Source organism: Equus przewalskii, chromosome 8 (assembly GCF_037783145.1).
Source record: "Equus przewalskii isolate Varuska chromosome 8, EquPr2, whole genome shotgun sequence".
Taxonomy (NCBI): Eukaryota; Metazoa; Chordata; class Mammalia; order Perissodactyla; family Equidae; genus Equus; species Equus przewalskii.
In genome coordinates this window covers 11267956-11412134 of record NC_091838.1, presented here as the reverse complement: position 1 = coordinate 11412134, position 144179 = coordinate 11267956, and the positions used below count along the sequence as shown (strand labels likewise).

Genomic DNA, 144179 nt, shown 5'->3' with positions numbered 1-144179 from the left:
CTGCTTTCACTGATCCAACTCTACTCACTTGTTTTTGTACCGCCACAAAGTAGGAATTTGATCATTCATTTGAAATCACAGCATAACGGGATGTTTATTTCCTTAATCATTTCTTATAAATATGTCTTGGCTGTCTCAATTAGGTTCTAGATTTTTCTATGGAAAGTGACATGCCTTCTGCTTCTCTTTAAATCTATACAGCACTGATCGTAGTTCTGAACACACAGTCTTTCAGTTAACGTTCGTGGACAGTAAAGAATTAGAACGGAATCTTAAGAACTTTCTGCAGGATATATCTTGTTACTGCTTTGAAGGTAGTTTAAGAAAAAAGCATAACGTTCGCTAAATATGCGTTTTTATATTTACTGTTACAGATGCCAGGTCTTCATCATCCTCCTTCGGGTCTGGAGAAGAATAGGGCTAATGTCAGAGTCCTGACTCCTCAATAGACAGGTGAATTTATGCCACTAGGGATGTACAATCAAGGGAGAGGGAAGAATGGAAGCGCTACTGACTTCTGACAACATATCGTTAAGATAACAGAGGGACCAGATATTTCTATTCTCACACCATTCAGGCTGAAACAACAATTTGGATCCTCTTGGAATTTATCTTGAATTCTTTGGAGAAAAATGACAGGATATAAATAATTGAAAATGAAAAGACTCTTTCAAAATACAGCCAAAGTCTACTTTGCCTGTCTTATCTGAAATAGAAAATAGAATCTATATATTTCCCTTATAAAGCATCTGTGTTGGGGTCCTTTTCTCAATTATATTTATTCTCAGGGTCCATGAAGGCTGTAAGGGCAGGAGAGCTGGCCCCATTTATTGGGGCAGCAGTACATAGTGGAGACTGTACCCCAAATGCCAGCCCTTTATAAAGAGATTGTTGCAGGGGCTGGCCTGGTGGCGCAGCATTTAAGTTCGCACGTTCTGCTTTGGCGGCCCGGGGTTCACTGGTTCGGATCCTGGGTGCAGACATGGCACCACTTGGCAAGCCATGCTGTGGCAGGCATCCCACATATAAAGTAGAGGAAGATGGGCACGGATGTTAGCCCAGGGCCAGTCTTCCTCTGCAAAAAGAGGAGGATTGGAAGCAGATGTGAGCTCAGGGCTAATCTGCCTCAAAAAAAAAAGAGGTTGCAGCTGGTCTGCCCTTACAAAGATGAAGATGTGGGCATAGGTCTTCTCTTTCAAAAGTGCCCTACCCTACTTCTGGGGCCTGGCTGACACACTGGGTGAATTTCTCACATTGTATAACTACGTTGAGTAAGTCCGTTTCTCACTAATTATCACGTATCTCCTTCTTCTACACCTCATGATACTCTCAAATTCAGGTCACATAATTCTTCCGTGTATAAAACACTTCTGGAAACATTGAAGAGACTAAGGAAGAAAAAGATAATATCTTGATTCCAAATATAGTGAACCAAGAAGACAAAACAAATTGACAGTGATGAGAGAGCAAACTTGGGCTTAACCGAAATTCCAGCCCAGAAAATGTTCAGTTTGTCAAAAATAAAGACACATAGATATCTACTAGCTCTTTTTATTGTAACGCAGACTGGTAGAGTTTAGCCTGATTTCTGACTTAGAAGTCTGGTTCCTCTTGAGGCCCAAACACGGCCTCTTTAGTGGATGATTCCCTTTTGTACCATTTTGACGACAAGTACTTTGGGTGGGATATAGTGATTGGACACATCTGATTATTATCAAGATGATATAAAAACCCCAAACTCCCCCTGGCCTGTAGGGAGTAGAAGCAGAAGAAAAAGTCTCGTGTGTCTACGCATATGGGCCTGCAGCAACCCTACCGACTGGCACAGAGTGAGATCCTAATGGACCATATGCCCCTAAGAGAAGTGTGGAAGTAGCTGAGAGAGCTGAATCCAGAGAAGGCTTGCAGTCAGGGTCAAGGAACAAGGAAGGAACTGGGTGGACCAAGGATCAAGAAGCTTCCAGCACCATGTACATCTCAGAAGAAGCCAACAGAGACAGAGGGACCCTTTACTGCTCAGTTGTTTGGCATTAAGAAAAGCATTTGAGGGTCGACCCAGTGGTGGAGTGGTTAAGTTTGTGTGCTCTGCTTCAGTGGCCCAGGGTTCATGGGTTCAGATCCTAGGCACAGATCTACATACCACTCATTGAGCCATGCTGTGGTGGAGTCCCATATACAAAACAGAGGAAGACTGGCATAGATGTTAGCTTAGTGACAACCTTCCTCAAGCAAAAAGAGGAAGATTGGCAACAGTTGTTAGCTCAGGGCCAATCTTCCTCACCAAAAAAGAAGAGAAAAAAAGCCATTTGAGAATTTTGATAAGTTGAAGGTAAAGTAGTGGGGAGGGATCCCAAATTAACTAAGATTGCCTTGAATTGACTAAGGTTAACTTCCTGTTACAGAGATTGAAGAATAAAAATAGACATTAAATTCACTACCAAAATATAAATATCCATTTCTGGTACAACTGATTTTATGGATTGAGAGTCATATTGAATACCCTTGAAAAGTAAATTTGTTTTAAGAGAACAGATAATCATGGCAGTTACTCCAGGTTTTAAACTTTTCTAAACTTTGAGAGCTTCCATTATTCTTGGAAATGACTTAGGCACACAGGGAGTTAAGGAAAAGCAGACAGCAAGGGTTCCAGAACAAGGGCCTAAACTCTCAAACTGAAAGTAGACATGCCCAGGCCTGTATGCACAGTTGGCAAGAGGGAGCAGCAAGAGGCCTATTTGCATTAGGGTTGGCAATGCTTCATGGGAGAACTGCATATTGATGAGGTGGTGTGCCTAGGTCATTTTCATGAAAAAGATCCCTATGTTTAGAAGAAGACAGAGGACAAAAGCTCCTCAGAAATTCATCCTAAAGATAAGAAAGTCACACAACTTTGTCAAAGGACAGGTTGAAGGGCAGAGACCGAGTGAAATTTTGAGTATACTATTTACATGACACACCGGTGAACAAAGTGGCTCAGGACAGTTAATTCTGGTCTTGGTGACGGTGGGAGACTCCGTGACACAGCTCGTCTTGATAGACACTTGGTGTCCAGCCAGTTGTTCCATGGGACACTAGTCACTGGGGTCAGTGGGAAACGGGGGGATTTATAGGTTAGGCCTACAAGAAATGTGAAATAGAAGATGCACAATCATGTCATAAAATATACTGTTTTATTTTGTAATACACACTTTTGGCAATCGAAAGGCAAAAATATCATATTTGTAGAAAATTAGTACTGAAATTTGTTTCTCAAGAGAGTTGATAATGAATATTTAACTGGTTGAAAATATTTGCTAACCCTACCGTCCACTGTGGGGCTATAGTTATATCGCTGACCACATAAAAAACAGAAGAAATAAATCTGATGAAGGGCATCAACAACTATTTCAAAAAGCAGCAGTTAATTTGAAAAGATTGTGCTTGCAAACAAAGGCTGAACAGTCGTGGCTGCAGAAGGTCCATTTACTGATCACGTTGTAATGCGTGACTTTTCATAAAGATCAGATAACGGTTCTTCTGAATTAATTTTACTCATTTCAATTCCATGATTTCTTGTAGAATTATAAAATGATGGCTGTTAATATATTGGCTCCATTAGGAAAAGAAGAAATTTATAGAGTTAAATGCTGCTGGTTTTATATCAGAAACTAAAACTAATGATCATATAAGCCAATTTTAATAACTCAAAAATTTCTTCATATCATTTATGGAATCAATGTAGAGCTTTGAAATTTTTTTTTTTCTGAAGTGGACTATTTGATATTATTAAGAATGCTACTGTGAATTCACTTAAGAAGATCAAAGTTGAAGATCACTGTTATAATCCAAAATACTATATTTTCATGAGACTCAGCATCATGATAAAACAATGTAATTCCTGAAGTAGAAACCTGTGGACCAGAAATATACTTGGAGTTAACTGTAGTACAAACATAACTCAGAATTGCATTTGTATTAGTTTTCTAATACAAATTTAATTGATTTCTGTAATAAATTACTGCAAACACTGGCTTAAAATAACATTTTTTTTTTTATTGTTCAGTAGGTCAGGAGTCTAACACACGTATGTCACTGGGCTAAAATCAAGGTGTAGCAAGGCCATATTTCTTTCTGGAGGTGCTAGGAGAGATTCCATTTTCTTACCTTTTCCAGCTTCTAGAGGCTGCCTACATTCTGGGCTTGAGTCCCTCTTCCTCCACCGACAGTCTAGCATCTCCTGTCACCACATCTCTTTCTCTGACCGCAGCTAGAAAAGGTTATCCACTATTAGGACCTGTGAGACTCAGTGGGATCATGCAGATAATCCGGGATAATCTCCCCATCTCAGGGTCTTTAACTTAATGAAATCTACAAAGTCCCTTTTGCCATGCAAAGTAATATATTCACAGGTTCCAGGTTAGGGTGTGGAAATCTTTCGAAGTCAATATTCTGCCTACGACAGCATCCAAATAAACCGTGATATCCCACCAACCCAAATATTAGCTTCCATAAAGACTTTGAAATTTAACAGTATCACAATTACAAATTTACCAACAGAAAATTACAGGGGCCAGGAGAAAGCGGAAAAACCTTCCTTGAAGAAGTTTGAGCTGATAGGAAAGACAAGTGGAAGAAGATAAGCCAAGATTGTCGAGCTTTTAGGCTGTAGAGCACCATGCTTTCAAGAAACTGAAAGAAGGCGGACGTAAAGGATGTATAATGAGCAAGAGAAACAGTAGCATAATCTAATACCAGCAGAAGAAGCAGGGACTCAATGAGATAGGCTTTTTAGACTGTTAACCTTTTTTTAAATCTTTAAGTACAGTGAGAAGTGATTTAAGGGTTTTAAGCTGGAGAAGTGTAATCAAATTTGGGGTTTTGTAGGATGACTCTGGCTTCTGTGGAAAATGGATGGGAAGGGACCAAAGTGGATATGGGTTACTAAAAAAATGGATACAAGATACTGTGGACTCATGATCTACTCCTAGAGCTCTCAAGGTCACCTTGATAAATCTCAGGTCTTCTCACACAAGTCTGTTTTTCTTTAGTGTCCTTCATCTGAGTAGATAACCATCTGGTTCTGCAAACCAAACCCTGGAGGAGTCATGCATGATCTTCCCTCTCCTTACTTCCTGATATCCACATCCCATCGGTTTTGCCTCCTAAATAGCTCTTAGATCTGTACCTGTCTTTCCATCTCCATGGCCAGCAGTCTAATAAAGACTACTCTCATTTCTTGCCTAAAATCGTGCAGTAGCCTTTTAACTGATCCCCCACATAGATTCTCGTCCTCTCTATTATTTATACTGCAACTGGCATAATTTTTCAAAAGCACAAATTTTATTAAAATCCTTCTACTGTACCTTGCATTCCCCGCGTCTCCCCCTTCACATTCACTCACACACACACACACACACACACACACACACACACACACGCTGTAGCATATTTAGAACCCACAAGTGTGCTGGGATCTCTTGATAATGCCTTTTCATGGGCCAGTTTCTTAGTCTCTTTGTCTAGAATGTTCTTCGCTGTGCGTGGATAACTCTCATTCTTCATCATATCACAGATAAGAGATTAATTCTTCTGGGAAACATTTCCTAATACTTCGGTTTTTCTTACATGCTCTTATTAAACAATAATGTTGGCATCTGGACCCAAATCCAGGTGAATCTGATTCCCAAGCCCGTAATTTTAACCAGGAAGATAACCGCCCTCCAGCTCAGGTTTCTCTCCCCATTGTCTCCTGGTTCAAGAAACGCTTCACTATTGAATATATAGTTTACTTTCAATTTTATTTTCAGCAAGAACAAGAATCTAAAGAGCAAAAGCCTGATGAATGTTGATTACAAGAATGAATTTTCTGTAAAAGTAATTTAATGTCTAATAGTTTTTGTTTATACCCAAGTAGGTAATAAATGAGAATCAATGATAAGGATTTTCAAAGTTGTGCTTTAAGAGCAGATATACTAAGTGTATTCGTTATCATGAGTACTGTCTGGAAGCAGGACAAATGAACCAGTGACACTGGGAGGGCTCTCAACGGCCATTAAACTTCATGGAAAAAATTGCGAACACGATAGGTAACTTTGCAAGTCATCTAGCAAGGATAAGTAAGAATAAGTAAGAAATCTTCTGTTCTTAGAGAAAAGAGGTGAGATATACTAATGAGGCTGCTTCGAGAAGTTTGCATTTTCACTGTTTACGCCATGTGATCAATGCGAAGGGCTCCAGTCTCCAAGGCTGTCACCCCATAACCCTTCACAACGCTAAATTCACTTACATTTTTTTTTCACTTTAACAGCTAAGGATGTTATCACTTACGCTGAGGTCACTGGGAGGGTAATACTACTCTTGGTGATGCTAATGAAAAGGTACAGTGGTGACATGAGTTAATCGCACAATTAGCACGCAATTACCAATTTATGCTCTACCGATGTTAACAGAGAATGGAAGAGAGCTAGCGTTATGTGTACTGAATACTGCCTGATAGAATATAAGGACAGTGCTTGGTAGTATGTGACATTTTCACGAACAGGTTTACTCACAGAAATAAAAAGGATTTAAAAAATGTATGCTTTTCCATATTTATTGGTCTGGTGCTTAAGAATGGAGCTAAGAACAATGATCTTTCTTTTAACTCTTTTCCCCCTAATCATTCAGGTTTCAAATACCTGGTTGCTAGGTTTTCTAAAAAAAATAATGTGCAGCTACAAAAATCGTTGTTTTATTCCTGAATGCAAGCTTCAGTTTGACTTTGTTTTTCTGTAAGTGAAGCATCATATGATAAATTAGAAGGACAGAGGGAAGGAATAGACTAGGCCACATGGACTCAGTTTCCATAACAAAATAAAATTTATTAAAAATAATTTTTGTTAGATGAAAGTAAACCTCTTTTTATAATATTTAGTTCTTTGACTTAATTTTCAAGATCTTCATTTGTATTTTATGTTAAGATTTTCACAAATCCCTGGAAAAACAAAAAGGCTTATTTTTTTGTACTTTTTGAATCAACTTGATTGAGATATAACTGACATAGGGCAGAATTAATTTATTCGAAGGGTACAGTTTAAGACAAATACACCAAATTTAAAACAAAGTTTACTTGGTGGCTCTTTGTAGGGTGGCTTCAGTTAAAGCTGGGAATTGATTGCTTCTACAATATCTTCCGTGGCATCTCTACACTACCTCTTGAGAGATTTTACTTGTAACACCAAGCAGAGTCCATATCTTATCTTACCTAGCACCTGCACAGGTGTAGAGTGAACATAAGGGGAAACTTTCTATCAAAATAATTTCGTGCTAAACAGTTTTCAACTATACCAACTATATACCCAACTATAACCTACAGACGTGTGCTGAGAAGGAAGCCCAAAGATCAGAGTGAAAAGAAGCTAGAATAAGTGTCATGAATTCTTAGCATTGTTTAATGAAAAACGATGTATTAAGTACAAGGGTCTTGTAGAGAGTAGAGACACAGGAGTGAACAGGATGGACACAATGCCTAAAATTTGTTTCTTCAACTTGCTTAACATTTTTATGTTATTTGATGCCATGTACTAAATCAGTTCCTGCTTAAACTAACTGGAGTAGTTTCTGTTCTCTGAATGGTAACCAATACAGCTACTAACGCATTCTTTTCTACTTGCATGGTCCCAAAATATTCTGTCTTTCACTGAATTTGCCTTGACTGCTGACTCAGTATATTATCTACACTGTAGAGTACATATGGGGTTACTTCCCATTCCCATGGTGGGAAAAGCAACTTCCCAATTGTTTAGGAGCTGAAAAGAATCCCATTGTGCAGAAAAGTGGCCTCCATTATGCTTGCCCTTAACCTGTTTCATGCTCACAGTTATATAGACTGTGAAATAATGTTAGGGTTAATACTTGTATGTGTCGGGATTGGTCAGATCAGGCTCTCAAAGTGTTGTCGTTGGACCAGCAACATCAGTGTCACCTGGGAACTTCTTAGAAATGCAGATTCTTGGATACCACCCCAGACTTAATGAATAAGAAACTCAAAAGAGAGGCCCCCCCCCAAATCTGCATTTTAACCAATCTTCCAGATAATTCTGATGCGCACTTAGTTTGGGAAACTGTCAGTAGAATTATGCTCAGATAATAAACTTCTTATGACAAAATACCAAAGGTTTATTTCTCACCCACGCATGATATTTTTGTGTGTTACCTGGCTGCTCTATTCTATGATGTCCTTGCTTCAGAACCCAGCATCAGTGAAGGAACGCTGCTGCCACCATTCTAGTGGGAAAAATATATCTGGCGATTAAATGTCCTGGCCTACAAATGCACGTATTGCTTCCACATAGACCTCATTTGCCAAATCTGGTCACTGGGTCCCACTCAATTACAAAACGGGCAGGAATTGCTATGTGACATATTCCTGGAAGTCAGAGATAAGGAATAGTTAGTGAAGAGCTTTCATGACCACCACAACCCAAAAATCTGATAATCAAATATTTGACTCATTCTCTTTTCTGTAGACAAAACACACTCACTCTCTAGCCAAGGGAAATAAAACAAAAGTCCCATCCAACATGGCATCAAGCTCAAAGTCCACATTCTTTGAGTGATGCATCATAAATTTTAGAGTAGGGGGTGGTGCGTAATAGTCTTTACAGCAGGTCTGGATGAAGCTCTTCCTGATCTAGCCCCCTATGAAAAAGGACAAGATACTCTCACTCCAATAACCGATGGTGGAAAAGGACCCCCCATCCTAATAACAGTGTGTTCCTTCAGATCCTTCAAGAAGTAGATGCCAAGATGAGAATAAACGTGTAATTATTTTATTAGGGGCAACACCTCTGAGAGAGAATGAAGGATCCAGAGAAGACTGGGAGAGACATAGGAGTGTGATGTATGTCTGACCCTGAGTGAAGGAGAAAGGAAAGGAGGGTTGGGTAGAAGCATTCTAGATGACCATGCAGTCAAAGAAATGTTCAACCAGCCTTCCAAGGATTTCTGTAGCCAATGTCAGCTGTCAGAGTAATCCCATATCTCCTAGAAAGGGGCTGCCTAGTATCCCCAGTGTATTCAGTGATTGACTGCGAGAAGCCCGTGGGAAGTATGCTACAAGGGCAAACCTGGTAATGGATATCAAAGTGCAGCAGCTTTGTCAATCAGGTTCCCTGTGGTTGGAGGTCTGGACGCACATTCTCATGGCCACCACAATCTACATCTTGTTTCATACGGATATATTTCTTAGAAAGGTTGAGAGAGCAGCACCTCCATGGCTCCTGGGGACCCCTCTTCCTGAATGGAATTTCAGAAGAGGAAGGTTAGTGAGCTGAACCACAACCCCTGTCATTGCATTTGATCTTAAAGATGGAACTGGTATTCATCCTCTCTCTCCTCCACAATCCATTCTAATTCCCCTCAGCTTTAGTTATCACCTTGGCATTTATGTACTTGTGTAAAAGCAGCTTTTCCTCCTCCTGCTGATCAGGAATTGCCCTGTCTGATGATTCCTTTTCTTATCTGCAGGGCCCTAAGCACCAGGAATCCGAAGAGCCCTGGTCGCAGCCATAACCTGTAGTTCAATAGGAACCTTGCTGTGTTTCCTTCAAGGGTCTACCCCATTAGGGACCAGGACTTCCAAACCTACGGATGCCAGAGTTGTGGGGATAGGAAGCACAATATTTCTCAGTGGGTCATTGGAGTGATATAGAGGCCACTTTTTCTTCCACCTCTTGATTCCTGGACACAGGCATCTTTCCATTGTGGACACAGAACCATGTAGAGATCTTTGATTTAACAAATACACATATCCCGAAGGATGGCACCCAGTGTTTTTAGATGCTTCCTCTAACCTGGTGCTTCAGTGGTGCCTTTGGAAGGCTGATGCAATGTTCTATGAAGCTGGCTGCCTCTGGGTCATGCAGCATGCGATATGACCAGTAAATCCCATGGACATGGGCTGGCTCCCACACCCCTAGTTAGGTTACACTGGGATTTAACCCTCATCGACTAGGGATGCAGGAAAGGAAGTGTGGGCAGCTTCTAGAGGGGGCGGAGGGCACCTGTTCTCATGATGGGAGAGATTTCTGCAGCATCTTCTAGCTCTTGCTAGAGAAGAATAGGCTACTTCTGTGACCAGAAATGGTTTACAGGGTTATAGACACAACATCCTTAATGCCATCCAGCTAGTTGTCCCAGGTGTACCATGTATCACGTGGACCATGATCCAAGATTTCAGATTTTCCCACCAGTGTCCTGACATTCGTATAACAGACTTGCCAAGGCTGAACATTCAAATCTCTCTGATATCTTATAATTCTAAGAATCAGGTCTTCAGCCTTCCTTCCACTGTATCTGCCCTTCTGCTACAGGTAATAAGGGGCTTTTTGTAAGCTAAGGCTTACAAAGCTAAGGCTTTTTAGGCTGTTCGGCTTTCACACTTAGTTACTAACTGTTGATCAGCAGCCCTCACTCCCCCATCATTCTTCTGCATGATGTAAATACAACTTAACAGAAATAAGTGACCTCAGCTGTCCTTGCAGGCATTGTTCCCCCCACATTTTTAAGAATACCCGTATCATTATCATTATCATCTCTTCCATAACATTCCCCTCCACTGGGACCTTTTCCAGGTCACCTCTGGTGAAATCTTTAGCACTTGTTCTGCCACTGGACCAGGGATTTTCTCTACTCCATCTACCAACCAGGATGGTGTCCTCTTCATCTGCCGGGTGCCAGGTGAGCTAAGCTTATCTTTTACTCTTTGGCATTAAAATATTTGAATCTTCCAAGTCTAGAAGTCCCCTAAATTTTGCTATTTCCTTTCACTTCTGCTTGTAAATCAGCAAAATTATTTTTTTAATCATCTTTTTCTTGTAATATCTTGCTAAACGTAGCTGACAGCAACAAACTGCTTCTAATATCTACTTTCTGATCATGTTTCCTGGCACTCAAGTTAACTAGGTATTTAATCTGACTTCCAGGTTAATACAATCAACAGTTTAATGAAAGCTTCACTGACATATTTCACAGATCTCAGTTTCCTCACTGCCTGTGTACGCCTAGCCCTTTAACTATTCCCACATACTTTACAGGGTTTTAGTATCCCTGCAAAGTAACATCCCACTTCTGGTACCAATTCACTTCAGTTAAAATTGGCTAGATTATACTGCATTAACAAACGTACAGATCTCAGCTTAAAAACAAGGATTTTTTTTTTCTCACTTGTACTAATATCCCTAATGGAGCACTGGAGACTGCATTCTACGCTGTGCTCACTTTTCCAACCCAGGCTGAGGGAGCCCCCACTATCTGGATCATGACTGATGACCAAGGTAGGGAGCAAGAGAGCTCTGAAGGGTGTCACAGAATCAATTAAATGCTTCAGCAGACAAGCGGCACCACTTCTGCTCACAAGTAGTCACACGGTGCCACCTACCTGAAGATGTACAGAAAGCACAAAAGATAGAGAATCAGAAATATTCAGAGGATTACACCAGTAGCTGTCACAGCACCAAAATAATGACAGAGGAAAAAAATATTTCTATAAGAATTGAAGGAAAGCAGAAAGCTTTCTAAATTTTGGTGGTCAGGACAGTTTTTTTCTGAATATCTGGAGCTTTTTCATTATGCATTAAAAGAGAAGTTAAAAGAATATTCTAGGAAAGTGAGTAAACCGATACAAAGGGGTGGATGATTCCAAGCTTTATTTTTACGAAGTGAGAAATGCTGTGAATTTACTAAACTCCATTTCATATTCTTCCTTTCTGGGAACATGAAAATTATACTTCCTTGTTACTGACTGTTGGGTGGGACCATGTAGCTGTTTCTGGATAATTAAATCTAATCCAAAGGGACATGTATCTGTCTGAGGCTGAGGCAGTGAAAAGTCTCTGCATGCTTCTCCAGTCCACGCTGTCGTGAATACGGAGGCCTCTTGTTGACAGCAGAGCCACAAGTTTAAGTAGCCTTAATAACTGTCACTTCTTAGAGCACGGCTTCGCTGAAGCAGTCTTAATCTGGGAAGTATACTACATTTTGCTTTTAATTATGCCACTGAGCTTTTGCAGTTGTGTGTTGCTGCTTCACGGGTCTAGCTTAACATAATTAACATAGAAAAAAAAGCTTTAGAAATACGTTAGGGCCAGATGTGGAGATCCATGTTTGCGCCTTCTTAGACGTTTAATGGTTCTCTTCAGTTATTCAGATATCATTTAAAATACTGGAGCCACAAAGTTAAGTGAACCAAGTTTATTTTGTTTCAGAAAAAGATAAACTAACAGTGTGTTGGTTGGTTTGTGAAAGAAAGAAACTAAAGGCAAAGAAACAAGTTAATGTATTATTGCCTTTATTTAATGGAAAGGAAAAGACAGACGCAAGAGCTTTTGTATAGGACGTGGCAAGAAGTCCATGACAAAGTGTCCATGCTGAGTCAGGCATAGGAAAAACTAAGATTATCCTGAGGTGTCATACAAGAATGTTAAGGAGAATGATTTCTCAGAAATATGAACTTTGTGAGGACAGGATATTTTAGTGAGTTCAGTTGAGATGATGGTAGGATGTAATCAGATGAAGATGTTCCCAAGAAGATAGAAATACAAAGTTGGAATTCAAGAAAGTCAGTTCAAAGAGGTTTGGGGCATGGTTAAAGGCAAGTGAGACACAAATGATAAGTAAAAAATGTTTTTATGAGTGAATCATTGCATCAGAGGTTGAGGTTGTATATTTCAACAGATTGGAGAGGGTCTGGTTTAGCCACTTTAAGCAACAGAGATATAAAGAATATGAGTATGCATACCTGCAAAGGCTCTGTTGAAGCCTCGATTTATGGTGTGAAGTGGAAGCTTGCTTTTCTGATGGTCTTTCCAACTCTGGGGCCAGGCAGAGGTACAGAGAGTGGAAAAGTCTTTCCATGAACTGGTGTGAATGTCAGTGCCAAAGGTCAAGAAGTAGGAAGACTACGGTGTTGGTGAGAGCAGCCATGGATTCCAGGTTGGTAGGAATTCAGTGTACCAGAATAGGCTGGGTAATAAATTGGGAGAGACAGGGACATCAGGCATCCGAAGGCCACAGTGGAAGTGAAAGGACACCTCTACTAGCTTGAAGATCCTTCTAAACCATGTAAAATGTTGGCTAAGCCTCATGAGGGACTTAGAGCATCGCCTCTGCTGATGGGGCACGAGACAGGGAGGAGCTGGTCTGTGTTTACCACATCCTGCATGGTCAAATCTAAGTTTAGCAGAAAGGGCAATTTTGGAAAAGTCACGTAATGTTCTTGTTTAAAAGAAACAAAGTGAGATTTCTGGGTTCAAACATTTGCTACATCCCAGTGTGGCTATCACTTAACTCTTGATACCTTTGTCTTTGCATCTGTAAAACCGCCTCATAGGGTTCCTGTGAGGACTAAATGAAATAACACATAAAGTGCTTAGCCCAGAACCAGGCACACAAACATTTTTAAATGGATAGTTATTACCATTTGACAAGTGGTGGAGATGTCATAAAAGCAGGAGGAGTGTTTTTGGAGTATCACAAATGTATCTACAAGACTTGATAAAGAGCCCCACAAATAGTCACTGTTTCTTTAATTTTTTGAAGTTACCATGTTGGCAATGTAATGGGAATGTTAATAACCTTAGGCATAGGAGAAATAGGTAGACACAAAGCGCGTAAAACTTAGGGGCCACATCGGAAACCCCACTGCCCTGACTCTTGGTGTTGCCTAAAATTCCACCGTTCGAGATTTCTTTCCTTGATTTAAAATCTTTCCCAGGCCCCAGTGAAACGTAGATGTCCTTGGAAGAAATAAAGTATTAAGCTATTAGTAATTACAAATTCATTTCTCATAGTCAGTCAACCGCTTATATATATGAACTAAGGTGAAGAATAAATTGAAAACATAAGGTACTTCTTGAAGAGTAAGGCTTTGGCAGCCAAGAGGCAAACAACTGCTACTAGCTATCTCAGAATATAGGGAAAGAAAATGTAAAAAGAACCCCAAGTGTATTCTGCTTCATCATAGAAGGATAAAACATTCTTATAGTGAAAGCCAATTTTATTCATTCCTATTCATAAAACGTGCTGTTAAGGATTGGGGACATGTACACAATTAACTTGAAGTGACAAAGAAATAAGCCAAGTATGGTACACATGAGAAAATCGAGGTAGTACAGAAAGAAAAACTGACAAACTCTGTTGGAGGGGGTTGATGGTAGGACTACAGGGAAAGATTCATTATTCCCAGAAAAATTAATGTTCAAAAAAATGAGTAAATGTTCACCAGAAAAAAAAGAAAGGCGAGGACATTCTAGATGGACGTGACAACAGGTGTAAAGATATAGAGGGAGGTGAGGGTACTGTGCTCAAGCCAATTCACTACTGTAATTTGGTTCAAGGAGAAGGAAGCTTTGAGTGGCTCTGACAATCAGTGGCACCAGGGAGGAACCAGGCCATGTCAGAGGGACCTTGCAGGCCAGACTAAGCAGTTTGGAGCTCATGTGAAGCTATTAACAGTTGTACAATAGGTGACCACGTCAAGAAATTTGTGTTTTTGAAAGCTATCTCGGATATTTTTGAGGAGCAAGGAATGCCTAGGTGGCATTCAAGGCGTCCAGAGTCATTTGACGTTGCCTAGAAAGTTCTGTGAGTTGTGAAATTGTTTACTTCTCCTGAGAGAGAGAGACCAGTACTAGTCTGCTGGGGCTGCGCAAACAAAATATCACAGACTGAGTGGCTTAAAAACAGAAATTTGTTTTCTCACAGTTCTCGAGGCTAAAGTCTATGATTGAGGTGTCCGAAAATTTGGTTTCTGGTGAGAGGTCTCTTCCTTGCTTGTAGACAGCCACATTCTCCTTGTGTCCCCTCACGGCATTTCCTCGATGAGTGCACATGGAGAGAGAGAGAGCAGGCCCTCTGACGTCTCTTCTTATAAGAACATTAATCCTATTAGATCAGGACACCATCTTTATGACCTCTTTTAACCTCATTTACATCCTTAAAGGTCCCATCTCCAAATGCAGCCACATTGGGGGTTAGGGTTTAAATATATGAATTTGGAAGGGATACAAACAGTCCATGGCGGACCACAATTTTTATCAGATTTTCTAAGTGACCCAAACCCAAGGAAGTTTAACAATCATGGATATGAAAGTTAATTAAGAACTGGAGGCGGGGAGTTAGAAAATTAAGAGAATGCATAGGATAGACAGACTTTTTTTTTAAGTATTATTAATTAAGACACTGACAGGTTAAATGTCAAAATATGCTAGATGAGGCAGTCACTACTGTTGCCCATGCAATATCTATTCTCCCGTACTTTCTTACTGTAGTAGATTGGGAAAAAATGGCCATAAATTCCTCCCATCCCTATAAGCATTGTGACTGGGCCATCTTCCCATCAGGAAGTAGGATCTTCTAGCCCTTGAGTTTTGGCTTGGCCATGAGAATGGCTTTGGCCAAGGGGACATTAACAAATGTGATATAAACAGATGCTTAAAAAGTACTAGAGCATTGAGGCTTGTCTTCTCTTGCTTCTGGGAATCCTGAGACCACCATGAGAAGAAGCCCAAGCCTCCTGAAGGATGAGAGGTCACATTAAGAGACGGGGAGGCCCAGCCATCCCAGAGGAGGTCCTAGACATGAGCAGGAGACCACTGTAGATCATCCAGCTTCAGCCGAGCCATCTCAGAACTGTCCCACCACCCCCAAAGAATTATGAGACACAATAATTATTATTATTTTAACCCGTTAAGTTATGAGATAGCTTGATATAAAGTGAAATATTGTTTATTAATACTTATTAATAAGGCTCCAAATATATTTTGCTTGGCCATCTGGCTACCAAAGATACCTTCCTATAATGTATACAGTCATCGGCTGCATAATGACTTTTTGGTCAATAATGGACTGCATCTACAACATGGTCCCATAAGCTTAGTGCCATATTCCCTAGGTGTGTACCATCTGTACCATCTAGGTTTGCCTAAGCACACTCTAAGATGTTCGCACAATGACAAAATTGCCTAATGACACATTTCTCAGAACCTATCCCTGTTGTTAAGTGACACATGACTGTAGCTGTAAATGGTTTTTCGTGATCCAGTTCTGACCAATAAGGCGTAAAGAGGAATTGCTGACGGACATTTAAGAGTGAAGCAATCTAAAGGGAGGTGATTCTGATAGTTGGCATGATCCTTTGGCCCTTTGCTCTTCCTTCTCCTTCCTGCCTGGAATGCAGATAAAATGAAGGGAGCATATTGTAGCCAGGAGAATGAGGGTCCCACACTAAGGATGGTGGGACAGGAAGACAGACAGAGCTTGAGACTGGATGGCATCGTTTGGCTACCCTGCCAGGTGGGAATTACTTACCTTCAAACTTTTTGTCATGTGAGAAAAATAAAACCCTTACTTTAATTCACTGGAGCAGATGAACTGAAATACTGACTCAGGATAATGAAAAAGGTGGAGTCACTGATGTGTCCTATGTTTCTGGCTTAGGCAACTGGGTGGACAACGGTGCCATTAATCAATCCAAAAGGAGAAGCAAATTTGGGGAGACGATAACTTAGAAGAGTTTTGGACATTCTAAGTTAGAAGCACCTCTGAAAAGTCTAAGAGACACTATTTAGAAGGTAGTTAGAACACCAAAGCTCTTATAGTACTGATACTTAGGAGAAGGATCTCGGTTTGCATACAATTTAAGAAAGCAATAGCCAATTTTGCGGTAGGGAAAATTGTTAGAGTGCCTGGGACTGCCCAGGAAGAGAATATGGAGTGAGAAGAAAAAAAGTCTATGGGAAAAATCCTAGGAAATACCAGCTGTTATAGGATGGTGGAGCAGAGTGGTAAATACAGATAACGTTTAAGAGGGTTAGACATTTAAGAGGGTTAGATGTAGACTCTGATGAACTTACTATAAGGACCAAAATTGTCCTTATTGGATTACCAACCCGAGGCCACTAAAGCCCTTGGCAAAAGCGGTCTGTGGAGTAAAACTCAGGAAAGCCAGATTATGGTGGGTGGAAAAGGGAATGGAAGGTGTTGACAAAAAGACCATAAATCGACTTGGTTAGTGATTCTTGTCTGTGAAGGACAAAACGTAAGGCAACACCAGAAGGGGACAGAATAGACACAGCAAATTCTGTTTTGTTTTCTTTCGAATTTTCTAGTTTGCTGGTAAGACTTGAACATATTTATAGCCTGCAGGGAAGAAGCCATTGGAGAGGCTGAAGACACCAGAAAAAGAAAGAATTGCTAGAATGAAGCCAGGCATAGGCAGGCAGGGATGGGATCAAGGACACAGGTGGAGGGATTAACCTTAAACAGGAGTTGAATCTCCTCTTCCTGTGAGAGCGTCACTATTTCTTCCTGAGAAGGGGAACCTACAGTTTCTAAAATTATCAATAGTCTTCCAGAAGAGAAACCTTATTCTCACGGCACAGCGTTCTGGAGAGAATTTGAATACATTTAATTGTGATGATTTAAGATTCTTGACTCTTGAACTAGCTCATATTAGTAAAGCAGCTGTCCTGAAAAGAGGAGAAGGTTTTGCGTAACTAGAGAAGAGAAAAATATGTTCAGAATGTATATACGTTTTGTTTAGGAAATGAAATTTGAAATTAGAGTGAGGCAAGGAGCGAAGGTAATTGAGCTGACAGGGCCAGTTAAACTCAGGGATAAATCTTTGACAGTATGTTGGAGGGCTTTTCAAGGACTGTCTGGCTTAGCTTTAGTAACTTCATTCCTTGAAATTGAAGTACGAGTGGGCATAGACTGTAGGACAAATCCATGGGAAAGCTGTGCATGATATCTGTCAAAAATTCTACTAAACAGATGAAGTTAATTAATATGTTATTTACTTATAACAATATGTTTTCCCAATACTTGATTTTTACAATGGTGATTAACTGATTTCTTTTCCTTTTCGTTTGGATGTCTGATATTTTGCAGACCAAATTTAAACATTCGATCAAATGTTCCTTCTGGATGTATCTCATATCTATTTTATCCTATAACATGAAAGCAGTGGGCTCTTTCTGCCTCTTTTCTCTACGGGAGGTAGTATGACATGGCAGACACAGCTTTGCCTCTGGAACCGGACCAGCTCTGCACTCGCCTGCTTCATAATTCCCATCTTCAGCTTCATCACCTGTGAAATGGCGTTAATAATACACGTCTTCCAGGGTTGTTGTAAGGACTCAATGTGTTAACTGATTAAAAGCCCATAAAACAGTGCCTGGCACATTGTAAGTTCTCCGAAAAAAGTCAGCTATCGGCAAAATGTGGTGATGATCTTTTAATGGCTATTTCATTCAGCGAACCTTCTACATAGGCTCAATATTTTATAAGGTGAACTTTAAGGAAATGTGGTTTAAGTTGCCATAACCAAGTAGATTTTAACCTACCTGTTTTTTGACATTTGATGAGGTCAATTTTTGAAGGAGTATAATAACTTGTAACAAGGCATCAAAAACAAGTGTAAAAGTATAATTAACTACATTTCCCCTTTCTCTCTCTTTTCTTTCTTCCTCCTTCCTTTCTCCCTTTCTTTTTTTCTTTTCTGTCTCTCTTTCTCTCTGTCTTGAGAAATGGAGGATGATTTTTCTGTGGATATTTTACTTTGAGTCCAAATAGGAAGGGAATCCTTATTAGCTGCCTTTTGATTTTTTAAAATCTGAATAAGAACTGGATCCAAAACTGATAATGAGTTTACTCCAAAAGAAGACGAACGGCATAAAATCTAGGTGGAGAGGATACGCAGAAGAAAAACGAGTATAATAAATTGATTATCTCAGCAAAGATCAATAACCTTAATGATTACTAAAAACAAAAGGAAATGGAGTGTAATTGAATAATTATGCTATAAAGGCCCTAACACAATTATTTATTTGCTTTCCTTAGTTTGAAAGTTACATTTTCCTTTTTATTTCTGAGACACGTCCTGGTTTATAAGTAAGACAACAGCTAGAGAGTCAGTCTTTTAAGGATGTCTAGAATCAGCATTTTCTCTTACGTCCACTAGATGGCAGGTATAGGATTCTGAATACCTTTCAGAAACTACGTGTGGGCTGCTCTTATTTGCAGCACTAGATGAGAAAACCGATTTGGTTCAAAGTAGGAAATTTTAGAACTAAGTCTCTTTTCTTTCTCTCCCTCAACTCCCTACACATAGCCCTAAAAAAAAGCAAAAGAAGGACTGGTAATACTGGTAAACGGGTGTAATGTTTCTAATAAGGCTTTTAGGTTCTGTCTACAATTAGAGAGTAAAACAACAGCCTTCTTGCGTATTTACTTTCTTTATTGAAAAATTGTAAAACAAATCCAGCAACCAATCTGTATTTAACTAGGCGTGTATTTTCACATAAAACTTCAAGATTTTTTTTTTTCTTTCTCCTTTGGGCACGTGCAGTCTAAAATGGTGTGTTGTCTCTGTGTAAACTCGGTCCTTTTATTTTCTCACAGGGGAAGGTGCTGTGGCTCCCTGTCATACACGGGGCAGATAGAGATTGCATTATAACTCGGTAATCGATTTTCTTTTTTTCTTTATGATAGGAGATAGTAGGGAAGTAGGAAGCTTTAAAAAGATTCTTCTTTTTTTCTCCACAGTTTTGATTAGATTTTTTTTTCCTGGTTTGAAATGAGGTTGAAATAACCGAATTTTCTGGTTTGAACACGTGTCTTTCCACTGAGGGGCCAAGGCCCTGCAAATGTAAAGGGCCACTCTTTGTCACAGAGGGGTTCATTGCAGAGAAGGGCGTGTTCTGCAAAGACAAACAGGTCCCACAGATAGTTGCCAAGGGCACCGAATACATCTTTGCATTACACCTTGAACTAGCATGCTCATATCACCTCTTTTTTATTGCATGCATCATAAATGACCGTAAAAGTTTGCAAATCTTGCAGAGACCTTGGCAATCAATACTTCAGCAGGAAATCTACAAAGAGCGGGGGAGGGTGGGGAAAAGAGATCCAGCCTAGCAGTTTGCTTTTTTGGCACAGGAACCTTACGTTGACATTGAGAATTATTGAATGTTCGATTTTCACAGTGTCTCAGCCAGATGCGTAACATATGCAGAGCAGTTTCAATTTAGACGCTCAATCTGAAATCTTGGCTTTACATTTATATTAACAGGTAACGTAGTCTGGGGACATTCCTGTGGGCTTACTTATATGGACTTATTCTGGGTACTCCTGATGTGTGCCTTGTGTATAAAATACAGACTAATTTTTATCTGGGTCAGTGAGTGAGCAAGCAGAACGCCTAGTCCTCGAGGCCATGCCTGAAGCTTTTCACAAGTGTTCTCAAGCGCGTGACTCCCCAAAAGGGCCAGGCAGGGATCTGGACGTTGCTTTTTAGAAATCACAAGGTGGTGGTGGAGCCGCTGGTGGAGGGACACCACTCAATCCCTCCTCTGTATTCGATCTGCTGGTTCTACTGATTTTTGTTTTGTTTGACCACGTTAAATTCAAGGCATTAAAGGTGGGTGCCCCATGAAAAGTCCGACAAATCAAAAACAGACGAGGGTGCAAGAGCCCCGGGATCGGAGTCACAATCCACTACAGCTCCAGGCCGGAGGGGCCGACCTCGCTGGAGGCTACTGCGCAGGGTTGGAGCACATGAAAAGGCTCGACATCCCCCTTCCCAGGGGCAGGAGCCTGCCTCTTTATAGCTTCTGCAATCAGTGCCCTAGCTTAGGGCTGTGCCAGGGAGCAAAAGGACTGTGCTTTCCTTGAAAGAGACAGGACGAGCAAGTAGTGAGTGGCTGGCGGGGAAAAAGCCCGCAGCCCCGCACGGGAGGCCTGGATGGCTTCAGGCTGCTCCCGCCTGCCCTCCCCCCAACCCCCCGCCCTGCTGGCCGAGCCCTTCCCCGGCTTCCAGTCCCAGTGACCTGAATCCCGGCCTTCCTTTCTGATGCATAAAACATTCCGTGGCCTGCAGGGAGTTTTTGAAATTCTGGCGGAGGCTGCTTTACCCGTAGTTTCGCCCCCAGGGTCAAACACAGCCCCCACGGGCCAGTTCGAGGATGCGCTGAGCGCAGCTCCAGACTCATTTCACCTGAGTCCCCGGGGCCGCTTCCCGCCAGCGGTCCTTCACAGACTTTATAGGCTTGGAAGGGGTCCCCGGGCTCGGCCCAAATCCAGGAAGGACCGGCAGGTGGAGAACTGTATGAGTTTTTGATCTTTTTCTTTTTTTTTTCTCCTGCGCGCAAACGTGCGTGAGGGTGGGCGGTGATGGCCATCCATTGCGCCCGCGCCGGGCGGTGGCCGGCTCCAGTGTGGGCGCGCCGGCGATCCGGGGAGCATCCCGTGTGTAGCCAGGTCAGAGAGGTGGGGCGCCTGGACGCGGAGAGGGCACTTCCCGCTCGCGTCCTGTGATGGTTTGATGTAGGGCGAGGGGCGTGGAGTTGCCCATGGGAAAGAGGGTCTCTTTGGGTGCTTATACCTGGAATACCTTTATTCTTGAGGTTCTGCGCGCCTGCCCGCGCACTCCCCACCTCCTGAGCGCTCTGCCCAAGGCCATTGCTTTTAATTGATAGTATCAGAACCGCTCGAGGGGAAAACCTGGAATTCTTATCAAGACGATCTGGTGGCCTTGGGGAGAAGAAGAAAAAATGGTGTAAAACAGATGAACAAAGCGGAAAGCAAAAAGCACAGGCTAAATGATACATTTAACAGGAAAGTGAAGTAAAGGTGTTTTTGACGCCACATTTTCTGTGTTTAATTTTAGGTTAAAAGAGCAGATGTGACCTAAATACATATGTGTATAATTTCCCCCTAAACGCTAACTATTGAAACAGAACTTCATATCTTCTGTGACATTTTCCCTAAAAAATTATCCTGATCTCTTCCTTCTCATCGTGCCCCACCCCGCCACAATGCATCAGAAGACAGCTCTCCTTAGAGCACAGCTTTCATTTTCAGCATCATAAACCCATGCCATGAAGAATCGTAATAAATTAGTTACAGGAACAATATAAGTGATGCTCTAAACCTTGGTCAATTGGCATTGGTTGATCTAGTAAAAACTGTCCAGACAACTCCTCACACCTTCCTTTAGCACTTAACTTCGCTTCTCTGTCTATTTATTTATTTAGTCATCTGGAACCACTCCCTTCTTGCTGTCGGAGCGGAAGGACTGGCAGTGTTACATAAACTCTCAGATATTTCTCTTAGTGGAACAAATGCAATGCTTCCTTTAGATAATGAATAAGTCTTAACCGAGTTTATACTTCCTTGAATGTACTACCATTTCTCTCATCACCAGTCAAAAATTCTCTGGCAAAGTTTCTACGTGTTGTGCCAAGATAATTTTGCACACACAACATGCGACCGTCGTTTGCTGGTGGATCAGGGAACCTACCACACATCGATGATGAGGTGATTATCCAAAACTGAACCCACTGACATCGAGGTTAAGAGTGACATACCTAAACTGAGACTATTGAATTAAAATATGGTTTCTCTGCTGGGCACAACAGACGTCAGGTGGCATTAAAGCTTCCGTGTAAGGGAATGGAGAATTTCTGTCTTCAGACTTTCAGCATTTTATGGGAATTATTTATGCGTTATGGGAATATATTTATATTTTGGCATATAGTAAGACGACCTTCATTATCCAAGTATGTGGAAATATTTTTAAAGGGAATGTCGACAGGTGATCTTTAAACAAGACAGGTATGAAAGATTTGCATAATAAATAAAGCCCGTTAATTGTTACTCTTCCGCTTCAGTTGTCTCTGGAGGATTTCCAGAAGGCGACCTGGAGAGAGACCACTTTCGTGACACAGGTTTGCAAACCGCATGGGCAGCAAGGACCCAAAGAATGTTTTTTTCTCAAGAAGGTCGATTTAAAGAAAATAGTACATGATCTCTCCCCTTTGTTCAGATTTCTAAAACAACCAACTGCTTGTTTTTAAAAGAGCCTTTCAGCAAGAGATTCAGAAGGAGGAAACCGAGAAAGTTTAGTAAACCCGATCTAAAGAGCAAAAGAGAAGATACCAACCCTTTGATCTCCCTGGCATTGTCATTACAGTCTTAAAATAACCACCAACCCCCTGGTCGGAAAAGAAAAACCTTACGGATTAAGTAACTATTTATCTCCTGAGGATAATTACTTGTTTGACCTGCAGTCACTCATTCCTGAAACCACGAAGTTAAATTGTTGAGATGTTTTCAAAAGCCACGACTTCAGGCTGTATCGTTTGGTTAACAAAGCCTGATCGAGTTGACCCGCGCGTCTCTGGATGGGTCAGAGCATCATTTCTCGAAGTCTAGAGCTTGAGAAGGGGCCCAGGGTATGGGAGGGAGAAAGGACGCTTCTATCAGATACAAATGTAAAGCTGCTAAATGACTGAAGCCACAGGTGGCTGGGTTGGCCGCGGGCGGAAAAGGAGTCTCCTCTTTCTTCCTGGAGCTCTTGCTAAGTGGTCACAGCGTCAGTGCAGAAGTTAACCTCAGCGGCCCAAAGTGCGGTTTAATGAAATGGTTTTCCGCTAGTGGTGTGGCCGCAGTGCTGTTCCTAGGAACCTATTTAATTCCCCTTAACAATACTTCCGGCCTTTTTCTGGACCTCATTGGCTCGGAATTATATCTGCCTTCTGCGATCAGCAGGTTTGTCTCCGCCACCGCTGTCCAAACGCACTGCCCCCGGGTTGCCACTGGCCTAGACCAGACGGGACCCGGGGCGGGGGCGGGGGACGGTGCCGGCGCCGCCGGCCCGCGCTGGGCCTCCGGCCGTGGGTGGGGACCCTGGCGGGGCTCCTCGGGGTGCGGGAGGCGGGAGCGAGACGACTCCGGCTGCAAATGGTCAAGCCGCGTGCAGGTGGCGTTCCCGCCTGGCGGCCTCCGGGCAGCCCCTGAGAGCCGCTCGGGCCCGCAGAGGCCGAGGTCTGGGGACTTGCTGGCCCGCGCGCCGGTCGCCCTGGGGCCTTGGGAACTGGGAAATGAGCGCGCCGAGGCGGTGGCGGCCTCGCTGCTTTCAGTTTTCATTGAAGCTGCTGGTTACTGTTTAACATCCCCACCCACGTTTCAGTTTGTTTAGTAAATCGATCGGACTGTGCGAGTCAGGCCTGTGCCTTGACGCCATTGAGCAAAGCTCATATTCTCCCAGCATATGGTCTAAAGTCTCTTGAAAGGGATCGGGAAAAACAAACAAACAAACAAACAACATCCTCAAGCCTCCTCTCCCCGATCGCCCAGCCCCACCCCCACCTTCCACCCCCACCTCCCACCTCCGAGCCCTCCGCCGACTTCCCAGGCTCGGAAAAGTGCGGCACAGGACAGCGCTGCCGGGGCGGGCGGGGGCCCTGCGGCGGCTGCTGGCGATGCTGCGGCGGCCGCGCGGCTGACGGCGACGCGGGAGCTCCGGGAGCCGCTCCGCGCGGGTAAGTTTCCCGGCCGCTCCCCGCGCCCGGGGCCGCGCGGGAGGAGTCTGCGTCCCCCTCAGGCGGCTGAAGGAGGGGCGCCCGCCCGGCAAGGGCTGAGCTTCAGGACCCCCAGGCCAGGCAGGGTTGAAAGCAGACACCTCGAGGCCTCCCGCAGCCTGCGCTGGAGGGCAGAAGAAAGGGCTGCAGGAGAGGCGGCGGGGGGCATGCGCAAAGCTTTCGCCCAGGAAAAGTAAAGTAAAAGTTGGATTTGTTCGGGAGAGAAAGCTTTGGTGTGTGTCGGCGGGTCACGTGGTGGCCGGGTCTCTGGGGGCTTTGGTGAAGTGTTTCTGTGGCCTGGGGCAAGGCTGGGGCGTCTGGATAGCTCTGGACAGCAGAGGTTCGTGGGGAGGGGCTTGGTCCTGGAGCATCACCCCAAGGCTTTGCTCCAGTCTCAGCTTCTGTCGCTTCTCTCGTAGATACACTTTGGGAGTGGGCATCGTCTGGTTATACTGCTCGGGGAGACCTATGAATATAATATGTTCATTCATATATATATATATCAAGTACATATATACATACACATATATCATTCTCTTTAAACCGTTTTAGCTTCCTTTGGGAAGAAATGTCCTTTGGAAGTTGTTAAAACAGTGTGCCAGTTAAGCCATTCCATGTCTAACGGGAATAAGGCAGCACGTGACAAGATCTTTGAATTGAGTATAAAATGTGCTTCATACCTGATATGCTGTGTTTCTAAAGCTTGCTCAAAACAGAGGACCCCTGTCTACCATGCAAACCATCTTCAGTAAACTTCCATTTCAAGGGCTAGAGTGTGCAGAATATAGCAGCTCTAAAATTAACGGGATGTCCAGAAAACTAAACACCTTATTGATAGCAGCATTTCCTATTTTTGTTTTGTTGCTTTCTCTAGCTTTTCCATTCATTTTACATGTATCTTCTCTTTCTTCATCATTAAAACATTCTTCCCCTCCAGCTATCACCATTGTTCCATGCTAATCCTGCTGTCCCCACCCTCTCACTACATTTCCCTCTATTTTCCTCTTCTGTGGATGCTCTCAGTCAAGCCACATGGTGTATTTACTGCGCGTTTGAAGTCAGTGGCCAAGTAGAGTTGGGCTTCTCTCTGGTACCATTTGGGGGAGGGTGGGGGAGAGGGAGGTGACAGTGGTGGTAAAGACTGGTTTTTCACTTTTCAAAGTGGAGTGGAAATTGAGAGCCATTTGTTCTCTTCTCATTCCTCCTGAGCTCCGTTTACAGGCCTACAAATATGGAATTTTTCTCAACATGCTTTATGGAGGTAGTACAACCTTTTTACTAAATAAAGTGTGTCTCTTAAGACCTCATAAGCACTTTGTTCTGCAATTATGATTATAAGCATATAGGACACCACAAGTTAATTTTGAGGATTGCTAAGATTTTTTTTAATACCCGCATGCAAATAAGTATTTATTTTTGAGTTCCCTGTTTCTTTTGAAACTTCTTGTTATTTCTATGAATTCCAAAAGCACTACTTTCTTATAAAGCAACTTGAAAATTATAGCAAAATATAAAGTGAACCCCTTTCTCTATTCCACTCCGTATGTGTACCCGCCATGGATGGTTGCGTTTATGTCCCTTCGTGTGTAGAACCACAGGAATTTTTCTTTCATTATTTCAAAAAATTGGATAATGCTTCATATCAGATCAGTGTTTCAAAATTTATTTTTCACTTAATGGTTTTGAAAAATTTCTCTGTCAATATGTGAAGATTCCTTTTTTGATGTGTCTGCACAATATAGCCAGCCGACATCCCCCAGAATCTTCACTTGAATTTTCCAATTTCTTACTATTACAATCAGTGAGTCAGTGAATATCTGTGTACATTATCCTTGCGAGAGTACTACAGAAGATTTATTCTGAGAAAAGAATTGCTGGTTCCAGGGGGATGTTCTCTTTGAATTTGATAGACATTGTAAAGAGAGTCTTCCTGAGTACCCACAGGATATTTACCCTGCTCTTGCCAACAGTGGATAATAATGATGTGTTTCGAATGTTGCCTGTCTGATTGTTGAAAATTGATTTCTTATTATTGAAGTTTAATATCTGGAAATGGGTGTGGCCTGGTGGCACAGCTGTTAAGTGCCCACGTTCCGCTTCGGTGGTCCGGGTTCGCAGGTTCAGATCCCGGGTGCGGACATGGCACCGCTTGGCAAAAGCCATGCTGTGGTAGGCGTCCCACGTATAAAGTAGAGGAAGATGGGCATGGATGTTAGCTCAGGGCCAGCCTTCCTCAGCAAAAAGAGGAGGATTGGCAGCAGATGTTAGCACAGGGCTAATCTTCCTCAAAAAAAAAAAAAAAAAACCAAAGAAAAAATATCTGGAAATTGTATAAACCAGTCTTGAAACATCTGATTTGAAGAGTTTGAGAATTTCGCATAAGAAATATATTGAAGTGGAAAGAGAATTAAATGCATTTCAAAATACTGTCTTATTTTGAGCTTATAAAAGCTGTCACTGCATTAGTTACTCTCTATCCATTTACTGAATGGCTAGAGATACTGACGCATAAGTGAGAATTTCTATATTGCAAATAAGTGACAGTGGTGTGCCTAGTAGTTGCTATTGTGATTTTAATGTTAACAATACATATATTTTAGCTAATCCTCGCTGAATCCTGAATATATCCTACGTACTGTCGTAAACCATTTATATGTACTGTTTCTTTTAGATTCTTTAAGTAAATTTGTATACTTCATACTAATATATTCCCCGTTTCAGATGGGAAAGTGAAGTGGACAGAAATTTAAGAACTTGACTAAGGTCACACATCTACGGGGATAAATCTGGGGATTCAAATCCAGGCACTGTGGCTCTAGGCCATGAGCGTAACCATAGCTGTTCCACGTGGTCATGGGCTGCTCACTGCACAGGGGTGCCCAGCTGAGGGGGAAGCGAGGACTGAAACCTTGACCCGACCCCACAGGTCAAGCCATGAACCTTTGCTCTTGTCTGGGTGTTCCCCGGGGAAGGCACTTTTTAGGTCGCAAAACGCCTGTAAGGGCTAGTAGCACCTCTGCTTCTGCTGTATCGGGAGCTACATGTGTACATATTGGGTAGTTTATGTAAGTACCTTTGGAACTCAGTACTATCTTGCCCGTTCATTATGGGTACACCTTAAAGAACGCATCTGCCTATACTTCCTGCCTTGTATTTAATATATGATTACATAATAGCCGTCTACGTGGGAGAATTAGCTCATAGCCTCTGTTGTTGTGTTGCTGTGAAAACCTTTGGTTTTATCAAGACGGTTTTCTGGAGAATGCATGAGTTCATCTTTTTTCTTTTTTTCGTGATTCTCTTAACACTTTGGGGATGTGAAGGTCTTTGAGGATGAGGAGCTCATGGCGCATAAGCCAAGAGAGAAGGCTTTGTTATCACATAGCGAGGTTTATATGCTTGCCCAGCTATTTATTAAAAGGGGAACACAGGGGGACTTGGGTAAATTAACCTCTTTGAGGCCCAGTGTCTCCATTTTTGAAGTGCATCTAATTATAATACCCATGGCATAGGATTGGGATGATGATTATGTATGTTAACGTGAAAACAATGCCTGGCATATAGTGAGCACCACCTGGTACGTATTGTTGTGACAGAATGAGATAATGCATCTAAAACACTGCTTGATTTATAGTAAGTTCTTCATAAGTGTCACTTGTTTTTATTGACCCTATCTCTAGATAAATTATATTTACATACACAAATTGCAAAAGACTTCAAGAGACTATGGACCCCTCGAGACCTTGCCAAGCCCTTGAATAGGCCTCGGAGATGCATTGATGAATAAGATAGACATAGCCCCTGACTTCATGGAGCTTTTAGCTAAGTAGTGTAGACAAGGATCGCCCTGAATATAGTCCAATGGTTAGAACATGGGCTTTGGAATTGTTAAAACCTGTGTGTAAACCTTAGTTCTGCCCTTTGCCAGCTGTGTATCCTTGAGCAAGTTGCTTAATGTTTCTGTGCCTCAGTTTAAAAAGTTGTAAAATGAGAGTAACAGTCCTTGCTCTCAAAGTATATGTGGATTAATTCCTGTATTATTTAAATCAAGCATTTTATTTGTTGACTGTTTGATGCTTTCTTGGCACACTATTTCACTATAGAAGAATCACATTTATATCTGATAGCAGAAAGTCAACACAGACATCTAGGCCTAGTAATTTAGTGCTTTTTAATATTTGGAATCTGTGAGTATTGTTCCTCTAGGCTTGCATACTGTCTTGTGCTTTGCTTGTGCTCTTGGCTTACTGAAGATTACAGAATCTGTCCCATTTTTTTTTTTTGCATCATCTTGTTTTAGGCGTTAATGGCTATAGGTTGCAAATAAGGTTAATATATATTAATTTAGTGAGAATTAAGGTATACACACAGTACTAGGTGCCTGGAATACAAAGATGAATAAAGCGGTGTCCCTACGCTCAAACACAAATAATCCACTTGGAAGACAAACACATGTAACTGTCTGTGACTTAAGGTGATAACCACGCCATTAGTACGATAGATAGAAATACCGTGGAAAACGGAAGCACAAAGGACACGTTGAGCTTGACTGGCCTGGAGAGATTTCATGGAGGAGTTAATGACTTTATGATGAGAACTTACTGAGTAGAGAAGAACCCGAAAAGTGTCTGGGGCAGAGGGAATTGCATTTGGAGTAGGTGGGATGGCAAAAGATGAAGTGAGCAAGCAACGCTGGGCCAGGTTCTGACAGTCTTCAGTGTGGGTGATAAAGATTTGAGCTCCATCCTGCAGGCAATGGGGAGCCATCAAAAGTCTGTAAGTAGGTTGGGTTTTGAAAGCTCTCTCTATTTTTTTCTTAAGATTAACGGGCAACATTTTGGAGGATGGATTAAAGAGGGAGAGACAAGAGAGGGGAATAGTAGGACGCTTTCACAATGGTCCAGTGGCAATGAAGATGGGAAGACCATGGGATAGAATCTAGAGATGCTTTGGAGATCTTTAGACTGAATTTAGGTACTGTAGAATACGGAAGGTGAGGGAATGCGAGGGATTGAATCCGACTACAAGTCCATATTTTTTAGGATTGTACAGGAAACTTTGATTTGACCATGGTCACTATGGATTTATAGTTTTTTAGCACTTATATCCGTAGAAGTTGTTCATGGTTTAAAACTTAGCTTGTATGGCGCAACCAAACCTTATTTGGTCATTTGAGTGAGGTTGTAGGGTACTTAGGTAGACTATTGTTTCCCTAATTTGGACTGATTTTCAGCTAGGTAATTGTTATTTCTAACCTGGATTTTTTTTGCAACAAGCTACTGTTCTCCTTTCATAGTCTTACTGGTCTCTGGTCAGTTCCCCAATAGCAATTAGAGTGATGTAGAGAAAACAAATCTGATCGTTGTCTTTTATCCTCAGTTTAAAACAATTTGTTAACTTCTGAATGACCTTAACGTGACGTCCAATGTCTTTGTATCGCTAGACCCCGTCTGACTTGGTCCGTGAACTTCGTCTCTCTCTTCTTGAGATCCCTTACATTAGACTTCAGCTGGGCTAAATCTCTTTTAGTTCCTCAAGTGCACCATGCTGTGTGTCTTCAAAAGTGCTGTTTCTGTTGTTTGTAACACTCTCAGCTACCATCGCCGTCATTTTTCCCTCACCGTTCTAGCCAACTTCTACCTATTTTGTGAGCCTTTGCTGAAATACCAGCTTCACAGTCTTTCCTGACCTCTTGACCCAATATACCAATTTTTAATTTTAATTTTATTTTATTATTTTTTTTGAGGAAGATTAGCCCTGAGCTAACATCTGCCACCAATCCTCCTCTTTTTTGCTGAAGAAGACTGGCCCTGAGCTAATATCTGTGCCCATCTTCCTCTACTTTATATGTGGGATGTCTGCCACAGCATGGCTTGACAAGCGTTGCGTAGGTCCACACTCAGGATCTGAACCGGCGAATCCTGGGCCGCCAAAGTGGGATGTGCAAACGTAATTGCTGTGCCACTGGCTGGCCCCCACCAATATACCAATTTAATTGTATCTTGTTCTTTCCCTGTCATGATACCCACCAACTTCATCAAATGTTGTGGTTGCGTGTTTGGTGGTCATTCTCCCAGGCTTGACTGTTAGACCTCTGAGGGGAGGAACTGTGTTATTCTTGCCCACTTCTTTAGTTGGGCACTCAGTTGAAGTATAATGAGGATGTGTTCACTGAATGAATGAGTAGCGTTAATGGAGGAGGAAGGTGAAATGCAATAATAGAATTAAAACATTTGTTGAGAACCTAATTTTCAAGCGCTACATTCTATATTGGGCATTAAGCAACGACTAGAAACAATTCTCTCCTATGCTTTTCAAGTCTGGTTGGGGATATGAAGAAAGAATTATTACTCACTGTGATAAATATAGACGACGAGTACTGGAGAAGGGCTATAGAAACCTAGCAGAAGGCCCACTGATGTTTCCTGGAGTGGGTTACACAGGAGAGGACATATGACTCTAAGTCAAGAGGGATATAATTTATTGATAGTGAGATACAATTACATTGAGATAATTATATCGATATAAATTACGTTGAGTAAAATCTGTCCCTTTTAAGCATACACTTCAATGAGTTTTGACAAATGTATACAGTTGTGTGTTACTACTCCCACAATGCAGACATAGGGCAGTTCTGCCCCCATCCAACACACAAATTCCCTTATGCCCTTTAGCAGTAGCCCCCCCACCTCCTCAGGAGACCACTGATGTGATGTCTGTCTCTAGTGTTGCCTTTTCCAGAAAAATATGTAAATAGAATCATTTAGCATGTAGCCTTTTGTGTTTTGTGTCTGTTTTATGTTTAGCACAATAATTTGGAGATTCAGCCATCTTGTTGTGTGTATTAGTACCTTACTACTTTAAAAAAAACATTTATGAGGTACAATTCATGTATAATGAACTGCACGTATTTAAACTGCACAATTAAAAAGTTTTGACAGATGTATATACCCATGAAACAATCACCACAATAAAGATAGTGAGTGTAACCAACGCCCCTAGAAGTTTCTTCAAGCTCCTTTAAAAACTCTCCCTCCTCCTCTTCTCTGAAATAACCACTGATCTACTTTCTGCCCCTGCAGATGAGTTTGCATTTCCTAGATTTTTATATCCGTGGCATCATACAGTATTGCATTTTTTTGTGTCGCTTCTTTTACTCACCGTAATTATTTTGAGATTCACTCATTTTGTTGCATCTATCAATTCTTTTTTTTTTTTTTTTGGTGAGTAGCATGACATTGTGTGGATAAGCCACAATTTGTTTATTCATTGACCTGTTGATGAATATTTGGATTGTTTCCAGTTTTGGACTTTTACAGATAAAGCTGCTGTGAACATTCTTGCACGAACTCTTTGTGTAGACATATGCTTTCATTTGCTTTATATAATTACCTAGGAGTATAATGGCTGGATCCTGTGGAAGAACGTGTCATACTGGTTTCCACAGTAATTGTACCATTTTCTGTTCCATCAGTAGTGTTGGAGAGTTCTAGTTTTTTCCTATCCTTACCAACACTTGGTATGGCCAGTCTTTTAGTTTTAGACATTCTAAAAGGTATGTGATGAGATCTCATTGTGGTTCTAATTTGCATTTCCCTAATGACTAATGAGTCTGAGCTTGTTTTCATGAGTTTATGTACCATGCATGTATTTTGTTTGGTGAAGTTTTTGTTTAAAATCTGTGCATCTCCTCCTATCTTTTAAAAATTCAGTTGTTTGTCTTCTCATTGAGTTGAGTTGTCAGAGTTCTATATATATTATAGATACAAGTCCTTTATCAGATATAGGTTTTTAAAACATTATCTTCCCATCTGAATCTATTCTTGTATAAGGCGTATCATTTGACCACGAGAAAAGAGAGTAGTAGATTTTAGTCATAAGTAGGAAGAGAATGTGCAAATGACAAAGAAAGTTGGTTTTGTGGTTTTGTGAGTCCCTAATGAGTGGTAAAATAGAAAAAGGTGGTGGAAAGTGTGTTTACAAAAATAGAAAGACGCCTGAAAGTAGAGACATTTTTGTGTCATGCTATGGAATTTAGACTTTTTTTGTGAGTACTAACATTAATAAATATCAATACAATAACAATATTGATACTAACAATTGAGCTTTACCGTTTATAGAATTTTTTCATGTGCACAGTTTATAGTGTTTTCCCCTACATTATTTTATTTAAGTCCTGTAACAAACACAGGAAGACGCTGAGATTTGGAGGCCAGTGTAGTCAATATCAAATAGGGGTTTTTGGATTTTGAACCAATGTCTCTTTAGCTAGTGTGTGTGTGTGTTTGTGTATGTGTGTAAGCTTAATGTGTGAGGAAAGCGTGACAATTGGATTGGCCTGTAACCAGTAGGGCAAGGGGCAGTGTCCTGCTGAGAGCTCTGGTAGGTGGTACAGTAGGCCCTGATAAAGGCTGGGGAATATAGTACTTTGCAAATGACAGTTCACAGTTAACATAGAATGGTTCACAAAAATTCCAAAATCTCAAAGGCTTTTGTAGATTCTGTGAATTTTCTTTTCGTTGTCCTTTATTCATAAATTGATTCTAGGTGAATAAAGTAAAATTCTATGTATTTATTAGTTAATTTGCTAAGGGAAAAAACATAGTTTGACCAACTTCTTTATTTTTTTAACTTTTTTAGTTTCTTATGGGAAGTTCAGAGATAATGGGAAGTTTTCAAAGATAATCCTTGGGTTCAATGTATTCTTTATCCATTGTTCTGCCAGGGCGCTGACTTCTCTCCCCATATCACTGACATATACCACTTGTACCTCAGGTCAGCGTCAGAAATGTGAAAAATATTACGTGCTGAACAGGCTCAAAATTTAGGAATTCTCTTCCTTCCTTCCCTCTTTCTTTTTTTCAGTTGGAATTTTTGAAATTTCCTCCGTTTTTGCAAATTTCATCCATTTTTAACTCCCATGTGTTCTTTTCATAGTAAAGAAATAAGGCAATTGTAATCCAGAGTAATTGAAATAATCATACTCTTAAGTGAGGGATTTTTCTATATCAAAATACTAAAAACGTGAAAATCAGTTAATAATTACTTGTATCTGACGTGTCCCTGCGCATTACTGTATCTTACTTGTATATCTTTTACGTAATCATTTCTAAATCACTCGAAGAACTGCTCGAATATGCTGCACATTTAGCATGGGCTCTGCCATTTTCTCACAGATTAACCTGGAATGCCAGGGCGTCTTTTAAAACATATGTGCAAAGTCGCCCTCGTCAGGTTTATATTCCTTAGATAGTTTGGGGCAATGGAAAGAGCGTGCAGGCTTTGGAGTTCAAAGATTTGATTCAGACCTACAGGACTTTGGGCACATAGGCCAACTGACGGAGCCCCGCCTTATTCATGCCCAGGGCAGTGAGTTGTGAGCCGGAAAGACGGCTTCTAAAGTGTTCAGCCTACAGTCTGGCACAAGGGAAATGCACTTAACAAGTATGGAGATTGCTCGCTATTTTGGGTCCTCTTTATATTAAGTTAATAATATTTCCGTTTATTTCTCCCTATTTCTGTGGATTTTATATGTAGGTATATAGAAATATTTACATACACACACATATATATATATACACACACACACACACTACATCTATTACTATCCTTAACTACTATGACTAGTTAACAATTATTAAGCATTTTCTCTGTGCTGGATGCTAAGAGATTCACAGAAATCATTTAATCCTTATGCTAACTCTATAAGGTACAAACGATTGTTGTCACCATTATGCAGATGAGGAAACTGAGGCAGCGAGGTTAAATATCCAGCTGAGACTACACAGCTAGAAAGTGTAAGCGTTAGGTGTGAACCAAGGCTGTTCGACTCCAGAGCTCATACAATTTCCTCTTCTAACTTTCATACCTAAGGTGTTATGGAATTAATCTCATCTCAGTTTTCACAGTATCTTTTAAAGCTAAAAATGAAATAAAGTAATTTTATGTTCCTCATTTTTTTGTGTCCCGTCAGTTATTTGTATGAAGCATGTGAATGATTTCACTGGATTCATTTGAGCATTGATTATTAAAATAACTTATCTGATATTTCATGTATAGACAAACAATATGGTAGATTGACTCCTGAGACAGGTTAGAATAGATTGTAAAACACTGAACTGGAGCTTTTTTTTTTTTTTTAAGATTTTATTTTTTTTCCTTTTTCTCCCCAAAGCCCCCAGGTACATAGTTGCATAGTCTTCGTTGTGGCATATGGGACGCTGCCTCAGCGTGGTCTGATGAACAGTGCCATGTCCACGCCCAGGATTGGAACCAACGAAACACTGGGCCGCCTGCAGCGGAGCGCGCAAACTTAACCACTCAGCCACGGGGCCCGTCCCTGGAGCTTTTAATTGAAAGTAGTTTATTAAGTCAGGGAAAAAATCATAATAGTCACATGTTTGATGAAATAAAACCTGATGCTTATGGTATTGATTTTAAGAATTTTTATCTAGGGCCAGCTCCGGTGGCCTACTGGTTAAGTTCAGCACACTTCATTTCGGTGGCCCAGGTTTGGTTCCTGGGCATGGACCTACACTGCTCTGCTAGCAGTCATGCTGTGCTGGCAGTCCACATACTAAAAAATAGAGAAAGACTAGCACAGGTATTAGCTCAGGGTAAATCTTCTTCAGGGAAAAAAAAAATCTAGTTTTGCACAATGCATTGAAATATTTTGAATATTCAGTTGATTATAAATGTATGTATATTACTATCTTCTCCTCAGGAGTCATGGATAAGTATTAGTTGGAAAAGTATCTTAATTAGTGATTGTTTAATAATGAAACTTTTTCGGAAACTCAGCTTACAATTTAAAACGCTTGAGGTGTTTTAAAAGATGACTTTCCTTTCTTAGTTTACTTCTTTCTGGGCAAAGAATCCTGCTCCCTGAAATTGTCCTCATTATGAACACATTAAACAGGAAATGTAAGTGTATTTATATCTAGCATACATAGTATATATCGAAATACTTTCCATTACCACGTGGCTTATGGATTTTAATGGTCATATTTTTCTTCTATTTACGAGTGGATTCCCAGAAAGTTAAAACTTATACAACTTGCAAAGTAATTATCTAAGTAGAGAGTATTTTTGATATATGTTCTCACACTGCCTTAAACACTTAAATTGTAACGGAGAACAAGTAATAGCATGTTGTTCTTTTATTTAAGCCCAGATAATTTTGAATAACATTGTGGTTTTCTACCTACATAAGGCACGTATTTTTCTTATAAGTGAGTTGAAAACTTGACTTTTTGTTTTGTGAAACTGAACTGATAACTTGTGTATCTGAAACAAGCAGCTAAGATAAAAATATACCCTTTGTTAAAAAGGGTTATAATTCAATTAGGCAAGAGTGTTTGAGTGAGTATTATGGGCAAAACATAGTGGCTTAAGTGATGCACAGAATAAACAGGATGCCTAGAGTTTAGGAACTAGCAAACTAGTTGGGAAATGAATACAAAATAATTCTGATTCTAGTTGGTTTATGGTAAGTGTTGTAATATACTTATCACTTATTCCGGGAAACTGATATACATATATATACATGTGTTCATATATGCATGTGTTTGTGTATATATATTATTTACACACAAATAATATACATAAATATTATACATCTGTATATGCACACACATATATACGTATTTGTATTTGTATTCTAAATATGAGATGCTTCATTCCAAGTGTGATTGAACTAAATAAAAGAGCTTAAGCATTCTTAATCGTTTGCTGTATTTTCCATTATCTGTCACAGTGTCTTTCTTATAGTTAAACATTATTCCTTGAACAATTTGTCAGTTTAAAAGAAAAAGCAAAGGAGGGTCACTATCAAAACTAGTCAAGCTAATTTTGAAAGCAAAAGAAAACGGGAGCAAAATGTGGGAAATTAAGTCAATCTAGAATTATACAAGTCCATTTCTATAAAAATATATACACCAAAGAGATTGCATAGCTTCTCTTTTTAGTACAGTGTATTCCAGATATAGGCAAAGCAGGCAGAACTTATCTCAAAAATACTTTTTTTTTTCTACCTGAAGAAAAAGAATGAATAAAATATTTTGTTTGGTGTTCTAGTTTGCTGTGGCTGCCATAACAAAATACCACAGACTGAGTGTCTTAAACAACAGAAATTTATTTTCTCACAGTTCTGGAGGCTAGAAGTCCAAGATCAAGGTGTTGGCAGGTTTGGTTTCTCCTGAGCTTTCTCTTTGGCTTGTAGATGGCCTGTCTCCTTGTGTCTTCACATGGTTGCTCTTTGTGAGCGTCTGTAGTCTCCTCTCCTCTTATAAGGACACCAATTGTATTAGGCAAGGGCCCACCCATATGACCTCATTTTACCTTCATTACTCTTTAAAGGCTCTATCTCCAACAACAGTCATATTCTGAAGTACTAGGAATTAGGACTTCAACATACGAAGTTTGGGGTAGAAGGGCACAATTCCGCTCATAACTGCAGGGTAACCATAATGTGATTAAGTCTTATTACAATCTCATGTGTTCAAATCTTCCTTATGTTCATACATATATTTGTTTTAGACTATAAGTTAAATCAACTCAGTCCAAACCAAAACCATTTATGTTCACCTCTTCAGAGCCTCCGTCTCTCTTAACACTCACCCCCATCCCCACTTCCGTCATTGTTGGCTTAACGCGTCCTCCCTTTTCACCAGTCTTTCTGGCTAGGACAAATGGCAAAAATTGATATGCCTTGAGGATACCATCTGGAGTCACTGAATAATACATAAAAAGGAGAATCTTCATGAATAATCTAGAGATAAGTATGTTATCTAAAAAAATTATTTCTACTGTCTGCTGCATGTGTACATACTACTCTTTCGCAATCCTGGCCTTTGAGGAAATGATGCAGCATTTTGAGTAAGTAGCAGGAGAGGGATGTGGTTATGTATGTCTGTGTCACTGAAACTACCAAGAGTTAAAGAGCAATGCCAAATTCCGCTGAACTCCAAAGTAGGGCAGATGCTGAGTTTGCATTTTGGAGAAACATTTTAAGTATGTCTTTCAGATTTTTACTCTCTACTGGATCCAAGGCCTCATATAGACATATATGCGTCTCCTTAATTTATAAGCATTTGAGTTTAGGTAACAAGTGTTGAATTTACACTGGAATATAGACACTAATTCTGAGACTGCTAAACTGTGTATCTCTTGGATTAATGAGAAAGAGATGTACAGGAAAACACCATTCATGCTGATAGCAAATGAGCCAAGATGTCAGACCAGTTCTGAGGGACGCTATCCGTGGCCACATCCTTTCTTCGCTGGTTGAGAGAGAGAAACAAACACACAATGCCTTTAAAGGACAAAGGGCAGTTGCTGCATTTGAAGTTATGCATTAAACAGATTGTTTCAGAGTTTCTCAGGTAGAATCCTAACAACTCAGATTGCAGTAAAAGTTCCATGATACACTCGCACAAACACTTTAATTTTACTAACAATGTAATTGCAAATCATGGGTGTTTGGAACAATGTACTCTTTCAGGTGAGTCTGTTTTAAAATTGTGAAAGATTAGTTGTATTGTGTCTTCAGCCCTCTTGCAATAAATGTCTTAGGAACAGTGGTTCATTGATTTAGAGAAAATGATCAGTCCTGGTATGGTGTAGTGTGTGTAAAGCATCTAAGACAGAGAATTAGACAGTAGACTGAGCCACTGAGTGACCCTTGACAAGTTATTTAACTTCTTTGTGCTTTAATTTGCCCATCTCTAATCTAGGATAATACTGCCTACTTTCATAGGGTTCTTGAGAATCTTAAATTGGACAGCATTTATGAGACACCACCCAGCATCATTTTTTGGTACTTGGCAGTTGCTTAATAATTGGAAAGATCCTTTCTTTTCTTCTCCATGATTTTTAATTTCCTTTTATGATATGGAAAATAGATATTTTAAGAAACCCTCTTACTTTTTTCTTTAACCAAAATCCAGGAGTTGTTCTTATCTCTGTCTTTTTTTTTATACACCCGATCTAATTTGTCAGTGGATTAGAGATCTGCCAGTATTACCTCCAAATGAGTCTTGAGTCTTCCGCTCATCCTCACCTCTACTGCTGCCACGCCATCCAAGCCACAGTAATTGCCTGTCTCGACAACTGCAGCCATCTCTCAACTGTTCTCTCAGTTTCCACATTGTTCCCTTCAAGGGTGATCATCTTAAATCATAAATAAGCACATGTCATCCCCATGCTTAAGCCCATCCAATTGGTTTCCTATTGTACCAAGAAAAAAGTCCAGACTCCATTGTGGCCTCTGAGGCCTTTGATGAGCTGGCCTTCCACTGTCTTGCTGACTCTTACCTCTTGCAATTCTCCTTTCCTCCTGGTTCTAACCACATCCAGGTTTTGTCAGTTCCCTATAAGAGCCAAGTTATTTTTCATCATAGTGCCTTTTTCCTTTGCATTCCATACTCCATCCAAACATACCCCCACTTCCCAAACAAAAACGTCACATGACTGTCTTCATCCTTCAGTCCTCAGGTTAAATGTCACTTCCACAGAGAGGATTTCTGGAACTTTCCTCTGATTTGTAAGTGCGCCTTCTTCTGTGTTTATTGTTGACTGGAGATAATCATATGGCCCAGCTGGCTAGGAAGTCTCAGAAGCAGAAGCTTGGGTGGACATTGTAAAAAGGGATAAAACAAAAAGCCAGGAGAGCAAGAGAAGAAAGGGAATTAGGATACTAAATATTTAATAAAGTAAAAAGAAAGTGACACATTCATTATTCTGCATATCTTGAAAACTTATATTTCATGACTTAATTGTTTTGTTTGGATTAAGATATAATTGTTACTAACTGCTAATTTAGGACTGTACAGCAGGACTCTGAAATAGAAACATAATGCAACCCCTCAGGTACTTTTTTAAAGTTTTCACGTAGCCACATTGCAAGTAAACAGAAACAAGGGAAAGTCATTTTAATAATCTATTTTATTTCACCCAATAGATCCCAAATATAATCTTTTCAACGTAAAATCAGTATAAACAGAAAAACTATTAATGAGCTAGTTTACATTGTTTTTCATCATAAGCCTTTGAAATGTGGCGTATTTTTTACACTCACAGTGCATCTCAGCTCCCACTAGTTACGTTCAAGTGCCTAGCAGCCACATGTGGCTAGCAGCTACCTTGTGGGTCAGCGCAGATCTAAAGGCTATTCAAACAGGATTCAATCTATACCACTCTTTCATCATCTGGGAGGATTTTTTATTTAATTTTGTGACAGTCTAACTTTGAATTAGTTTTTTAGATTAGATACATCAAGTTTTTATATTCAAAGATTTTTAATAAATTTATGGGAAAAATATGGCCTCACATTTATGAAGACGAAAAACCTGTCTCTTTGCTCTTAATAGTGTTTGAAGATAAGTGGGGTCGACAGGGATTAGTTTACATCGGAGAGTTGATGGTGCTGCTGGACTTTCTGCCACTTGGAAGATTTAGTTGTGGGGCAATTTATATGGAAATGGCGTATGCAAGTGATTCTCGAAGTTGATTGGCATCAGACTTACCCGGAGAGCTAGTGATCACCCAGAGATTTGGTTTCAGTAGGTCTAGGGTAGGGCTGAGAATCTGCATTTCCAGTGCACTTCCGGGTGCTACTGCTGCAAATTGGCACAAGTCACTTCAAGCACAGGGCTTGTCCAGATTGCGCTGAGCAACACTTTTCATTTCTTCAGATGGCGTGTGATGCAGACCCTGGTTTATTTGTGGGGGTGGGGAGGTGGGGGGGGGTCTATGGAGGAGGACATCTATCCATTCGTTGTAGTGTTGTATTCCATTTGGAGAAAAGAGGAACAAAAGAACCTTATTGGGAGGAAAGAGAACTAAATAACACATTTCAGAATAGGAAATCATTAGAGAAACATCACTGAGATCAGGGAGCAATACAAACTCTCTGGTGACTCTTCTTTATATTTCACTTCTTTTGCTTTGAGGAGTGTGGAACAATGTCTGTATTCTAGGTCCGGATGACAGACTAACCGAAGCAATAAGAGCTCTGTTGAATACTCATCCAAAAGTCTAATATTACCCCCACTGTGACATACCTGTATTTCTAGTCATTATAATTATCCACTAAGTTCCAAATCTTAAAAGTAGCTTTGGGGTGCATGTGGAAATAAATACCATTGTTTAGATGAAAAGGTAATGCTCATACAGCTACTGTATCACGTTGAATTTTTACAAAGCAGCCACTGTGTGAATCAGGCCTCAGTGGATAGTAGGTAAAAGTAATAAATTTCCGAGTGACGAGAAAAGTCATTATCAAACTAAATATAACTTTGGTAAAGCCATGAATTTGAAAGACTTTTTAAAAGGTTAAATTTGGGAAAGAAATCAAGTGAAATTAATCTTTCCTCTTTATTTTCTCTGCAAGTTTTAATTTTCTGTTGAATTGTCTAAAATTTATTGAGCACTTATTATTGGCAGCGTTGCTCTAAATGCTTGACCTGTGTTAACTCATTTAGTCCTCATAACAACGCAAAAGCTTTACTGTTACTCTTCATTGTTACTGTTCTTATCTTACAGATAAGGTTACACAGCCAGGTAGCAGCAGGATGGTATTCTGGAGTGCTTCACTGAAGCATTATAGTCTCTTCTCTGGGATTCACCTCCTTAATTTGTTCTTTTGAGGCATGATCCTCTCTGCCTTGATCTCCTCCTGTTCTACACATTTATACCCAACTACGCATCCCTTTGAATTTTTTTCCTTTCGCATAATTCAGGACCTTGTCTTCCCCCATGTCTCCTCCATGCCATTCACCTTATCAGAAAGTAGAATCCTTCTTTTTTGTCCTTATCTGCCCTTTAGTAACATTTTGCATGAATTAGTTCTTGAAACTCTCAATATATTCCTACCTGGTCTTAATTAGCAGAGCAGAATTATGACAACACTCAAAGAGTTTTTTAAAATGAAAATCAAATCACCCATCATTCAGCACCCACACAGTTCCTTTTTGCACATTTCTGTCCAGTCTCTTATATATGTGTGTCTGTGGGTGGACATATGTTTCATGTTTATTCACCAGGAGTAGTTTGTATTTAGATTTTTTCACTAATTATTGAATTAAAACTTTTTTCTTTAGAGGAATCTCTAGAATTATCGTTTAATATTACATGCAAATTTCATTCAATTGAAATAACACAATCTGTCCAACATTTTTCTATTGTTTTACAGGTTGATTTTAATTATTTCCTATTCATAATTATGAAATGAATGTTTTTGCATGAGCACAGCTTTTTAAAAAATTGATTTCCCTAGTATTAATTTCTAAAAGTTATTTTATTAAGTCAATGAGTCAGCTTTTTTCTAGCTTTTGATATATTTTGTATTCTTTTTGCTTTTAACTGAAGTTTTTTTAATTGAGTTGTAGCTAATCTTTATAAAGATTTTATTTTTTCCCTTTTCTCCCCAAAGCCCCCCAGTACATAGTTGTATATTCTTCATTGTGGGTCCTTCTAGTTGTGGCATGTGGGACGCTGCCTCAGCGTGGTTTGATGAGCAGTGCCATGTCCGCGACCAGGATTCGAACCAATGAAACACTGGGCCGTCTGCAGCGGAGTGCGCGAACTTAACCACTCGGCCACGGGGCCAGCCCCGAGTTGTAGCTAATCTTAAACATACACTCAAATTTTTATATATGTAAAATGTAACCATTGCCACCTAAAATAGAATATTTCCAGTTCCCTAAAAATTACTCATCGTGCTCCTACTCAGACATAGCTTCAAATTGCCTATTTTATGGTGTATATTAGTAGCTTGTTCCTTTTCACTGTTCTGCAGTATGCCATTGGATGAACATACATCAGTTAATTTACCTAGTCTACTGTTGATGGCCGTTTGGGTTGTTTCCAGTTTGAGGCTTTACAAATAATGCTGCCTTAAGCATATTTTACATGTTTTTTTTGGACCTGAGCCCTCATTTCTGATGAATGTATTCCCGAGAGTGGAATTTACTGGATCATAGAGGATACATATGTTTAGCTAATATTATTTTTTTAAGCTTTAAAATCTATTTAAAATACAAGTAGAAACATTTCTATATTGTAAATAGGGAAGAATATTTTACTTATCATACAAAAGAGGAGAGAATGAATAATTTAGGAAAGTGGTAACAGTTGAATCTAGAAAATGTATCTTTCATTTGTTGCAAAACTTAACAAGTTCCACTTGCCTTTGATAATTCCCTTTCTTTCTGTTTGAATTTGTCACACATGAAACTATATAACTATTAGTTCACATAAATATATTCCCAAACTGTTACACTTTTATTATTATTACTATTTTTTATGGAGATATAAGTGACATATATTATTACTATTTGGGCTATAAAAGTTCTTTACTTCCATTCTTCATGGATTTTGCTCGTGCCATTGTGTCTGCCTAGAATCACATCTTCAATAGTCTCTTTATGTTTTCCCATTCCACTTTGTGTATCACTTCACACTTGGTAAGTACTGAATACACACCATCAACTGACAGGTATGTTTTTTTCTGTATTAGTGGACCCAATGAAACCATGCCCTTGCTCTATGTTCAACATAGAGTTCATGTAAATAGTTCATATAAGCACAGCAAGTACGAACACCCCACCACACACACAAATCCTGAACTTTATTGTGTGTTAGTGAGCATGATTTTAAAAACTTACTTTTTATTTGAGCAAGGTTATGAGAACAATACGTTTTAAAGAACTTAAGCTTTTCGTGGAAATTATATCATCTGCTCATCTTAAGGCCAAATTTTCTCTAAATGATTCAGATGATTCTTTTGTATCCTCTTATGCCTCTGAACCAGGAAGTGAGTGCAAAAAAATTCCTTTAACACAGGCTTTCGTGCATAGTCATTAAGCAGCTTTTATTTGTTAGGGTGTGTCGGCAATAAATATCTTCTCTCTGGGACAGCCAAATTATAGCCACAGTTTGAAGCTTAATAATCTCATTTGAGGTGCAAAGCAGACAATGTTTCCATTATTGCATTTCTTACTCATTGGAAGATAAAAAGGTATAAAATGAAAAGAGTAGATGCGAAGTGATAATGATTGACTGAGTACTATGGAACTCCCTGACACTGATCGAACCATGTTAATGTTTATTTCAGTACTTGGGAGTATTACAGTCACTTGTTCAAACTCCATCATGTAAAGCTGTTTCCAGGCCCGGGGGTCATGTTGAGGTGGGAGAGAATTGCTGTGATTGAACCATTTTAAATCTGTGTGTTCTTTTCCATACTGTGATTTAAGGGACTTTACTTTTGAAAAAAAAGTTTTTAGAGTTAATCTTTAAAGATATTGCTATGACATGAGAAGTGAGGCAATAATAAGTAATTATTTTAGGGCAGTTTTATCAACAATTTGCAGCATACCATGTACTAGCTATTTGCAGGTGTTTTTTACTCATGCTCTCGCTCTGGTTTATCAGACTGAACCTTATCTTGTGAAGATCAGTGAGTAGGCTATGGTGTTGAGCATGTTACAACCATTCAGACTCTAATTAACTTGGAATAAGGATATAAGAAATTAACAATATTCTAGCATCTGGTATAATATCTGACACGTACTGGGTGCCTCCATAAATATTTGTTGAATGAATTAATATATTAATTAAATAGGTAAAATTTTTCTAAAGTAGAATTTAGATAATAGCAGACCTATATGAGAAAAAATTAGAAAATAAATAAAATTTATATAATACTCTATAAATGCACAGTATAGCATATAATGTAACTCATACTTTAGTAATTTACATAAACTCTGAAGGTTTCTTCAGCAGGTTAAGCCAGCAGTGCTTTTCTTAGCTCTGTACTCTAGACAGACTCTTGCGCAGGTATATTAGGAGTCATGTACAGCAATAGCTAATAGCAGAAATCAACAAACAACCCCAATATGCATCAACAGTATCACAAATAAAACTGCTTTATATTCATAGAATGGAATACTATTTTGTAGTAAGAATGAATGAACTAAAGGTACACTATAACAGGGTTGAATCTCAGACGCATAACATTGAGTGAAAGACCAAATCAGAGAAGGATATGTTGAATATGACTCCTTTTATATAATTGCAAAAACTAGAAAATTGAAATACCTTTTTACATAAGACACAAATATTAATATTATTAATAACATTGTGTTGAGAGAAGGGTGGGAATAATGATTAAAATCTCATGTTAATGCTTAGTTGTTTTGGTATATACCTGGCAGGTGGGTATATGATTTGTGAGAGGCACAAATGAGACTTTCACAGACTGTCAGTGTTCTCCTTCTGCACTTGGGTAATGTTACTCAGTGTTTCATTGACTGTTAGTATTTAACTTGTACAAAGGCATTATAAACACACTTCCTTTTCTGATATATTTCACAATTAAAAATACCATAAACTGCTCCTTAGTGACAGTAGTGTGTAGGTAATATCCTTGTATTCATGGAGCTTTCAGCTAGATTAAGGTAGACATTAATTCAATAATTGCAATTACTCTAGGCTTATCAAATGAGGAGTATGTGGCGCCATAAGACTGTAAAATAGCTGATACTAATCAAGGAAGTGCAGAAAAGGGCTTCACCAAGAAAGTAGGAGTTGAGCTAATATCTACATAATGAGTGGAAACTAACTTGGAAAAGAAGGAAGAAAGGTAAGAGTATTCCTTATAGGGAAACTGATACACGCAAAGGCTTTGTGGTGTAGGAAGGAGCACTGTGAATATGAAGAAAAGAAAGAAGGACAAGGTAGTTGGTGCAAAGAGAGACATGAGTATTGTGAAGAATATTATTTGAGAGTAGGTAGGTTCAACACATGCATCTCGTAGATAATATTAAGGCTTTTGTCTTTCCTCGGAGAGGTGAGAAGTGGTTGAGATGTTTTAAGTAGGGAGATGATGTGAACAGATTTACACTTTGAATATATCACTCTGGTTACAGCTGCACAGCTGAGTGGGTGGGGGCAAAGGTGGACATGGGCAGACCAACCAAAAGACTGTTTTAGTCATCCAGGCAGCACAGTTTGGTAGCTTGGATGAAGGTGCTGGTAGAGGAGATAAGAAGATGCAGATTGATTTCAGAAAATTTTTGAGGGCAAAATGTAAGGGATTTGGTAATGATATATGGGGAGGGTGTAAGAGATACCTCAAGAAATGATTTCTAGGTTTCTAGCTTGCCTAAATGAGTGACTGGTGGTGCCCTTAACTAAGATATAGGAGAAAGACCATAGGTTAAAGGGACTCTGTACATTGTCTTTTCAGCTTTGTACACATTAAATGTGTGCATTTTAGGCCTCTGAAAGCAGATACTGATCTAATTTAGATTTCATCTTTCAAAAGTATATTTTTATTATGTTTGTATTTTGTCTTGAACTAAAACATTAATACAGTATAAGACCAACTTTTTCCCTTCTTTTTTAGACAACAGATATATGAATTAAAAAAAAAAAAGTCTTTTTTGTCTCTTTCTGTCTTTCGTTTCAAATTCCAACCATCACTCTTTTGTTCCACCATAGTAATCTCTGACTCTAGATTCAACATAGTAGAGGATTATTGATTCTTTGCTGCTCATCAAGGTTAAAATAATGCCCCCTGTCAATAATGAAGCTAGTAGTGTCTAACGTTAAGTTTGTTCCAGTATTAGTGAAGATCTTGACGTTTCATAAAGGTGTGATAGTCTGAAGGGTAGCTTTGTGTTTTTCCCTGTGAAGAGGGAAGGCTGATCAGGGCCAAAAGTCTGAGTTTAAGAAAGAGGGCTAGAATCATAACATTTCATTGCACTCTTCCAACCAGAAACCCCATAGTTATTCTTTTTTTAAATTTCTGACGATACGATGGACTAAATGTCTAGAGAAATCTCCTCATTAGTAAAAACTAAAAAACACCAAACAGAATATATATTTTTAAAGATTATTTAATTGCATAGCTGAGTTGGTGGGAAAGTAAGGGGAATTCTCAGAGTCCATGAACAGCATGAAATCGCAAATCAAGAAGTAAGCAAGCACTGAAACAGATATTTTTGGGGGGAATATTTGGCAATTCCTCATGGCATAGAGTTTAGGATTTAAGAGTGCATGTTTGGTGTACAAAAAGTCAGCTTTGGCTGGCAGAAATTGGTAGACTGAACTGGAAAACCTGTATAAATAGGATCCTTGGAAGACTACTATTATTGTGAATTAAGTTAAGCAAACAAAACAGAGGGAGAAAGAGAGAGGAAATGCTCTTAAGAGAGTGGGAATAATTAATTTTCTTAGTCTGGATTCTGAGTGCAGTGGAAGAAATGGAAGGTTTCATCTGAAGAAAATCCCTAACCTCACCCTCATGTAATTCAGATTCACACTACATGTGTAACCTGAAAATATTTAGAGATAAAAGTTGAGTTTTAGGGTTTAGAGTATGCCCAAGTACTTCACAGAAAGAAGCAAAAATCCTGTGAAAAGAGAAATACTTTAAATCAAAGCCTTAAATAATTCTCACAGATGAAATTCCAAAGGGCATGAGATCACATTACAAAAATAATCACTAAATACAGGCAAAGTAAAGTGTCACATGAAGTCATTGGGAAACACAGCAGAAGCAGACCTAAAAAGATTGTGGTTATTGGAACTTTCATTTATAGAATACAAATTAACTATATTTAAAATTAATTATATTTAATATACTTAATGCTTAAAAATAATACAGATTATAAAAAATACTGTAAAAAATAAGAGCCTATCAAACCAAAGATACATTTGAGAAAGAACCAAACAGTATTTTGGGAGATTAAAAAAAATCAACAAATGAAAGTTGAAATTCTTTGTATAGGTTATAGAGGAGAGGAAACATGGCTGAAAAGGAAATTTTTGAAATAGAAGATCTGAAGAAATTATGCAGAATATAGAACAGAGAGACAGAGCTAGAAAACATGAAAGAGACCTTAAGAGATATGGAGGATAGAAAGAGAAAATGTAACATACACTTAATTGGAAAGCCAGGTAGAGGGAACAGAGAAGATAGGGAAGAGACAATATTCAAAGCAATAGTGGCTAAAATACTTTTTTTTTTTAAAGATTTTATTTTTCCTTTTTCTCCCAAAGCCTTCTGGTACATAATTGTGTATTTTTGGTTGTGGGTCCTTCTAGTTGTGGTATGTGAGATGCTGCCTCAGCATGGCTTGATGAGCGGTGGCATGTCCATGCCCAGGAGTCTAACTGGCAAAACTCTGGGCCGCTGAAGCAGAGTGCGTGAACTTAACCACTTGTCCATGGGGCTGGCCCCTAAAATACTTTTTGAGTTAATGAAAGACACCAATCTTCATATTCACAGAGCAAAACAAATCTCAAGTCAATTATACATTTTAGTGTAACCACAGCACACCTTGATATATTATGGTGAAATCACTTAATTTTAATCAAGGTAAAGAAAGGAGAAAAGAAGTTACCACAGAAAAAAATAGGATAGCAGTAGATGGTAGAAACAAACCCAAATATATCAGTAACACAATAAATAGAAATGGCATAAAATTTCCAGTTAAAAAGAAATTATCAGGTAGAAAAGATAAAAACAAATCCCAGTTCTATTATTTATGGAAACATCCCTAAAAAATACAGAAAATCTTAAATGTAAAAAGATGTGAAAAACTATACCAAATAATTGATGACCAAGAAAAAAATGATTTACTTTTTAAATAACAGATAAAGGAGATTCTAAAGCAAAAAATGTTGCTTCGCTCCATGTGGTAGCCAGCCTCTGAGGTGGTCCCCAATGATGCTTGCATCCTGATATTCATGATTTCGTGTAGTTTCTCATCCAAGAATGACTAGGCATGATCTATTTAACCAAGAAAATATTCCAGAAATGATCATGTATGACTTCGGAGATTAGGTTATGAAAGACAGTTTAGCCCCTTCCTTGTTCTTTTGGAGCACTGCTCTGGGGAAGTCAGCTGCAATATTAGGTGGACATTCAGGCAGCCCTGTGGAGAGGTACATATTTAAATAATTGAGCCCTTTTTCCAACAGACAGTACCAATTTGCCAGTCATTTGAGTGAGCCATTTTCAGAGAAAATCTTCTGCCCCAGTCAATCCTTCAGGTGTCTGCCTCCTTGCCAATGAGTTGAATGTAACCACGTGAGAGGTCCTGAGACAGAACCACCCAGCTAACCTGCTCCCAAATTCCTGGCCCATAGAAACTGGGAACTAATAATTTTTTTTAATTGTTGTGTTAAGCCATTATATCTTGAGACGATTTGTTATGCAACAATATATAACTTATCCACTAAAGACAGAATTTCAACTAGACAAGGAACTATCATTTTAAACCTTAATGGATGCTACTATAACTTCAAAATAACCTAGGTAATAATTTGCAGACATTTTAATATACCATCATAGTGGGAGACTTAAACGCAGCTTGATCAGTAATTCTGATACTGGCCAGTCCAAAAAACAGTAAGTATATAGAAAATTTTACAAATTTTAAAAGACTTGTATCACACAACCGTATTCTCTGACTTCAGCACAATTAAAATAGAATTCAGTCATTAAAGATAAGAACCCTCTATTTTCAAAAACATATGCTTTTAAATAACTAATGTTTCTAAGAAGAAATCACGATGGAAATTAGAATATATTTAGAACTGAATGATCCTGAAAATGCCACATACCAAAACTTTTGGAATACCACCGAAGTAGAAACGAGGGAAATTTGAAGCCTTAACCTGCTTACCATAGATAAAACAGTGAAAATAGATGAGACGAAAATCCTACTAAAGAAATCAAAGTCAGAGCAAGAAAATAAACACAAAGGAATAGAAGAAAAGAAGTCATATTGATAAGAAATAAATGAACAAAGAAACAGTAAAACACAGAGAATGAGCAATAGAGAATGGAAAAAAAATCCTAGAAATTTGAAAACCCCTGACAAAATGACTCAAGAGAAGAATCAAGAATGTTAACCCACACGTTTACACACACACACACACAAATTAGCTAATAAAGGTGGATATGAGTATGATACAGCAGAAACTACAATACAAGGCATCAGGAATAGCATTATACCTATATACTTAAAAAATTAGAAACGTAATTATAACTTTTATAAACAAAAATATAACTTACCAAAAACGACATACGAAGAAATAGAATATCTTAATAGTCTATTAGCCACTAAGGACATTGAATCAATAGTCAAAACTCTCTCCATGAAGAAAATACGAGTCCTGATGATTTCACAGATACATTTACCCAAGAATTAAGGAACCCATAAATTCAATCTTGCCCAAACTCTTTAAAAGGATAGAACACTTGGGAAGACTCTACAACTTGTTTTATGAGGCTAATATAACCTTGATACTAAAACCAGACACATAATATAAGAAGGCAGAATAATAGGTTGATCTGGCTTGTGATCACAGATGCAAAAATCCTGTATAAATATTAGTAGAACAAAACCAAATATGCTTATAAAAGGTAATACAACATCGCAATTTTGGGGTTTATTATAGGAATGCAAGGTTGATTCAGCATTAGAAATCTGTTATTATATTCATCATAATATTAAAAGTAAAATCTATATGATTATCTTAGTACAGAAATAATACCTAGAAAATTCAATATTTATTCATCTATTTGTTCAAAGTTTAACAAACTAGAATATGAGACCATCTTTAACTTGATAAAATGTAGCTACCAAAAGTTTTTAATAAACGTGTCATTTATCGTGAATCATTAAAATCCAGAATAAACTCAATGATGCCTGTTTTCACCACATCAGTTCAGCATTGTACTACAGATCATAGCCAGGGCAATAAGAAGAGAGAAAGAAATAAAAGCTATTAAACTTTGTGAGGAAAGAAACAAATTTTAATTTGTTAGATAGATGATATGATTTCCCATTTAGAAAAACCCCTACAAATTAATAGTCATTTTAAACTATAAAATCAAAATACAAAATTCAGGTACATTTCTATATCTTAATAATTAGTTAATATGTTAACTTGGAAAAATGTTCTATTGGAATACCAACACAAATTATAAGGTACTTAAGAATAATGAAAAAATGTAAGTTTTTTCATGGAAAATTACGGAATTGTATTGAAAACATTAAAAGACAGCCAAATAAATGGAGAATCATACTATAGATAAGAAGGCACTATTTTTAAAGCGATAATTTTCCTCAAATTTGTTTGTGACTTAATGCAATTGCTAGCTAGTCTCAACAAGACTTTTCATGAAAACTGACCAGCTCATTTTAACATTGACATGGTAGATCAAATGGACGAGAATTGCTAGTTTACTCCTGAAAAAGTAGTAAAAGAAAGGACCTCTTGCCCTATCGGATAGCAAGATCTATTTTAAACCTCGTTTAATTATTACAATGTGTTAGTTCAGGAATAGATTGCTGGAACAGAATGCTTAACTCATAAACAACCCACACATATGTGAAAACTTGTTCTCTTAGCCAGCATTGCAGACCAGTGGGGAAAGCTTAGTCCTCTGGACAAAAGGTGTTGGGAAAATTGGCAATTAGTATGGAAAAGATAAAACTGGACCCCACCTCACTCAACATAAAACTCTCTTCTGATTGGATTACTAAATTAAATTTGAAAGGGGACATAAGAGAGTATCTTTCTGATCTCTTTCTATGAAAGGATTACTTTTAAAAAGAAAAACAATCACAAAGAGAGAGGCTGATAAATTTCATTTTATTTGAATTAAGAGCTTTGTCCATGAAAAGGCATAGTATGAAGGAGGAAATGGAGGTCCAAAAGCTGGAAAGAAATATTTGCATTGCCCGTGACCAACAAACTTTGCAATCTAGGATATACAAAAAGTTGGTGTTAGTTAAAAAGAAAAAGACAAACAACCGATAGAAAAGTGGGGATAAGACGTGGATAGGCATTTCATAGAAAAGAAGTCAAAATGGCCAGGAAACATTTGGAAACGTGCTGGCACTAACGTGTAATAATGGAAAGGCAAATTTAAAGTACAACAAATCTTATGTCTCACCATATTTCCAGTAATAAATGACAATATAAGCACTGGTGAGCAACAGGAACTGGTGTATACTGTAGGTGAAAGTGTATCTTTGTATAATCACTTTAGAAAACTATTTGGAATAAATGATAAAGATAAGCAATAGCATGGTGAGCCAGCACTTCCACTGCTAAGTATCCCTCAGACCGGTGGTTCTCAAACTATTCAGGACAAAGGAATGGTAGTTTTTAAATTCCCCTCCTTCCCTCCATCCCACTCTTCATTCCATTTTCTCTCCGCTTTCTCCTTCCTTCCTTCTTTCTTCTCCAGTCAGCTTATGATATTCATTTGATACACAATTTAACTTTATCTGTGTCACTTTGCTTCTGGGTATTTTTTCTGCTTCCCATTCTTAATTATTTAATTGGATTTTTTCCATATGCATGTTATGCTTTCAAATGTAAAAACCATATATAAAAAGAAATTACTTACAGAAGCCCTACTCCCTCGTGTATCTCTTCTACTCTATACCCCTCTCATGCAACCAATTTCATTGGGATTTTTTTGCAGTGTTTAGAAGATGTATGTATATTAATTTATTTTTCCTTTTTTTGCAGATGGGGCTATTGTATATGCTTTCTGCACTTTGATTTTTTCCTCCCCACTTCATAATATCGCTTGGAATTTTCTCCCTATCAATTCATGAGGACCTTCCTTATAGTTTTCCACTGTGTCTATTTATCGCAGTATATTCAACCAACATTCTAAGTTGAATACTCAGGTAGTTTCCATATTTTGGTCTTCGTTTTTGTAAAATCACTTCTTTTGTCTTTATTTTCTTTCCTGCTACTCCTATATTCTTGTGTTAACAACAACAAAAATGCAGTGAAGTTTATCTTGCTGTCAATACCTTAGGCATTAAAAATGACACATATAATTTCTCTAATCTGGCTATAATGTTAAATTATAGGTTTAAAAAGCAGGTTTAATTATAAATGAAAAGAAGGTACAGATATTTATAAAATATATACTTAGTCATATTTTATCCAACTTTTGTACACTTTTGGATTACAGTTGCCAATCTAATCTTAAAAACATCAGATGATCCTACTGTGCGTGACTTGTACGTGGTTTTTGTCATAGTCTGACTCACCACGTGAGTTCAGCACCAGCAAATGGGTGAAGCCCCGTTAAATGAGATGAGTTCACTGATTCTGAGCTTGGATATTGCAGCAAAATCCAATTACTGTTAAAGCTTCTAAATGCTTACCCTCCATTTCAATACTTATCCCATCGTGGACTTGCAACAAACAATTCCTGAACTGGCGCGGGTCCACAAGCCGTGTGTTGATATGTGCACAGGGAAACATGCACCAGAATATTTATAGCAGCACTGTTTGTAAAAGCAAAAATTGGAAACACCCCAAATGTCTATCAATAGTACAGTGGATAAGTGTATTGTGGAATGTTGACGTGATGATTTACTATAAAGCAGAGAAAGTAAATAAATCACTTCTCTATCCGTCAACATAGATAAATCTTATAAACACAATGTTCAGTAGAAAAATATCAGGTCAAAGAATACATTACAGTAATATTTTTATGTATACAAGAGCCCAAAGAGAAACAACTAGATGGTACATTGTTATTAATTCACAGTTATCTGGTAAACCTCAAAGAAATGTAACGAGTTATTGGCATTAGGGTGGCAATTAACTCTAGAAATGGGATTCAGTCAAGGAAGGGTACTCAGGCACGTTCACAGTCACTGTTCTACTTCACAAAGTGAGTACTGGGCTTATGGATATTTGTTTCATTATTATTATTAAACTGAATGGATTTTACATGTTATTTTGCATCCATCAGAGGTTTTGTAATAAATGACTAAACATGAATATACAAGACTTTAAAAAATAAGCCTTTCTTGAAAGACCTATAAAAAGACGTGGCTAAAGAGGAAGACATTCTCAGATAAAAAGTCTCAGAATTATAAATCTTGGCGTTCATATGAATAATATACATTTGGTCCAACTCCAATCAGAAAAATTACCAACAAAATAAAATTTGGAAACGACTAGCCATAAGTTTCCTAAGGCCTGTGAGGGATAAGAGGTCATTATTCCATACTGAGTTTCAATTTGGGATTTGATCATGACAACATAAAAACCTGGTTTTTAAGCTATTCTGGAATAAAATATAAATAAAATGTCCACTTTCAGTGAGCTGGCCAGACCCGTTGTAGAATTCATACTCAAATCCCTGTGACTGGAAATCATCGCAGAGAGCAGGGTGCCCAATCTCAGATGTTCAAAGAATGTTTTCAAATAATAATGATATAGGACAATGCTCAGGGCATAATACTGTGTAGAAAGAAAAAGAGTGAAAAGACTCCAAATAGAGAATAATCTATATGCATTAGATATTTATATATATGAATGTGTGATAGTGTATGTATGTCTGTGTGTCTAACGTTTATGTACACACACACATATATATGTATATATCTAATGTAAGAAAATATTAAAAGTGATACTTTGGATGATAAAATTATAGGTTATGTTTTCCTTTATACTTTTGTATATTTTATAACATTTTCAATAATAGGCGTACATTTTGTTTACATTCAAATATCAAAGTTAATAATTAAAAACTAGACTTTGAACTATTAAACCTAGAATTTTCTATTGCTAATAATAATGCTTAATATGGTTAATCAAATGAGAATGAACATTTTTAGAGAACTGATTAAATCAAATAAATTAAACTTAGATGAAATCTATTCTATACATAGGCATGTTCCTCACTTAAATAATGAGTTCATTTTCCCTGCATATGTATATCTTTGCATGTGGCTGCTTTTATATTTCCATTTTGCTTGCTTTTGGTTCTATATGCTCATTCATAGGCCACTTTATTTTCTTTTTGGTTTTAATTTCAACAAGGGAAGGACCTATCCCTAACGTCCTTTTTGTTTTAGTGTCTAGCATAGCACCAATAAGATTTTATCTTAATTAATTGAGCATTCAATTTTAGTTGACAGCAAAGTGGATCAGTGGCACAAAAAGCGCTCACAATGGCTCATCAAGTGTTATTTCAAAAGACGTAAATTCTAACTTTTTTCTTTTCCCTCTCATATCAAATTTAGTTATTCTTTATCATACTATTTTAAGTTTGAGAAAGGTGACAATGTTCCAAACATAATTTATTTTCCAAATTAGGAAACATTTGAGAATAAAAAGGGATGCTATTGTTAATTATGCTGGGGCAACAGTCAGAGACTGTCACTCCCCTGTGCAAACCTGGATCCCTGGTCACCCTAACAAGAATTAACTATGACCAGTCAAATTTAATTTTTTTTTTTTTGGCAAGAAAGATTGGCCCTGAGCTAACATTTGTTGCCAATCTTCTTCTTTTAGCTTGGGGAAGATTGTCCCTGTGCCAATCTTCCTCTATTCTGTATGTGGGACTCTGCCACAGCATGGCTTGATGAGCAGTGTGTTGGTCTGTGCCCAGGATCTGAACCTGCAAACCCTAGGCCGCCAAAGCAGAGTGTGTGAACCTAACCACTATGCTCCTGGATCAGCCCCTCAAATTTAATTTTAAGGTCCAAATGGAAGATGGATTATTCAATAACTGGGAGGGAAGTAATCATAAACCCCTTTTAATATAGCATTTGTGTTAGAACAAGATTTGATTTTACTGATTCCCTTTATGTCATTCCCTTAGTAATGACACTAAGTTTCCATTTTTATGATATATTATCCCATTTTGAAGAGGATGGAGACTGAAGAACTGACTTTTCTTGTTTCCATTTGGAACATTGGTAAGTTTGTTTATGTCTTAATTCCAACCTGAAATTCGACGTTTTACTTTTTAGTTTATCTAAAATTTTAATTTTCTGGCTCAGAATTATCCATTTCTTAGCGTTCTGCATGTTCTCTTTATTTTACCAGCACTGTAGTACAGAAATAGGATTTGAATTCCTCAGGACGGAGGGCATTCTTTATAGAGAAAGACAAAGCTGCTTCAAGACGGAGTTTCTGGGTTCAGCTTGGTTCACCCTCTAGTTCAGTGACTTCCTCCTACAAATGAGTTTCTTATCTAGAGTTTTGTTCTGTGAGCCTCAGCGTCTAGCTTATCACAAGTCAGCCTCCTTTCTTGTTCTTGGGCTTATTCAAACCTTCAAAGCAAATCTGTGCATGTAAAGTATTTGCAGGAGTTGTTATTGAAGATGCGTGTCACTAGTTATATAAATTTGAGCTCTTCAGGTTTATTTCCTCTAAAATTATGCTGTGAAAACCTGACTTTATTTTTAATGTGTTAAAGGAGAGTGGAATGTGCACAACGTTTCCCTCTACACATGTTTAATTTTTGAGTAATAGCCAATGCTTATATATTTAGGTTAAATTCTTTCTACCCATTATTGTTGTTACCTATGGAGAAACTCATGACCTGGGAAGATTTCTTAGCATATGACTTATTGTTAGAAAAATAATTCAGAATTACAGATATTGTTACAGGAAGGAGAGAAAGAGAAACCTGGTATAGCCTTATGTCTGCCAAAAAAAATATTAGACTTTATGATGGGAATTTATACAATATTGCCTTCTCACCAGATGCATACAATGTTACCCAATGACTGACAGTCGGAATAAAATAATATTAAAGGTGAGGAAGGCCCAGTGTGATCAGGCAGCTTCATTCCCAAATTGCACAGAAAACTGACAGCCAGACAGCATTGTTCCTGGCTTTATGTTTCCTTAGCACTTTTTTCTACCTATTTATTGGAGTTACATTATCTTAAAGGATATATCCATAGGTTTGCTTTCCACTCGAATGAGAGATTCTTGAAAGTGTGTTCGATTATCTTTCAGTATAATTCTTGGTAACATTGCCTAGTCTATATTAGGCCTTCAATAGATATGTTCAGAATGAATTAATGAGGAAATGAATGATTATATAAATTAAATTTTAAGAGATTACATGATTGCTCACTGTCACCCAGCAGGGTAGCAATAAAGCGAGGTTGCGGCAACTTGAGCTCTCTATTCCCCACAGCCTGCTCTTCTAACATGTGCAACCAGACTCCTTGTTCCAGCACTGTGGGTGGTGTCTGTGTTGTTCCTTGCTAGAAGCAGAATAGCACAGGGACTGATAACCTTGATTTAGGGCCCCTGGAATTAGGTCCTTGATCTGCCTTAATCATGGGCAAGTTATTTCATATTTCTGATCTCAATGATTTATGCTTATTTTGCAAAATGAGGAGCATAATGTATATCACACAGAGTGGTACTGAGGACTAAGTAAGATAAGTGTAAAATGTTCAGTATATTTCCCAGTCCATCCTAAGAACTCCAATTGCTTACCCTACTGTTCGTCCATCACGTTGGCCCACCTGAAGTTTCCAGAATACACAGAGATTGTTGCTATTTTGGTGTTGCTGCTGCTGTGCTTTCCACAGAAGCCATTTTCTCCCCAGGTATTGGCTGAGGTCTTTTCCTAAATGTCAAATTCTTAATCGTCTTGAATCAACCCATCAAAAATAGCCCTAATCACGCTATCATCTCATTTTGCTTCATTTCTCTTCATTGTACTTAGCAGTCACTGGTGTTTTGATAAATATTTTTACAGTGCCCACCTCTTGCTCACAAGACTTTGCCCTCTTTATTCAGTGTTCTATCTCCAGCGCTTAGAAGAGTACCTGATCTATGGAATCACTAAACCTCTATTTTTTGACTGAATGAAAGGCATCGTACAAGAAAATGCTGCTCTTAAGAATCAAGCTACTTAGAAACACTCGTATGTATGTGTATTACTATAAACGGTAGCATTTTGGAGGGAATGACATAAAATTGTCGATTCTATATGAAAAATGAGGTATAGGTCTTGAGTCCCTCCCTCCCTCCCTATTTCTCCCACAGCTATCCTTTTTGTGCAAATAACATATTCCTTAAATGCATTTTTCTATCCCCTCAAAAACCGAATAACTCATCTTCTAAATTAAGTATATCAACCCTCAAAGCAATAAAACACTAAGTTTTTGGGAGATTTATTCCTAAGAAATTAATACCAGATTACCATACTTTTTTTGAGAACACAAAATGTAGGTTTTGAGAAATAAAATTTATGAACTTTTTTTAACCTAAGCATTATATTTCGTATGGCTCTTCCATATGTCTCTATTTAGAGGTATTTTATTTCTTTATTTTTAAGTAGTCAAATTGCTTCTAGATGGATAGGAAGTGATTAATAATTAAAAATTGTTTCATAAACTGTTGGCATCTTTAGTTACACACATATCCAACAATGGCAATCAATGTGGTGAGTAATGTTCAGGTAATTTAGGCTCCAGAGAACAATTAAATCAATTGCTACAACCTGGTGTTTCCTGTTATGCCTGAACATGGAGAACTGTAATTTTCTGGATAATTCACCTTAAAGTATAGCAAAATGAAATGTGCAAGTAATTAAAGAAAATGTTCTACTAACATTTATCTTGATAAATTGTTTCAGTTCTACGTTTGATTTTGCAGACACGTCCATGATATCATTGAATTAGTGAAATAACTAAAAAAGCTCGTGGAAGTGGTAATTGCCCCTATAGTTTCCAGTAGGATGTTAAAAAGATTTTTGAAAATAACCATGTTGCACTGTTAACACAATTTCTGCTGTAAGTTACTTTTGCTGCTTTTAAAATATTAGCAGTTGCAATGTGCGCATGTTTTCTATATGAAGACTGATTTAATCTCATCTCCTTCAAAAAACTAAACCAAACCAAGAAGAAAAAAAGTACTAATTGAATAGAGTAATAATTCTATGGAATTTGGTATTCTAAATCAGAACTGGGTATAATGAGTTTTATGGACGTTTTCACATTATGAACATAATTGACAAAGTGGTTATGGGGACCATAAAATACACTCCTTCTCTGAGGATTTCTTTGACCAGAAGTACGTAAAATTTTATAAACCTGTCCAGAGCTACACATATCTAAAAGGCTCATTTTCTATACTTCTGAGACCTTATTCTATGGATAAGATCTTAATTGAATCATTCAAAATGTAACGTAATATTTATATTATTAACTGAGGAAGTGAATAGAAAAGTAGATGGTTAATTTTGAATGCAATAGGCACCTACTAAGAATGAGGTTAAAAATGTTGTAACTTGGTCTGTGCCTGACTTAGAATTCAAGAAGAGACTTATGCAGATATTACAAGCATTTGCTGCTTTGTACACTTGAGATTCAAAAACAAAATCCCTTTTGTATCCTCTGAAAAATGTTGCTCTTTCTGTGTTTTATTGGATTATTTAGTTTTCCTTTCAAGTTTATATTTGATGTTGCGTCTTATCTGGGCCATTGTTAGGCCTAATTTCTTTAAAAAAGTGGAACAGAAAGAATTGACCCCAATATTTCCTTAGAAAGTATACGAAGTATAGTTCTTACCAGATGGTAAGTGAAATCTATTCCTGGTATTCTGAAGATGATAAAATTAATACTCTGTATAAAAGCCACATAGAATGAAGAATCGATTTTAACCAGTTAATTCTTTTAAATATTTACCAAGTTTCTGATATATACAGAACAGATCTATTGACCAATTAATAGTCATTTACCAAGTAACTGAAGTATTCAGAACAGATTCAAGGCTCCATATTATAGCGATGGGCCGTTCTGCAGGCCCGTTGTAAGGAGAACACATGTGCATCGGTTTTCATGGTGAAGAGCCATATCTCTTGCATGCTCATTAATCAAAGAGAAAGTGAGAAATAGAGGATGTGTATTAAGCCCCTGCCACCTCACCCATGTTTTTGGCACATCAGCTGATCTTGACTCGTCAGGTAGCTTTATATGATCTCCTCTATACCCCTATACCCGCTAATCTTTCTAGGACCATTGTTTAAATGAAGAAACTAAAGTTGTTCATGATGAGACAACAAGTAACAGAGCCAGAATTAAAACCTGACTCTATGTGACTCTAAAGCCACTCCCCCACATTTTACTACGAATCCTTTGAAGAGAGAGGTGATATCTTAGAGAGGTTAAAACTTCCATGGAGCCTGACAGGTCCCATTGAGTTTTGTGCTGTGTGCTGTAATGTGTACCTCTGAAAAGGGATGTGGAGCATCTCGGGCATGGGGTGGTGGTGGTGGGGTTGGTGGCTGCTCAGGTGTTGCTCAGCAGGGGACATTTTCTCATACCAGCATTGCTATAGGGTGGGGTATGGCCCTTTCTGGAGGTACGGAGGCAAGATCTGAGAGCTGATGGAGTTCAGGGCCTGATTTGCTGGGAGGAGTTGTTGGAAGGAGCAGCTGCAGTTGAAATTCAGTTGGTGGTTGAAGTGAGATGACATGTGAGCTAAACAGGTGGGCCTGAGGGCATGGGCCCTAAGGAGCTTCATGGAGAGCCTGGCATCATCACTAGGCCAGATTCAAGAGCCTCAAGACGGGATACTTTATTGATAGAGCAGTGACCATAGTAAGGGAGCTATACTCACTAGAGAGTTGAGATTTCTAAGAAAATAAAAACTTGCTATTAATACAACAGAAATTAGGTTCTCTTTCCTGAGGAGTTATCAAAGTGAGTCTGTGACACATGGTGCAATATATAGAATAAAAGAATGGTTATACTTTAAAAAGTACAAACATACATGCATACATACATATATATATATATATATATATATATATGTATCTCCTTACAAATGGTATGTGCGTGTGTGTGTATACACATACATATATATGTGTATGTTGCTAGGAATGAGATGCTGGCCATTTGTAGTAGAGGACAAATTAGAGAATGATGCTAATTTTTAGGAAAATATAATGAGCTAAGTTGTATTTTAAGACACGCCTACTCACTGGTAGGGGGTTAGGATTAGCAATATACACTTGGGAGGTAATAATGATAGTAGCAGTTCCCATTGTAGGTAAGATCCCCGAATTAATGTGAATACAGATAAACAAGATAGGGTTAAAGAGCCTGGATTAAGGATGGGAGGAATATGTAAATTTCAATTTAGGAGATGAAGATGGAAGAAGATAATCAGAAGAAGGCCACTGTTTGTTTATATTTAATAGGCTGACCTCTACTTATCATGGAGGAATCACTGTGAAAACAAGGGAAACCCTGAGAACAAAGAGACAGACTGATTTTCGAAGGATTCATCTTCCCAAAGGAAGCAGGGGTCAAATTTTCATGATTTCTACTGAAAAACAAAACAAAACCTTATTCTGAAATTGACAATTCATATATGTGTGTGTGTGTATATATATACACACAATATAATATGTGTGTGTGTGTGTGTGTATACAGATAGACAGACGTCTCCGTTATCCTGTAAGCTCCTTGAAGGCAAGAATTGTGTCTTCTTTGTTTCTTTGTTCCTTAAATGTCTAGGACATGTGTTGCATTTATTTAATTGGATTTACGAGGGGACAATAACCTCCACTAACAGGTTGACATTCGGGGCAGAGTTCATGTTGCTTTCAGCATCGTAACTGGGTCAAAGTTAAGAACACAATTTTCATCTCATGTACAGTTTTTTAAGTCAAAACAGGAAGCTAAAGCCCTATTTTATTTTCCTAATGACTTTCTGATATTTTTAGCTCCTCTTTAATGAATGTCATATTAATGAAAAAAATGTTGATTATCTTAAAATGTGTATTTTTAAGGGACAGTCATGGTTTTTATCTCAGGATGTAAAGATTATAAAGCAAGCTATTATAATTATATTCAAAATACAACAATATAAAATATTAGGCATTTTTAATGTTTCCCATTTATTTTTTATTCACTTACAATGGCTATATTCGTATGACATTCATTCAACAAATGTCTATCATCTATCTGTCTATCATTATCTGTCTATCTATCTTTCTATCTCTTTTGCACACTTCTAGGCAGGGTGGAATTATATAAAGAGGCATAATTCCTATTCTCTAAGAGGGAGGAGCTTCATAGTGGCTAGGAAATAACACATATAAAATTGAACAGAATGCAGGCTAAATAATAATACTGCACGTGTCTTGTGGCAGTATATGGCCGCATCCCTAGTCAGTACGACATTCTTAAGTGTCATGAGGCCTCAGGAAGGAGAGCTCACTGTAGCCTGTCAAGAATATGAAATCTAATATATGTGCAGAATTTTAAACTTGTGCCTGAATTTTTCTCATTATGTAGACAAATATTCTGATATTTTTTGTGCTAAAGAAATCAACTATATAAAATATGATCAAGCAATCAATAGAAGCATGAAAATTAGATAGTTGATTTGTTGGGTGATAGGATTCTGTATAATAAAATATTTATTCTGGTCTTGACTTCATAATGTTGCTGTGTAGTGGTGTTTATAAAGGAACTGTGTACTTTGGCTTCATATTAGCAAAGAGAAATAAACTCTGCTATGTTCTTGTGTAAAATCAAATAACTAATCCATATATATGTCCATTCAGGAAATGTTTGTTCATTTATGCATTTAATCAGGTACATGTTTATTCATACCTCCTGTCTTAGTCAGTTTGGGCTGCTCTAACAAATTACCATAGACTGGGTTGCTTAAACAATAAATAGTTATTCTCATGGTTCTGGAGCCTGGAAGTCCAGGATCATGGTGCCAGCATGCTCAGATTCTGTGAGAGCACTCTTCCTGCTTGCAAACAGCTGACTTCTTGCTCTGTCCTCACATGGCAGAAAGAAATCTAGCTAGCTCTCTGACCTCTTCTTAAAAGGGCACTAATCTCATTCATAAGGCTTCCAGCTTCATGACGTAATTACCTCCCAAAGATCTCACCTCTAAACACCATCACGCTGGGATTCGGGTTTCAGCATATGAATATGAACGTTTGTTGAACACCTTCTATCTGTTGGAGTGATCCAGACACTGATGGTGTGATGTCAGCATGGATAGGCACTTGTTTTCAGAAAGCTAGCAGTCTGGAAAAGCTCTCCATTTCTGGGCTGTGAACTCCTATATGTGTGTGTGTGTGTGTGTGTGTGTATGTATATAGTCATATACCATGAAACTCTAGAAGTATTTAATGAGCGCCTACTAGCTTCATATAAGACATAGGGACTTTTCTGTTTGGTGATGTCTGAAATTCCTCTTCACATTCTAGATAAGAAACATCCAAAGCACAAATTTCCTCAGCCCAAGCAAAACACGTATGTAAGATCTTCAAGGTCTTCTTTCCACTGATATCCGTAATGGTTCCCTAAAGAGTTGTTTTTCAAATAACGTAGGTTGTGTCTTGAAGTGATGCACATACTGATGAAAAACCATATGCCATGGAATAGGGGGAGTTGTGTATTAAACCATTTTTCCTTAGTCACATTTTATACTCTTTCGAGTGATCATGGTTTTCAGTGAGAATTCGCCTAGTTGTGAGGCCTCCTGGATACTAATTAACTCGTGCCGTGTTATGATCCTGTACACAGAAAGTTTAAATCAATACCTTGCATCTGAGGAAAGCACATCTTTTTAAATACACTGTTTACACAAAGAATTCCTGAAAATAACTGGTAACTAAGTGGTTTGAAAGAGTTAATATAGTTCCCCACAGGTCTAGTTAAGACAATACCTATCCCAACGTTGAAAAGATGAACGTGTTTTCAAATGAAGTCTATTTGTGTAGGGAGACTGTGCTGACAGAAAATACTTATTTCCTTTAATTCAGTTTATCACTTAATCTGTAAATGCAGAAACCATGTCAAAGGATGCTTGAGAAAATAAACTTGAAAGCCAGCATTAACCTCCCAAACCAGCTGAAGGTGCTCGAAAGACAATAAGGGTAAGATTTCATTATATAGACTTCAAGTGAGTTTTTTAAAAACCCATAGCCTTTCCAGGGAAAATGATGAATGCTGTTCTGATTCTAATTGACAAGTGTTATATATAAAAGAGTTCTTGCCTTCGTTCTTATCAAAACTGTGGGGATTTCCAATGATAGGACAATATTATGTGGGTGGAAACTTCTCAGAAGAATAGAGAACTTATCAGTATTTACTTAGGTTCTATTACATTCAGAGCCATAAAAGCAACTACACTCATAAATTTATAGCCAGTCAAGGATATTGCCTCTTCCCCAAAGAGGCTAGATATTAAAGGAGTAGAGTGAATGAGCTCAAATCATGAAGTGGTTTCAATATTGGAGCAGTTTTCCTCCTTCGTATTTCAACTTGTAGCCAATATGTTATGAAGAATCACTGGCTAGCTAACTTTGGGGGTTTGGAAACAAAAAACAACCTTAACCATTTTTTCTTACTATTTTAAAAAATTTTTCTTCTACAATTAGTACTTAATAATAATATCTACCCTCTAATGAGCTCTAACTGTAGACTAATGATCATCATACTTGCTTGAGTAGATGATTTTATCATTGCAGCTTTTCAGATAAAGAAACTAGAGGTTCATAGAGGTTAGGAATCTCGCCCAAAATCACATAGCAGAGACAAGACTTAAGCCCAGAGCTTTCTGATTTTGAAGCAGATTCTGTATTAGCTTCCCATTTCTGCTGTAGCCACTGAGTGGCTAGAAATAACACAGATTTATTATTTTACAGCGCTGGAGGTCGGAAGTCCCAAAGGGGTCTCATTAGGCTAAATTCAAGGTGTCCAAAAGGCTGCATTTCTCTGGAAACTCAAAGGGCAGAATCCATTCCCTTGCCTTTCCCAACTTCTAGAGTCTTCCTCCATTCCTTGGCTCATGGCCCCTTCTTCCATCTTCCATCTTCCAAGCCAGCAATCCCATCACTCTGACCTCTGTTTCTGTCATCATATCTCCTTTCCTTACTCTTCTGACTCCCCTTTCCATCTTTTAAAGGATCCTTGTGATTACACTGAGCTCACTTAGGTTACCCAGGATAATCTCCCTGTTTGAAGATCCTTGACTTAAACACATCTGCAAAGTCACTTTTGCCATGTAAGGTTACATACTCACAGCTAACAGGTGTTAGGGATCTTTGGAAGGCCATCGTTCTGCCTACTGCAGAAGCTAAAGAAGATATAAGTAAGCATAGTGCTGTTGCTAATGTACTTTAAAATAAATATTCTGATATTGTAATTTAGTAGACCAAAATTACGATCAGTAAGATTAGTGATCACTAAAATGATTATTGTAGTATACTATAATGGAAGTAGTTTTGACTGTAGAGAAATCCTTGCTCTATCATTTACTGACTGGATAATTTCAGGTAAATCTCTTAGTGCCATTTCTTTAGAATTGATATGGTGGTAAATTATACCAAATTTTATTCCTTAGAACTAATGGAAACATATTTAAACAATTAGCAGGTAGGTGTTCAGCAACTGCTTATTCCTTCTTCCTCATTTTCAGAAGGTAACAGAGAGAAAGAAAGTAAAGTAGTACATGCTGCACTCATATCACAATACTTTCTGGTAATAATTAAACTTGCAAAAATTATTTTCTAAATATGCTAACTATTTTGTAGGTCTTAGACTTGTATAACAAATAATATTCTGCAACTCAATATTCTCTTTCTTTTTTCCCTCTAATGTTCAATGCCTGCTTTGTTTGTGTTTTCCTATAATGTTAAATTTGGGCATTTGAATTAGTTTATTAACCTGATGATAGCTTTTTCTCATTCCATTTTAGGTACTTCGATTTTAAGATGAAGTTTTCTGTATTTGTTGCAATTAAAAGTGTTCAACTAGTGGTGGGAAAATGATCCTAGGTCAGTCTTTTAAAAATCATTTTTTTTTAAGATACATCACACATGTTATTTTTAAGATAACATCTCATGTTATAGGAGAGTTATAATAAAAAGCAACATCTCTGCCTCATCATTCTCTTCCTCTGTTTGCGTTCTCAGGGGCAATTCCTAACTGTTGGTTTTTCATTCTTTTTCTTCAGAATGCTACTCTGTAATTCTTGATCGTGTGGTTGTCAACTTTCAAATAATACCATTGACTCCTGCTGTGAATGTTAAGGATCTGTTCTACTGACTTACCCTGTCTTTCCCTGCCCCTCCTTTCAATATTTGACATGTATAGTTTCAGTTTTGTTTGTCTGTTGATTAATTTTATAACTTAAAATAATATAGTTAAAAGTTCATTTCTCTTTTTCAACAGAGTCTGTATTCTTCCCTTTCGAATACAAGTTCTTAAGACTCCTTCTCATTTCCTCAACTTTTCTTCTCTCTTGTGGCTTACTTTTGGTCAGCTAAACTTTTACTTTTATGTTATCAAGCTGTTTATATTTAGATTCTTCCTATAACCACCATCAAGTCTTGCTTTTTTAATATGTTGGCTCTAAAAGTTGGAAATGTGTAAACAATGTTGGCACTCCACAAATATTGTGTAATACTGAGTCACTCGCTGTGCTCTATTCTTGGTTATAGGTCCACCCCAGGAAACCCAGGACACCCTTGGAAAAGAGTTCACTGTGTTCAAATGGATGCTTCCCTTTTGTTTATTTTTAACTCAGTTACTTGAAATCATTCCAAATTTACATTTGCTTTATATCTTGGCCTTGACTTTTTCATACAGGTTTGTTTTTATCCTGAAATTTCAAATTGTGTTTCTTTTTGTTTCCTGCACTAAATTTGCCATTACTTTATCCTCATTTTTTTTTTCTTTTTTCCCCTCAAAGTCTTATGTTGTCTCAGATTTTTTTCTAAGTGGAAACTTCTCTTGTGGAGCTCTGCATGTTTTTCAAAACCTCACAATTCATAGTGTCCCCAAATTTCAAAAGGATACGAGTGTGAACCTTTTTTCAGTCATTGTCTTAGGATCCCCAGCAGTCTGTTCAATTTTGAAACTTATATCCAGCTTTAGTTTGGGGATATTTTCTAGTTTTTTCTTTGATGATTTCTTCTTTCCCATTTCTTTGTGTTCATTTTCTCATTCTCATGTCTATTGGTTATACCTTCTAGATTGGTTTTCTTTTGTCTCTTGTCTTTTATTTCATATTTTTACTCTCTCTCTCCTTCTGCTCTTTGACATGAGAAGTATTTCCATTGCTTATGTTTTAGGCTTCTGGTGCATTTTATGTTCTGGTTATAGGTTTAATCTCTAAGATCTTCTGATTCCATAATGATTTCTATTTATTTATTTACTTTAATTTTTAAAAGCTAAAATATACCATACATGCATAAAACCAAATGAAATATTGCCTTCAGGACTGTCTTGGCTATTCCTACTCTTTTGAATATAATATAGATGTTTAGAATATACTTAGTAATATTCAATAAAAATCGTGCTTGGATTTTCACTGGAAATGCTGTAACTTTATTGATTAATTTGCAAAGACTTTAAAATCTTGCGTTATTGAGTCATCTAATGCATGAACATGACATATCCCTCGATTTATTGATATTGTCTTCCACTCTGGAGTTTTCTGCACAGAGGCTTTATATATTGTTACATACACATATGTGTATATAGTTTAACAAGTAGATTATGGCTTTTTTGAAAACCAGTCTTAAGGAAAAAACCCTTTGTTTTCTTTACTCTGAAGTAAATGAAAAGCTGTATTAGTCAGCAGTTGCTACAGTAATGCTGCATAACAAAAAGAACATAAAATGCTCAGTGGCTTACTGATGTTCTATTTATTTTTACACTCCCAAGGCTGTAATAGGGCTGATCTAGGCCAAGCTCCTCTAGGTTAGGGCTGTACTACAAGCTTCTGACAGGGTTTCAGGTCTGAGATAGGTTGGCATATTCTTTTTGTGGTCAATCAGAGGTGCATGAGAGAGCAAGCCAAACCATGCAAGCAATTAAAGTTTCTGTCACATCATGTCCACTAACACTCTATTAGTCAAAGCAATTTTGTGGCCAAGCCCAACCTTAGTGGGACGGGGAAGTACATTCTACCCACAGTGGGAGGTGCTGTAAAATTACGTAGCACAGGGTGTGGATGTATACTCCTAGTACACAAAGCTGAATAATTGGGACAATAATCCAATTTATATCAGAAGGAAAGTATATAAATATGAGTATTCTTGAGGTAGATGGCTTTTTGTTTGCTTTGCCATTATCAGAAATGTCCTCCATTTTTTTAAAGAGGTTCACCAGTAAGATTATAAAGGATACTCATTTACTTGTTAGTGATATATAATTAGTTACTTTACTATAGTAGTGGTGAAAATCAGAGAGGAAAAGCCCCCAGTCTCTCTCCTAAGTATAAAAGCTGTGTTTCAAACCGTCCAATGAACATTCCTCAGGCAACTTATTCTCAATAAATACCAGGCATTTCATTAATTCTTCATTTATCCCAATCCTGCTGCCCCTTAATTTTCCATCATCAGATCTCTCCAAGTTATCCTCAAGTTTTTCTTCTTATCCCTCTATCCAGTTGGTGAACAGATCCTGTCAGCTCCAAGTCAAAGTACATTTCAAATCTCCTCACTCAATTTTTATTCCATTAACAATTTCATCTTTAACCGAGTTTTATCTTACACACCTCTGGAGCCAGAGGGATCTTGCAAAATAGAAGTCTGAGAGTGTCCCATGTTTAGACCCCTCGACTGCTGGAGTCCTGGCTCCCCAGTGACCACAGGACAAAACCCAGATGTCTTTAGGATGACATCCAAGGCCCTGTCCAGTTTGGTCTCGATGTTTTCTCTCATGGGGAACATCCAGCTTCCATCTCCTCCCCCTCATCCACCATTCAAACTATGTGGAATGCTGAGTTCAAATTTTTTTACTCTTCTAGATGATTCTCTCAGTATCTTGACAATCATCCCCTGTCTTCTCCACTCAGTAAACCCCTAGTCCCCTTCCAGAGTCAGTTCAGGTGTCCTCTTTGCTCTCAGGCTTTGCCTGACTCATGCATAGTTAGTGGTCTCCTCCTGGGTTCTCACAGCATTCTACCTAAATATCCGTTAAAGAATTCCTTTCTTGGATTCTTTACTGTGATTATAAAAGTATAAAAAAAATCCTTATAAAAATCGAACACAATGTATCTGATTTACATATACTGTGTAAAGAAGAAAATAGAGTCTGTGGTAATCACTGTTCTCCTCTGCTTAAGAGAATACAGTTAACATTTCGTTACTGTGTTTGTTGTTTTTTTAAAGATTGGTTTATATGATTTAACAATATTACATAGGCATTTTTTCAGTTACTTTCTATTGTAGAAATTAGTTTAGCTGTTTTTCTCTTTCCCTGGATTGTTCATTCCCCTGAGGCTTATCTATTCTCAGTTTACACCCTATTTCCAGTGAACAGTGCAAAGTCTGGCAAATAGGAAGCATTTAGTTAATAGTTTTGTGAATGTTAAATGATATGGGAATATATTTCTAAGTCCAAGTAATTCAATGAACCAAAAAAATGTAACTATAGTCAATGTTAAATTCCAAAAGTGGTAGTATTTTACTATGTCAGAGCATCTTGTTATGTCAAATATCATTTTTGGAATGCTGGCACCATGACAAGGCAATCATTATGCTGTAATTCTGTGTTAATCCTCTTTTCCACTGTTTTGACCTTTGGAAATTATTTGCCATAAGGACTCCAGTCACATAAGGCTTTAAATATTGATCAAATGATGTTGCAGCTTTAGAACTGATAAAAGATGCAGGGAGTTAAATCATCCTAGTCTTCTTTTTATTTCTTCTTTTAAAGACATGTAACTCCTTTGTCTGATCTCCTTATGTTCCTTGTCACAACTGTATGGCTTTTAATCACTCATAGATTCAGTGAGCTACTGCACTGCTGGAACCTTAATAATGCTCTAGCTTGTTTGGATGATCTTCCTGATAAAGTCCTGACAATCTCTCAGTATAATGGGAAGACAATCAAAATAAAAAATGCTCTAAGAGTTCAGGTAGTAGTGCATGCTATTATTTTTCACACAGTGCAAAGATATTAAAATACTGACTTTCATGCTTTTGATTGAGTTTGTGATGAAATCCAAGAAAAATTGAAAATTTGAATTATTCTACTGCCAGAAGGGACTGTATATCATGAACAGAAAGCAGGCGTATGTAACCAACTCTTGTACCATAATCTCAAGAGTGTCAGATTGTCCTTCTTTTATGTGAGTTTCTGTAAGATGTCTATGCAATTAATTCATTATATAGCTCTTTTATATTTGCAATTACCACATGGAATTTTACAAAAATATGAAATGTCATCTTCAGTGCAGACTGTTTGAATAGTTAATAATAATGACTTATACTGATAGAGTGTTTTGGATTTTTCAAGGTGCTTTCCATTCAGTTATCTCATTTGACTCACTAGCCCTCTTACGTGAGCAGTGGAATTGTTATAATTCTCCACCTCTACCATCCTTTCTGCCTCCTTCCCTCTTATTGTTTCCCTATTTCTTTTTCTGTCTTTTAAAGGAAGCAATTTGGCACATGGAAAGAACACAAAATATGAATTCAGATATTTAATTTCATCCTTGCCCCACTGAGTTACTTTGGCATTGGGCAGATCACTGTCGTTTCTCTGAAGTTTAGTTTCTTAGCCAGCAAAATAAGAAGAAGGCTGAAGTATATACGCTTCAAAGCTGAGAGGATCACATCAAGTGAAATATGGGAAAAATGAAAAAAAAGAAAACAAAAAAACAAATGTCATGTCTGCGTTATCTTCCTTTGAAGATACCTTGGGGTAATGGAAAGAGAAAAGATTTTGGCCTCATTGCTTCTTACTTACTTCATCAGTTATCTAAGCTTTCTGCACTTCATTTTCCTCATATGTAAAATAGGGCTGATTCCTATTTTATGAAGTTATTGAATAGAAAACTAAGATAACCTGTATACTGATCCTAACATGGTTCCTGAAACATAGTAGTGTATACTCTGTTACAAGTATTTTTTCTTCTTTCCTCCCTCCTTTCTTCCTACCTATTCTTCTTCCTTCACCTCATCCTTGTACAGCAGAGAAGATGGAGCACATGATTACAAAATCTTAAGATTTAATGACTTAAAATTTGTTTAGCGCTGAGCCTCTTCTTTTCAAACAAAGCTGTAAGCTCCAGTTGAGGCAGGAGAACGGGAGTATGCCTCGCTCTCCTCTTTTGAGTCAAGACCACTCACTGTCAGGCTTTGGAACCTCCGTTGGATCCTGAAAACTTGGAGCAGTAGAATTTAAAAACCACTGATGTAGCCCAACCTCTCGTTTTACAGACGAGGAAACTGAATTGGAGAGAAGTTGAGTGACTGGCCTAAACTTGCAAAGCTGGTAAGTGGTGAGCAAGACTAGAACTCGGTTGTTTTTTGCCTTTACCCTTGAGTTCCCCTTACCAAGTGAAGGTTCAGAGTGCAAGTGTGTGTAATTAAGATTCCGCTCTTGAAGGATGCTACAGTCTATTTGTGGAAATGAAATTTAGATATAAAAGATGAGGAAATGTAAAGTAGCATGATAAGCTATGAAATGGTTGGAACAGGTAAACACTTCAAGAAGAGAGGAGCATGGGTGATGCTGCTTTTGAGGATGGACATTGCAAACTCCGTGAGGGCGGGACTCGTCTGCTCCTTGCCATTTTATTCCCAGTGCACACGGAAATGCCTGACTTCCGGCCGGAGATTATTGCATGTTTTTTGAATGAAATGAATGAATAAATGATTGAATGGCTTAATGAAGTGTATAATTGAATCAAACTTAGAAAAAAAAGCAAAGATTCAGATGCTCTAGATCAGGGTGTTTAAACTGCGGCTGCTCTTCATTGTTAAGTGATGAAATAAGTTTAGTGCATCATTATTTACAAAAAAAAGTTGCAGCGTGTCGTTACATCGTGAAAATTGTTCAGATTTATATGTGATGCTGACATAAAACATATATGTATAAATATGCTTATGTGTATACTTGGTCACAATTAAAACGTATGTCTCACTGTAGGTCGTGGTTAAAAATGTTTGAAAAATGCTGTTTTAAGATGAAAGGCATAGTAAAGTTTGACGCAGACGTGTGAGTGCTTTGCGGAAGAAGAGTGACTTTAAAGTTTTGCTAAAACAAAGGTGGAAAGAATAGCGAAATCAAGATAAAGCTTATCCAGAGGAAGAGGCCTCCATTTGGTTCTTCAGATGTTGAAGAGCCATTGGGAATTCTCTACCCTCCCAGTCTCCATCCTCCACACTAACAGGATTTAACCAAACTACACTTTAGAAAGAATAATCTGTCAGGAGTGGACAGTTTGGACAGGAATTGAGGAAATGAGGCAGAGGACTCTGCAGAAGAGGCAGCACAGGTAAGGAAGTCGTGGCCTTGACTGGTGACAACTGGTAGAGAAAAAAGTTTCTTGGCAAGACCGGGGCAGAATGAAGTGAAAAAGTGAGTGGGTGATGATGAAATGGAGTCCAAATAGTAAACAATTTCTTAGAACTGCTGTCTGAAGCAAAAAAAGCAAAAAACCTCAAGAGAAAAAGTAAGACAGTGGAGTTAGGAGGAGGTTTTTGTTAAGATAGGAAGGGAGAATCTTTGTGGTTAACTGGAGTCAGTGGAGAAGGCTTCTAGACATAGGCTAGAAATGAATATAAAGAAGACGTCAACATTCTCATCAGACAGTTCTCTTCTTTTAAAATATCTGAGGCGAGGGAAGGAATACTAATTGTAGATAATACAAACTTAAAGGTAAAAGGAGTTAATAGACGTTGCTTTCTATAAGTTGAAGACTGACCCAGAACAACAGTTTTAATCAACCATGTGACATTATCCTACTAATTTTGTGTTACCAACAAGAGACATTTTTTAAGCGTATAAAAACATTTTCTTTGCTGTATAGGAAGCATAGCCTTTATTCACTCTAAATTTGTCTAATACACTACTGTTGCTTGAGAAATTATATAACTTTGAGCATCCTCCATATTATGTGTAAGTTAGGAAGTTAGAAAGAAGATGAGTCTTGTATGAAAATCTTGGATTTCATATCCTTAAAGACCAGTCTTGTATGAGAATCTTGGATTTCATATCCTTAAAAACTACTAAAAATGAAGGTGGTAATGAAACAAGTTCAGAATGCTAGAAATGTAATTACAAAGAGTTAAAATATGTTCATGTAAATTGAACCTTTCTTTTTGGTTTGAGTTTATCTGCCATTCAGAGGAAATTCAGAGGTCAAGCATTTTAAATAATTGTAGTTTAAATAAAAAGCCATTGCTTAAGTTATTTATTTTGAAAAGGAAACTAAATAATGCCCCTTCATTGTTTATTAAAGGAAAGCTATGATAGTGTTGTGTATGTCAATGAACCCATGTGTACGTGAGTTTATGTAATTAAGAGAAAGTGAGAGCATGAGCATAAGCATTGTATGTTTGTGTTGTGTGTGTGTGTGTTTTTGTGTGTGTGTGTGTTTGTGTATTACGAAACTGTCTCTAGGCATGGTCAGGTACAAAGGTCCATCATTTAAGTCTCAGAACTAAATAAACATGTGAGGTTATGATTATTTTATTGAGCTTTCTTATTTTATGACCCACTAATGGCTCATGGATCAGTTATATTGATGAGCACTGGAAACCTGCAGCTTCAATGAGGTTTTTTATTTATTCATTTACTGTCTTTATTTTAAAGTGCCAAGAAGAAAATGCCCAGTTCCCAGTCGTATTTTTCATTTACAATAAATCATAGAAATACCATTTTTATTATAAAGAAGGAAATAAAATTTATGTTTAAGTGTATGTAACTGGCAATTTGTATGTAATTTTTTCTAATTAACTTTCAATTTCTTATGCAAATTGTTGAATTTCTGAGCTTGAGTAGATGACTTACCATCAACTTCAATATCAGGTGTATGTTTCTTTTTATTCATGTTAGGCTGAACTCGTTGGCAAAATTAACCCAGTTACGTGGTTTTAGCATTTGTGAGGAGAAAACGTAATGCAGTATGATTTTTAAAATTTGTTTTTGCATATACTGTAATTTACTCATGTCATATTTTATCGAGAATTCAGACAGCAGGAATTCCTTTCTGTGTAACCTTCTGTGGGAACTTAGGCAGCTTGTTCCCCAAAGAAAGAGGGCCTGGGAGGGGCTATGCATCCCATTTTAGTCTTCCCAAATTTGCCAACCTGATAAATCCCTTCACCTCCTCTAGGGCTAGGTAAATAAATGGTGGCATGAGGTCAGGAGACAGCTCCAGTTCCACAGAGAGAAACGTCAGGAGGAAGAGTAAGTACCCCCGCCAAAGTATTGATATTTCTAATATTCATTAGTGGATTTAGTTTGAAAACTACGCATAAAAGTTTTATTTAAGGAAGTGACTGATAATGCTTACTTATCTATTTCAAAATAAAATTAAAAACTTAGTATTCTGCTTAAGAATTAATGAGCCCCCCTCAATCTACTTGTTTTATCAACATCTGGTCGATTGTACTGATAGCCCCTTTACTAGAGTTTGTAGGATGAAATAGAAGCTTTTGCCAGTTCAGCTTCTAGTACTTTAAATATTTTTTTTAGATTATCCTAAAATTAAAAGGGAAACTATTTGACTTGATATGTGTATGTGTTCCCTGAGGAAATTTTTGGAAGGAAAATTTTGAAAGGATTCTTAAGTAAATTTTTTGAACCGTAGACTTTTAGTGCTAAAATATTTGTTGAAATCACAATAGGGAGAATGAGAAATACTATTGTCTATTGGAGCCTGTATATTTAGAATCAAATCCTTCAATCTCTTTATATGTATAGAGGTTGAAGAACAGGTAATTTCTAGGTGAGCAAATTTGGAAAAACATGTGCAGGAAGCAGAAGAGCAATGGATATTCAAGCAGGAGAAAAACACCTACTTTCTGAGTATGTAAATATTCGAATAGCATCTGTGTTCAAGTTAAATGAAACCAAAATCCAGGGCTCGTTATTATGCTAGATCTTGCATTTCTTTCTGTTACTATTTTACCACTATAAAAATTATTAAAAACAAGTTCTCATGATCTGTGAGCTTACATAAATATGTTTTGAAATTCAAGTGATTCTGGAGACAGAGGGATAAAAAGCTTTTAATGGAATTTATGGATGTGAGAGCTCTAAAAATACATCTGCAGGCGTTCTAAAGTCCTGAAACTTTTTATCTGGATTCCAAAATCCAGATCTGGAACAGTGGATTTTTTAACCCATATTTTTCTTTCAGTGAAGACAGTGAAATTTATAGCAAAGCAAGAGCTTGATGTTAAGTCTGGAAACACAGGAGCTATGAGTCCGCTCTAAAAATTAAAGAAAGTGGATTATTAGACTCTGGAGTCCCCAAATGTGATGTGGTGACCTGAGCATGCATTTGGTATCAGATACATTTAGGTTAGAATCTTGGCTTTGTCAGAAGTATGTGTTCTCTATCAAGTTACTGTACCCTTCTGAGTCTCAGGATTCTCATTTATAAAGCTGGAGACAATAACACGTCACCATATGAAATCCGGTGAGGATTAAAGGAGAAAAGGGCCTCGCAAAATGCCTGGCACAGAAGTGGCCCTCAATATCTGTTAAGCACAGTATTCTCCTTTCCAATGCAACTCTCTTAAATTGTCCCTGCCCAAACTATAACCCTTATTAGGAGATCCATCGGCCTCTTAGATGATATCTCCGAGCTTTGCTCATGAATGAAGGCTAATGATTGTTTTTCCTAGAGAAATACCAATGATTGCCCTTGAACAGTCAGCAGATTCACGCACCTGAAAAATGGGCTGCATTTGGTGGAAGTCAAACCTTTTATTTCTTACATATTTCCCTGATAATGCAATTTTCAAATGCAGATTGCCTATGATCAAGCGCTGTGTCTTTAGGAGAAGATAGTGCTTTGTTAGTGTCCTTCTGGGGAAATTGTTCCCCAGTTTTCTGATACTTTTAGTCTCCTCTTCCAGATATGCAATTCTTCTACAATAACCTGAAGATAGTATTTCAAGCGGTGTCTGAAATTCAGCAGTTTTCCCCTCCAAGAAAGCAAGGGGGAGAAACAGCATTTTGTGATGATTTAAGCATTTCTTTAAGGTCTTTAAAAATCTTCATTCTTTTTAGTTTTATAGTCTATGTGGAATGTCTAGATTTTCTTCTACTTTTGAGAAAAGAACATGTATGAATCCATCATTTGTTTATAGTTTTAGACTAATAATAACATATTTATCGACTGTGTTTTACAAATACCAGTCACTACAATAAGCAGTTCACACATACTAACATATTTACTCCTCAGTTATATATAGATATTATTCTATTTTTAGTAGAATAGAGTAGATATGGAATAGATAGGGAAATTGAGGCACAAAGAATTGAGGTACATTTTCCCAAGATCGCACTGCTAGTAAGCGGTGGAGTGACGATTTGACCTTTGGGAGACTCTCTTTGGAACCATACACTTGCTCACGGCACAGTAAATAATCAGAGATAAAGTCAGTCTAGAAAATAATACCAGGGCTCCATCATTAATGAGGTTCTGTCACTTGTTTTGAATGTTTTTTATTTTGTGTGTATGTGTGTATGGTTTGTAAAAGAAATAGCTATGCTGTGTATGACACTTATTTGTTGAATGAATATTTTGTTTATCAGAAACTGGATACCAAGAGGGTAGATGACAAATGTTCTGTATTTGTTTAACTACCATGGACGAAAAGAAGCATTTCACAATAAGCTGAAAAAAATTTATTTTTTCGATTCTTAATTTTTAGATGTTTTTGGTGTTTTTAGATAAGAGTTTTGTTTTTGGAAAAATCCTGTGCAATTTGAGAACAATGTAATTCTTATTGAATGCATGCTTAATAGCCTAATAAGTAACTTTTTGCTTATTTATTTGATATACAAGATAATTTTTAGTTTATTAATCTAAATAATATAAAAAATTATCAAGAATTGTTGATAACACAAAGCTTTGATAAGGTTAACTGGAAGGTATCTAATATGTGCAATAAAATTAAATCCAAATTTGGGAAAAAATAGTTTCCTCTTCTTTGAGCAGGACGCAGCATTGTGATTGTACATATGTGCAGCTACGATGGAGCCCCACATAGTCAATGTTGAAAGTGTCACAGAGAGCAAAGCCGGCAGCTCAGGCCAAATCCTGCAGCGCGCCCGCACTTCAATACGCAGCTACAGGTCTTCTGTCTGATCTTCAGTTTTACCTTGAAAATTAATTTTCGTCAGTGAAACCGAGAGTAAATGACAAAGGTAATATTTAAAATAAAACAAAATCCAGGTAGGGGTTAAAAAACCATCCACCATTATTAACTTCTTCATATCGAAGTGTGATATCTGAACAATATTTTATGTTATTTTTCCTGAACTTTGCTGGAAAATCTAGCTGAGGTAATTCATAGTGTGATCCACGTTACTACAAAGTGAGTAAAGGACTCGTGGTCTCTAATCCTAGTACCGACCTTGAGTGAATAACTTCATTTCTCTGAGTCTCACTTTCTTAGCAGAGGATGGAAGTGGGTTGTTGGTTTTCAAACAGTCCTCTGTGGAATCCTACAGATTGGGAGTGTTTTAATCTCCGTCACAGTTCTGACTTTGCATTTTATATGTTGGTTGCATGCTTGAAATTTGTTTAGGAAATACTTCCATAGGTAAAGATTTGAAAAGCTCCTGAACTAGATTACGTCTGGAATTCCTTCCACCTTTAACATTTTATGATCCATTTCTTCTTTCGTATTTCCTATACTAGAATCACATACACAAATTACCACTGCCTCACACTCTAGACTTCATAGAATATCGATCTGCCCATTTTTACCAGTCGCAATTCTACTTGTTTTTCAAGGTCCAACTCTGTGGCCATCTCTGTGATGAACAGACTTACTAAGCCAAGAGAAAACTCTTCTCCCTCGAAATTTTAATAGCAGTATGTTAGTATCGTTTGTGAGGTGGTTCCCTGTTCTTCATTCTATCCTGGTTATTGCTGATTTGAAGAGTTACCATCTCTAACTCTAGGAGAGGCTAGCAGGAGTAGGGGGATGAACAGAAGAGAACGGTGGACAATAGGGGTACTCCCTGGGGAGCACACGTTCCATTAAGAGGGGGCACAGCCTTAAGGAGTTTCCTGGAGACTGTCCCCAGGAAATTTACCATCAATATTACCAAATTCTATTTCAATAAAAATTGTGCATCTGAATTTTTTTGTGAAATTTTAATTTTTGAAAGCATCTAAAAACAAAAACCATATTACGCCAGAAGAACAAAAAATATGTGATGGCCACTTATGCACACCTCTGGACTGGACACACGTGCATCTTCATCTCCTAACATGAACACGATCTACTTACTTGCAGCTTTGTTCAGCAAAATCTAGTGAATCTTACTGGAAATGTTCAGATAGCTTTTTTATATAAGTTTGAATGGAATCATGATATTGATAAAGCTAGCACAAAACTTGACTGTCAAGAGCAATGTGACAATGTCCTTAAGATGATCAAATTGTAAGTAGGTCACCTTCAATGGTGAAATCTTTCCGTCTTAACCTCAGTATCCCCTACTTGACGCTTTGCAGCATAATATAAACACTTTCTAGAACAAGAAGGAGGTTAAGGAACATTTCATAGTCCTGCAACAGTTCTGTAAGAGGCGGACAGATTAGCCAGTTGCCTAGAAAATATCGAGTCTTATCTGGAAATTTGGGAGAGTTTTAATGTGTTAATCTTGAAAGAGATAATTTGTATTAGAGCCTGTCTTTTGTTTTGGTTGCTTTGCCTGAGCACCGTTGGCACTCACTGGAATATACTAGAATACTGACAAGTGCTTATTCTTTTAAATATTGCTCTGCTGGTGATCACGCTTTCGTATTCTCATCAAAATCATGTTTGAATTTTAAACTATGCAAACAAAATTTGAAGCACTCATATTTTAATTTTCTATGTGACAGAGATAGTGTTTATAATAGTTTCACACCATCATTTTATTATTATTTCCTATTTGAAGTAATTCTCAATTAAATTTTCTTATTCTACTTAAAATTTTCATCTAATTCCTTATTCTATCTATGATTAAATAACAGAGTATTCAGTAATGACTGGGCGTTCAGGATAGACGATTAAGCATTTCTGAATTCTGTGACATTAACTGAACACGCACAGGCTTCATAAAATAAAGTTTGAAATGATGTGTTCATGATAAAATGATAGCTTTGCAATTATGAGAAAATCACCAATTGTTTATCAGGACACATTTTACTAAAATCAAATATAAAATTAATCATATTCATAAAAATAGTGTGCTAGTTTATTAAATTATTTATTCGTTTGTTTCAAATAGATCAGTAAAAATTGTCCTAATTTTATCATAGAACGAGGATTAAGAGAAGTTCCCTTTCTCTTTCCAGCACAAATGTAATTCTTTAAGTGATTTTCATGGTTTAGAGGACTCTGCACCTCTCAGCACCGTTCCTTTTTAGCAGTCCTATTAACAAAGTAGGCAGAGATGTTCTCTTGTTAAAAAAGAGCGATCCCCCTATTCTGCCCGGGACGTGCCCGCCCGCACGCGGCCCCTCCCTCACAGCCTTCTCAGATCTGCCATTTCTTCCTCAGCCTTTGTTACACTGCCCCCTGCATCTCACCAAGCGACCTCACAGTCTATTGCTCAGGTTACTTATCTTTTTTCCCCCCTAAAAAGTATACAGTCTGTGCAGCATTTCATTGAAGTTCAATATCATTGATCTAAAGCTGGGCTTATTCAGTGATAAGTTTACTCTCTTTAAAACCAAGGAAAATGGTAATATTTAAATAGAAAGTAGATAATATTTTTAAAACTAAACATATACCCATTATTTCCCTTGAAAATTTATCATACTAGCATCCATTGCAGGATTAAACAGACTAAGATCTTAATAAGTATTATTAATTATAGTTCTCCAGAACTGTTATCTTTGCGTTAATATACTTAGTCAATAATAATTAACAACATTGATGAAAAGAATAACTAACCTCTTAGTGTGATTTTCTATACAGATGACACTTTGATATGAAATGCCTCATTGGATTATCACAACCCTATTATTATTGTTCTTGTTATTACAGATATTATTAAAGATTCAAAAATAAAATTAAGAAACTCAAGTTAAGGAAGCTAAGTGGATGGCTGCTTTTCAGAATGTAAATTTTTGCTGGTTTAATGAAATGAAATTTTGGCAAAATTGGCAGTATTTTCTCCTTTGACCCAATATACCATTAAGAGAAAGTAATCTCAAGTAAATATGATTTTTTCTCAGCATTTCTCCAAATAGAAATTATTAGAAACAAATCAAATGATTAAACAGGAAAATGGTTGAGTACATCATTGTGTGTCTTCACGATGAGCATTCAGCATCCATTACAAGTCATGTTTTTTAATAACATGGAAAAATGCTCGCAGGTTAATGATAAGTGAAAAAAGCAGGATATACAAATATATAATGCATGTGCTTGTGATTATGGGAACGTCTCTGAGTCCTGAGCCTGGGTACTCCAAGGCACAAAGCTAGTACCCAGCTCGGCATTCTCTGGAGTTCTCTTGGTCCACCTTTTTGCCTGGCTGCTCCCCCTTCAGGTTCCAAATTAAATGTTGCTTTCTCAGGAAAGCATTTGCTAATCCTCAGGGTCACCTCAGACCACGTGATGTCCCCTAGTTACACATTATCGTAACACTGTAATTTTCCTTTATTGTACTTATTATGATTATCATTAATCATCTTATAATATCTTTTGAATGTCTGTCTCCTCAATAGCTTATAAGTGTCATTTGAGTAGTCACTGTGTCAGCCCCTTTGCTCATTGCCTGTCACAGAGCTCAGGACATAGAGTGAACTCAGTAAACATTTGTTGAAGAAATGAATGAATAAATGAATGCAAGGGACTGCGCTGAGAACTCTTCGTGGAATCTCATTGAGACCCCAGAAAAAACTTATGAAGTAGGGACTATATTTATCACATTTTGTGATTAAGGAAACTCAATCTTAGAGAAAATTGTCTAAAGTTATATACCAAGTAAGTGGACAGGTTGAATTTAGACTGATGTCACAGAAGTAGTTCCCAGGCTCTTAGCCACCAATTGTGTAAGTGGTTGCACTGACTGTAACCAATGAGACAACTATATTTTGTTGAACTACGTCAAATGGTCATATTTGTGTCAACTATGGTAATGTATCAGCAACCTCATATTAATTTATTAATAATAATGAATTTATAAACATGTTAAATTCTAAAGAATATATATAAAAATGAAAACAGTGGTAGAATTACAGTTTTCTAGTTTTGGCATACAATTCTATATTCCTCAAATTTTCTACACCAAGTATTTATCATTTTCTGTATAAAGGAAGACAGTTATTAAAATATATTCACCTCAAAATGATGGAGCTTAATCTCACGTCCAAATCTTTTCACACCAAATCCCAAAGAGTTTTCACTGAATAAATAGACTTTGTGAAAGAGAAAAATCAGAGTTTTACGTATTGCAAAGTTAATAATTGTCTTGTGAATTAGCATACATTTAGCAATTGATTGAATTTTCTGGATGATTTAATCCAAAACCAATCTTTAAAATAAGTTTTTAAAATTTTCAATTGAAAATTCTATGTAAAATCTAAGACTGCAGAACAGGAAGCTGCATAGGTCTGTAGCATAGAGACTCTTCATTCAAGTTTTGAGCTGGTTGAATATATTTCTTTCTATATAGGCCTTTCATTCTTTCTGATATTTTCTATCACAGACACTGATAGCAATCACTTTTATAGCATCCAGTTTTAAGTGTTATTACAAGCATTAGTATTTAAGATAAACTTGGCCTTCAAAGTTAATTTTGTTCCTGAAACTCACCAAGGTAACCTAATTTAAAATTTATCTCTACAGTTTTCATCATATTTCTTCTTCTGACTTCTCTTCCTATGATTGCTGCTTTGTCTCTGATCTTGATGTAGGTACAAATGAGCAAGGACTCTGAATAACAACCGATTCAGACCACCCTGGTTTGCTGGATATTTTTAATAGGACAAGCATAAGTCTCTTGGGATACAGAATTTGATAAGCATAGAGTTGAGTCATTCTGCCTATACACAGATTCTGAAGGTTGTCACAGCTTCTGGGCTCCCTGTAGGTCTGCTCCAGCAACCCCTTTGGATGTGGATCCAAAGCTCCAGATATGAACCCTAAGTGATTATACACGTTCTATTTTTATTCATGGCTTATTGCCAATCTTATGAATGAATGAATGAATGGATGAGTGGACAGCCCCTACCTTAAGTGTATTCTTAATTTCCAGCTTGACTATCGCAGTGGACTTCTTGCCTCTGACCTTACGAATAAGTCTGACTATCCTTCCTTTTGAGATAGTTCCTAGGACCAGCCTCTGCCCAATTATTTCCCCTTAAATCCACCACACATCTTAAGTGTAACTTTCATTTTCCCTCTTTCACAGACCCCAACATGCTCTCTCCCTGAACCTTGACAGTGCATTTTATTATATTTTAATAGCAAGATTTGAATAACCTGATTGGCCATCTTTTTTTCCTTCATTGACTACATGCATGTTGAACTTGTGTTATGTGCAGACAAGTGAGAGGGAAGACAAAATACATGAAAACAATAGTCCTTACCTAACAGTATTTTATACTTTAGATAAATTGGTAATAATTTACTATGGTTCATTTGCAGAAATCAATTCCAGTTCATCCCTACCTTTGGAGATGGAACCTGGTCAAAGTCAAGCAAACAACAAACAGAAGTTTAAAAACTTTTTCTAGGCCTAAAATTTTAAATTTGATTTTGAAAATTGACTCTGCAAAAGTGAATTCAAAAACCGAGTAATTTTTTAAATCCCGCTGAACATCTCAACAATTTAAAAAATGGTAAAACTTAGTAACCCAGTTGTGTGTTTACTCACTCTTTTCTGAATGATATAAATCCTTTAAAACTCATTTTTACAATCTTTCGTTTCCTTCATGATAATGTTTACCTTAGGATAGACTCCCTTTGCCAACTCACACATAGGTTGTTCTTTTGCGTGTAATTGCATGTGTGAATCAGCCATTCTTTTTTTTCTTCTTCTTCTTTATTTTATTATATTATTAAAATTTATAGCTTCCCCTTGGCTCTGGGACCTGCCGTAGTTAAGACTTCCAAGATAGATATATACCTGATCTTTTTTATTTGTCATTTGATTTGTACACTTATTATATCACTTATTTTCTGGCTGCCCATCATTCTTGGAAATAAATCTGAAATTTTCTGCTTAGCTCTCTCTAAACCCTCTGTAATATAGTCCCACTCTGAAGGTCCAATCAGATTTCCCACACATCCTTTCAAACATCCATTATTTGCTCTCTTTTTATCCTAAAGTCTTATTTCTTTTGTCCACCAGTCAAAATCTGCTCATTCCATAAAGCCCAGCGTAGACCTAATACCAGGATTACTCTCCTCTTCAGTTATGAATTTTCCTCTCAATTTCAGAAGTAACTAGAGTTAGAATAATTTCATTTCTCACTTACTCACACTAATCATCCTTATCAGTTTTTCTCTCCACAAAGAGGTTAAGAGTCCTCGAGAGCAGAAACCATGATTTATATTTTCATGTCCTCAGACTCTAGCACAGTGCTCTTCCTCACTGAGGGACAGCCAATAGGGAGTTTAGAAATTGTGTCTATTCTATGCAATCTGACCAAAGTAAACATTTGGACATTTTGAACAATTAGCTTAGAGTCGTGCAATCTTAGAACTTTCAAGCATTAGGGATCTTAGAGATTAATATACCAAATTCTTCATTTTACAAATGAGGAAACAGATTTAAGTGGGGTCAGTATGGATCAGCCATCCTTAATAGCCTTTATCTCAGTGTCTTTGATATCCTTTCTCATTGCCTTTCCTCAAACTTTAAGTGGAATATATGTGTCATGGTTTTTTTCTATTAAAAAATGTTAAAAGACACTGCTTCATCCATGCTTTGGTCAAGAAAGCAGAAACCACTTTAAGAATGTGGAGTAGGAAAGGATTTAACTCAAGAAACAAAGTGCTCACAAAACCATTGCAAGACCTGGAGAAACAAAATTCAGGAAAGAACGGTGTTAGCTTTCAGATTCGCCCCTAACTTTAGAGAGTCAGCGAGCTGCCAGCACTGATCAAACTGCCTCCAACATTGAGGTGGCTGAGTTCCAGGAAAACAGCAGAGGCCACTCTAGAAACTCCTGTACGGTGAAGCCCAAGCGTTTATTCACGGGCTACTGCTGCAGGAGCAATAAAGCTTCTGCTTCTCTTCTGCCTTCTAAACGTTATGCGAGTGCTCCTAAATAGCAGAATCTGAACTGAAAAAAGAAACTTATTCTTATATTTACATCTTAGTTCTTTATCCCCATAGTTCCGTGCTTTTCCATTTAAGGGCAGATGTTCCTCCACACCTCAATAGCTCACGAATGATCAATCTGATGTAACACTGAACAATAATTGATGTTTATAATAATAGAATTGTTGGTGCTGGAAGGGCCTAGAGCTAAACTAAACCCATCTTCTCATTTAAGTGATCGAAGTCCCCTAGCAATGGAGTTGGAAGGCCAACTTTTTAAAACCTCCCTCCATGGCTAGAGATGGAGTGTTTTCCTGTTATACTTGTCCCTGAACCAGCCATTGCTCTATGATTACAGTCAATTTAATTTTATAACCTCCTGATTTAATGACATAAATACTTCTATGCCTAATTATTTAGTGCTAAGACCACATTTGAGTTTGATAAGACACTTCAAAAAATTTTACTAGATCTTTATAACATAGGTACAAATGAAAAGGGAGTTAAGATTTCTCTTTGCAGTTCCAAGATCGAATCACCATTTTATCTGATGACTTACAAACGGGAAAGTTGACCAATAAATCTATTTAATCAGATCTCTCAAAATTGTGAATGATCCTCCTGGTAGCCAGATATTATAAGTCTATCGTGGCCACTTCTCATTTTTACTTGTTGTTCTGGATGGAACTTGCTGTGGTACTGGGGTTTTCTTGAGCATAAACCATTCCAAAATCACACTGTTATTATAGGTTGCTTTGTCCTCAGGCTCTCTAGTATTCCTCTTGGGCTATTGGTCTTTCAACATGCAGTTAGGGGATTAAAGTAAATCACTTAATCCATGCAGCATGTCACTCAATAGTATACTTTTGGAAATTGTTTGCACAGGAGCACCAGTGAAAGCAGCCAGTCTGAGATATTGACACTATAGAAAAAACTGACAGCTTACTCCTTGTATTGATTCTACTCTTCTCTACAAATATAGACTCCGTTCCCTACAGCAGCCTTGTAAGTGGTGGCTGCTGAGGTTTCTAAATTGCTTTGTAAATTATTTATTACTTGGACACCTTGTAAAGACCTCTTTTCTTCTTGTCCGACTTGCTTATGCTTTCGAAGGTCTCATATAGATTGAAAGGTCTCAATGTGTGTGCTGACCACAAGCTTCTTACAGAACTCCTTTCCTTCCTATTTTATATTGCAAATCAGATTTGTCCTACCCATATTATGATTATGCCTTCGTCATTCTTATTTCTGATATGTTGCCTAAGAAATATCATAAATGCTGATATACATATGTTGAAGACAGAGCCCTAGACAAGCTGGAAATTTGGAGGCCAGCACTGGCAATTAATTAGCGCATTTTCAGACTAAGAAGTTCAAAGTATTTGAAGAACTTTTATTTAGTGATGGAGGGAACAGTTTCTACTAAGAAAAATTGTTTTCCAGAGCAGATGCATGTATATAATTCACTTGCACTGATGTTGTAGTGTCACTGTTCTGAAAAAAGATGGCAAATGCTTGCTTTCTTTTCTGGACTATTCTCTTCTCTCTTATATTTTCTTTTTTGACTTTGTGAACCGTAAGAATTTTTAATATTTATAATTTGGATAATATAAATATACTTCTGTGTCTAGTAAACTGAGCAATTTAAAGATTGTGACTGCCTACTTTTAGTTGACTGAAACAACACACACATATAGAAATATCAACAGAAAGAGGTCTGTGCTTTGTAATATGAGTTTCTCCCTCCCCCTGGCTTGCTACATTGGTAGGCTCAGGACCAGCCAGCATACACTTTGTGAATTAGGGCTGGAGTTTTTATAGCACCCCTTATAGTTTGGGAAGCCAAGAAGCTACTCTTCTCATCCATTCCTTGAAATTCATTTGATTATGTTTGAAGAGTGTGGACTTTTCAATCCTATCTCTGCCATTTTTGAGCTCGATGACTTGAGGACAGTAACTTAGTCCTTGTAAATAACAGTTTCTTCTACCTTAAAATGAAACAATAATAATAATAATAGTCATACTATCTCCCCAAAGGGTTATTGGAAGAATAAATGTCATAATACAGAGTCTCAGCACAAGCAGCTATTAGATATCTGTAATGGTTATGATGTTACTGATATATAATTTTTGCTAAAGGATTTAATTTTATGATTATATTTTTGTGTAATACCAATAGACAGATGTCGAGAATAAAGAAAAAATGTAGTTAATGATTGTACATTAAAATCATAGCATCTTGTAGGCATTTCTTTCTAATTACAGAAATTGGAGGAGCATGGAAACATACTTCTAAGGTCACTGTAATTCCCAATGAAATGGGGACTGCAAGTCTGTTAGAAGACAAAAGTTTAGCTCCATTATGAATATGTATAAGCAGAGGAAGACAGCTGTTTCCAGACAGACTGCCGTGGGCAAGAGATGGCACAGGAAGAGCAACGCTGGAAACCCGCGAGCAGCTCTAGACAGTGAGGCCTTTACAGCCATGTGCTTCCAGCTTGTTTCAGCTCCGGCAAGGTCTGCTCCAGTACGGGGCTGGTTTTCTTGTTCACTGCTTTGTGCCGACATCTATTGTTGTGACCTGGTTTCGTTCTCTCCCTGCATGCTGAGGGCGAGCGTCTTGAAAACGACTTTTCTGTATCTATTTTCATACTCTACTTGTGGCTTGGAATGCTTGTTTCTTAACATTATTCCACTGTTTCAAGGCCTAGCTGAAGGGCCACCTCCCCTACAATCTATCCCTCTTGTTCCCATCTACTTGTTTCTTCCCTTTCTAAATTCCTTCAGCATTGATAACAGGGATCACCCTAACTAGGTCTGAGATTAGATACCATCGTATCTGGTTAAATAATTGTCTCCTGTGAAACTGTCTACCCAGCTAGAAGCGTGTCAGGTGGGGAAGTTCCTTACTACTTCAGTACCTACTTCACTTGCCACTTAGTGAAAGATTGAAAGGAGAACCCAAAAGCTGGTTAAAACAGAGAGTGTTTTCAGATAAAATGCACATCCTGGCACTAAATTTGAGCTTTATAGTTACCCTCTACATTTGTGCAGCATTTTACATATATATCCCACTCTCACCTAATAATACTTGACTTTACCATACGATTTCATAGATTACATAAAGCTTTCATGTAATTTGTTTCATTTATTCCTCACAGTAATCTTATGAGATGAGTCTTGTCCACATTTTGTACAGAAGAACCAAAGCCTACAAGAGTTTACGTGATTTGTCCTGAATCACACTGAAGTCTGTTACTTTCTGTCAGTCCCAGCTGACCTACAGTGGCGCTTCTCATCATCCCAGGACCCACATGAGGAAGGCCAGAAAGACATTTTTATCTTTGATTTATAAGCAATGAGGCCGATTTCTCTTGAGAAAAAGTGGAAGAAGAACCACCCATCCTAAGCACTCTCTGTCTGTTCCCTTTTGGAGGCAGGAAGTGGGGGCGGTTCTCTGAACAAGATTGGTTTGTCACACAAAAACAGGTGACAGCCTTGAGATTTACCATCTGCAAGAGATGCGTGAGGGAACAGAGTTGGAATGTGATTAAAAAATATATATGTGTATATATATATGTACTCATACATAACATACATTCAGATATATATACAAGTCATAAAATATTAAAATATGTGTGAAAACATATATTTGTCTCTATTTATATTTTAAGAGATAAACTGAGGCATATTAAAAATTTTAAGAGTTTATTTAAACAAAAAAATTCCAATGAGCACCAAAACAGAAGTGGTTGGGAGCTGTCTGCTGGACAAGAGCTAGAGGAAAGACATATAGAGAAGGTGCAGAAGCAAATAAAAGAAGTTATTTGATTGGCTATAGCTTAAAGCCTCGTTGGCTGATTGTGGTTGATTGTCCTTAGGTTTCGATTTATTCACCTTGAGGCATTGACAGGCTTAGGTTTTGATTTGCTTACGTTGGCCACCAAAGCAATAGAGCCACTTCAGTCAAACGGCCTCCTTGTTTAATTAATTTAACAATATAATTTGGGATAAAAGGAGAAATCTCACCACTGGAATGGACCAGACATATTAAAAATTTTTAGAGGAGAAAGCAATGTAATATCTGGAGGGGAAGGAGCTATTAGACTGAGCTGGAACAGGTAGACCTTGTTTCAAGTCCTAGGAAGAAAATGGGGATGATGGGACATGGGCTTCTCCATCCTAAGGAGTTCCTACAAAAAGTCTTCCTTCTTTCTCACAAACTGAGTTATTGAGGCAAACGTTATATAAGTAGCTTTGAAAAATATTTGTACCTAATGAGTATTTCCCACAAAAGCATAAGAGATTGTCCATTCTGGTTTATCTTTATAAGCACTGGGTATTGTAATTTAGAAGAAAATGCTAATTTGAAATGTAAAAAAAATAGTTACTCTATAATTTTCAGTTTAGGGTGAATGTTTTCTATATATTTGTCTAGCAATTGTTCTGTTTTTCAAAATTGTGTGTATTCTTAACTTTTCATTTTATCTATTTTAACTGCTTTGTTTTTTAAATTAACTTCTATAAGCCTTATAGTGTTTTTCACCTGTTTAAACAACAATTTCGTAAGCATATATAATTTCCACTGATATTGATAAAAATTAGAAAATTTCTTGGCTGTAGATACTAATTTCATTAGGCCTGATTATGTTTTTATTGTGATTCATTTCCAAAAGAAATATTTGCAAATTTGTTTCAAGTAATTGGGGGTACATTCTTTTTTATTTTCTCTATTGCTGCATTTCCCACTCCAAGCAAATTTGCAGATAGACATCAATGCCAAATAATAGAATCCACCCTCACTATGTTAATATTTTTCAAATGCAAGGTCTCTGAACAGCATTGTATTGGTATTTTATTAATACTATATATTAGGAATGCTAACTAAATGACTTAAACTTTAAATTCATTCAAGAAAATTCATTGTCTATATTTTGTTGAAAAAAATTGGGGAAAAATCTGAGTTGTACGAAACCTTGAATCTTCCTACCAAAAACAGAGAGTGTAATGAGATTATGATGTACTCAATAAACTAACAGACAGCATAAAATAGATGACACAATAAAGTCAGACAAAGTGGTTTTGCAGGGAGTGAAAGAAAAACACTCCTTCTCCTGTCCAACACACTCACACACACACACACACACACACACACACTGCTGACAATGTAGAAGGAGGCTAAGGAAAACTCATATGGTAGATAAGTGAAAATTTAAGTCATTTTTATTACCTAAAATAATGAGATGAACATTAATAAGGTCTTTTATTATAGTTGCATAAATTGGGTTTTAATTTGTGACCGTTGAGAATACTGCTACTGACTAGAGATTAAATTTGTTTTTATTGAGTGTAATAAATAAAGATTGCACGTTAAAATATTATGAATCATGCATTTAGAAACAATTTTATCAAGTGCAGGTACTGTGACTTATTAATCCTTGAAATTATTGCCTAGGTTAGTGCCTAGAACATAGAAAATGGTCATTAATTTGTTTGAATGAATGAATGGTGGTAAAATGTAATGTTTGAAAGGGTTAAATTTTAGATAATGTCATTAATTCCGCATTTGTATAAATAAACATGCGCTGAAAAAGAAAATCGTAGAAAAGTATATTTCAGTTTAACAATAAACATCTACTTTAAAAGGTGACAATCGAAATTTTTATTTAAGTTGGTTATGAATTATGGCCTGCAAGCAAGGTAATGTTTTTGGTAATAAGGAAACTACATCATTTCGTGAAATTTGGGCTCCATAAATGAGTAATTATGATACAGGAGTAAGTTAGTGTATGTTATCAAATACAAATTGAAGACAGAATGAGATGAATATCATAAAGAAGAAAAAAGGCATTATTTTGGAAAAAAGTGAATTTATGCTCGTTCGGTTTGTACTTTTGCAGCTGACTCACAGATTATATTTTTAAGATTTAAAGATGAAACAGTGCCCCCCTACTCCTCTCGTCTTTCCCCTTCCTTGAAATCACGAACAATAGTATTTCCTATCACACAAAGTCATACAGAAAACTTTAATATAATCGTAAGATCTCTGAAATCTCCATTTGTAATATCCCCATGTAGCGGCATTCACTGTTATGATTTTATTAACGTTGTTAATGATGGGAGGTTATTCAAGGTACTAACCTGTAACACTGCTATAGGCTTCAGAATTCACTATACTCAGCAGCTGGCAGGTTCTTGCTATTTGAGTCTCTGCCTGAGCATGATGTCAAAGTTGGAACTTGTATAAAGCAGGTACAATAACTGACATAGAGACAGAACACTTTATATTTTTTATAGTGAAATATTTAATGTATACAAACATACTATATATGTGCATTATAAAGAATAATCCTAAAATAGGCACAGTATATCCACCTCCCTACCTAAGAAAAAGAACATTATCAATATTTTTATATTTTTCTCTTTGCCGCTTTTATTTATCAATTGCATATTCCCTCTCTCCTCAATAAAGCCTTTGAGTTTTGTAAATTGCTGTATTTATACTTATAAGGACGTACTATTAATAATTTATGATTGAAAGACATATGAAATAGCTGTGGGAGAAAGAATATAATATCAAAACTAACATATAAAATGTGTTACTTCTTCAAAAGTAATTTTATGTTTAAACCCAATTTTAATATTATAAGTGATATGCAGGAAATATGGAAGGTACATAAAATTATTCACAAGATAAAATGAAATTTACAATAAAATGTACTTCTTAAGGGTAATTAATTTTTTAAAAATGCTATTCTGGTCACTGTCTTTATTCTTTTGCTTTTTGTCATGAACTCTATGTGACACCTACTGGCAGGGTTCTAATAGCTTCCTGGAAATCTTAATATTCTGATTTCTTTTCAACTTTGTTGATGTTACGTTACCTTCACAACACTTGAGATATTTTTGTTTCCTTCAGCCGTCAACTTTTAGGTACTCACAGTAAAGTTTGATATTACTGTAATTTATTCAAGGACATTTTTAACCTCCTAATAATTTTGGGCAGCCTGCACCAGAATTCTCCATCTCTTAACATTGGGAGAGTTTATTCTGAAACGTTAGAATTCTTGAAGACTCCTATACCTGTTCCTACCACTTAATTTATATAAGGAGAGAACTTCTCCTTGCGAAGTTCAGAAATGTATAACTGCTTGTCATGAAAGAGTTCCTGTAACATTTGGCTTTTGTTCCATGAAAATCAATAGGACTAATACTACTGCCACCGGAAAAGTGGGGAAAGGGTATGAAAACAGAAACCATGCTGTACGTAGAAATTATCTAAAATGGAGCAGCATTGAATTCTTTATTACTATATGTGTAAATAATACTAGAATAAGTTTAAAAAAATGTTTTGCTGTGTCTCAGATGACCAGCAATCATAATCTCTCTGATTATGAGAATTGCAGTTTTAGGTAAAATCAAATGCAGCAGTGTCTACTAGATTTAGAAATGCTCCCTTAGCAAGCAAGTACAAATTCTGTTGTAGAAAGTGATCATCAGTTCTGGTGACTTATGATTCAGAGTTGCTTTGTTGCGTAGGGTCCACAGCCCCCTGCTGGCTCCCCACCAGATTTGATTGGGTGTATAAATGCTGCGTAGATGAGAAGAGTTTAATGACCGAGAACCAAAGAGAGCTGCGTATTTGTATTTAACTATACTTTAAAGCTATCCCAAGTTCTTTATGTACATAGAAGAGCTGGTTTTAAAACAAAGTCTGTCTCTCTATTGGCAGAAAGAAATGTGTTTGTGTTTGTGTGTTGTGAAAACATATTTAACTTCATTAGGCAGAGGACATCACATCCAACTCCTTGTAGAAGGAAGTCCTAACTACTGGACATAATAGGAAAATTAAAAGAGGCGTAAATCTCAGTAAATAACTTATCTAATAAATAAGGAGAAAAATAGCATTGCTTCTTATAGCTATTGAAGAGAAGCACATCGTTATCAATTCAGGGCAGAAAAATCTTTCTAACGTCTTAATTCGTATTATCACATCTGTTTTCCTCCTGGTTGCTGCCTCATCTTTCCTAGATCTCCTTGTTTTCATCTGGAAGAATCTTTCCAGATACATCTGTGTTCCTAGCTTTTGTTACTCTATGTTTGAATTTATTCATAGGATTCCTTGGAAATTTTTTTATTAGAAGAAGATTCTTATGCTGTCAAATGTCAAATCGATTTAGAAACTAAACTTGAATTGCATTTAATATTAGCTTGGTGTCTTAGTTTTCAGCTATAAAAATTTTCAAAAAAATGTACAGATACCTTAAAAAATACACTATAATATAATTAATATAATATGCATATTAAGAAGGACATCACTGGAAATTGTAAAAAACATTTAAAGTATTTGTACTGTGGATGAACGCTAAGACATTTGGAAACTACAGAGAATATTCTACTATATAATCCCTTATATCAAAGTATCAATACAAAACTCTAAAAAAAGGCATGCTTAACGCAAGAGATACGCATACTCTTGCGCAATAACTGTTTATAAGTCAGATTTCTCTAAAGGAATGATATTTTCCTAATTACTTTTTATTTTGTAGTATATTAACCAAAACCCATATCCATTTTTTGGGTCTTCTGATAGCTTGTGTCAAGATAACAAATAAGAGAAAAAAAATGAAACTCCACTATGAACAATTGTAGGCCAACAAATTCAATAATATAGATGAAATGGACAAATTCCTAGAAAAACGCAAAGTCTATAAACTGACTCAAGAAGAAGTAGTAGATCTGAATAGACTTATAATAAATAAAAAATTGAATCAATAATCAAAAACTTCCCATGAAGGAAAGCCCACTACCAGATGGCTTCAATGCTGAATTCCAGCAGACATTTAAAGAAGAATTAACACACATCCTTTTAAAACTCTCTCAAAAACTGAAGAGAAGGAAGCACTTCTGAATACATTCTATGAGGCCAGTATTGCCCTGTTACCAAAATCATACAAAGATATCGCAAGAAAACAAAACTATAGACCTAATATCTCTATGAATATAGATGCAGAAATCCTCAACAAAGTGCTAACAAGCCAAATACAACAACATGAAAAAAAGGATTGCACATCATAACCCAGTGAGATTTATCTCAGAAATGCAAGGGTGGTTCAACATACAAAAATCAATCAATGCACACTAAAGGAATAAAGGACAAAAACCATGTGATAATTTCAGTAGAAACAGAAAAAGCGCTTGACGAAATCCACCATCTTTCATGATAAAATCACTTAAGCTAGAAATAGCAGGGAACCTCTTCAATCTTATAAAACAAATCTATGAAAAATCCACATCTAACATAATACTAATGCTTAAAAACTGAAAGCTTCATCCAAATATCAGAAACAAGACAAGGATGTCTGTTTTTGCCATTTCCATTTAACTTTTTGTTGGAGGTTCTAACCAGGGCACTTAGGCAAGAAAAAGAAAGAAAATACGTCCAGACTAGAAAGGAGGAAGTAAAACTATCTCAATTTGCAGATGGCATGTGTTGTACAATGAAAGTCCCAAGGAATCCCCAAAAAGATATTAGAGCTAATATAGTGAGTTCAGTGGGGTTACAGGATACAAAGTCAATTAAAAAAAAGTTAGTTGCATTTCTGTACACTAGCACTGAGCAATCCAAAAATGAAGTCAAGGAAAGAGGTCCATTAACAATCGCATTAAGAAGAATAAAATACTAAAGAATAAATTTAACAAAAGGAGTAAAAGACTTGTACACTGAAAACTACAAAACATTTATGAAAGAAATTGAAGAAGACCTGAGTAAGTGGAAAAACATCCCATGTTCATGGACTGGAAGACTTCATATTGTTATGATGTCAGTATTCCCCACATTGATCTACTTATTCAACATGCTCTTAAAATCCCACTAACCTTTTTTGCAGAACTTGACAAGCTTATACTAAAGTTCATGTGGAACTGCAAGCGACCCAGAACGGACAAATCAATCTTGAAAAAAAGGTATGTTGGAGGACCCACACTTCCTGACTTCAAAACTTACTATAAAGCTGCAATAATTAAGATTGTATAGTATTGGAATACAAATAGATATATACATCAATGGAATAAGATTGAGAGTCCAGATTAAATCCATACACTTATAGTCAATTGATTTTGACAAGGGTATTAAGACTATTCAATGGGTAAAAAATGGTCTTTTCAAGAAATGATGTTGGGACAACTGGAAATTCATAAGCAAAAGAATGAAGTTGGACCCCTACCTAACACAATATCAAAACTTAACTCAAAATGATCGATGACTTAACTATAAGAGCTAAAAATGTAAAATTCTTGGAAGAAAACATGGCTTTACATCTTCAAGACCTTGGATTAGGCAGTGGATTTTTAGATAAGACAACAAAAGCACAACCAGCAAAAGAAAAAATAAACTGGACTTCACCAAAATTAAAGATTTTTGTGCTTCAAAGGACACTATCAAGAAAGTGAAGAGACAACCCACAGAATGGGAAATAATATTTGCAAATCATGTATCTGTTGAGGGTCTAGTAACTAGAATACAAGAAGGACTCTTATACCGCAACAATAATATGGCACGTAATCCAATTACAAATAGGTAAAGGATTTGAATAGGTGTTTTTGCAAAAAAGATATACAAATGAAAAATACAGTTTAGAACAAAAGATAAGAGTTCACACCTATTATGATGACTATAATTAAAAAGACAAGAAATAACAAGTATTGGCAAGGATGTGCAAAAATCGAAACCTCATAAATATTACTGGATGGAATGTAAAATGTTGCAACTGTTTTGGAAAAAGTTTGGCATTCTCAAAAAGCTACCATATGATCCAAGCATTCCACTTCTAGTTGTGTACCCAAGAGAATCTAAATTATATGTTTATACAAAAAACTTATATACCAGTGTTCATAGCAGCATTTTTCGCAATAGACAAAAAGTGGAAACAATCCATATTTCCATCAACTGATGAATGGATAAACGAAATAGGGTTTATCGACACAATAGAATATTTATTCAACCATAAAAAGAATGAAGTACTAATGCATGCTACAACCTGAGTGAATCATGAAAACCTTATGCTAAGTGAAAGGAACAGGACATACACACACACACACAAAATATTGCACAATTCCGTTCACATGTAATGTCTAGAATGGGGAAATCTAATACAGAAAAAATAAAGATTAGTGGTTTCTAGGAGCTACTAATGAGTATGGGTTTTTTAGGGGGTGATGAAAATGTTCTGGGATTAGTTAGTGTTGCTCATTACATAACCTATTACATATTATTAAAACCACTGAATTATAAATAAACATGCCTATATAAATATATATATTTTTATATCCTGGGAAGAATAGTAGATACTACCATATTTTACAACACATTGCAAAACTACAGTAGTTTAGATAAATTGATACTATTTCGTACATGATAGATCAATAAGATGAAACAAAGTCCAAACGTATTCCTAAATACACACACATACAGTGTTCTTCTTTATTTCCACATGGAGACTACATGAAACGATTGCTAAAACATATTTTATTCAATAAATGTGTGTAGACAGTAGGCCAGTATTCGATCAGAGAAAAACATTACAACTGTATCCTACTTCATATATTATGCCAAAATATATTGCAGGCAAAATAAAGTTTTAAATATAAAGTTATAGTTATAAAAGTTGTAAGAAAGAGAGAATGAGAGTGATTGAGATAATTTTTTTTCTGTTTCTAGTGAGAATACCTATACAAACGCAGTAAAATATATGGACACAATAAATAACTAAATTTGACTATGTGAAATTAAAAAAAAAGTGCATGGCAAAAATGATAGTTTATAACACATTTAGATAAATATTAATTTTAAAATGTAAAGAGCTCTTATAAATCAAGAAAATGGCAACCAAGTGGACAGGCAAAAGGACATGAGCGTGTAGTTCAAAGAAAAAAATAAACTTTTTATACATATGGTTCGATGACTGGTCTATACAAATAATTGAAGAATTTATTGTAAACATTACAGGTAAACAACAGTGTGATATTATTTTTATTGCTCAGTTTAGCAAAAATAAACACAATTTGTTAATATTTGGTATTGATGAGGTTGTGGGAAAACAGATATTCTATTATCATTTAGTCTTGGCATAATTTGACCTTATCTCTCAAAAAGGAAAAATATTATACCTTTTGACTCAGGAATACCGTCTCTAGAAAGGCTCACACCCTGTTAGCGTAGATGTTGGTAGGCTATTCATAACATTGTCTGCAATAGCAAATGCCAGGAGACAACCTAACTATCCATTGAGAGAGTAACTGCCCAATATATGATGATATGGAGGCATTTCCTGGATATATTCTCAAGCAAACAAAGATATTTGTGGAACATAATGTATATTATGATTTATTTGTATTTTAAAAGTACACAAACACACCTATACACATCCAGCTTTTACACACATAGACTTTTTCTGGACAGACACCCAGTGATTCCAAAATAGGCGTGAGGCCACTAGAAAGGGCGATTTGGGATCTCTGGAGGGAGAGGGAGATGACTTTCCATTTAGAAGACTTGATAGGTGAATAATCCTCAAATATTTGAGGAAATTTCCTGTGGTAAACAAAAGGACTGGTTGTAAGTATAGACTTTGACATTAGATAGTGCTATATTTGTGTTTGGTTTTGTTACTTAATACATTTTGGGCAATTACTTATGCCTCTAAGTCCCAGTTTCCTCTCTATAAAATAAAGATAAAAATGGTGGTCACTTGCAGAGCTATTGTAAGTATATTAAATAAGATAAAGCAGGTAAAGTAACACAGGGTCTGGCAAAGAATAATCGTCTAATGAATGCTGTGTTCTATTACTAATAGCAATGGTAGTAACCCAAGATGGTTGAAGGTAGTCTGGCTTCCAGTGAGAGATGTTGTCAAGCTATTCTTGCAGTGGCTGCTGCTCTAGCTCAGAGCTTCCTATCCATGGTGCCATGACAAGCTGCTATGTTACAGCTATTGTTGTGTGTATTGTAATTTGTTTCTAACAGTACTTTAGCAAAATCTGAGGATTGTTTCTTTTACGTTAGAACTGAAGCTGTGCTGTGTCTGAAAAAACTCTCTCACTCTTTTGAATCGTGAAATGACTTTTTGATTGGGAAAGGGGTGGGGTTACTTACAGCCAGCGTGCAGAGAATTGCTGACAACTCTGGGTGTGTCAGTGGGAGTGAGCCACTTAGGAGAAAATCACGTCATCGTGAGTATAATCCTTTGCTATGGATGGGAACTAGTTTAAAGTCGGTAAACAGGAAGTTCTAGGTGATTTAAAGACCTAGGAATCATTGTAGACTATTTTCAGAATATGTGAGCCTAAGTTGCCTCCGTAATCCTAAAAGCCAATAAAATTCTGGGCATGATCAGGAAAGAAAACAGAAAATATAACCTTACCCTTTATATTAAACAATAGTGTTTCTGTTTTTAAAGTAACAAGTGCAGTTCTGGTTCTCAAATCTTAAGAAAGACACATTCTTAGGACTGGTATTACTAGACCAAAAGTTATAAATATTTTAATAGCTCAATATATACATATTCATATACATACATATGTTTGGGGGAGGGCAATGTACATTGTTATCAACATTGTATGAGTGATATCAGTTATCTGCAGCATATAATGTCATTTAAAAAATAAGCTAATTTACAGGCATAAAATTATATTTTGATATTAATGTACTTTGATTATTACCAAATTTGGACATTTTTCCCATATGTTGGTTTTATATTTATATTTCCCTTTGTCTAAACTGTATATTTATGTTCTGCTGATGACAATTTGTTTATTAGGTTCTTGATGTTTTTACTACATATTAAAATGATTTCTTATTGCTTATAGATAAGTAACCGTGGGATCTTATACAATGAATTATGATTGGTGGAGGCTAGTTTGAGCCTCTTATCTGTCTGACTCTGTAATTTGTAATTTTGAATTATCCTGTTGTATTTGGTGGTCCATGGGTGGAAAGGAGAGAAGATATTTCTTAATTCCACTCACTAAGGTAGGGGATTATAGAAATTTTTACCAGAATCTCAGATATGCTCAACTCTTCACATTTATTATGACTATCACTGAGAAATTTTCTCTTTAGAGGATTTTATTGATTGTTTATTAGGGTTTAGAGAGAAGAAAGTCCCTGTTTTTCTATGATGATATTCTCTGAAAATATGTTAGATTTTGAGTGCAGGTACTGATTTTACCCGCTAAATATTTAATGTGGTTACTGATTTCTAAACTCAATTCTTCTGCTAACTTGTTGGTGAACCTTTGACAAGTCGCTTGACCTCTTTGTTTCCTCAACCGCAGATGAGGCACTAGTCTGAGAAGTCTCCAAGCCTCGTGCTAGCTGTGCCTTTCGATTCGTTTCCAAATACACCTTTGGAATTTCCAAATAAATTTGACATTGTCCACAGTCTACCATGACTTGGCTTCTCTCTCTCTCTTATTCATTAATCCTTTTTCTAGCACGAGATAAACAGTACAAAGGTTTCAAAAGTTCAGAACCCCAAAGTGACAATGTTTTGAAATTGTATTCATTCACTAAAATATAAACAAAATTAAAGCAAAATATGTAAGAACATTGTTTTATCTTTCGGTTGTTTGAGTCATACACAAACAAATACAAATATGCCTTATGCTAGAGAGAGTTATATTGCAAGCTCCACAATATAAGAATTGCAAAGAGTACATGATACGAGAATTGCAAGTATACATACTTGAAAATTCTTGTCACTTTTTTATCTAGCTTAAAAGTCATCTGCGGAAGAATGTGATGAATCCATTTAACTCTCAGTTACATTTTAAATATTTTGTAGCTGCACAGACTCTGAATAATTAACTCTGCTTACTACTCAATGATTTAAGTGGACTGACCCTTGACAGTCCGTTTGTAATAACTAACACAGACATTTTAATTAATTTTTTTAATTAAGAAAAGACACTCCCAGAGTTTAAAGTTCTTGGAGGTAAAATTGCACTTTTAAAATTGGTTAGTTAGTTTAGTGACTTTTCTGTCTTAATGAAAATTAAAGTGTTTTGCATTTTAAAAACCTGAGTGTGCTTTTAAAAATGATTATGTAAGTAATTTAAGATCAGGCATATATTATACGCAATTGTACCTTTTCTTTCTACCACAGAATACCAATCTTCTAGTATATTAGAAACTGTGTAGCGTAAAAGCTAGATAATAAGAGGTCTGAAAGTAGAAGATTTAGTGGTTTTTATAAGAATGAGTTTGAAAGTTCAAACAAATTCTAAACTGACTTCATAAACTTAAAACCACAGTTTATAAGATAGCAAGAATAAAACCTATCATAAAATTTACAAGCAGCTTTAGTAATTATGAAATACTGGGTTTAGTAAGTAAGGAACTCTTATCTTCCATTTTAAGTGGCTGTTTATCTTATACTTGAACTCTTCCCTCATTTTATCCTTTTGAATAATACTGCCCTAAAGTGAATCTCTGATTAATATTTAAATGTACATGGAGAGAAATACATAACCTAATCAGAGAAAATAATTAACAAGTCACCTCATTTTCCTATCCCTTAATTCTTACAAGGGAGCGTATTCTTGATTACGAAAATATCATTCCCTTTGACCTGCTTTCTAATTCGAAGCTTACCAGACTGCATGGTTGAACTGCTTCACTAACACTTTATTGTAGTTCCTAAATATTTTCTGAATATGCTGCTGAACCACTGACTTTTCCTAAATTCCATTATTTTTCTCTTGTATAATACCAAGAGGTAACTTGTAAGGATTATTTTCCCCTTCCAATTTTGCCGATTTGGTGATAGGAAGCAGGGACAAATTCCTGTGGCCTGGGTGGGAACTACTGAAATAGCATTTTGGCAAAAAAATCCTTTTATGCAGTGACTAAAAATGAGAGAAGTTGCCATGTGTCAATGTAGAATGATATTCACGTCCTGATGGTTGAACACTATAGCTTCATTTTGGGTGAAAATTACTACAGGCATATGAAAAGGTTATGTGTGTTGAATATTCTACATGTGTGTGTGTTTGTTGTATATGTGAGTAAGTGTTTGTGAAATATGTATTTGGTATGTTTATATATAGACTATGTATAGGAATTACAGATAGATAATTATCTATTTTTATATATAACCTATTTATCTTCCTACCTATTTTATTACAATCTCTACTTTTATATCCCTGTCACTGGGGAGTGACATTGGAAGGGGAAGAATTGACTTTCAAATTTTACTTTAAATATATTGCGAAGTTTGCTTTTTTTTCTTTACACTGAAGCTTATGTGACTTTTATCATTAAAGATGCAAGGGAAAATGATAAACATTGTTATCCTTTTTACAAAATACATTTTATAATACAAAGTACACTTATACAAAATATATTTTATAAAAATATTTAATATTTATAATAAAGTTACAAAACCTTTCAAAAAGTATTAAGTAATTCCATTCAAATTTAGTTATATCTTTTAGAAATGCTTGGTGTTTGGAAATAATTGTAAACAGAGATGTGTCAAGTTTAAGACAATTATATACTTATTAAGTGATTTAAATGAAAACATAAAAATGAGTAAATGAAATCACCAGGTCCCTGGGTAAGAAAAGTAAAATGTGTAAAGAATTCAAAAGCTTTTGAATTGATTTATAGTTTGGGCAAAACTTGTCAAGAGGATTCTAGGGTTAATTTTATCATAATGAACAGAATACATTAATAATTTTGAAAAAGGATCAAGGTGAATGGAGACTAATCATATCAGACATTAAACAATATTGTAAGACTACAGTGATGGTGCTGGGGTAGGAATAGACAGAGACATTATTGTAACAAATAGACTAAATGGAGACTCTCTTCTATATGTAGGAAAAAACCTGTTTTTCCAGGATAAGTAGAGATATTGGGTGGGAAATTGCCTCCCTATCCCCTTGCCCCCACAAGAACCTCCACACACTCTGTTTGAGAAAGAGGGCTGGCTTGAGCCTTTTGCTAATCTTATAAATCCAAATAGAATATGTTTTCACAGGGATTTACTGTATAACTATACAAAAATTAACATAGTATATATAAAAGTATTTAAAAACAAAATAAAGAAAGTTAGATTCGCATCCTACACCATGTCCCCAAATAAATTCTAAATATATTAGATAGTTAAATAAAAAATTATGCCTTAATAACCTCAAGAAAATTCATTAAATCTCTGGAGAAAGAATTTTCTAGATTTAAAATTAACTATTCAAAAACTATTTATTGAAAGCCCATTTTTTCAGGTACTAGGTATATAGCTGTAAGAAGACAAAACTACCAGTTTTCAAAGAGTTTAGAGTCTAGCTGAAAACACAATGGAAAGTAATTACAATAACAAATGTTGACCTTATACTAGAGGAAGAACAGAGTGTGATAAGAAGAGAAAGAGGGAAGCTGTAACTAGGTTCATAGGCACAGAGGCAAGAGAGAACGTGAGCTGAGGAAGTCCTTTAATACTGAAGCTTAGAGGGGAAAAGATGAGTGAAAGAAGATGAAGCCAGAGCGGAAGGCTAGCACTGAGTTTGAAGAGTCTTGTAATCCATGTTGAGGAACTTGAGCTCCATTCTAAGAGCAATGGGAAGCCATTGAAGAGTTTGGAGCAAATGACATGATGAGTATTGAATTTAAGAAAATTCAGTTTGACTGTCTTACAAGGAACATTAGAGGAAGAAAGATTGGAAATAAATAAAGTTGGAGGCAGGGAGAACAATATGGATGTTGTGACAATGTAAGAGATTTACTAGTAGAAACCCCTGTGAAGAATAAAGGGGGCACAAGCAGTGATAGAAGGGAGAGCCTTCAGACAGAGGCACAGGTCTCATGCCTCTGAAAGGAGTGAGAGAAGGAAGGATTGCGTAGAGTCTCAGGCTGCAACTCAGTTTTGAAGAAGCTTTAGTCAGATCAGTTGAAAGTCCCCAAGCAAAAGTCCCCCGGTAGAGGATTCTGGAATCCTGCCGGAATGGGCTGGCACTAGGACACCCACTGTTCTGTCAGCGGCTGGGAGCAGATCAGAGGAAGCGTGGCCTCACTCCAGAACATGGCAGGAGATGCAGAGGGGCAGCAGCTGTGGCCATCAGCCAGTAACTATGCATCCCAGAGCAGATTCTCTAGGCAGCACACCTCCATGGCCACCAGTAGAGAAAGGACGGGATGAAGTAGATGGCTTCAGGAGACATTTTTTTAGGTAGATGTGACAGGAATTGATTACTGAGTAGATGAGGAGGTGAGTGAGAGGGAGAACTTGATAAAATTTAGGATTTTCTGTTGGACTTCTGGGCTGTTGTTGGTGCCAATTATAGGGTAAGAGTATGCTGGAGAAGAAGGAGCTTTGACTCATGAGCGTAGTAGGTAGGTTTTGAAGAGGATAATTTCCATTCAGCACAGGTTGAGTTTGAGCTACCCAACAGATATCCAAGATGAGGCTGGATGAGAGAACAGATCTGGGTCAACCTGACTATATCTCTGTCTCTGTCTTTGTCTCTATCTCCCTATCCGTATCTATATCTATATATCTTTGTATGTTTATATACATGTATGTGGACACATATATGTAAATTATTCATATATACATAATTGCAACCATGAGAGAAGATGAGATTGCCAAATTTAAGAGTGTAAGAACAGACCGTTAAAACAGCAAAGATCTCACAAAGAGAACTGAGGAGAAGTGTCTATAAGGCTGAAAGTCCAGTTGAGGAGGCAAACAGGAAATTCAAAAAGCGTGTATTCTTAATAGCATTAAAAAGTACAATCGTTATGTTTTGGACAAAACTGTCTTTTTAAATGTCTATTGTATATCTATTTTAAAGGCATAGTTCACTCCGTATCTTATACTGTTGTATGTCTCCCTTCCCAGTGCTTAGTTAGTTAAAACTAACTTTGGAGGCTCTAAAGCTCTTTTTCAGTAAAAAAAAAAGCAATATTCGTTAGACTTCTATGTAAAAGATTCTGTCCAGGAGTTCCAATTCTTATGTTAGTATGCTGGTTCATTGATTAAACAAACTTTTTTTATGTGAGTGTTACTGCCTGGCTGTGGAGATACTGGGGTTATGATGATGTGGCAGATGTTGTGTCTATATAGCTTAGAGTGTACCAGAATATATTTATATGAACATTTATTTGATAATGATAATTTTTTTTTAAAGATTTTATTTTTTTCCTTTTTCTTCCCGAAGCCCCCCAGTACATAGTTGTATATTCTTCATTGTGGGTCCTTCTAGTTGTGGCATGTGGGACGCTGCCTCAGCGTGGTGTGATGAGCAGTGCCATGTCTGCGCCCAGGATCCGAACCAATGAAACACTGGGCCGCCTGCAGCGGAGCGCGCGAACTTAACCACTCAGCCACGGGGCCAGTCCCTGATAATAACTTTTAAATAAATGTTTAGATAAATAAATAATGATTAAAAATTCTTTATAGTTTCCAAAGGCTCAAGCATGTTATCACAACTGATTCTTGTAATTTTCAAAATACTTGAACACATTATCACTACAGATTTTCATTTAAAATATGCTGAATTTTAAATGCGGACACACGATCTAGGTCTGCTATACTGCAGATCGAGCTTCCTCAATCTCAGCTTGATTGACATTTGACCTGATAATTCTTTGCTCTGAGTCATCACGCTGTCACTGTAAAATGTTTACAGCGTTCTTGGCCTGTACCCAGTAGATACCAGTATCACTCCTCTCAGTTGTCACAACATAAAGGTCTCCAGACATTTTTAAATGTCCCCTGGAGGGCAAAATCACCCCTCATTGAGAGCCACTGCTACAGTTTGATGATTTTCCTAATATGCCATCTAAATTTTGGTGAAATGATATTTCTCGAGTGATGTTTCATTGAAGTTAATATAAAGCTGGAATGATGCCACGCCTGTATGATGGAAATACTTTCACTGGAGTTTGGTTACTTGTCTTTAAATAGCTAGACAGAGTAAATTGAAGCACACCACAAAACAGATGGCATAAAAGAAGCAGCAAAGTCTTTGGAACCAGAAAGACCTGTTTTCAACCCCAGCTCTCTGAAAGTGATACAAAAGAATAGTAACCTCAGATCCACAGGATGATGAATTTCTTCTCCATCGTGCTTTTCGTAGATGCCAGTTCAGCCTTCTAGAATCAAGGAATTTGAACATTGTGTCTCCATCATTATCTGTTACGTTCTCCAAGTAGCCCCTAAGTTCCACCACTGCGATGGTTTCTTACAGAAAAAATTTTAATCATTTATTTCATTTTTTTCTTTCCTTAATTACACAAACAAAAAACATTGATCCCACTGCTACATATATAATAAACTAATTCTTCCAACATTTTGGACCCTCATGATGAACAATCGAGGAAGAAGTGGAGAGGTATCTATATGAATCTTTTCTGAGTAGGTTGAATGGGGAAGCTGGTACGTGCAATAGTTACACATAAGCACGCAGAGGTAACTAGTGAACTATTGAACATCTTTTAGGGTAAAGAGATTCAGTAAATTTTTTTCTTTTTTTGAGGAAGATTAGCCGTGAGCTAACATCTGCTGCCAATCCTCCTCTTTTTGCTGAGGAAGACTGGCCCTGAGCTAACATCCGTGCCCATCTTCCTACACTTTATATGTGGGACGCCTGCCACAGCATGGCTTGCCAAGCAACGCATAGGTCCGCACCCAGGGTACGAACTGGAGGACTCCAGGCTACGGAAGTGGAACGTGTGAACTTAACTGCTGCTCTACTGGGCTAGCCCCTCAGTGAATTTTTTAAAATTTCCCCGAAGTTCTTAATACTGAAGAGAGTATTAAATTTAGTAAAAAGTTTACCAAGACGTTTCACTAACACATTAATTATAACTGACCAGAAAAAATAATTCTGTATATTTGCTCTTCTATATTTTTCATTGAAATAATAATTGTCACTTTGCTAACAATATTCTTAGTGTACTGATGTGTGCTGTATAGTAAAAACATTAAATAGAAAACACTTTGTTTGGGCTACTTTAAACTGCTAGAAATAGGCATACTTCCTTAAGATACAATGTTACAGCAGATTAATTTTTTAGACTCTTTATTGAAGTATAATATAGATACAGAAAAGTGCACATATCAGAAGTGTATAGCTTGATAAAGTTTGACAACTATACACTCCCATGTGTCCACAGATTAGAATTTGAATGCAGAGAGATAAGCACCTTTTAAAGACATATGGTGGACAGACATTTCATGTGGGTTGACTTTCCATTAATATATTTATTAAATAAAAATTTATGGTATACATATTATGTGCATAGTATTATACTAGGTACAATAAGGAATATGAATGACTAGGCAAGATTATAATTCTGGAAGGATTGCTGTGAATTTGGGAGACACAGTAAAAGGAAACTAGCAACAATTCAAAACATTCTATAATTACATGCCTAACCTCATCTACCTTGGTCAGGAGCAAAGACTCAAGAAATTACAAGATCAGTCTGTCTGATTAAAATGATTGTCTCGGCAATGTGTTTCTAGTAATTCATTCCTCTCAAAAATTGTATAAGCTTCAGCTCTATGAAAAATAAATCAGCTACTCTGCAGTTTTACTGTATAGTTTTTGCTATGTGGTATTAATTTTTACTGATTTTCATTTAAAATGTAGTCGTAAAACCATAAAAGTTACTCTGATGTGCTCTTAACACTTAAGCAAACAATAATTTTTTTTGTTTCTAGCATTTTGATACAAATCACCTTGAATTTATTTAAATTCTGCGTATTCATGGCTTACTTAAACTTTCCCAGAGGTCAATATTTCTAAGCTAAGGTGTTCTTTTACTTTCCCTTTCCTTTTTTTTTTTTTGTTTTTTTTACCATAACTGAAGGGAAAACAGTTGAAAGAACATGATATCTGCTATCATAATGCATATTTACCATTGAAAAATTAAATTGCCCTAATTAACGTGAGGGTAACAGTGTTTGCCTGAACAAACGTTCCATTTGCTATCACAGCCCAATATCACAGTGAAATTACTGGTTTCAGTTTTTTCCTTTCTTTCTTTTTTAATTAAAGATTTAGAAATAGGGTTTTGACTCTTAGGGATCTGGAACTGAAAAGTTGTTGCTTGGTTTCCTGTATCAAATAAAATGACTTGTAAACATTTGGAGGTTGGGTCAACAAAAATGAACAAACTTCGGAGAGAATGGATTGGTTAATATATATAATTTTTTTTTTTACATTTAAAACCCAAATACTAATCACAAAAATATGTTCATATAACTATTTTAAAGGTTGGTAGTGTCTTAACAAATTAAAACAGGAATTTAAAAAATATGTATATACTTGAAAGACAACAAAAGTCTTCACAGTTCTCAGAAAGTTTTCTTTGCTTCAAAATATAATTAATATGTTATATAACCAATGAATAGTGGGTTTTTTTCCTGCTTTTCCTCCCCAAATCCTCCAAGGACATAGTTGTATATTTTAGTCGTGGGTCTTTCTAGTTGTGGCATGTGGGACGCCGCCTCAACGTGCCAAATGAGCGGTGCCATGTCCGCGCCCAGGATCCGAACTAGCGAAATCCTGGGCCACCGAAGTGGAGCGCACGAACTTAACCACCCGGCCACGGGGCTGGCCCCTGAATAGTTTTCATTTTATTGCATATTGAAAACCTCAGTAATAATGCTTATCTTGTATGAATATCTAGTGGAGCCTCACGATTTGCAGATTCGCTGCTAATTTCTAACCTCAAAGTCAGTACTGGAGGCATTTTTGCAGCCATTCATGGATCTGCTGAGCGTTGAAAAGTTTGAGTCGCTTGATGAGCGTGTTCCCAGTTGAGGTCGAACAAGGCAACACTCTGCCTTCTTGTTTCAGCTTTCATACTGTAAGCAAGTATCCTTTCCACAACATATTTAGTGCCATGTTTTCCTCACTTTTGTGCTTTTTGTTGGTGATTTTGCTGATTGAAATGACCCCCATGGGTAGTACTGAAGTGCTGTCTAGGATTCCTAATGGCAAGAAGGGCTTGATGCACTTTACCGAGAAAATACCTGTGTTAGGTGAGCTTCATTGACGTGTGAGTCGTAACGCTGCTGACCGTGACTTCAGTGTTAATGAATCAACAAAGTACATGTTAAATAAGGAGTCTTTAAACAGAAACCCACAGGAAACAAGCTTATGAATTGACTGGCTGATGAAAGTGTTGTGAGCAGAAGCTTGCAGGAACCTAACCCTGTATTCCTTCTAGGAGCAACGTGTCAGTATTTGCTAATTCAATGTCTGTGGCAACTTCCCACTGAAAATAGCTAAGAATAAACAATTATGTAAATTAAGAGAGGTATTAAGGAATCAGAGAGGAGGAGGGTTTACACCTCTCTCTGTCTACCTGCAAACCAGTAAGTTCATTATTTCAAGGTCTAAACGTGTAAGACACTAATGGTATTGTCAACCCAGCTTGTAGATCCAGTGGAACGACGATGATTCAATTATCCATCTCTTTATAAAGATATAAATCATTGTTATTATTATTGTTACTTGATTGTAAGTCCCATGAGGGATTTTCTCTCTTTGTTCATGCAGCAACACTCAGTGACTAGAAAAGTGCTTGACATACAAAATGTACTTATGTGCCCAACATAAGTGCTGTAGTCTGTCAAAGTTAATTATTTACGTGTATATTTTATTCACACATTAATTCACTTATTCAATAAGTATTTGTGGAGTGTTTACCATGTGGCAGACATCAATCACTCCAGGCCCTAGAGACAGACTGATGAATAGAGAAGATAAGCTCTTTGCCCTCATAGAACTGACAGCTTAAAGCAGTGGTTTCCAGACTTTGCTGCACGTTGGAATCACACAAAGATTTTTTAAAATGCCGATACCTGACTTCTACCTCCAGACATTCTAATTTAATTGGTATATGATGCAACATGGGCCTTGGAGTCTTTAAAAGTTTCCCAGATGATTCTAACGTGCCGCAGAATTTGTGGGTCAGTGGCCTAATGCGTCAGTTGGGCATTAAGCAGTTTCCAAGTACTTATCTGAGTGACAACAGCTTGTGTTGCTTTAATTTTGAAACTTAGCACATTGCCACAAGCCACCACCTTACCTACGATGTTTAGTTCAAATTAAATTAATATTTGTTTGCTATTAATATTTTAATTTTGTTCTATATTTTTATTCCAAAGGAAACATTTCATTATGGTATTTTTGAAAAGCCAATTAAGTTGATTTTTTTCAAAAAGAAACTTATCTAAAAGGAGGTGAAAACTTTAACATTTCATTTGAGTCAACCATATACCTACTTTTATTAAATGGAAAGCAAATATTTTTATCTAAATCAAAGAGCACATTAATATGCTGTTCTCCCTATGTATATAAAAAAAGCTTTAAGGAGGAATGTTGAGCAGTTCTTGACTGTATGACTGTATATAATCTATTACCACATTTTTTAAATGAAGAAAGAGTAACTCATATATATATGAATGCATGCGTGTATGTATGTATGTATGCATTTGGCTCCCAGAGGCTAAAACTTATGTTCATCATAATGCATTTGTTCAAAATGCTCAAGTCTAACTGTGCACTCAGCATAGTAAAACTGTGACTGTTTTTATTAAACATTATACCTCCAGAACATATTTGAAATGGGTATTGGCCCAAACTGATAACTTCCTTCCCTTCATTTTGCATAATGCAGCAACTTTGGTATCAGAGGGCCATCACAATCTTATATATCCTCTCTAGATTTGCTGAGTTTGCAGTGGCAACAATGAGGATATTACCCACTGTAAAAAGAAACTGCACAAATAGTGACAGTCGAATCCTAACATGCTCCTTGTATCCAGACTCTTTTTATTTTCCTTACTAGTATAATCTGTATTCCAGTTAATAATTTAGTACTAATCAGCTCCTTATCTTCTGAAAAGGAGAGTCTGTTTGGAATCACAAGGAACTGACCTTGAAGGTAGGTTTAATATATATCACATCACCTCTAAGCTTTTACTCAGAATATTTTCCTGTTACATTAAGGTCTCAGCTGAGCAGTCCTCCTTTTGTCTATCCTCACAGTGACTGACTTAATTCTGTTACAGTTTCCACTCTTCTTTAGTTTTGGGTTTTACATTCATTTACATAACTAATTTTAAATAATTGGATGTTTTAGTGAACAAATAGAAAAAATATGAATAGTTGAGATAAATCATAACTTTATAAATAGTAACATCTTTCTAAATAGATTCAGCCATTTCACAAGGGACTGTGTATCTCTGGCCAATTTATTTAGATTTTACTATAAAATAGCATTTCATAGTAGTGATGTGAGTTGCTTGCATTGATCAGATAAAAGATGGATCTAAAATAAGGAATTAAAATTGTTACCTTGGACTATCGTCATGGATTGAAGAACAATCTGAACTGAGCAATGAGCTATAAAATAATTATAATTATTTAAGGGGAATGATAAAAATATTTAAACAGTCTTGTAAATTCAGCTTAAATTTAAAAACGTTTCAGCAATTCTAGGATAAGAGTCTATTTCAAAAATAATAATAATAATTTTTTAACGTTGGGAATGACTTTGGTTTAAACGACCTGATGAGTCAGGTGGTTCTGCTGGTCATTGCATGATCCTCAGCTAAATGGAAGAAGAAAAAAATAAGACAAGGAAAAATTGTTTTTGTTTATCTAAAAATGGTGTATAGTCTGGGCTTTAAGAAAGGACTTATGAAGCTCTTTGAAAATAGAATCCTATCGTTACAGCTAATTTCAAACTTTGCATGTCAGTGATAGCATTTTGCTTTGAAGATTAAAATGTCATTGGTAATAAAGGTAATCTCAAGGGAATAAGTTTACAGAACAAATTTTATTAAGTATAACTTTAAAATAAAATGTTTTAATGTTGATATTAACATCCCAAACTCTTTCTTGAAAATAGTCTTCATTTTTATTAGCCTGTTTTCTATTTTAAATCACGCTATGAAGGCATGATCAAATCAAATATAAAGCATAGAACAATTTAACAGGCTTAATGGTCTTCCAGATAAGATAGAAATGTTTCTGCCATTATCTTAAATAGTCAATAGTGAATTGAGTTGTCTTCTTTAAACACTATGTCGTTTTCATCTCTTATGTTGCTGTAAAGAAATTTAAAAATCGTGTTTCGCGTGCCAGTTTAGAGAATGATTGCTCTGAAAGAAATGTTTTCCAAGAACATTAGTTATGCTATTTAAAATCACCCTTTTATTTAATACTGTCTTTTTCTCTAACCTGACTAAACTAGGAACGTACATCTTGGCCTACAAGCCATGAGGCCTACTGCTAAAAAATAGTAACATTTCGCTCAGCTTTCAGAACAAATATTACAAAATGACCTTTGTTAAGAGAGATTTTCAGTAGATCACACTTTATTATACATATTTATATTTTTGAATATAGATTGACTTAATATGCTTCTACTTTAGAAAATGTATGCTACTTATTATAAATTACTGTCGTAGGAATTAGCATGAATATTTGATGTTTTTCCCAATAAAACCTTTAGAAATAATCTTAAAAGTACTCATAAATTTATCTTGAATGTAGGGTTTAGTAACATAAGTGTCATTTACTTAAGGATAATAGTTTCTATATCATCTAGGCATAAAATTAATATAGTTTTTTTTAATAACTACTTAAGCTTTTAATCTAATGTAGCCTTAATGAATTTACCCCTAAGAAGCACTTGATGAAACAGTCATGAAAAGCTCCCTGGGTGATATCTATCTGCCCTTTCCTGAAAATGACTGAATTTTAATATGAAAATATATAAACAAATACCGTAACTGTTTCATGTACCTAAGATTTATACAATTAAGTTGTATAATTTAATTTTGTTCAGTTGTGCCATGAACGTGTTTCCAAAAATCAAAGTTACTAAATTTTGAAGATTTCGCAATCGCTATTGAATGGGAAACACAAAAAATACTAAGAGTGTGATCCTTGCTTTGATTATAATGCATAATCAAAAACCCAAAAGTAATTATAGCTAAAATGGTTTCTCTGTGAGATTTTCTCCTTTTTCTCCTAGTCTCCATCTTTTCTTTATTATCCTCCTCATTGTCCTCCCCTACTCCTCTTTAAGCAAATATTCTGAGATGAGCCTGATTAATTTCGGAAGTAGAGAGGAGGGATTGGTCATAAAGAGGAATGTAAATTAATTTATAAATACAGGTCATCACATATTAAAATCAATAGAAGAGAAACTCTGACAGATCTGCACTTAGCCAACTCCCTGGGTTGATTCAGGTTCTCAACTTCCTATGTGGAACATACTAATTAGTTTCCAAGGTAGGCTAACTTCCTTAAGTAGTAGGCACCTTTTTTCTTTTCTTTTCTTTTTTTTTGTTGAGGAAGATTGGCCCTGAGCTAACAACTATGCCAATCTTCCTCTATTTTGTATGTGGGATGCCACCATAGCGTGGTTTTATGAGTAGTGTGTAAGTCCACGCCTGGGATCCAAACCTGCAAACCCCAGGCCACCAATGTAGAGCCTGCAAATTTAACCACTATGCCCCCAGGCCAGCCCCAGGCACCATTTTTTTAAACAGTATTAATTGTTTTATTTTCCATTTCTATAATGACTAATAAGGTTGATCATTTTCCCAAGATGTGGTTCATTTCTTCTTCATTAATCTTTTTATTTTACTTTATTTTGGTAAGAACATTTAACATGAGATTTACCCTTTTAACAAATTTTTGAGTGTACAATACATTATTGTTGATGGGTACAATGTTGTCCAGCAGATCTCCATAGCTAATTGGTCTTGTTTAACTGAAATTTGACACCCTTTGATTAGTAACTCCCCATTTCTCCTGCCCCCAGCCCTTGGCAACAACCATTCCTCTCTTTAAGTCTATGAATTTGACTACTTTAGATAACTCATATTAGTGGAATCAGGCAGGATTTGTCTTTCTGTGACTGGCTTATTTTACTTAGCATAATGTTTTTAAGGTTCATCCATTCTGTAGTATGTATCAGTAGTCCATTCTTTTTTAAGGCTGAATAGTATTCCATCGTATTATCACATTTTCTTTATGCATTCATCCATTGATGGGCAATTGTATTGTTTCCATCTTGGCCATTGTGAATAGTGCCACAGTGTCCCCTGACCGTCTCATCAACTTTATATAGTTATCAAGGGTCACTTTTATTTGTTACCTAGCATGTTCTTTCTGTTTGTTCTTCTTATTTCATTTTACAATTTAGTTAAGCATTGCATAATCTAATGAAAGGTGAGTGATAAAAGAGATTTTTTCTTCCCTATAAAAATGAAGGGAAATACTTTGGAAGTGGATAAAAGCAAGTTGACCAAAATATATCACGTATTTTCAAAAAGTATAATATTCTAGAAGTCTTCTGCATTGAGGTTGCTTTACAAATAGCTTTGACTTTTTTCTCCATTTAAAAACAATACTAGAAATCAAATGGGATTTGTACAAAAAAAATTAATAAAGAATCCCAAGCAATTGATTCTTACTCAAACAAAAGGTGTTGGTTATCCACAAAGCAGTAGCAATTACACATATTTAAGTCAAATACACTATTAGTCTGGCTATACCATTTTTATGATTCTTTGTTTAATTATTTTATTTGTTTAACCAGTTCAGTAAATTACATATCCTAGAATTTAAGAAAAGAGAACTTACACTATACTTTGTAATTTCTTTGAGAAAAAAAGACCTAGAGAATTTTCCCTTTACTAGACAGAGGCTGACTGGCTTCTGTTGGTGTTTCCACATCTGAATATCTTTAGAAAGACAAAGCCCCCTTGAGGAGACATGCCTGCTAGTTGGATCTGCTATATCTTCTGGAAATTCTCAAGTTTTTACTGTGTAAAATGAATAAAATAATTTACAGTGGCATGGATGGGCAACAGGTTTCATGTTGAAAGCCAGCTCTGATTAATTGCTGATGCCTACCCGAGGACCTGTGCCCAGATGAATATGTAGCCTCTTCCACTTTTGAGTGGAAGGCACTGACCCGGTGGGGATGTGACCCAGGGGCACAGGATGAAGTAGAACAATAAAACTATGACAACATTATTCTCCTGCGCTATATCCCTATTTCTTTTACTGTTTTGCAGTCCTGTAAATGAACATTTCTCTACTTTTTTCTTTTCCTTCTGTTGGAACACTCCCATAGCTGACATCCCTCAGTGCTGGTTAGTTACTACGTACATGAAAAAGACTGTGGGCTGTCCACGGTTCACTCCTTTGGTTCACACAGGAAACATGTCTGTGTTACTTTACCACAAATGAGAACCACTTCATGCAAATGAGAATTGCAGCATTTGGTTGGTGTCCACTTCTCCAAAAGCTGAATAACTATAGTTAGCCTTCCCTGAAGAAAATCAGTCCCTAAAATGTATTCCCCAAATATTATCCTCATTATTGAGTGCTACAGAATATGAATGCAAGAGGACTATTCCAAGGATCACTATTTGATTTAACGAATCTGGCTGCTAAAATGACTCTCTGCTATTTTCTTCACAATTCTTCACGTAGTTTAGAGATTATTTTAAGAGGCTAGCCTTCTCGGATGAAAAATATAATTTCTAAGATACAGTGTTCACAAGGTTTATGGTGTTAAGAAATTAAATAGAAATATTACTTTGCAGTAATCTTTAACAAGTGTAGAAAGTGAAATTGTGACTTTATAATGTAAATGTACCTGGAATTCTTTCTTGGAAGATAAAATCAATAAACGTATTCTCAGAAATAAAATATAATCATTCAGTACTATCTTCTAAATGTTCCCCAAACTCTCAATGTCTCTTGTCATGTGTACACGTAAAAGATATAGTGTGCTATATAGAGATGTTGGAGATTAGAAGGTTGAGGATGGGAATGTATAGATCCACACATTAGGAATAATTTTATTTCAGTTTAATGCCTAGAATGTAATAGGCATCAAAAGTCAAAAGAAATGAAACTTTATTCATGTGACCATTATTTATTGAATGCCTACAATATGCTAGTGACAGTACTGGTTCTGCCCTTGGGAAATTTACAAACATTCAAGGAACACAGACTTCTAAATTAATAGTTAAAGAAAATATGTTAAAGGTCATATTAGGATTATGCCCAGGTTGCTACTGGAATATATCATAAATCTCTGTCATATCAAATTACAAATTTGTTTTACCCCAACATAAACAAAGTTAGCTTTATTATACGAGTAAGAAATCTTGAAATTTTTAAGTGCTTATGTTAAAGGTTAAGTGATAACTTATAGTCTTGACTTATCAAATTTACAATAAAGTCCCATCTTTTAGAACATGTGGTGTGTGATTTCAGCCTCTTAAATGGGATAAATCATGTTATAATTACAGGGTAAAACCTGAAAGATTCTCTTTTCTATTTTTAATCCTCTTAATGATATCATTTATCGTCTACTGGAAATCGATTTAGGAAATCACATTAGTCCACTAAGCACTTCAGATAAGGTGATGCCATGAAGCATTCCAAGATTATCACAAGGAATTGCTTTCCAACGCCATAAAAAAAAAAAAAAAAGAAATAAGCAGAATATGGCCTGCGAAAGGAGTTTACAGTTTTACAGCCCCTCCCACTGCAGCACATAAGTCACTCAGTTACAGTTAACTTTGGATTATCACTCAGAGATTGAAAGCCAAGCAGTCATCACACAGTCTGGGCCTGTGGTGCTCTTGTATGTGTGTTTCTAAATCAATGATGAGGGTGTCGGAACCCATCCTGGACATGGACATGGCCAATTACAGCGAAGTTTTGGACCCAACTTATACAACGTTGGAGTTTGAAACCATGCAGATTCTATATAATTCAAATGGTGAGTTCTCTGCTTGTAGAAATAAAGAAAAGTATATAGAATAAGAGAAGTGAAACTGACCTTCCCAGGTGGTAGCTCCGTGTTTTATTGCTGGAGAATTCAGAGCTTGCTTTTTAAGGCCACAAATCTGAGCTTTTTGCACTTCATCACAAAATTTAAATTAATCATGCTATGGCTATTTTATGTTTGAGATAGAAAAAGCCTGGCTATGCGTAATAAAGTAACCTCAGAATTCTGTCATGGGCCAGTTGGGTAGAAAAAGTAGTTTCAGCAGTTATTTATGGTAAATCACAGTAATAAGTAATATTGGCAGGTTGGCTGTAAAGTATATTTTCTATGCAATATTTAAAATGACATATGGAACAAAGTTTCCATAGAACCATGGAGAGTTTACTGGTTCCTTTCATTAATTTGGTTCTCAATTGCTGCTGATGAGACACTGCATTTAAAATTACTATTGAGGTTTCGCATTGAAGACAAATATGAAAAGAAATAAAGGTTTATATTGTAACCTCACTTGAGAAGCTAATGTTTAGCTTCACAAAACTCTTGGTATTTATCTACTGTAACATTTTAACTTTAAATAAGACATGAATTGTTTAGGGTTCATGTCTTTTATATAATACAGTTTACTATTGACTTGGAATTTAGATTCTTTTTCAAGTAAAAAATCTTGTCTAAGATCAGTTACAATTGTTGGAACTCCTAAAACCTAGTAATGATGTATACTTTGGAAAATGTGTGTGTGTTTGTGTGTTCAGGATTGAGAATGTATCTTATACTCGAGATATCCTTAATGTTCTACTATGCTACCAAATGTTGTTGTGTTTACACAACAGTAGCTTATTAGTGGGAAGGTTTTAAAAAAAATTGTCAGAAGATGAATTCTGAAATTTAACAGAGTTAAAATGAACCTGCAATGCGAATCTTAGGAAGTCACTGTTTTGGTTCCTTATGTTTAGATTTGATGAAAGATATTTAATATAGTATTTATCTCAATAGAATGATGATTTTTTTAAAAGATTATAGGTTATGAAGTAGTAGGGGCAGATTTACCATAAAATATTTACTAAAACAACTGATTTTCCAAAGTATTGTCTAACTTGTTTTCTTGTAATAATGTTGTTAATAGCATGTAGGTATGACATACTTGAAGCAGGAGTTGAATTTTTTTCGTATTTCCATATAATCTCCCAGAATATAGTCAATTCTTAAACTCCTAACTGCCATATTTCTAATATCTGTTTTGTTTATATTATCAAAAGAAAAATTCTTAGCTTTAAATTCTATAATGTCACATGATTAACCTTAAACATGTTCTCATTAAGGTTTTCTTTTTAACTTTATGAAATGGTATATGATAATATATCTGTCTACTCAGAAGTATTAGTAAGTAGAATATATGTGTTCTCACAGAACATAATTGGGACATAACAACCTTTGATTTTGTCTTTTGTTATATTGGAGATATAATGAATTTTTATTACATTTATATTCCTATACAATTTTGTGAAAATTAATTTTTTAAGTTATTACCTTATATATTCAATGTCTTTTGAGCACACACAGATTTTTAAAGACGTAGTCAACAATATTAACTCATTTAAGAAATATTTAAGTAAAAATACCTATGTGGATTTTGTAAGCCTCATCTTTCAAAACTATATATTAGATTCCCACTTTATCCCAGGCACAGTTGCAAGCACTGTGAGCAGAGGGGTGAGTAAGACAGATAAATTCTCTGACATCATGAGGTTTATATTCTATGAGCAAAGATGGGTAATAAATGAGTAGACCATGATGTTAGACAATAAAGTAGTTATTTAAAAAAATAAGCAAGGTTCTAGCTTCTACTGGAAGGGTAGATGGGAGGTGATTCTTTTAGATGTGTGTTCAGAGACTATGTCCCAGAAAATCTGAGATTTGAGCAGAAATCAGATAGCCAAGTCAAAGAAATTCTTGAGGAAGAACTTTCCTTCCAGACGGAAAGAACAACAAGTGTCAAGGCTCTGAGATGGGAACAGATTTCAAGGGAAAAAAAGGCAACGTTGCTGGAGAATTGGGAACAGGATGAAAAGTAGTACCAGATAATGGGCTCGGCGAGGTGGGAGGGGACTTTACAGGCCATGGTAAGATGTATTTGTATCAAAGAGCTGGATGCAGAAGGCTGATAGGACGTGAATTTCTTATACCAGGAGCACTTTGGGGGGCTTGGGGTAATAAACAGTTGCGGAAAAAGAATGGAAGTAGAGAAATTAGGAGGCTATTGTAATAATCCCGGGGAAAGATTATGGATTGATGAAAAGTTATGGATTCCATATGTATTTTAAATATGGACTTTACTATTGGATTGGATATGGCTGATGAAGGAAAGAATTCAACGAAGACTCCCAGGTTATTGACCCTAGGCACTGGATGGTGCCATTGACTGACACAGGGAAGACTGAAGGAGGAACAAGCTGTAGGGAAAAAATAAAAGGCTTCTATTTTATACATTAATTTGCAATTCCCATTAAACTTTAAAGTGAAGCTGTTAGATAAGTATTTGGGCATTTCAGACTGATCGTCAAGGGAGACATCAGGGCTGGAGACAAAATTGGAGGATTTTCCATCATACAGATGGTATTTAAAGTCATGGGACTGGAAAAGCCTCCCTAGGGAAAGAGTGTGGTTGAGGACAGCGCTCTAGGGTGTCCCAAAGTTTAATCGTCAGAAATGGGAAAGCGTAGATTGGAACAGAGATTGGCAGAAGCAGCCAGTGGTTAAAAGGGGAGCACTGGTGTGGGGTCTCCAAGAAGCCAAAGAAGGGACAGCTTCCAGCCTGTGAGTAATTACTAGGTCAATCTAAACAAGAAATACTCCGCGTTAGCTTGAGCTCTACTCTTCCTTTTTCTTTAACAGATAGTTCTGCCCCAGAGACAACAAGTATGAATACCGCAGACAACGGTGTCAACTGTCTATGTGCTATATGTGGGGACAGAGCAACTGGAAAGCACTATGGAGCATCCAGCTGTGACGGCTGCAAGGGCTTCTTCAGACGCAGCATACGCAAGAGCCACGTTTACTCCTGCAGGTAGTGGCAATGCTCCTTGTGGGGAAGCTATCGTTAGAGGTGTTTCCAAATGGCAGGGAAGAAGGAAGGGAATAACATTCAGAGCTTTCATATTTCTGAAATTCTAAGACCAAAATTTATAAGCTACGTGAGAGTGAGGACATGTGGGAGTGTGTGTAGTGTGCATTCACCCAGGTGGTTTTTTTTTTTTTTATGAAACATGTTAGACTTATAAAACGTCTATAAAAAAATCCACATCCTTACCACCCAACTTAGACCAATATGCGTAGTTGAAGCCTCTGCTGGACGCCTCCCCATCACTTACTTTTTCTCCCCTCTCTCCCAGAAGTAACTATTGTCTGAAATGTCATGTTTGTCTTTTCCTTAGATTTCTTTATTGTTTTACCACATGTTCATATACCAATGGACATCTTGAAATCTGTATTTAAATGGTTTCACAATGTGTCTATTTTTGTGCACGATGATTTTCTTTTACATCCTGAGCTAAAACGAATTTATAAAAGTACTGATGATTTTGGTAGCTTGTTGATGTTAATGAATGAAATGAAATTTTCCGTCCTAAAATTTTAGATGTATTTCTCGTGCCACAATTTCACCATTGAATTGAATGTTTTGTCTAAAACATATATATTGTGTGTGTCACACATTTCTAGTAAGCTGTTTTTTTAAAAAAATAATATCTAGTCAACATGATAGCACACTATAGGCTTGGGTTTTTCACCTTGAGTGTCCAGAATGACAGTTCTTGAAATGCAGACTACATCTCTGTTCAATGTGGGCTGTTAAATGACTGTAACAGAAAAATACCTGTGTTGGCTCTGTCCCTGAAAGGCATAGTTAGGATTGTTATGGTGCTTTAAGAACACCTTGGACATTTGGGAAGAAGTTAACTTTCTCGTAATATCGTGCCATTTGATTTCTAAGAGTGTGGAAAAAGTTAATATGGAACTCCCCAAATATCTGACTAGCGTTCTCTAGTAAGATTTCTGGGAGAGCTTAAAGCAGGTTAAAAAATTGTAAATCATCCACTTTAAAACCTTCTTGGTAAACAAAATAAAAGAGTGTGTGTCTTGCTTTTATATATGCACATCAAAACTCTAGAGGTAGAAAGTAGATCAAATGGATCTCCTTCGTCAAAAGCATTTTCTGTGATTACATTAAATGTTGAGTGCTTCTAAAAGATCAACAACTCAAATAAATACAAAATAACACGTAAACAATACTTTTTTGAATCATGTGTTCCATTAAAGGTGAAATACATACATATGAAAAATGGCGATCCAAACAACGAAATCCAACAACTTTTAAGCATCAGAGAATAATATCAGCAAAAAGGGCTTTCAAGATTTCTGCCGTTCCTGTACGGGAAGAGTGGGAAAGGAGTGTTCCCATAGCAACTTTTGGAAATTTAAAAAGTATTCCAAAAACATGTACAGTTTCACTCTTCCCATCTTCCCATCATGAATACTGCTGCCAGCTTAGCCTTCTTTATATATTTTGGTATTAAGCAAATACCACGATTCTCCATTTGGAAAATATTATATTGATGCAAGCTTAGGGGAATAAAAGTATTTTAAGCTCAGGTTTTGCAGGTCTTAAGTTTATCCATTTCCTTAGATTTACAAATTTCACTTCCACTCTAACTGTGCCATCACACTGAACTTGGGCTTTCCTTCCCAGTGTGCTTTAAATTGCTGTTTCAATACTTCTCACATTGTGTTTTTTATTATGGCTGTTTGTAAATTTGTGTGTGTACTTACTGTATCTTCCTCGAATGGAGGAGACAGGTAATGTTCCTCTGTTTAATCCCAACACCAGGATCTTGTACACAGTAGGTCCTTAGTATTATGTTTATTCAAGTTTTGTGTTACTTTGATTGTAATCGGGTGTGTTTCCCTGTTGCCTTTGTTGGTAATCTGGTCCCCTGTCCCGAGTTTCCTCAGTCACGCATTCCCAACACTGTTCTTCTCACTCATCTCTCTTCTAGCTAAATTCAGCCATAGTAGGCTTTATAGTCATGTAATTTTAAGTGGCCGCCCCTATTTTTTAGATGAAAAGTAGATCTTTCTTTTATCGATCACAAAATATATTCTTTTATTCTCATCATTAGTAATCAACTACAAATAATCAGAGATATATCAGTACATATGGGTAATTTTTTGCCAAAATTTTGAAGAAATATTATTGTTTACTATATGATTAATATTTGCCCCAAAGTCTTTAAAGTACTTTCACATAACTACCCTTTACAGCAAGTCCTCCCTATTTTACGATTATAAATTAAATGACGTCCCCAAATTCTATCAAGCGTGAATAATGGACCTGGGAATCAAGCTCAGGTCTAATTCCAGAGACTGTACTCTTTTTTTTAAGTGTACAATTCGGTTTTTTGGTATATTCACAGAGTTGTGCAGACATCACTACAATCAATTTAGAACATTTTCTCACCCCATAAAGAAACCCTGTACCCTTTGATCATCACTCCTCATTTCCTACCAACTCCCTCCCCACTAATGTAAGGCAACTACTCATCTACTTTCTGTTGCTATAGATTTGCCTCTTCTGCGCATTTGATAGAAATGAAATTATATGCTATGTGACCTTTTTTGTCTGACTTCTTTAATTTAGACTAGTGTTTTCAAGGTTCGTCCACGTTGTAGCATGTATCAGTACTTCATTCCTGTTTATTGTCAAATAATAATATTCCATTGTGTAGGTATACCACATTTTGTTTATGTGTTTATGAGTTGATGGGCGTGAAAAAGTTTGTCCCCACTTTTTGGCTACTATGAATAGTGTTGCTATGGACATTTGCGTACAAGTGTTTGTACAAACGTCTATTTTCATTTCTCGTGAGTATATACCTAGGAGGGGAATGGCTGAGTCATATGGTAACTCTTGTCTTTCAGAAACTGCCAAACTTTCTTCCTGGACAGATGCACCATTTTGTATTACAACCAACAATGTGTGAGGGTTCCAATTTTTCCACAGCCTCATCAACATTCATTATTGCCTGTTTTTTCTGCTTATAGCCATTCTAGTGGAGATGAAATGGTATCTAATTGGGCAGATTGTGCTCTCAAAGATCTTCTCAGCTGCCTCTTGATATGCAATTTGGCATGCAGAGTAAACTTTAATAGGATGAGAGGTAAAATTAATAGAAGAATATTTAAATAAAGAAAAGCATGGAAGTGCAGAGGAATGAAGTTCTGATATATTCTCCGTCACACCAAAATCATTTGGCAATAAGGAATTAGAATTTACGTGCCAAAGATTTTTAAACTAGGTTTGGCTTTCATGACTCATGATGGAAATGATCATGTATACTGGCCCAAAGTGGTGTATCATTCAGTTTTATTTTATTGTAAAGACTGCATGAGAGCTGAGGCTCATACATCACCATATACATGGTGATCATCACACTGGAAAAGTCGTAATTGTTCTTATACATTCCATCTATTGATCCAAATTTGACCATATTTCTTTAAAATCTATTGTCTGTTTATTTGCTATTTTTTTTGATAAATAACAGTTTTCTGCAAACTAATATATCTTTGTTTGATATTGTAGGTTCAGTCGGCAATGTGTTGTTGACAAAGACAAAAGAAATCAATGTAGATATTGTCGATTAAGAAAGTGTTTCAGAGCAGGAATGAAAAAAGAAGGTAATAATATACAATATAATGACGACGATTAACATCCTTGATGAAAAGTGTTGTACACACATTCTCTTGTAATCACGATAGCCTTTTCACATGAGTTCTGATTTTTCTCAATGAAGAATCTATGGTTCCTTGAGTTTAAGAGTCTACCCCAGGACGCTGACACCAGCTAGGAAGCAATAGAGCCAGTCTTTGTCTGGTGCTGTCTGATTCCAGACACCATTCTCTCACCCGCTGTGTTATCCCTCGCAACAAAGTTATCGTCTAAATAAAATTCCCAGTGTCCTGTTCAAAAGACAAATGGCAAAATTTATTAATAGGTTGAAAGTATAAATGCATTTTGAACACATTTTTTTATTCTGAACAATTTAGTATCTTTGTTTCATAAACATTAACTGAACATTGACTTTTCATGCATTCATTGACATATTTAACAAATATTTATCGAGTACTGCTACTTTCCAAACACTGTTCTGGGTGCTGAGGTCTCAGAAGTGAATGTAATAGACAGAATAATCCCCCTCTCAGGGAGCTTGTATTCTACTCAAGGACAGAAATGATAGACTAGATATTCTAGTTTAGTATGCGGTCAATTCATTTTGAACAGATTAAGTATTCTGCTTATATTATCCTACATTCTAAATATGGTTAATTTAGAAACAAATGTATTGACCACATTGAAACCCTTGGCGGGGAATTGCTGCTACAAGACTGTATCCTTATCAGTTTTGTCACATGCCTATGCCTATCGTAGACAAAGAGATATTTCGCAAGCTATAAAAGAATTAAATTCAATCAAGTCACTATACTGCAGAAATGTAAGATATATCAAACCTATCTTGAATATGGCTAGTTTTTCTTTGTCACTCAATATTTTAAAGAGACAGAAATTCCGTTAGTTTTATTCAGGTTGCTAGTCTCAAAAAAGAAGGCAAAATCCAGACAGAGAAAGACGAACTCTGTATGACTCCACGCATAGGTGGAAGTTAAACATAGAGACAAAGAGAATTGATTGGTGCTTACCAGGGGAAAAGGGGGTGGGGGGAGGGCACAAAGGGTGAAGTGGTGCACCTACAACGTGACTAACAATAATGTGCAACTGAAATTTCACAAGGTTGTAAACTATCATAATCTTAATAAAAAGTTAAAGAAAAAAGAAGGCAAAATAAAGTTTACAAAATTAAAGGAGAAGCACTTTTCTCATTTCAGAATGACTAATCTCTTTCTTTTTTAAATTCTTTCTTTCTTTTTTTTTTTTTTAATGCTTTTTGGTGAGGAAGATTGGCCCTGAGTTAATATCTGTTGCCAATCTTCCTGTTTCTTCCCACCCAAAGCCCCAGTACATGGTTGTATATCCTAGTTGTAGGTCATTTTAGTTCTTCTCTGTGGAATACCACCACAGCACGGCTTGATGAGCAGTGTGTAGGTCCACACCCAGGATCCGAAACCCAGGCTGCCAAAGCAGAGTGTGCGAACTTAACCACTCTGCCACAGGACTGGCCCCCTAAAAATGACTAATTTCTAATGGCATATATGGGATTAATTATGTACTTTGTCAATCATCTTCATGCATTTCTACTTGAATCCTAGCTTTATTCTTACAAAAGCATAAGCAAATCATAATCCCGTATTTCCTTTAAGAGTTTTACAATTTGTGAAATAAAATTGTTTTCAAAAATAGTAGAATTATGTCTTCTACTGTTCATAGAATACTGCATTAATTTTCTCTAAGTAGATTAGGAGAGAACTTTTAGGTTTCAAAATAGATATATTTCTCTTATTTACAATAATAGCATTATATCAAAGTTAGCAAGATGAAAACATATATAAATATGGTTTTATGTGAAAAAGGGTAACAATAAGAAGATTGCAAATGTTCATGGTATCTTTCAGCATTTTTCTAAAGATTGATCATGTAAATGAAATTCATAAAAGCATAGCTTATATTTTAATTTTTTATCTCCACATATGTATTTCCATATGAGTCAGTTTAGGGTGAAAAATCAATCACAATTTCTGTAAAAAAAAAAAAAAGAGAGAGGGAGAGTAAGCTACCAGTAAATATGATTGTAAAATAAAATATTAATGATTCACTTCAACTTAAAGACTACTCACTCTTAAAGGCAAAAACTCCGGTATTTTCTTTTCCAAATTAATGAAGCTGATACTTAATAGTAAGTTTGGGGTAGATAGTAGATTTGAGCATAGAAATTAGTGAACTTCTTTAATAAAAGAATAATTGCAGAAAGAATGCTGATGGTTTAATGTCTTGTCTTTCCGGCAGAGCGGGGTAGAGAATTAACCTAAATAATTTATGGGCTACAGGCCTTGTTTTTGTTCTTTTTGGTTAACAGAAGATAATTTTCCCTCCTAAGTTTTGAAATCCAACTTTGATGTCTGACATATTATTCTTTATATGACAAATATGTGGGTTAATACACCTCCTTTCATCCTTCCTTATATTTAAAAATGCAATTTTCTATAGGGAATTTGGGGTGCCTGTTATTCTTTCTTTCCTGTCTGAAACAAGCAGATCTAGCTGTCTCTTAGATAGAAGGCTTTTATGTCTTACTTAACATCTTTCCACCTTTCCTAAATGCTGATATTCACACCTCAATCTTCTCAGGGGAGACCCCCCACCTACGCAACTTTTGCTTTATTAATGTTTGTAAACTGTCCCGAGGACATTGTTTCATGAGAGAGCACAAGACTGCAATCTTAAGATCACCGTAACACAAATAAATTTACTTTCCATTTTTGCTCGTGTTTTAGAAGAAAAAGAAAATGGAAGTTTCAACATCTATGACTCATATCTTCTGACAGTGAATACACTCTGTGACCTGGTTAATGTCACAGGCGATACTCTTCCTCTAGTTATCTTGTGGTTTTATTAACGTTGAGAAAATGGAAAACTACCCTATTGAAAATACAGCGTGGCTGAACTGGCTGACCCCACACTTTCTAACATGCATGCCATCATAAAGTCCTAAAAGGCAATATTTTATGAGCTTTAGTGACAAGCCTGGCTCTTTCTACTTCTAAAAGTAGTACAGAATCAAAGCTATCGTTAGTCATACTTCTCCCCACACCGCCTGCCCAAAGTCTTTTGGAAATATCCTTTCTCACTTTTTATACTAGGTTTTTTTTTTTTACTTCAAACTGTGTATCTTGACATATATCGAAGAGAACCGACCAATAAATGCTGTGATTTTCTCCCCTAGCTGTGCAAAACGAACGCGATCGAATAAGTACCAGAAGAAGCACATATGATGGCAGCAGCATTCCTTCCATTAACACACTGGCACAAGCAGAAGTTCGGTCTCGCCAGGTACTGCTGCGCAGCAGCATCCAGCCCTGTTGAGAGAAACCAAAAGTCTACTTAGGCATAATGCTAAAATAATCTAAGCTCATTCAAAGGTGCTCGTTACTAAAATAAATTAAGCCTATGCGAATTTAAGAGTTTTGCTTCGAAAATACCGGTTGGACTGTTGACTTCATTTTGACTTTTCCTGGACAAGTTCCTAGTTTTTAAATGGAAAAATGAAATGCACTGCAGCCTGATTGTTAAAAGGAAATTTGTTTACGAGGTTGATTTAAAATACTTAATGAATAGCGCAGTGCTCTGGGGGCACTATCTTGTTTTATTGGTTGAATCTGTAAAATCAGTTACCACAACTTTTGGGTATTTTGGTTGAGACATATCATCAGACTCTCTTCCTTGAAAACGACTTCTGGACTCAAGAACTCACTTTGGTACCTGCTTTGAAGCAAGTATTTAAGGGAAGAGCCAGAATTGAGAAAACCCAGGAGAAAGAGTTTGTTATTTTAAATTTCTAGAATCTGAATATCAGTTCTAAGGTTCAAAAATGTAGGTCATTAGTTTACACATAAAAATAAAGCACTTAAGTATCAAATAAAGAAATCCTTTGAAGACAGTTTATTTCAGTCTTGTCCCTATTAGAAACGTTAATGATATTTTTCTATTATAGAGCAAATTATGAAATAGCTAACGATTAATCCGGTCCCATAATGAGTCAGTGCAACTCCTTTCGTTTTTGATAACACGAGGGTAATATGGTGAGGTTAACATCACCATTATCATGATCATTACTTGAAGATTACTTGATGGTTCTAGAAAGCATTTAGAAAATGGCTTAAAGGAAGCTGTGAGGAAGTACACACGCACCACAGAAAGGCACGCGCACATGTTCCAAAATTAAGTGATTCGAAAGTGATTTTTCGGAAGTGATTTTTTTTGCAGAAAGGCATTTTAACACCTCTTATATTTTTATATAGTTCAAAATTATATGTAGTTTGAAAAATTTATCATTCTGGTTAAGCATTTCAATGTTGCTGAGTCAAAGGTTGGTTTCCCAATTTTATTTTGATGGGCTTCCATTTAACACAGCGACATAAGTACTTCTGGCTTCTCATCCGTATCTTTTCTCCCCATTTTGGTAAACTTTGGTCACTGGAAACATTTTCTTCATAGAGTTCGACAAATTAAAGATGGGCTTTCTGAATGGAAATATCATTTTCTAATTAAAAATAAAAAAGAGCATATTTCATGTGGATACTCCATATTTCGCTGTCTAGTCATTTTGAATTATGAAGCTCCCTGAAAGTTATGGTAACTTATTGTACAAATTTGGCAGTAAAATAAGATACTGCTCCCAGAGCATGGTGCTAGACAGTGAATGTTTTCAGGTTAACTTCTACCGATAGGTATTTTATTTCTCAACTTAAAAATGGTTAGAATGTTTCAAGATACTGTGACAATTATAGTGCCTGCTTCAATGGCATTTACTTATTTCAGTCATAGAGAAAAGAGGAATATTGGTCATGCATGATTTTCAGTGATAAATTAGTATCATGTTCTTCTTAATGCTAGATCTCAATCTCAAGCCCTGGTGTGAGCACTGACATAAATGTTAAGAAAATTGCAAGTATTGGTGATGTCTGTGAATCTATGAAACAGCAGCTGTTAGTCTTGGTGGAATGGGCTAAATATATTCCTGCCTTCTGCGAGTTACCACTGGACGATCAGGTATAGGTTAAAGACATTATCAATGCTTTAAAAAATGTTTTTTGAACTTTGCTAAGTTTTTGTGTTCTCTTAATTATATTTGTAATAGATTGACTATATTTGACAAAGGTTAAGTTATCTAGCTGAGGAAAAAAGATTGGTTTTCTTGTCCATTCACCTTCTTGTTCTGTCGAGAGGCAGGCTGTTTAACTCCTATTTTAGGAGTCTTGCAAATTTATTGATTGGATGAGAGGTGATCAAGACACTGTTCTTCCCTCTTGGAGTACAAAAAGCTCAAGTAATGGGGAAAGGGAGCAAGCAACTGCAGTTGTGAGACAAAGTGTTGGAAAGCTAAATGTCTGAGAGGCAAATGGCACACTGTTGTGTCCTGGTGTTTCCTGAAGGTGCCGTATAAAATTCCTCAGAAATGCTAGACCATTCCTAGACAGAAACCATACAGGTTGTGTTGGTATCTTTGTGCGCACTTCATGCAATTAACGTATAAGATTTTTCCTTTCATTTTGTCAATTTTATTCTCGCATTTATTGTATAAAAATTATAGGTCTGGCAAAAAAGCCTGTAAATCATGCTCTGAAATCTACAGAGAAATAGAGAGAATTCAGATATAATGATCTTTTCCTAAAACATATATTTTCATACTTTGTCATTTGTACAAGACATTTTAATTCATAGTTAAGAACTCTAATTTCCTACTTAGCTTATTAAGATTAGATGATTAGTTTCAGATTTATTTTGGACTCTTGAATCTAAGAAGTATATAATATTTTATAGATGTGAATAACTCCCAAATTTCCAATTCTGCCACATTGAATAATGTCATGATATGTCATATAAACAATGTATATTTTTACACCCTCTGACCATTGCTCTTTGTCATTGACTCACAAAAACAAAGAAACAAAGTGAAAGGTGCATGATTATTTAAAAATCAAAGGACAAAAAATTTACACAGCCAGAAAAAAAGGCGGTCATAGGAAGTTGGAAGTTATCCTTCTAGGAGAGCATTTCACCTGGTAACAATAACAAAAAAATACTGTGAAATCTGAAATCATTCTTAAAATGTTCTGTAACTGCCTTCCTTGTATGAGTCATGGTTATTGACATATCGTAAAGATAGCTTGGCCCAGAAGGTCATTTCAGAGTGAATAATGCTAAATTGCTAAAACCTACTTGTCTCACCCCAAGCCATATAAATAGGGTTATGTTATTTATCACTTTTATTTTTTTATTATCACTCCTCTTTAAAAATTGCTGACTTATGTATGAAGACAATGATTTAAAACTTGGGAAACTGGAATCCAGTAATGTGTCAAAAGTAGTTTTTATTTACTAACACTTTAGTATTAATAATATAACATTAATAGCCATGGATTGGTGAATGTCTATTATGGATAAGGCAGTGGGGAATTAGCTCTCAGTGGCATTATATATTACATTATTTTATTTAATGCTCTCAGGAACTCTGTGGCATAAGTTTTATAATCCCCACTTAACATTTTTTAAAACTGAACCCTAAGTCAGTTAAATTCACTCAGTAAATTCATCAAATATTAATAGCACTACTGTTCAGTTGTAGGAACCGTGAGTATTTGGCAGTAAAAATACAGATTGCATCACTATTCTCATAAAGCTTGCATTCCATTTGGGAGAGACAGACAATAAAAAATATACAGATTATGAGTAAGTTAGCTCTAGGTGGGGATAAGTTCCATAAAATGAAATGGGATGAGTTGCTGGAGAATGACTGGGAGTGGAGTGGTACGAGATACTTTTAATTGAGAATCAGAGAAGATTTATCCTGAGACCAGAATGACAAGGGTCCAGCACGCAAGATCTGAAGAGAAAATATTCTGGGTACTGGAACAGCATGTTCAAAGGGTCTGAGGCAAGCAGGAATAATATGCATCGAGAAAAGTGAGCAAGGGATGCTGCAAGAGGAAACCAGAGATGTGGGTGGGAGGCAAAGCATCGGGCTCTCACCTTTGATGCCATGGTTAAGGAATTTGGATTTTATTCTAAGGACAATAAGAGAGCAGTGAAGAGTTTTCAGCAGAGGAACAATATTAAGTGATTGTTATTTTACAAATATCGTCTTGGAAGCCCTGTCAAGAAGGATTTAGGATGGAGGAACCAGAAAGGAAGCAGGAATACCTAAGAGCCCTCTTTGGAGTATATTATGGGAGGCCGGGTGAAGAATGACAAAGCTTGGGCTGGGGTGGTAGCAATGGAGAAGCAGCACTAGGATTTGTTGTACAATTAGAGAGGAATCAAATGGCCTCTTGTTTTTGACAAGCATTCTGATGATGCTGTCATTTACGAAGATGAGGAAGATTGGAGAAGCATTACTTTGGCGCGTTAAATTTGCAGTGCTTCCTATTCTTCCTAGTGGTGATGGCAGCAGGCAATTGAGTACATGCCTGAAGCTCAGTTGAGAGTTTAGTGCAGAGTTAGAGGATCAATCTAGAAAATGACAGAACCCAGATCCCCCGTCCTCTTTTCACTATATCACAAGTCCTTGCTTTGCTTTTTTTAATTCAGCTTATTATGTGTAAGAGATCGTATTTCACATATATTTTCTCATTTAGTCCTCATGACTACACTTTGAGATTTTTATGACTATCTCCAATTGATCGATGAAAACAACTGAGTCCCAAACCTACTGTTTGACTGACTCCAGGTTAAACAGGTAGTAAGTTGCCAAACCAGAATTTGAACTCTGGTTTGTTGGATTCTATTTCACTCCCAAACACTTAACTGTTTCGCTTTTCTTTGCTGCCGTTGTATTGACTTGTTAGTTTGGAAAACTTTTGCAAGTAAAATTCTGTTGACATGCCAAAATGGAAAAAGGGAAGACTTAATGGTGGTAAGAATCTATGAGTATTATAGATTGTTAAAACAGAAAAGAAACATCCCAGGCTTAAAGAACGCTAAGTTAATCAGACTCATATTATACCATCTTTTAATCATTACATTTTATAATTATTGTTCAACTTGGAATTTCTCATTAAGGTGGCACTGTTGAGAGCACACGCAGGGGAGCATTTACTCCTTGGAGCTACAAAGAGATCCATGATGTATAAAGATATTTTGCTTTTGGGTAAGTTTTTAAATTTTTTTAATTTAAGAAGAAATTACGCATGCTTCAGCCTTTCGCAGGATCTGTCCTGTATGTGCTAGGCATTCACCGACACTGTCAAATGGTGCTGTCACTTCACAAATTGGATTTAATTGATATATCCTCACTCAGGTCCTATGTTTCCTTGACTTGATTACAGGGAAGCTCAGAGTGCATTGCGATGTTCACGATGCATTAAGATTTAAAAATAAGAATTGGAGGAAGGTGGTCAAAAGGTACAAACTTCCAGGGGCCAGCCCCGGTGGTGTAGTGGTTAAGTTCGCATGGTCTGCTCCAGCGGCTGGGGGTTCACAGGTTTGGATCCTGGGCACGGACCAAGCACGACTCGTCAAGCCATGCTGTGGGAGCATCCCACATAAAATAGAGGAAGACTGGCACAGGCGTTAGTTCAGTGACAATCTTCCTCAAGCAAAAAGAGGAAGATTGGCAACAGATGTTTAGCTCAGGGCCAATCTTCCTTACAAAAAAAATGGTACATACTTCCAGTTACAAGATAAATAGGTACTAGAGATGTAATGTACAACATGATGACTATAGTTGACACTGCTGTGTGATACACAGGAAACTTGTTAAGAGAGTAGATCCTAAGAGTTCTCATCACAAGCAGAAAATTTTTTTTTCTTTTCTTTATCACATCTATATGAGATGATGTATGTTAACTAAACCTATTAGGGTAATCATTTCATAATATACTTAAATGAAACCATCGTGCTGTACACTTTAAACTTATACAGTGATACTTGTCAATTATTTCTCAAGAAAACTGGAAAAAAAATTTAAATAAAAGAGATGTTGCTCGAGAAGCATAATATTTAGATATATTTAAATCATATCAGGACAAAGAATTAGTTATTTGTGTGACCATATTATGGAGTCCCAGTGTTGTTTCACACTCTCTCAGTGTCTACTTAATAATCGTAATATATATATTATTTTATACACTTTTAGGGGATGCGTCCATCTCCTGTGATGTCATTGCCCATGATATCCTACAAAATCCTCTTAAAAAAAAATATAGTGACAACGTCTTAAAATTCTGATAGTTAAACAGCAGTGTGGGAAGAGGCAAAAGTAGGTTGGCAGGTGGAACAGAAGGTGGGGAGAGAGATAAGACACAGAGGAAAAGCTTCTGTCTTTGTTGTGTAATTGCTCCAATCCCCCCATTTTACTTAACTTATAAAATTAGGTTCCTGTTCAGAGAGTTGAACCTTCTAATGCTTATTAGCTCCACCTCTCTCTGGCTGCATGAAATGGTAACCAGATTGTTTATTCTATTTTTGTGATAGATATTTTATCCCCAAATATAAATAAATTGAACATAATATGGCAATAGCTAATATGTATTGTGGACTTACGATGTCAGATACATTGCTTTAAGAGCATTACATGTATATACACACTGCCTCATTTAATCCTCACAATAACCTTAAGGAATAGTTACTATTATTTTCTGCCCACTTTACAGATGAGGAAATGGAGGCAGGGAACGTTTACCCAAGGTTACAAAGCTAGTAAAGGGGGGAGCCAGGATTCTAAGCCATAATTTGTCACTGTGGAGACGTTGCTCTTAGATTCTATTAAACGCTCTGTGGCATTTATAAGACCCCTATAATACTGTTCTCATTATAGATCTGAATACAGTATACTTAAAAAACAAGATGCTTTTACTACGTAATTCTAAATTGTCTACCCTGAACAATTAGGTAAACTGAGTTTCCATAAGAGCAAGGCTACATTTGAGTACTTTCGCACATGTTGTTCCACTGAAGATTATCTTTGCCTGTGGTGAAAGAATTTGGAATATTCTACTTTTTAAAAAAACCAGGAAATAACAATCTAGCTGTTATTTGAAGAGCTATAAAAAGCTTCTAGGAGCCAGCCTGAGGCCGAGTGGTCAAGTTCACGCACCCTGTTTCAGTGGCCCATGGTTTCGCCGGTTGGGATCCTGGGTGTAGACATGACATCGCTCATCAGGCCACCCACGCTGAGGCGGTGTCCCACATGCCACAACTAGAAGGACCCACAACTAACGTATGCAACTGTGTACTGGGGGGCTTTGGGGAGACGAAAAAGAAGAAAAAAAAATGAAGATTGGCAACACATATTAGCTCAGGGCCAATCTTAAAAAAAAAGAAAGAAAAAGTAACTTTCCCTAAAAACAAAGCTTCTAATTTTCTAATATTTTAGAAGCTATAATATATATTCATCATATGATGGCCAAAGATTTTCTAAGTCAAAGCAGTCTTTAGGGGTTCGGTGGTCCCGTCTCTATCCAATATTGAAACTCCCTTGAATTCATCTACTTAGGCTTGTCAAAATTGTGTCCCAATAGTTATGACATCTACATACACCTAGACACGAAAGGAGTGCTATTTTGAATCCACTAAAAGCAAGAAAGTTTCTTTAGGTTTTGTATTATGCTCATTAATGAGTGAGACACTAATAAATAACTGACATAGTGGAAAGCTAATCATTATATTTTATTTCTCCCTTGTCAATTATTAGCTTGTTATTAGTCTGTGCTTTCGTGTGTTATCACTAGTGTCTGAGGCTGTTAAAATACATGTGATCATATTATCAATGTTTTTGCTCCTTTAAGTGTTCTCGAGTTTTTCTAACATAACTAACCTAACATACTAAAGGAGGGAGTGTTGTTACTATTCCCTCAGGGGAAGGCTATTTAAAGCATTGATTCGCAAATTTTAAATAATATCTGACAAATTTTTTTGAGGTGTAATTTTTTCCCCTAGGAAACAACTACGTTATTCACCGCAACGGCTGTGAAGCCGAGATCAGCCGCGTGGCCAATCGGGTTCTAGACGAGCTGGTCCGACCATTTCAAGAAATTCAGATTGATGACAATGAATATGCTTGTTTGAAGGCAATTGTGTTTTTTGATCCAGGTTTGTTTTCCAAGTTCCATTAAGAAATAATCATAGTGACCTTTTAGTATCAGACTGTTTACTCTCACACTCTAGTAAGATTCAGCCTTTAGATTCCGCCTTTTATTCCTTTATTAGACGCAAAAGGGCTAAGCGATCCGGTCAAGATTAAGAACATGCGGTTCCAAGTGCAGCTCAGTCTGGAGGACTATATCAACGACCGGCAGTACGACTCCCGGGGGCGGTTTGGAGAGCTGCTTCTGCTCCTGCCCACGCTGCAGAGCATCACCTGGCAGATGATTGAGCAAATACAATTCGTGAAACTTTTTGGGATGGTTAAAATTGACAACCTACTTCAGGAAATGTTACTGGGTGGTGAGTACATTTGAGAATGTCTGTTTTATTTATTAGCATCACGCTATGTACTTTAGGATAAGTTTGACCTATTTATTTTTTGTCCATGAGATGATGAACTCAATTTTTTCCATTTACAAAGTCTGCAAAACCCATTGGATGGGGACAAAAATACTTGAACATAGTTGTATCCCCATTCTTGCTAGCCTCCACGATTTAGGATCCACAAAGTCCCTCTTACCTCAATTTTCAGATCCTTCAAATATGGTAAATAGAAATATATTTCCTATTTTCAGTACTCCTTGAAGTATATTATATTTTTCTATGCCTTACTGCCTTTAAAAGCTCAAGGATATCATAATTGCAGCATAATCTAAAAATATATATAGAAAATATCTCCAAAATGAACACTTCACTTCTGAAATAATTAATTGACCCAACACAATGAGAAGGGAAAAATAAAATTCCATTACTGCAATAACTGTCAGGAATAAGTTAAGAAAGCATTTATTTTATGTTCTGATCTAGATTAAATTTCCTTATAAAAGCTCTTTATTTTAGTTTTAGTTTTATGCTGCTTAATGTGTTCCTAATGATATCTTTCTGAAATAAAAGTTGTTTATGCTATTAGGGTGATCCTGAATACTATAAACTTGAGGTAAGCGATTCTTGGAATTGCCTTAACAACAGGCAGCAAACCTAATGATTCCAGGAAACGGCACACAAGGTCCATTATTAATATACAACATAATATGATACAACATTAATCTAGCCAAGGTACAGTGAAAGCTGACATTGTCCTTAATATGGCAGTGGTTCTATTAATTTATTTTTGAGTTCCCAAAAAGCACTTTGCAAAAATAGCAATATTCAAGCTGTCAATCAAAACGTTTGTTCCAAGGTAAACTTGCCGTTCCTAATTAAATATCACTAACGCAAGCATCTTTTTACCTTCTGTAGGTGCTTCCAATGAAGCTAGCCATCTCCATCACCCAATGCATCCACATTTGTCTCAAGATCCATTAACTGGACAAACTATCCTTTTAGGTCCCATGTCAACACTGGTTCACACAGACCAGATCTGTAAGTATCTGGGCTAATTTTCAACCTTAATAGGTCTTAAACTTAATTACTGGAGAAAAATTGGAATTTGAAGAAAGAATCTATTGTACCCAGAAACTGCAAAAATTGGGTACAATTTCTTCTCCAGGACTCAACTGGGGGTTACTGTGATATTCAGTAAGTCACTTATTCTTCTTAGGCATGAATCTGCTCCCTAAAATGAAGATATGAGTACCTAAATCTTTCTACTTCATAGGTTTGGGAGCACAAAAGAGTGTACAGGCAGTCCTAGCTTTGCCTGATAATACAGGACCATAAAGGCCTGCATTTGCAAACTGGAAGCATGCAAAGAAATCTTCATAATCAATGGGAAAACTATGGTTGCTAGTGACCTTTAAAAATGCATGCCATATAATGTATGTCAGTTATACCTCAATAAAAAATAAGCAAACAAAACAAACAAAAATGTTTGTCAAAACATTAAGAACTCAATTATAGGTTATAAATGTATAGGTAAATTGAAAAAAATAATAATCCTGGTGTTTATCTGGTGCACTATAATTTAAAACATCTGATACACTGAGAATTAATGTGGCTTCTCCGTAGAAATAATTCAGAAGAATAGCCTGAACAGTGCTTGCCACCTTCTCCTCCTATAACTTACAAGAGGAAATGAGCATCTTTTCTTTGCCTTGATCAATTTACTCTTTTGGAAGTTTGTATTGGCTGCCAACATTTTATCCTTTGCACTTGCAATGTCCTGAAATCTCTCAGAGAATCCACTTAATGTGAAGTTTTTTGCCGGTTTCGCTTCCTCTGGGCTGTCTTTGTCCTTTCAACACAGCCAGTTTCCTCATTTATGTTGACAAGTATTCCTTCAGTAAGTTCCTGACTGCGTATTTAGAGACTCAAACAGCAGTAGTGTCAACATTCCTGTGGTCAGGTATTTCTTCTATAACTCCATTTGCCTTCAATTTGAATTTTCTTCCAGCATTATCACTTTTTGTTTCTCTATTGCACTTTAATCATTTTTAGCCAGTTCTCTTTCAATTGTCCATTTTTGCAAAATGTCACTTGGATTTATCACTGGGAGACAAGGAGACAACGCAGCTACACACTTGGTTGTCAGTGCGTGAATTGAATAAAATAATCCAGTGCCCAATCACGGAACAGACCAAAAGATGTGCTGTAACTGGCCACTGATCACAATACACATCTGTTATTTGGGTAATTATTTGCACACCGAAGAGTCAACAGTGAAGTTGGTATTTATGCAGTTACTCACACTTAATCGTGAGTTACCATGTTAACTGAAATTTGAACCATACTTTTGCAGGACTGGTGCTGTGTAGCTGTGATAACTGAAATTCATGCATATCAGAAATGTGCAGAGTGAGGGCTACTTGGAAATGCTCTTTGGGACTAAAATGATTATACAAATTCTAGGGGTTGATAGTAGCTAAGTTAATCTGAAATGATTACAGATTTAACCCGAATTCTATTTTTAGAAGCTATCCTGGAGATAAAAATCTCTATTTGACAAAATATCTAGAATCAATTGCTTCTGTATTTATACTAATTTATCCCAGATTTATCTTTGAGCGATAGCCTCTGAACACTAAACCAGCTACCTCTCTGAGATGCCTAGAGTTATTGTGATGAAATTATTATGCACACCTGTATAACTTACTGAATTTACAATTGCCCTTAAGAACCAGTTACAGTGTTGTTTTACCCAAATGTTCAATGTAATGTAACAATTTAGTGAGTACTACCTGACTGCCACATACCTAGCGGTATGGAAAGTAGAGGTCACAGAAATGTACACTCTCATGGCTGTCCTTTAGATGCATGCATTGGTAGGCCTAGGTGTAAGTTGTGTCTGAAACACAAATTTCTTTGAGTATATGACAAAGGCAGAAACGAAATTGTTAGAAAAAATATAAATTATGGAAATAGTATGTCACGTTTAATCTGTGGGTCCCAACGTGCTTAGAAGACATTAATTGGGGCCATCCTTGCAAAGCAGATGTTGCCGTTTTCAGTGAATAGATAGTCAAGAGCAGAAAGAGGCAAGCCCAGTATCATACCAGAAGACTATGGAGTTGTGCCTCTCAGGGATTAGTTATTCATAAACTCGGGAGATAAAGTACGTTAACAACACATTAAGCATTATAGGCATCAACTGGCGAGAAAGTTTAACAATTCTGCTGGCGGTTGAATGCTTCACTTTTTAATTGCTGGTTTTCTAGTATTTTAAAGTGTATTTGCTGACTCTAATCTTTAGAATCATACCACACTTTTCATTTTTATTATTCCTCTTTCAGCATAATATTTATGAGAATTATTTGCAAAGGAAAACTTTGCTCTGCTTGTGTCATTTGGAACAGCTTATATTTTTCCGAAAGCAAAACATAAAACACATACGCACCCCAAAATTTAAGTTTATGCATATTTTCTTGGTCTTGTAGAACACGGCAGTTTCAGATCCATCCTAAATATCCACAAAATAATTTTTTAAAGCAAATTTGTTTATTCTTTTGCCAATTAAATTTAAGTAACAATATTGTTTCTAAGTAGTTGCTAATTCATACTTAATAGTGGAAAGTTAGTTTATTAAAGAAAACCAGGCAAAAAGGGACTGTTCTCATTTTTGTATGAATTTTTTTTTGTAAAGAATTTTTCTAGAAATCTTTTTTTCTAGTATTTTAAAAATCTGTTTCAGGAAAAAAATTCTATAAAGTTTGCAATGCCTCAGTCTGATCACCAAATGTTTTCTATTTGTTCTGTTAAATATATGGTATAATAATAAATATGACTACTAAAATCTTTCAAGTTTTTTAAAATTATAGAATAGCTCCTAGATAATTTTATAGTATGGGGAAAGTTTGAAATAGGAGGAAATACTATTCTAGACAATACAGTCTTGAAACTGTAGCTTTTGTTTTTTTCAGTTACTCAGGCTTGCCTGTTGCATTGATCAGGAAGGGCCAGACAAGCTCAACTGTAATAGAATAATTTTGAAGCCACAAAGCCAGTATTTTTCAGATGCTTTTAACTACGATATAGATTTCAAAGCACTTGAAAATTATCTTACCTTAATTTTTATGTCCGTCTGATATGTTTGAGTTAGTGGAATCCAAACCAAATTTATGTTATGTGCATTTTTGATTGCAAAATTTGTAACATTTGTTTTCTAAGATTTGGGAAAAACTAGCATTCTGTCAATTCTTTTCATTAACTTTTTTCTGCTGGGTGTATGAGACAATCAAATCTTCATAAAAGCTATTAGCAAAGACAGAAAACACCTTAAAAGGACTCTTAAGATTTTTTTTCTTTTTTTTCTGCTTTTTCTCCCCAAATCCCCCGAGTACATAGTTGTATATTTTAGCTGTGGGTCCTTCTAGTTGTGGCATGTGGGATGCCACCTCAGCGTGGCCTGATAAGCGGTGCCATGTCTGCGCCTGGGATCCGAACCTGCAAAACCCTTTGCCGCCAAAGCAGAGCACTCGAACTGAACCACTCGGCCGTGGGCCGGCCCCCTGACTCTTAAGACTTTTAAGCATGATCAATCCAGTTTAAATCTATTTGAAGAGGTTGGGTGGGAGTGCATCTCCAGTAGTAGGTCAATGAGCTGATAATGTTTTATATAAATCGACTTTATATATGATCTTTCAGAAACATACTGCAAATAGTGCGTAACAGTGTCATGCAGGACTTAATGGGATGGGCCAAGGTGACTGTCACCATCACATACAATTCTCTGATTCTTTTTTAGCAACTCCTGAAACCCCACTCCCTTCCCCACCACAAGGCTCTGGACAAGAACCGTACAAAATAGCTGCAAACCAAGCTTCAGTCATTTCACACCAGCCTCTCTCCAAACAAAAGCAATTGTGAGAATACGTTTACTTCTGAACGGCACTGCGTACATGTGAAATGTTGTTGATCTTGAAATATCTCAGGATAGTACTTTTGGCAGACTCCTAGCCAAGGCCTCTTCATGGTGCTGTTTTAAGATGGTATCCTATTTTCTTGTTTATATGCTCATTTTGTTTGTTGTTGCCAGGGTTTAAAACCTTTAGATGCAACCAATGTATACCTGAATTTCGATATGTTTATATAGTATATTTTTTCCCCGCTTCCCTTGCACTATTCCTGAAGCCTCTGAATCTTATGTACTACTTTCACTTGTTGTCTTAATGTTAATTTAAATCTGTAAATAATTGCTTTATCATGATGTGATGCAGAACTGTGTCCTTTTTGTCTGAGAATAGATCAGAAATCCCAGATTAGTATAAAATGAACCAAGCTTTTTATAAATTTTAAACTTGCAAATTAGAAAAATAAGGCAATAGCTGTGGAATAGGCTGTATTTCTTGAAGTAGAATTACTCATGGATATCTTTTTCCAAAAAGCATCTCTTTGGCGCACAGTAACATATGCCCATCTTAAGTTTAGAAAATTATAAATAGCCATTCCAAGGATGACTGACAATTCCTTGAAATCTGCCTGTATCTGAAGATGTATGTTAAGATAAAATATGTTAGTTTTACCAGTTAGGATACAGGCTAAACTCTAAAAAAGAAACCTTTAAACAGTAGCTTAACCAAGAGAGAATTTATTTCTCTCTCCTGAAACAATCTAGAAGTAGTCATCCTTTGACTAGAACTTGGCACATGCCCACATCTAGTTCCCAGGGAGGCTGGGAGAGTAGTCTTTAGGTGGAAAGCTTTGTGCCAACTAAAACCGTATACCTCTGGGAGACTAATGTTGGGAGACAAATTAGCCGTCTGTCACACACATGTTGCTCATTTAATCCTCACAACAACCCTGGAAGAAAGGTATTAATATCTTTCTTTTATAAATAAAGAAAGCTTTAGCTTAGAGGGTCTACGTAATGTAACCAAAGTTTTAAAGAGTGGGAGAGCCACGTTTATGTCCAGGTCTGGTTGAGTTTAATGAGAATAAATCTTTGGTATGGAATGGAAAATGTGAGCTTCTTACTGTGGTTTTTAAATATATGTAATGGAGTGATGATTGAATATTATCCATCCTATTACCTATAACATATTTATATGTAAGCAAAGAGTGTAAATTTGCTGGAGCATGAATAAGAAACCACTTTTGTACTTTTAATGTCTTCCCCTAAAAAACTCTTTAAACAAACCAAAGGAAATAAAAGATATACCAGATAGGTTATGATGAAAACAAAAACAAATTTAAATCACTGACTTGGCAGATTTTCAAAAATCCAGTGGACTGAGGAGGATAGTTCATTGGACCCCTAGACTATTTGATGTCATCTAAAGCTGGAGCTTATTTTAAAACAATTAATGATGGGCCACCTCAAGAAACAGTCATATATCTCTGTCTTTTTGTCTCTCTGTCTCTCTTGCTCTCTCTTTCTCTCTCACACACACACACTCTTTATTTGCTGAAGCAGGAAAAAAGTGGATGAGTAATTATTAACAATATAAAAAAGAGTGTCCCAAGCTGTAAGAGACTGAATTAGAATGATTTTTACAGAACCTTTCAAAATTTCTAAGACTGTGATTTCGTTACCCCCACTTACCCTAAAAATAAAATGGTTCTGGGTCTGGGCCCCTTGGCCAAGTGGTTAAAGTTCCACCCACTCCACTTTCGTGGCCCAGGTTTTCGGGTTCAGATCCTGGGTGTGGACATACTCTACTTACTAGTCATGCTGTGGAGGGGTCCCATATACAAAATAGAGGAAGACTGGCATAGATGTTAGCTCAGGGCTAATCTTCAGCAAAAAAAAAAAAAAAAAAAAAAGGTTCTGTTAATGTTAACTTATTAACTCTTAAAGTGGAAGAATGAATTATTTAGAAGCTGTCATTGACAATAGAATCAATAAAACTCCTTCAAGAGCTGGTACCAGGAAACTGTAAAATGTATCTTTCAGAGAGAGAGTGAGACGAAAGTTTGTTTCATTCTTATTTTTTGAAAATTTACTCTAGTTCTATATTTCTTTAGGAATGCTTTTGATTTATATAAATACAAATATCTTTTGTAGGTTTCTGTTCAATTTTTGTGTTGTTCTTTTAGAAGATATTAAAAAGAACCTTTAAAATATAAAACATATAATTCGTTTTTAGTGAACCCTCTAACTTATCTGCGCATATTTACCAAAAAGCTGTGTTTTAGAAATTATTGCTAATGATTTTGTTTTAATAACTATGGCAGGGAATTTGTAATATAATATTTTTGTATACTTAACTGCCAAAAGTGCTGGACAAAGAGGAACTGAAGTTTTCAGCATATTTTCAAAATATTGATAAGGAAAGTTATTGCTTTTATATAGCACAAAACTTTTTTCAGGTAATAAAAATGAATAATTTATTGTGAAATAATGATTCATTTTATAAATGTAAGATTATTTTTATAAATTTCATTGTTGAAAATCAAAACTTACTAGATTTTTTTAAATGTTAAATTATAGTGAGATTAAAATATTTCTAAACTGTGATACCATGTTGTTTCACTGAACTTTCTAAATAAAAATTGAGGAAAAAAATTGAAGTGGAGTGCTTCATTATTGTTTGAAAAGATTTCATGATTTTAGAGAAACCGAAAATATCTTTTATATGGTCATTTAGTTAAATTTACATAGAGTTCAGTAATACTGGTCTTTAGAGGACAGAGCAAAATTAATAAACGCATCTCTGAATAATCATAGAGTTGGAGACTGAAGGGAGAATCCTCACATTTGCCCTGTAATTATGTGGTTTTACTTGAAAGTTTTGTCACAGGAATGAAAACATATGACCTACGCTGGCTCAAACATTGTACACATTTACGTTGGCATATAAATTTTTAACCTAGATGTTTTAATTGCTGGTATCCTCCATTGATATTTAAAACGTCTTTGTAAACTTTCTTAAATTATGAAGACCAGTAAATTTTTTTTATTGAATTCTACTGTTTTATTTTATTTTGACTCTTATCAAGGTACTGTGTGTACATTGTCTAAAAATACACATTACTCTTCAGGTTTATGGAGAAAACTGGCAGTCGTCTATCCGCCACGCCCTTCACCCCCACATTCTGCTCTTCAGTAACAAAGCTCAAATATTGCAGCTTTTTTATCAGGTATTTTTCTCCATAGTAGGAAAGCATATGTTTATATCACATTTTTTCAATTTTTTTGTTTTAGACCTTATCTGCGTACAAACATTCAACCCCCACCATATCTCCCAATTTCTTAATAAGTCAGTATTTTAACTTAGTGGTTACTATTTAGATAACTGCAAACCATCTTTTAAAATATAAAACAGGTAATTTTTATGTCTCTCTGGAGAGTAGAAGAAATATACCCTAATTTTTTAGAGAGAGTGAAATGAGAAAGAATAGTCCTTGTTTCAGGTCACATGAGGAATGTGACTTAGCATAAAAAAACACATTGAATATCTCAATAATAAAGTTTATCATAACGGCATGCTTGAGTGCAATTTGACATTCATTTCAACTTGACTATTTGAGCTGATGCTTTTAACTTACATCTCTTCCTTCCTTCCAAAATCCCACTGAACTGCCCAGAGAAAGACTTTTTAGAAATAAGAAAAATCTATACAGATACTGAAACTTGAAATTTTTTTCTGCAAAATATGGAGCAGATGACATCAGAGTAAAGGAAATGCAGACTAGACTATGATTAAGCACAGGCATAATGGTGCTGCTGGGAAAGTCTAAGTGAAATTCCACAAATAGAGCCCGCAAAAACTTCAATATTGTACCACTAGAGGCTCAGACCAAGGGAGGAGCACGCGGCAGTCAATGAAGGTCAAACCAAAGAGCATAGGGGGCTAAGCAGAGACCCAGTGGAGAGGGCTCTAGTGAGATTCCCCTGATTCCAGTTGAGGCAGACCGGCTGATCACCGAGGGAGGGTCAGGGCCACAGGACTTTCCAAATCAGAAGAGTGGTACTCAGTTGCAGAAGGGCTAGAGAGATCCTAACTTCAGAATACTCTAACAATCATGTGGAAAAAAGGACCCAATTCAAGAGTGAATTCCTCCTACACTGGGTCCTCCCCCAGAGTCTTCCTTACTAGCCACAAATAATTGGAGTTGTGAAAGGACGTGGGCAGATATGAGTAGAAGGCAATGCCTTGGGTGGGAAGGATGCAGCTGAATACCATGGATGACAAAGGCAATTGTATTTACCTAGCCAGACATGGAAACTCTACAAATAAGCAATTATCTGTACAAATCAGCTAACTTCCTGTCATGACCACTCTTCAAAATTAGCCAGCACCGTATTTCTGATAGCCAGGTTGATCCTTTATCTGGAAAAATAATTCTTTTGGAAATACAGAGTTTGCCCTATGAGACAAAAAAGCAGTAGATGTGTTAGAGGGGAGCCAGAGTCAGGTGGAAGGGAAGAAGAAATTGTATACTAAAACTCGAATTTTACACAGGTTGCAAGTACATGGAACAATGATCTAAAAGTATTTCTTCTTGAGACTTCATAAAAGAAATGCAATTTAAAAAATAATTTACAGATAACCATTAATAGGACAGAAAGAATTCATAAAATATAAAACTCTGAAAAAACAGAACAAGGAAAATTAAGCAGTCTGGTGAAAAAGCAGTTTTTTATAAAGAAAAGATCACGGAAGAATAAACAACTAAAAAATAATATGAGAGATATATGACTAAACTTAAATATCTCATTAAGTTTTACGGGTTAAGAAATCACCTCGTACAATATAATTATTTTTAGATTAGATCAGAATACCAATTCATCTGTTTTTATTACACTACGTAATTCTTCACAAAGTGATCCACTAAGAGGCATTTCTGCGTTAGCCACTATCTATATATTAAACCCCTACAATATGCCAAAAATTCTTAGGCTCTGGAGCTCTCAAATTTCTAATAGAATTGCAAGGAGAAAAAAACATTAAGCTATAGTCATGCAAAGAACTACAAATATCCGATCATTATTTTGTAGTCTGATGACAGAGTGTTATGAGAGAGTTTACCAGATGAATTTCCTTCTAGATCAGGTAAAAGCTCTCAGAAAACCTGAAGGAAGACTGCGGCTACAGCAGAGGGAGTAAGAAGGCTCAGGCCAAACCTGAGGGTGCAGAGGGAGACACATGATACAGTTCCTAGTGGACCGTGCTAAGGATTTTAGATTTTAGTTTAACTATGTCATGATCCATCAAAGGGTTTTAAGGAAGATGGACATGATCTGATTTGATTTTTGAAATACATCACCCAGCTAAATGGAAAATGAGTCCAGTTGGAGCAGAAGCATCATCATTGAAAGAAAGAGAAAAGAAATACCTGTATTTTGGATTAGGAAGATGGTGCCAAAATTGATTGTATACACATATATGACTATATTTTGAAAGTAGACACAATAAAACTTTCTTCCAAATCACAGGGTGAGATGCCAACAATTCCCAGAAGAAGAAAATGGGAACGAATTGGCTTAGGAAGACTGGCCATATGCATCCCTTTGAGGCTTTGTGAGAAACTGCCCACAGACTGGTTATAGTTCTGACTGCAAGGGAACCTTCACATGTGATATGTGTGGTCCCATTATATCACCTTGCTACTAGCGTAGCAAAACCGCACTAGTGGGGAAAAGGAAGAAATTATACCAGGAATACAAACATAAGGTCAAGGTGATATAGTTCACTAAGAGCAACGCTCCCACTATAGTAGGTAATTATGCTGGAGGGTCTGACGCGGTTGTAAGCATGACCTGGCAGAAGCGCTCCCTGGAAAGGCAGAGGAACATCACTGCCAACCCAAGAGGAGCCAGGTTGACCAGAAAAGCTTTGGCCACCAAGTGTTCCCTAGACAATCACCTCCCGTTCTCTCACAATGTGTCCTGGCAATCACTGTATCCCAATTCACTGTAACTTCTTGTCAAGGTTCATTTCCAACAGGCCTCCAGCTTTGTCCTTAGTGAGACTTCAGGGAGCTAGTGATGGAGGTGCACAGAATCATACTCTGAATTTACAGAAAAACCTTGACAATAATAAAGCAGGCATGCCAATATTAATAATAAACAGTTTAGAATTTGAGTGAAACAGAGTATAATTTTACATTGTCAAAAGGAACCATCTAATATGATGACATGAAAAGTGTAATACAGCTAACTTGGGACCAAATACGAAAATACCTTGATATAAATGTTTGACAAAAATTATAATTGTAGCAGGAGAATTTAACACATTGCTTCAAATCTTTGATAAATTAGAATCAACTAGAAAATGTAAAAATTTAACACTCTAATTATTAAGCTGTATTATTTAAGCATTTCATAGGTACTAAATTATGTTGTATAGAGATAAAATATATGCATTTTCAAACTTCTGGACACTTTTAAAAATCATCATATATTGGGTTCCAAAGAAACTTCAATATATTTCAGAAAGCAGAAAATACAAAATCTGAATTATTTCACGATGCTCTAGTAAGCTCAAAAATAACAAAATAACTAACAAAATAAATTTTTTGAAAACAAATTATCTAGTTGAATCAATTAAACCTAAATTTATTAAATCAAAGCTGCAATTATATATTTAGAAAAAATAAAGAGAATTAGAACACTATATTTAAATCTTAAGAATAAGTGAAAAGAATTCACACAAGAAAATTCAAGGTTTTTAGAGTTTTAAATAACAATCACAATAAAT

General features: G+C 36.5%; 1 protein-coding gene across 3 annotated transcripts; it reads left to right on the top strand.

Annotated features, from left to right (window-relative positions):
* Positions 1-23996: 23996 nt before the first annotated feature.
* Positions 23997-139898, top strand: HNF4G (hepatocyte nuclear factor 4 gamma). 3 transcript variants are annotated; one of them, XM_070630418.1, is made up of 11 exons: positions 24049-24341; positions 70420-70474; positions 117189-117360; positions 120931-121025; positions 124244-124350; positions 125914-126069; positions 129079-129166; positions 131956-132108; positions 132226-132462; positions 133402-133524; positions 137282-139898. In XM_070630418.1, the coding sequence occupies exons 3-11, from the start codon at positions 117215-117217 to the stop codon at positions 137401-137403; spliced, it is 1227 nt and encodes a 408-aa protein (XP_070486519.1). In that variant the 5' UTR covers positions 24049-24341; positions 70420-70474; positions 117189-117214; the 3' UTR covers positions 137404-139898. The 3 variants fall into 3 exon arrangements, with proteins under 3 accessions (XP_070486518.1, XP_070486519.1, XP_070486517.1); XM_070630417.1 differs by lacking the exon at positions 70420-70474 and having other exon boundaries at positions 23997-24341; XM_070630416.1 differs by lacking the exons at positions 24049-24341; positions 70420-70474 and adding an exon at positions 114085-114287.
* Positions 139899-144179: the final 4281 nt, after the last annotated feature.

Excerpts from the sequence above, each read along its gene's own strand:
- HNF4G (XM_070630416.1), top strand. The coding sequence starts at position 114,152 with ATGTGTGTTTCTAAATCAATGATGAGGGTGTCGGAACCCATCCTGGAC. Across the intron at positions 117,361-120,930 it reads AGCCACGTTTACTCCTGCAG|GTTCAGTCGGCAATGTGTTG; the intron begins GTAGTGGCAATG and ends TTGATATTGTAG. Across the intron at positions 133,525-137,281 it reads GGTTCACACAGACCAGATCT|CAACTCCTGAAACCCCACTC; the intron begins GTAAGTATCTGG and ends ATTCTTTTTTAG.